Genomic DNA, 144,179 nt, shown 5'->3' on the forward strand with positions numbered 1-144,179 from the left:
TAATCAGTAAATTACACTGCATGTTTTAAGCTTAAAAAACATTTTATAAGCTTCAAACTATTGTTTAAAATAAGGTCTCTCTTTCGCTCTGAATTTTAAATTTTCTCCTATATGAATAATTAAAACCATTTATGTGCTGTTAATTCTAATAAGCAGTACTGTTACCATCAATGGCACTATGATACAATTCTTATATATGTATTCATTAAACTAAATATATGATACAATTTTAAAAATTAATGCCAAATGTAACAAAGCTGCACAAGGAAAAATGGGTTGCTTTCTTAGTAATTCTCTCAAAATATTTAGTTAGTATTTTTAGTATAAACAATACATCAAATTTAGTATCTAGGCTTCTTTAAAATCACACTGAATTGAATTTGATTTGACCCATTTGGTCATTTGAGACTTTTACCTCCAAAAGCTACAATTCTGACATAATTTCAGAAGTGTTTGGCCAAGTGCAATAGAAAAGGAAAATGTATAAAGAAATTAGAAAGGTAAAAAAAGTTACATAATTTTAGAGACTAATATAGTTAAGTGAACAAAAGTTCCATAATTATTTAAAAGGACACAAATACCATCGCTGAAATATTATAGTTCAAAGTTAGTAGGAACTTTAAAGATTTTCAACTGATTTATTTTATTAGGTTTGTGGAGATTCTACCATAATGCATTTTCTAACTCCTAGTTCCTGTCTGATGATTGATAGACTCATTTCAATATTTGTCAGAAACATTCAAGCTCCATAAATCATGTAGGTTGCTGTGTTGCTGCTTATAATCTTCTGTGCTTTTGGTTCATTAAATAAGTGAGGGCAAGGATATGTACAGCAGTAATGCAGGAAAAAACCATAAGAAAAAATTTCATTTTCATTGTAGACTTCCTTATCTCAGAGCCCCATGCCCTCTACTCCAATAAAGTCTTTAATCATGGGTTCTGGTGTGTTAAAGTTTTTTAAAGAACATTAGCTTTGCCCCACCACCAAATGTGAAAATAATACAATTTTATTTCAGTCAGTTAGGAAAATTATAAAAGTATAAAAGGAGAGGAACTACTCTTACTGCATCTGCAATCCTACTACCTAGGCATAATAAATACCAGTATTTGCTGGGTATTTTACTAATATTTTTCTCCCTTTGGAATAATACTGCATCTACTCTTTTGTACCTTGCTATTGAATGACTAGTAATTCAAAATTTTTATTTCTGCTTTGTAATATGCTCCCTTTTAAAATTAAAATATGTCTGGTTTAAAATTCAAGATGGAATACATAATGTAAAATGTCAAAGTCTTTAAAATTTTTCCATTCTCTATGGGTAACCAGAGTTATTGGTTTGATGCACATTGGGAAATTTTCTTTTATGCATTTAATGTGTGTAATGAGTGATATGTAAAACAGCTACTTCATATTTTCTAGAATAATTGGAGCATAATGTATTAACTTCATATTGGTAAATATTTAGTTTATTTCCAAATGTTCTCTATTAAGAGCATGCTTCAGTAAACTTATGTATGCATATAGTTTTATAAATTTTAAATATATTGTAAGCATTTCAGTAGGAATTCCTAGGTTTGGGATTTCTTGCTTACTAGGGAAGGATATTTTATATTTTGATAAGTACTTTCAAATTTCTTCTAATGCTTTCCTTGTGCTTTCATTCATACACAGGGAGAGCATCTGAACTTTTGCTAATGCTGTATATCATTAACCTCTTTTCATTTTGACAATATCATAGAAAATTGAATTTCATTTTTGTTTTAATTTGCAGAGATATGATTATTAGTGAAGTTTAGCATCTTTAATATGCATATTAATTTTTTTTATTTTTTTCTACTTTTGGGATCTGCTTGTTCATTTAGCTCAATTTTATTTTATTATTTATTTCTTACTGATGTGCAGAATCTCTTTACCTGTTGTCTATATTGCAGATATTTTTTCTAAGTGTTTTTTCTGTGTTCTAAGCTTGTATATGGCATCTTTAACAGAGGTGCCTTTAATTTTTATATTGGAGTCTGCTTTTAAGCAGATTTTTTTTTTAGTAAATAAGAGTAATTGTTTGTCTACATAGCATTTACCATGTCCCAGACAATATTCTAAATATTTTACAAATATTGACACCTTTAGCATTCATTACAGCCCAATAAACTCCTGTTGTGATCATTGTATCATTCTCATCATAAGAAATGAAAAAATTGAGGCAGGGTGCAGCAAATGCCTTAAATGGCTAAAGCTGTGACTAGAAAGTAGCAAAAGTAGAACATGATTTGGGGCTTTTGGTTCTGAGCCTGTGCTTCAGCTTCTCTGTTACATTATCTCTTATAAAATAAATCTAAGTTCCTGCCTGTTCTTAGGCTGCTTGGATTTTAGAGAATACATCACAAAAGCTATGTGTGGGTGTGTGAAGTCTGGCCATATGTAGAGATTGACTGTTAACTATACATGTGGGGCCATCCACAGGGAAATTCCCCTGGAGTTCCCATTTCCTTACCTAGTAAATTTTAAAATCAGTTCTCTTCTTCAACAGGAGAGATTTTGATGCTTCTTAGAATTTTAGAAAGAAAAAAGTAAATTAAGTACATATTAATAATGATAGTATCTAAATGTTCATTCATGTTTACACGTTTATTGACTATATTATAGATGACTTCATCAGAACAAGAATCTATTTACAGAATCGAAACGGGGAGAATGAAAGCAGTGAGAGCCTCAGGGTCTTAAATTTACCCTGCGGAGAGTAAAAGCTAAGACCTAGAATATCCAACAGGAGGCCCTGGGGTAAGAGCCACTTTTACCATATTTGCCCTGCAGGCGTTCTCTCTCAAGTCCCACAAAATAAAGTGAGGATGATGGGCTTGCCACTCAAGCATTTCAGTGTGGAAACCCTGAGCCATTCAAGGCTACACATGAATTTGTTTATAGCACTTTTCCTGTCTTATTGATCAAATTAGTCAACTATCAAATTTCCTCTTCATATTATAACACATATATAGGTCATTTGTGTATGCCTATTTCAACTTTGCAAATGGTTTTATAGACATTTCAAGTAAGCTATTAAGTTGATTAAAATAATGACATTTTATTAGCAACAAAAATACTTGTTGCTTTTGATGGTTGGTAAATGTGTAAAATACAATTCTACCTTTTTCAGATAAAAGCATTGCTTATTTTCTTACAACTTTAGTTCTTTTGTACAAATATTTCTGTGGGTATAGGCTGGTAGATACATCCGGTAGACTTCTCCAAAATAATCATTGGGAATTTTGTCATCTTTCATGCAGTCCCATAGATTATTGATTAGAAAGTTTTTGTTTCTTGAAAGATTTGTGATAATATCTTTCAATAACATCTAGCATAAGAAGTTTAAAAGAAAAAATAGCCAAATGCTTTATGGCTTTTCAACTTTATTCTATTATGATTTCAGATTGAAGGGTGAAGCAGATTAAAATTGTATTGACTCAGAGTATTAAATGATTGTATTTTTCTTAAAAACCTTCACAGTTGATTTCATTCTATAAAGTTGCAAGAGAGTTGTCAGTTCATTTTGGAATGGTGAAAAAACTGTTAAGCAAAAGTTTATCTGACAACATCAAATTATGGAGATTTTCTTCTTTACTTTTACTATAAGAAAAGAACATGACAATAATATACATGAAAAGATACCTAAACTTACAGTACAAAAAACATCACTTTTAAATTGAAATCTAATTTTGTATTTGTTTTACAAATTGAATATTGGTATTATATTGTTATAGTATACAATATTATGCTACTTGTATTTTAAAACAAAAGCAAAATGAACATAGAACCACATCATTCCCCTACAGTTCTGCAAAACTATGTATTGTCTTTATTCTTCTACATATATGTACAATTTTTTATATATTTGATTTTTTAGACTTTTTTTTTTTTTTTTTAGTTTTAGGTTTACAGCAGAATTGAGAGGGAGGTACAGAAGTATTCCCATACATCCTATGAGCCCACACATGGATAGCCTCCCACATTTTCAACTCCCACACTTAGAGTGGCACATACGTTACTATTAATGAACCTACATTGACACATCATTATCATTCAAAGTCCCGTAGGGCTCACTCCTGGTGTTGTGCAATCTGTGGGTTTGGACAAATGTATAAAGACAAGTAGCCACCATTATACTACGTATATATACACATATACTAGATACATGTATATAATATATATATATACACACACACATTATATATTCTTATATTATACATAGTATAAATATATGTAGTATACATAGTATATATATGTGTATATATATATATATATATATATATGTACACTTTCACTGTCTTAAGAACCCTCTGTGTTCTGACTATTCATACCTCCCTCCCTCCCTCCCTCTCCTATATAAATGTTTATGTCGTTTGCACATAGGTGGTGTGTTGTCACATCATTTTCTTTCCTACAGGATTTGTTAGGTGCAGTTATTTCAGTCTGGTGGTATTTAGGTTTTGCTTCCTTGATATTCTTATTTGCAAACTTGAGGAGGGTTGAGAGGGAGTAGAAGTAACAGGACTATACCAATTTTCATCTGCAACCAAGAATATGTATGACAACATTTTGCATCTTTATACATGAATACACATAATTTATAAAATTTAAGGCTAGATAGGATTTTAAAGGATCATCCAATTCATGCATGCATATGTATTTATAAACATAAAACACATATGCACTCTCTGCTGGCTCTGGTTTGGGTATTTCAGCTTTGGAATGCTCACTTACTAGGATTAAGTTTGGGCTAGACCACCCACAAAAGCAAGGCCACCCAAGGGAAAATTCGAGATCTGGACAAGCAGTGTTGCCAGATTTGCCTGGGAGAACAGCTGGCCATCCCAGCACCTGCTGCCCAGCTCAAGACAGCTGGGGATGAGGCCACGTGGGCCCAGCTGCTTTCAGGATGGGCACTGACAAAGACCACTGCTGCCTGGCATCTGTCAACTCTTGCTATATTTGGCCAAGAAAGTTTGGCAGGGAGTTGTGTGGTCTACCAAGTAAAATTTAGGCTGATTAGTCATAAACCAGGATCATAAAAATCATAGGGTTGGAAGGAACCTCCAGTGAAGTAGGTTTCAGCCTTTGGTGTGAATTAGAATAATATTGGGAGCTTCCTGTAAAGGTTCATTTCCAGACACTGCCCCTTATAGAATCTGTTTCAGTGGGTCTTGGGTGAAGCTGTTTACCATTTGCATTTTTCAAAGAGCTCCTGAGGTAGGTTTAATATACATGAACGGAGGCTTTTTAAAGTTCTAAGAAATATCGCAGTTTATGACTAATCTATCACTTGGGATGCTTGGTAAAAATAAGTATTACTAAGTCTTATTGACTCAGAAGTCAGGGCATGTATGAATCTATCTGTAATTGTGAATTCACCACTTGCTAAACACATAAATATAAGAGAATCGTAAAAAATGACTATATTTGTATTTCTTCCTCGTTAAATGTAGGGCATGAGTCTTATTATACATTTAAAAATTATTTATTATACATTTAAAAATTATTCTTTCAAACGAAAACTAGGGGATCTCATATGTGTAAATAATTTTCTTTTAATTTTAATTTTTAAAACTAGAAGATCTCTTTTGAGATATAAACAGCCTGATAAAACTCTAGGGATGAAGGTGTTGACTTGATGTATGCCTCTCTGTATTTATTTTTCTCTCAGTACTAAATAAATCAAAAGCCTTAAGGATTTGAAATGGAAACAGAACCCCATGTTATAATTTTATATGTGGCAAAATTAGACTCTTCTATTAAAAAATTGGATATTTCTGTATGGCCTTAAGGGCAACCTATATATTTTGCACAGGCTTCTCCAGGGCAAGAAGGAGAACAGCTCTGTTAATCCATCTCATTTTCAGAAAATGATCTGATCTGAGTGTCAGAAGTTCTGGGAATCTATTTGCATACTCCTCTCTTCTGTCTAAGGATTTTCCTAGGCTTTAGAGCATCTATGAATTACGCAAAATTATATTCATGTGAATTCTATTTTTCTGGAGAACTGGTTCAGAGCTTTCATTAGAATCTTCAAAAATGAAGAGCTAAGATTTGCTGCATCTAATGGGATGGTAACTAAGCAGTGCAATCACCCAATACCATATTTTGTCAAGAAGTGATGAGAAAGGGCTATGTAAGACTTAAAACGCTCATCTTAGTGGATGTAAGCTTTAAGCTTTCATAGTGTGATTTGTAATTTTTTTTTCTGTCAAGCAAGTAAAATATCTCAGTGAATCCAAATATTTTTAGTTTATAAAATATTCTAAATGCAGCATGATGGTTTTGATATATATGCTTTGCATGGTGTGAAAGTCTGTGCAGCTAATTTGTAGGTTCCTTCTCTTAAATTTCATTATAAAGAGGTCCTATGCATTTGTCTCCCTGCTATTTGATGTGGTTGGATCTTATCTACTCCTCCATCTAATAATGTGTCTCCTCCTCACAAACATGAACATGCATAAATATTTTGAAGATTCCATCCAATTCCTCTCACTCATCCTTTTAATGCTACAATGATAGATTTTTTTTTTTCTGATTCTTATTTGGGGGGAGAATGGAAGAATGAGAGCTCTAAAATCAGCCAATCCCATATCAGATTTTAGAACATTCCTGCTACATGGAGATGTGGAGCAGTTGATCTTCATGTGTCTGTAGTCCTAGAGAGACGGTTGTTCTGTTTGAGGAAGGAGGAAGAATGAAAGCAAGCAATCTGGCCCATGAACATGAGAGAGAGGAGAGAGAGAGAGAGAGAGAGAAAGAATAAGTGTCTCCAGGATTGAAGTCCATTTATGAATATTATCACTTTGCTAAATGTTCCAAAATATATATAGTAGATTCATTAGCAAGAACTGTTTTGAAGTTGTTGACATATTCTTTAGATCTGAAATAAAAATCTTAATTATTTTTACATTGTTTTCAAGATGTTTTCGAGTTTATCAATAAATGGTTTAAAGATAATTTTTAATTCAACTCATATTCTTGGATTTTTAGCAAATTTGGAGGATAAGGCGTTTTGTTTTTGTCAAAATTCCTCAATGTGAGGCACAAATTGGTTGACTTTCATTGGCCACAAGGTTAGTAGTGGGGCTATGTCTTCCAACCGCCTTTCCTTCCCAATTCTATCATGTGATATAATAAAAAATATATTCGGTCTTCTCCCTGGGATCCTGGCACAGAGTTCTTAAAACCCTTGGAAATTCCTCAGAGATAACAGTGACTTTTGTTATTCATCACAAGCCATCTGATTAAAGAGGTGGAACTTTCAGTCTCACTCCCAGACCTGCTGAGAGAAGAGGGACTGGAGATTAAATTTAATCATGGGACTAAAATATTCAATCACATAAAAGAAAGAAAAGCCCATATAAAAACCCTGAAACAAAGAGGCTCAAGGAGTCTCGGGGTTGGTGAACCCATAGATGTGTTGGGAGCCTTTAAAGGATATGGAAGTTCTGCACAGGTCCTATGCCCCAGCCTTGCCCTATGCATCTCTTCCATTTGACATCTTTTATAGTAAAAGTGTAATAATAAATAGAGCACTCCTGAGTTTTGTCAGTCATTGCAGTGGATTACATAAAACTGAAAGAGGATCTTGAGAACCCTGGATTTTTAGCCAGTCGATCAATAGTATAGGTGGTCCCCATATATCAGAAGTGTGGAACTTCTGAAGCGAGTGTAGTGTTGTGAGACTAAGCCCTTAAACCTGTGGTATCTGACACTAACTTTAGGTAGCTACTGTCAGAATTGAAGTGAATTGTGGGAATCCAGTTGGCATTAGAAAGTTTGAGTGGGAATCACATATACTATAACACATGAAAACTGGAAATAGAAGCAAGTCAAAGGGAGCTATGCTTTTAGGTTTCTGACACCTTACTGATAACACCAACCCTTTCTATCAGGACTTCTCTGCAGTCATAGGCTCTCTATTCATCTCTCACATGAATTTCCTGAGTCCTGACTATGTGCAAATCACCTTCTGGAACTGTAAAGGCCAGAAAGATGAATTAGACATTTCTTCTGCAATGAAGAATCTGAATTTACTAGCTAACAAAATTCACATTGAAGAGCTATACTATAACATAGACATATTATAGGACAAAACCAAGGTATTTTAAAGTGAACAGTTCCAGTAAGTTGGGAGAAATTAACAACAATAACAATAAATAGGTTCTGTGAAGAATGCTTATTTGAACTTGTCTTTGAAAAATGGAACCAATTAAAGGCATCCAAAGAGCTACAGAAAGCTCATTACCACCAATATGTTGAAAAATGTCTCACCTATATAACACTAGGTTAATTAATTAGGAAGAAATAGTCAAGAATGACAGTTAAACTTTATGAAAGAGCAGATCCATTTAAGATACTGTTTGTTTTCCATTGGTACATTCTACAATTTTAGTGTGGCTCATTGAAGTATTCTACACATTTGTTATAAGAATAAATCATCTTTGTTTCTAAAAGACTTGTACAAGTGCCTGTACAGAAGCTGGTGATAAAATGGTAAGAAAAAGAAAGACAGGGTCCTAGCCCTTTAAGTTATGATTTAGGGTGAGAGAAACAATATTCTACTAATTTTACAGATACATATAAAATTATAGCCATTGAAATGCTATCAAAAAATAAGATGTACAAGAGTAAAACATGAGTGGTGATGATAGGACAGGTTTAGTCAGGAAGGTTTCTCTGAGGAAATAAAAGAGTGAACTGGGTGAATGAGGCTAGAGTTTCAGGGAAAGAGAATGCCACAAGGGTGATAGCAAGGAAGATAATGGAGCAGCACTATGAGATTGGAGAAGGAAGATCAAGACTTCACATAGCTAATCATTATTTAAGACCAGTGGGGATCCATTAGTGCATTAAACAGGAGGGGCTAGGTGACATGAGCTGCTCGTTTTTAAAAGATGCTTGATGGATCCTGGGCTAATCGTCTAATTTTCTGTGAGTCATTTTCTTGATCTGCTTGATGTAAATACTAATACCATCTTGCAGTGATATAATGAGCATTTAGAAATAATAGATATGCATGTCCTGAAAATAATAATAGGGTTAGAATAAGTTATAGCTCTTTATCATTGGTTGATAGGGTGTTTCATGAAGATTGAATGGAATTATGAATGTGTTGTTCCTGAAAATAGTAAATGTCAAGTATGTACTTCTCTCCTTGTTTCTTCCTCGCACAGCATATTGAAAAGAGCATAAGAGTTGGAGTCAGAAAACTTGAGTGAGAGCTTTGATTGTGATTCTCACCTTAGGCAGCAGCTTCTCTGAGGCTCAGTGTCTTCTCTGTAAAATCAAAACAATGATTCCTGACATACCTACTTTAAAATCATTGACAAGCTTACATAAGATAATGTATCTGAAAGTTCTCATAACCTGGGAAACTTTATAGAAATAAATTGTGTTTTCATTATTTGATGTTCTCTTAATACTGGAAACCATGTCAGTCAAATTCTGACAGTAAAGCCATCAATCACAGTGAATTTCTTCCCACTTTCATTACTTACAAACTCATCAATGTAGAGATTTCAGACTTTTAGTTAAATGATCCCACACCTGGGTAAATCTGTCAAACTGTTATTTTTTCATCTCACCTGTTAACTTTTCTGGCCTGTAGTGCAACTAATTTTTTTAATATAATGCCCAGTGTTCATCAGGAAGCTCTATGATTTTACACTCAGTTCATGTTCTAAATTTAAGAATACCAAAATCCCTAGTTTATCTCTTTTCTTGGATTTCTAACTTATATTCTGAACTGATGTGATTTCTTCCTCAATTAAGTTATAAAAGAGGACCAGACTTTTCACCTTGGAATTTAACCATTCTCTCACTTGATTTTCTGCACTATTTATCAGATGTTCTTTTAATTCTTATGGTAAAAACATAACATGGCTATATCATATCTCATTTACATGATGGATAATTTATGCTTTAGGCATATTAATTCTTTGAATTTTATCATGTTTTGTTAGTTGAGGCTTCTAACATTTTATGAAAAAGTTAAAAAAATATAGACACAAATTTTTGTATTTATCTGCTAAATGATCTTATAGCAAAGGAAAGATTAATTAAAGAACATGTTCCAGTTCAAATTTAAATGATGATGAAGATATATGTCAATTTAATCCATTCAAAAGTGGAAGTTGAAACGTTATATAGTTTCACAAATAAGAGAAACAAAGTATACTAGAGTGGAATTGTGATATACTTTGTATTGTTTTTTCTTGAAGTCCTACTACCCAAATATAAAGTTTTAGTAAAGTATTTTATAACCTTAAGAATATAAATGTATATAGAAATCTCCTATTATGCTTAAGGTTATAATACGAGCAGGAAACAGAGCCCTTAGTTTGCTATTGATTTTGTTTTATTTTTGTCAGAAAAAGATAGCTTAAAATATTATTTTCATTTTTGCTGTTAGAACACAGCAGGCTTCTGTGTACATTCATTAAACACTTTGAGGAGGGAAGGATATGTCCTGAAGACGTTATTTAGAAAGCCAGAAATGTTGTTCAGTAAAGACAATAAAATGATAAGTGGAATATACAAATTTGCTAAAAACCTGAGAGGTACTGAAACCCAATTACCCTTTGTCATCTTTTCGTGCTTTTGTTGCCATAGGGATGTATAACTTGTGCAGTACAATCTGTGCTGATAACACTGTGGAGTTAATGGGCATTCAATCTAGAGAAGCAGTGACCTGTTTGGATGCAGTGACTACTAAATCCCTTTTTCCCTTTTATTGTAGCAATGGCAGACAACTAACTAGGAATCTTGGAATTACTCTCCTGATACCAGTAGGTTTATGCCTTATGTTTAGCCCTAGTAATAATACTTTTAGATTAGTATATTATTAATTTCATTTATAGTCATAGGAAACCAGAAATTACGGAGTTTAAGTTTTTGAGGATCACACAACTAGGAAATGGTGGGTCTGGAATTCAAACCCAGGTATTGAGTGCCAGGAAAATTAAATTGAGGCAAGAATGACATAATGCATCAAAGGAAGCCACCAATAACTAAAGAGCAAAGAAAAAAGAGATTTAGAGACTGTCCTGGAAAACAAAACAAAATAAAGCAAAAAAGCGAAACTTTTATTCTTAACATGGGATATAATCATTTTAGTCATTGATCTACCGATTTTGTTTATAATAGATGAAAAGAGTTAATGAAACACAATGAAAGGATATTAGAAAAACACAGTCATATATTTAGAAATAGCATGACACATAGCAAAACCTGACTAGAGTATATCAGAGTTTCCTTCTTTGAATAATATAGAGCACATATAAGACAACTCCATGAGTTTGAAATTGTAGAGGTTCAGATGAAGATAAAGTACATCGCTATTCTACAATTTTCCTATTAAAACACAGTCACATAAAGGGGCAAATAAAACCTTACAAAGGTAGCTGCACAAACCAGAAATTTGTTCATCAGTATAAAGCTGTGAATATGGTAATGCTTGTCAAGAAAATTTAACTTAAGCCACAAATAATGTCATATGGGGGCAAAAGGAAGGCATCAGTAAATAAAATAGGACCTTAGAGGCTAACCACACTGGTCTGAATACTGGTGAGAACTTGAAAGTCCTCCAAAATACAATAAGGAGCAGCCCCACCATAGGGCTGTGTAAGCTGTTCCGTGAATGAAAGCCATGTTTCATGAACTCTATTTCGTAAGTGGAAACTGGGCTTTAGAATGGCTCTCTTGCCTCCCGTTAGATGAAATGTTGGAACTTTTGATCAAAATTAGAAGTACACTGAAGAAATATCTTTCTTAAGAAATGGACATTAATAGACCCAATCAATAGTTCTAAAGAAATTCATTCAATTACATAGGTATGCACGCTCTGCACATGTACCCCAGAACTTAAAGTATAATAATAATCATAATAATAATAATAATAGAAAGTGCCAAAGAGTTTATATGAAAAAAGAGAGAAAAAAGAAATGCATTCAATTAATGGAACTATTTCTGGTGAAATGTGATACAGGCTTTTGAGAAACTTAAATGTTAGTTACTTTCCTTTTTTGGGGGGGGGATTTCATTTTTTTTCTTTTTTTACTATAAGTTCTAGGATACATGTGCAGAACATGCAGGTTTGTTACGTAGGTATACATGTGCCATGGTGGTTTGCTGCTCCCATCAACCCGTCCTCGACATTTGATAATTCTCCTAATGCTATCCCTCCCCTAGCCCCCATCCGCCGACAAGCCCCTGTGTGTGATGTTCCCCTCTCTGTGTCCATGTGTTCTTGTTGCCTTTAAGATTACAGAAAGTCTGATTCCAGCAACTAGTAAGTATTTGCTTGTAGTGTTCTGAAATCTCCACGAGAAGTTATTCTATTACAGAAAGATTAGTGGACTGAGAAACAGATGGTGTATGTTCCAGGTGAGGCTTTTTCTCATTTGGCTATGTGGTTATAAGTGACTCACATCACCTCTTGGGGCTAAGTTTCTCATCTGTGAAAAAGAGTACTTTTTAGGTCATCTTTTCTAAGATTGTAGAAAATTCTTCACTGTTATTCATGAGTTGTAAGTTATTAATTTGCATGGATAGGTTTTCTGTTTGATAGAGTACTGTTACCACAAAGATGATTACAATCATTTTGGAATTCTTATACAGTAAACTTAAGCAGCAGATGCCTGTTATTAATTGTTCTTTGTGGCTCACACTGAGTTCCAGAGGACACAACTGGAAGCCATCACAAATGGTACTGGCATATTTAACTTCAGCTCTGTTGATATTTGGTTTTGCAAATTCACATTAATGGAGACACCTGTTTAAAATATCAGATACTACTGTGCAATCCTGTAGAAAGAAACAACAGGAAGGAAATTATTGCTAACATTTAATTGAAATGAGTGGTGCTAGCTGAATAAACACTCTGTGGTCAATAATTTCAGTCCCAGCTGGAAAATAAATTGAAGAGATAGTGCATTAAGCTGGTGATTGTGCTAAAGTAGCTTGCTGTATTCTTGTAAACAAGCATCAACTGATGCTTTTTCTTAATCCTTTTACATTATTGGTTCTCAATCATGGCTGTGCATTGTTGTTACCTGGGGAGCTTTAAAAAACTCCCATTTCCCAGATTGCACTTCCATACAAATTAAAGCTGAATTTCCAGGCCTGGACTCCAGGCATTAGTGTTTTTTAAAATTCCACACGCGATTCCAATGTATAGAGTTGTTTGAGAACCACTATTCTACATAACCAAACTGTTTATATTCAAAGCTTTTATAGGGCTTAAAATGGGCTTGATTTAATAAATATAAAGGTCTATAGAAATTAAAATTAAAAGATTTAAGAAAACTTGAGGTCCACACATATTAAAATTCTCATGATTTCAGGACCAATGGAAATGGTTTTTCAAGATGTATGTTTCAAAATGTCAGTAGTAGATGCCATATTTTCACATAATTATTTCATTCACATTAATGTTGCTCTACTATGATATTGTAATAAATAACTTAGAAAAAACTTAGAAATTTTAAATTTCAAAAAAAAAACTTAGAAATTTCCTTTTATTTAATTCAACCTCAAACTTGACTCATGTTTACTAATTAACTCTGAAATGCACTGAACTTTTCAATTTGTCATTAAAGCTCTTAATTTTGCTAAGTTCACCTGAATATGTTCATTTTTAATCTGAATCTTTTAATTTAACTCCCTTATTTCAAGCTTCCTATTTCTTGTGCATTTCCAGGTATCCAACTGCTAGGCTTTGCTTTCTTCCAAAAAGATTGTCATCTCCTTGGTCTTTACTTCGTTTAATGCAAGTTCAAATTTTTGTTAAGTCAGACATATCACAAACTTTAATTTTGATAGTTTTTGCAGTTATATCTTCCTTTTTGACAATTGTTGCCTGTGACTCTTGTATTAAATCAATTATTTCCCTTTTTAAAAATATATCCAAAGAATAATTTTCATTTGCTATAACTTTGCATGTCCTGGATGTCAGTGTCCTCATTTTTCAAGGAAGGTTTGTTTTGAAATCCTGCCCTCCACAACTATGTGTTTTTCCCCAAGTGATTCCAATTGTTTCATTTTTTTCTTTCAATTTTTTTTAGGGGTTCAGAGGATACACGTACAGGTTTGTTGCATGGGTAAATTGTATGTTGTGGAGATTTAGTGTACGAATTATTTCGTCACCCAGGTAATGAGTACAGTACCCAATAGATAGTTTTTTGACCCTTACCCATCTCCCACACTCCTCTCTCCAATAGACCCCAGTATCTATTATTCCCATTTTCATGCCCATGTGTACTCAATGTTGAGCTCCTTATAAGGGAAAACATGTGGTATTTGGTTTTCTAGTCCTCTGTCAGTTTGCTTAGGATAATGGCCTCCAGCTTCATCCACGTTGCTGCAAAACACATGATTTCATTCTTTTTTATGATTGTGTATTATTCCATAGTGTATATATACCACATTTCCTTTATCTAGTCCACTATTGATGGACATCTAGGTTGACTCCATGCTTTTGCTGTTGTGAATAGTGCTGTGATGAACATATACACGCATGTGTCCTTATGGTATAATGATTTATATTTTGGAGGTATATATCCAGTCATGGTATTACTGGAACTAATGTAATATTATTTACATTAGTTCTATTTTGAGTTCTTTGAGAAATTTTCAAATTGCTTTTCAAGGTGGCTAAACTAATTTACATTCCCATCAGCAATGTATAAGCATTCCCTTTTCTCTGCAGTCTCACCAGCATCTGTTATTTTTTAACTTTTTGGCAATAGCTATTCTGGCTGGTGTGAGTTGGTATCTCATTTTGGTTTTGATTTGCATTTCCCTAATGATTAGTGATATTAGGCATTTTTATATGCTTGTTGGTCACTTGTATGTCTTCTTTTGAGAAGTGTCTGTTTGTGTCCTTTGCCCATTTTTGAAATGGGATTGTATGTTATTGGTTTGTTGACTTCTCTCCATTATTAATACATTACATTTAGATTTACATTTCTCTTAAAAAATAGTAACTCGGCCGGGCACGGTGACTCAAGCCTGTAATCCCAGCACTTTGGGAGGCCGAGGCAGGTGGATCACGAGGTTAAGAGATCGAGACCATCCTGGTCAACATGGTGAAACCCCGTCTCTACTAAAAATACAAAAAATTAGCTGGGCATGGTGGCGCGTGCCTGTAATCCCAGCTACTCGGGAGGCTGAGCCAGGAGAATTGCCTGAACCCAGGAGGCAGAGGTTGCAGTGAGCTGAGATTGCGCCATTGCACTCCGACCTGCGTAACAAGAGCGAAACTCCGTCACAAAAAAAAAAAAAAAAAAAAAGATAGTAACTCATTTTCAAGTTTTACTTATAATGTTACTTCTCGAAGAAGTTTTAAATAATATTTCTTATTTCTACAGCTATATATATAATTTTAATATATAGTTGTATTTAATTCTCAACATTAAGAATTCACAATGTTGTTTATTTACAAGCATTTGAAATAGAAAAGGGGAAAGAATACTTGATGTTCAGAGTAAGTTGTAATTAAAATTAAGTATCTTTGAAAACCAAGATGATAAATTAGCCCAACAAGTAGAGAAGTGACCTGAGAACACACATACACAAAATAATTGTGAGTTAGAAGACAGGATTTTTAACTCAATTGGCATTAAAAAAGAAGCATCTAGTTTCTTCAAATAATTTTATTAGAAAAACTATTCTGAGGAAGTCTTGGAAGAAATATTAACACTCTAAGAATCAAAAAAAGGAAATACTTTGATAGAAATAGCTGGCAATTATGAAATTAAATGATGATTATTCAAATGAAGAAGGTGACTTTATAGGGTTATGTGATGCCAGTTTGACAGTAGACAATCAGTAGTAATTTTAAAATCACATTGTCATACATACTTTATTCATTCCTAATTAACTCATAAGTAATATACAACTATGTAAAACACGATCAACATTCATTTGCTTTATTAATAATAAGTTTATTGCATGTTTTCTGGTTAGCGAGTCAGAAAGACTGGACACGTTGAATTGCATATCACCTGAGGGCCGGAATCAAATGTCCTATGACTTATGTCTCTTTTATGGGAATTGGCAGGACAGAGGTTTTTGAAAACACTAACTACCTTTCATTGGTTTTCCCCTTTAGAAGTTACTCCACTCCTTGTTCAATTAATGGATCTTTCCCCATCAAGATGGCATGTTTCTCATGGTGCTTTGACTTTTATCATTTAAAAAAAAGCTCAGAAGCATGGAGGAATGTCTGCAGAGCATATTTCTCTTCTGGCTAGTCCTCTGTGGCCAGGCAGTGTACCCTCAGGGGAACAACATTAGGGGAGAAAGATAGTCATTCTTTTTTATTTCCCTTCATCAATGGCTTCTCTTTATATATAATTATCACCCAGAGTGGAGAATTATAAAATTATCTAAATGCGAGAGGCTTAAGGAATGAAATAGTCAATAGCAGACAGCCCAAATTTGGGAAAGCTCCGGAAGTAGTGTATCTTTAAAATCAAAGTGCTTTTTTCTGAAGGATATTGCCTTTACCAAGCAGCTTTTAAAACAATTATCTCCTTTGATTCATATGCAAACCTCTTGAGATATAGGGCAGGTTTTATTATGGCCATTTTGTAGATATAAAGCCATAGAAAGGTTAGGAAAACTACCTCCAGGTTCTAACACAGTAGTTGCAGTGTGGGGTCTCACATTTCAATTTTGAATTATTTTTCTCAAGTTCTTTCACTAGAAGTCCGAAGAAATTAAGGTGAGTCTATTAGACTATGTGTCTATTAGTCTCTAGGTGTACTATGAGCTTGTTGTGGCTAAATCCTATAGAAATTTTACTAACAGGAGTCACTAAAAGCATATATTTTTTTCAGAGATTATGAAACTGTGAAACAAGGATTAGAAAAAGATTCAAAATATATTCTAAAGAGTAGATCCTTCTGTAGTAACTGCATTCCAAATGTGTGAAAAACATGAACTCCAATAAATTACAGCTAAATGAGTTAGCTTATTAACTTCTCTTCTCTGTTTCCTGGTGTTTGGCAGCTAGCTGTTCTTAGACACTTACAAAACCTGGGAATGATAGGCATCCTCAAGTTCAAAGACTCCCTTGAACCTTTTGGGCCTACAACTGCAGCTAGAAGTCCTGTTGAAACAGGTTTCGCTGGGTAATTTCCAACACAGTTGGATACACAGCACTGTGAGAACTGGCACCCTCAAGGTTGTTCATCATTGACATTCTGGTCTCGACTAGATTTGGGAAACAGTGGCTGCCTGTGAAACTGGCCTGGGGCGTGTACACCTGGCATCTCTAACCTGAGCCACCTGACCCTGGTCACTACCGCAGTACTCAGAATCTCTCCCCTACACAGGTGTCACACCCCATCTGGCATGCCTTATACATAATTAGAAAACACATCTCTACAGGCAGCTGGAAGGGAATTTTCCCTTGGAGAAGAAAACCTTTTTACAAAATACAAATCAAAAAAACTTTTTTTTCTTACATGAGATAGATTGTTGTCACTGATATTAAATCATATATATATATATTAAAGATCAGTATGTTTGCAGTAAATGCCTATTACACCTGTGTTAAGGAGGAGAGGAGAACTCTGCTGATAAATGAAAGATGTTATAGTCTTTTCTTGATTGGTTCTAGTGAAGATGAAATTGGCAGAGGCAGTTTTACTCCTATGGGAATTATTCCCTTTCATTTTAGTGAGGTGGGTATGCTGAGCAAGAATGACTGTGTCTGACAGATGAAACCCTGCTAACAAAAATTCCAACTTTTGGTTCTTAGTTCTTTGAAAAATAGCAAAGAATTCTGTAAGCAACTCTTAGTGGGGCTCTTCAAATAACAAAATTAGTGGCTTGGTGACATTTTAATAAAACTTATCTCCATCTGGCAGGACCCGGGTTTTAGACACCAGTTGTTGAGTGGTGCTTCATTAGATTGAACACACACATCACTCCTCACCAGAAGTGGTTTAGCTAAGACCAGAATCTGAGAGAGGTTATATCATAGGAACACTGGCTCTTGGTGAGAACAGGTCCAAATACTGGCTATGAGAGGGTAGTCTTTGAGCTTCTGAGGACATTCATCTCAAAGGATCTCAGGCCAAGGATGCTTCAGAGAAGAGATTGCAGAAAAAGGGATTGATTGTTCCAGTGTCTAGCTCATCATTAAATGGATTTAGTATCCAGATCTAAGTTTTTCCTTCTGTGTCCTTAGGTAATCACAAATGATGACAGCATTGATTTATGGTCACGAGAGATCCTTCTTTACATTTGATGCTAGAAATTACAGCTGTTCTAAAAAGCCTGAGAGGCAGAGTGACTTGAAGACTGTTTTTGGAAAATTATAAAATCTTCTGCTGCGAAAATGATAGAGGAAAATGATATTAGATATCTTACAGAAAATATAAGATACCTTGTCATCCTTCTACAGACCAGATGACTTAAATGTGATGTGCTGACATCTCTTCAAAGGCAAGCACATGTATTTCCAGTGTCTTTCTGTGAGAAATGTTCCTTATTCTTATAGTATATTTTGCATTATTACCATGATAGTTTTCCTTCAGTCAAAACTACTTATTAAAAATTTATTTAAAAATAATTCAAAGTACTTGTTGGAACTACAAAAATCTGCAATATTATTTTATGGTTCCTATATTAAATCCTTAAGTTTAGTTTGCCAAATAGCCTGAAAGATCACTTGTTCTTGTGTGTTTTATAATCCACTCTAACACATATGGGACTAAAGTTTGGAGCCAAAATATTTTTTTTCCCTTACTGTTAATTCATTTGCAATTCTAGACCTCCAACTGAGGTGAAACAACTTGCTTGTTGTTTCTCAGAATCTTTCAATTTTGTGAAAGATCATGGGATAAACAAACCCAACTAGCCCAATGGTATCAATTCACAATGCAATAAAGACTTGTTTTCTGTCTATTATGCTAGATTCAAATATAATTCTTGAAGACCATGCTTCTTACTGCATTTTCATCAGAACTCACTGGAAGAAACATTTTGATTCTTTAATGAAGTGATGTGTTTCTCTCAGAGTATAAATTGAATTGGTTCAATGCATTTCTTGAATTATCTGGAAGCAATCTTTTCCTAGGATAACATATATAAAGATACCACTGGCTGGTGGCTCATGCCTGTAATCCCAGCACTTTGGGAGGCTGAAGTGGGTGGATCATGAGGTCAGGAGATCGAGACCCTTCTGCCAGCGTGGTGAAACCCCATCTCTCCTAAAAATACAAAAATTAACTGGGCGTGGTGGCACACGTATGCAATCCCAGCAACTCGGGAGGCTGAGGCAGAAGAACCACTTAAACCAGGGAGGCAGAGGTTGCAGTGAGTAGAGGTCATGCCACTGCACTCCAGCCTGGCAACAGAGTGAGATTCTGTCTCAGAAAAAAAAAAAAGACGTCACCCTGACCCGGAGCCCATGCACACGTTCCTTTTTCACTGTTAGGCCTTTATTCCTTGTTATAAATTTTATAACTAATATAATATTTAATTTTTTCCTGAATTATTATTTCTGCAACTAGAATGCAGACTCCATGGAAGCAGGGAGTGTTGTCTATTTTGTTTATTGTTGCTCTCCAATACCTAAAATGTACCTTTCCATTGTAGATGTTCAGTAAACATTTGTTCAATGAATATGTGACTATTCCTTAAATCTGAATTCACTGGACAATGGCACAAGCTCTTCCTCAGTTTCCATAGTATGTATCTGGATAGTCATTGTAGCTCTGAACCAAACAGCAGAGAAAGATTGGTTTATTCCACTAAAGAATCAATAAAATATAACAATTAGGATTTTTCAGAAAAAACAAAAATTGAAAGTTAAGCCTTCCTTCAAAGAAAATGAATTAGCCATGTCAACAATGTATTGAGATTTAAAATGAGTTGTATATTATGGCAACTTTCTTTTTAAATGGAGCCTTTGCATTAATATAGACTTCATGGTTAAAAATCACAATAAGATATCGTGCAAACACTTACACCTGAAATCTGACTTTTCCCCCATTAAGACATAGCCAAATCATAGATTTTTTAAAACAGATATAATGTTTACTTGTTTCAAGTAAAACAATGAGGCTATTCAAATGTATTTAAGGTAAACACACATTTAAATATAAAGAATAAAATATTTTGGTATGTTCTTATTCAAATTTAACTCGTAGTGTAAATCTACTTAAAACAAAGGGAGTAGTGTAAATGAAGGTTAAGGCACTGAATTCTGTAGAATTGGAGTCTACTCTATTTTGAAACAGAATGTTGGTAATTGAATCAAAGTCACACACAGAGAACAATAATGCTATAACATGCTGAAGTCAGATTTAGAATCCAAATGAAAAGTATTGTTTCCCCATTGCTGGTTTTTTTTTAGCATTAACTAGTAAGTAAAGTTTAGAAAATAAAGAAAATAATAACTACAGACAACGAATTTGCTTGATATTCCTATGGTCTTTACATACATTTATAGTAGTTTTATCACAATACAGAGTTTCTCTAATGGGCAGAGAGCCACTCATTTGAGAGACCTTTTATGTGAGGTCGATTTTTTACTTACTTGTAGCAGCAACTTTGCAGCTGCTTTCTTCATAAAGAGTCTGTAATTACTGAATTTGGGAAAAAATCAATCACTAAAATTAAGAAAATGATTCCAGTATACATTCACTAAAACATTAAGAGCATTTTTTAAATTTTTCTCATGGATCTACTTACTATAATTGTTGGAAATATGGCTTGCTAATAATTCAGAAAAAAAGGGTTGAGTCAAGGAGAGGCTGGGTAGAAATGTTCCTTCCAGGACTGATAAATCTACACTTGCCTCAACAACCTGAATATCCTTCCCATAAAGGATAACAAAAGAACTATGGCTAACTGATTTACAAAGAGATTTTGGAAGCAGGAAATTTTTTCCGCCCTGAAACAAACCTTTTCTAATGCAATCAATCACATCAATAGAGAGAAGTATTTGTCAAATGCATTTTTTTACATATTAAGATGCTACTCCTTAAAGTGTGATACAACAAAAATTATGCAGAATGAATTATAAAGTGACACAATATTTGCTTTTGTCTTTACAGTCCCATTTTAAACTCGGCTTTACTTTGATAATATTTAAAAGTAATATTTAAAGTAATATTGCTAAATGGAGGAATTTGAATATAAAATTCCACCACCTGATTACAATTAATATTGTACATGCATGTGAGTAGTTTTTGACTTTCTTGTCCTTGTCTGGCACAGCGTGGGACTTTGTTCTGAGAAGTAAACCCTCAATGTTCCAATAATGGAATTTTTTTCTGCCTACCTTTTGCTAAGTACAAAATATGGTCATCACTTTTTTACTGGGGGCTCTCTCTGCTTTTATCTTCCTCTTTTCTTCTAGTTATATTTTCTATTATTTCAAAATTCAGAAAGAAACAATTCCCAAGAATGTGCTCTGAGATGATTGTTCATGCTTTTTTAAGCTTTATTTTCCTACAATCCTAGGCTAAAACATTACAAGAGTCAGTGTATGACTAATACTTTGGGGAAAACATTCATTTCTACCACTAGCTTTGTAGGTTTTACATAATTCTTTATGGCACCTAATTATTATTCTCATCACTAGGACAACATTGTTCTAAACCTTTGCTGCCTCTAGGATTGAGGATCTTTCAGTCATGCTGATTAAACAGCTTTGTTTTATGTGCAAGTGGCACATGTCTTATGTGGATTTTGTGAGATAATGGACAGGTTTTCAAATTCATTATTGTGCTTCTGTTGGCATTGAACATTTTTAAATTATATTCTCCTCTGATTCAAAAGAAAGCAGTAATCGTTTTAATACAAAGACATTTATAAATTGATAGCCCAGAAAAGTGTAAGAGAAATGTTGCTCTTTCCAAACCTTATTATCAGATAAAGCTTCACACAAACCTTTAATATAAAAGTACTCAAATGCTACCTATATCAACTATGTTTTTTTCTGTATGCCAAATTGTCCCATATAGCAATAAGTATCTATAAATTGTCAGAAAGAAATAAAATAATTTAGCAAAATGTCTCCCATAGCAAAACAGTCTTTGTAAATATTGCCTTTCTCATTACCCTTCTCAGAAACTCAGTATTTAGCAAAGAATTATGTGCAAACTATTTCCCAACATATATGACAAGTGGTAAATGAATTAAAGAATAATACTTTCTGATCTCATATTCAGCATTTTTCAGGTGCAGGTAAAAAATAACAACAACCAAAATTTTGTAATGTTAAGTTTCTGTACCACCAGGGATCCTGGTAAAATATTAGCATGAACAAAGTAATGAACAGGTTTGTATTTGAAGTCAGAAAAATCTATGTATCCTGAATTTTCTAAACATTTCTTTTAGATCAGAAGTTTAGAGATGGTGGGAATAATATTTCCTTCAAATCCTCTTATAAATCTATATTTTATTTGTCTTTGATAAACTATTTTGGAATTATTCAATTGCAACTGCAGAGGAAAATGGTTTCATCAGTATTCCACTCTGTATGCTGTCCAGAGATTCAGTCAATGGGGGATTCACATACTGTCATATCAGTGATCTGATGTGAGGACCTAAAGAGGGAGACCTGGGAGAAGAAATGATCCAGTGCTTGCTTATACATTACTTTAAAATCTTTATTAGCACTTAGATGTCAGAGTAATGAGAAAGAGGGAAAAGACCTTTGTCTCTAGTACATAATGAACCTAACCCTTAATAGACTGGTCATGCACAATAAAACATAATTGTGGTTTACTTACATACATCAACCGACTTTTCCTCAGGCTGCTATGTGTGTATGGAAGCGAAGAGCTTTTGGACGTTAGGAATGTGCTGGTAAGTAGGAGAGCTTGCAAATCGTCCCAATTGCAGTAGAACCTTATTTTAGTCCATGCTGGGTTCTACTAAAAGTATTCCCAGTGGGCCCAATTCTGTAGTTTCCTGCCATAAAACATCTACATATGTTGCAGGAAGCATCAAGAGCAGAAGCCCCTTGAGAGGAGTCAATTAATAACATATCTACAGAACTTCTCAGTATCAAGAAAACATACACCTGCACTTCCACAGCTAGAGAAACCAGAAATGCATCAGAATGCCACAACTGTGTCTATACTATGGACATATAGAAATAAGAGTATATATTTATTAATAATTTCCACTGCCCTTTATTTTCCAATGTTTGTCTTTAATACTGTAGGCAAGGGAAGCATTAAAAAAGCAGAGCCAATAACAACTTATGAGGTGTGATTAGAAGGGGAGAGAGAAATGGACCCTCACCTTCAAATGGACCCTTCTTAAGTTGTTTGAACTTTCCCATATTAAATTCTTCCTGAAGTACCTTCCTAAAAAGCTGATCATTTAAGCTGAGATTGGTGTGTTTTCAGGAAGCCATTGCATTGGTTTACTCCCACTCATGGCTGCCACATTCAATGTCTTGTAGAATGGAGATCAGGTAGAGAGACTTTAATGAAGCAGTGGAGACTGTGTGTTACCCTAAACCAGGAAGAAATCACAGATGGCTGCTCCTCCCATACAGGGCTATCCCTAAGCACTGGGTCTCTGGGTTTTAGAGAAAGAATTAAAAAGAAGTTTGGTTGCATCAAACCTCCGCATCATTCCACCATTGATTGGGATCAGCTTTGACTAGAGACATTTGTCAATTGTAGGTGACAGTCGTTTTGCTGAATCAAAGAGAAAAATATCCAGAAAATACAGCAGCAATGCTTGAAATGTCTATGTAGAGTCCCTACTTAGCCCACGCAATGATGTCAGTCTTTCCTACAGATTTTAATAAAACAATTAAAGGCTTTTACTTTAATATCACCCTACTAAAAGTACTTGCTTAAAAGTTATCAATGTCCTGATAATTAGTATATTTAATCACCGTTTTAACTCTTCATTGTTTTTGACCCACACTTTTTTATCCCTTACATTTTTTGATGCCTCAGTTCCTTTGTCCATGAAAAGTGCCAGAGAGAGTCTTAAGTCTTGATTCAAGTTTAGTGATCTCATGGACTTAAAACTACAAATTACTTTTCTGCTATGCATCAGAAGGCAGTGCCCTAAGGTAACCTCATGCTTACTGCTAAAAAAGCAATTAATTAGGCAGTTGATTAAGAGAAGAAAGGAAAAGGAAGACTTCCTGCAACATTACTCAGAACATAGGTATATCTGTCCATTAGTTGATGGACTCCTGAAGAATTTTCTTCTTCTCTATGTACAACTGAAGGTTAAAAATGGGTTGAGTTCAACTTGTAACCTGATGGGTATATTGCTGTTGCCTTTCTTCCATTGGTGAACCATATACAGTGCTAGATAAATTATTTAGAATCTTTATTTTCTGACTTTTATAAACAATGTTTCTAATATTTTCAATAATACCTAGTCTTCTCTTTTAAGATGCTTGGTTTTGAATTCAAAATATGAGGATTTATATGATTCTGGAACATCTCCAAATTTATAAATTCTTTATTGCATTACAGCTCTTTAGAGGTAAGGATGTGAAAGGATGTGTAAGTATTTGGTGAGTAGCCTGAGTCATTCCAACAGAAATATTCCCCTTATAGTATTTTGGCATAAACTGAAAATGCCTCAGGCCTGGTCCTTGAGTTTTGATTCAAATGTAAAAGATTGAAAATGAATGTAGTATATAGGGACATCTTTAATCATCCCCCTGAGCCCTGTATTTTCCATAAATACCCATCATAAAATGGGCCTTTTCTGATGCATGTTGAATTAGGAAAGTGTAGTATAGATGTGATGTCTGAGAGTGGCCTTGGTGAGTCAGAAAGTGAGGATCAAACCATCTCACTACCACTACTTCCCAACTTAAGCAGGTGGAAAGCAAAATGTTTTCTTAGGTTAGGGGGAAATTTCCCAGTTATCTACTATAGCTGAGCCTCTGAACCAGGGGTATAAAATCTTAAAACTGGAGGATATGACTAGATTCTACCTTTACTAATTGGCTTTTGCTTTTTCAACTCTATGATTTTATGAGAACTGTACTATACATGCTGCCTAATATTTTTTATTGTTCTTGTATTTTATAATGTTTTGTTTAGGTATATAACACATACACAAGAAATGTTGAAATTTTACATACATATCTACTGACTTCACCACAGCTTGGATTAAGATGTAGAACGTGAAGTATATCACAAGAACTTTTCATATGTCCATCTCAGTCAATACAACCCCTTTAAAGGTAACCTTTATTCTGATTTTTATTACTATTAGTTTCACCTTTTTCCAAATTTTACATAAACAGAATTTTATAATATATGCCCATTTATGTTGTGTTTTTTTTTATGGCTCAAATTATGCCTGCAATATTTAGCTATAATGTTGTGTGTGATAGTAGTTTTTTTTAATCACTGGTAGAATTCTAATATGACTATATCACAATTAAGTTATCAGTTCTACTGTTGAAAGATAAGGTTGTTTCTAGGTTTTTGATAATTTTAACAAAGCTGTTTGAACATTCTTGTACATGTCCGTTGCTGCACATATGCTCTCATTTTTCTTTGGCATATACCCAGAAATGAAACTACTGGATCACAGGGTAAGTGGTGATATGGTTTGGCTCTGTGGCCTCACCCAAATCTCATCTCGAACTGGAATTCCCATTTGTTGAAGGATAAACCTGGTGGGACGTGATTGGCTCATGAGGGTGGGGTTTCCTCCATGCTGTTCTCGTGAGATCTGTTGGTTTTATAAGGGGCTTTTCCCTCTTTGCTCTCTGCTCACACTCTCTTCTGCTGCCTTGTGAGAAGGTGCCTGCTGCTTCATCCACCATGACTGTAAGTTTTCTGAGGCTTCCCAGCCATGCAGAACTGTGAGTCAATTAAACTTCTTTTCTTTATAAATTAACCAGTCTCAGGTAATAGCTTTATTACAATGTGAGGATGGACTAATTCAAGTGGCATTGGATTATGCCAAACAGTTGTTCAGAGTGGTTGAACCATTTTATAATCTCATAGCAATACACAATGGTCTGATTGCTCTACATCCCTATCAAAGTTTGTGTAATTCAACTGTTGTGTTGCATGTAGCAGTTTTTCCTTCTTAATTCCTGTGTAGCGTTTTACTATGAATATTCCACAATACACAAATCCATTCTACTACTGAAAGATGTGTGAATCCTTAGCCAATATGATGGGGTATATTGGTATTTCTTATGGCTTCAATGTTTCATTTCCCTGAAGATATATAATGTTGAATACCCTTCTCATATCTTTTCCAAGTATAAGAACATGCCTAAAATACATGAATGTTACAGGTTGAATTGTGCTCCCCTCTCATTCATATGGTAAAATTTTAGCAGTAAGTACCTCAGAATGTGACCTAATTTGGAAATGAGATTGTGGCAGATGTAATTATTTATCTTAGGGTGAGGTCATATTGGAGTAGGATGAGGCCCTACCCCAATATTAGTGGTGTCCTTATTAAAAGGGGAAATTTAGATGAAGGAATGCAAACATGGAAAATGCTATCTAAAGATATACAGGAAGAAGATGGTCATATACCAGTCAAGTAAAGAGTCCTGTAACAGATTCTTCTCTCACTGTCCTCAGGAGGAATTTATCCAGCCGACACCTTGATTTCAGACTTCCAGCCTCCAGAACTGTGTGACAATACATCTGTGTGGTTCTAAGTAACTCAGTTTATGGGCCTTTGTTACACCCTACACTAGGACTACTACTCCTATTGATAAGGTGTTACCTGTTTCTCTTAAGGCAAACGTCACTTATATTGCAGGCTAGATGGCAGCATTCTCTCTTCAGAATCATTTTGGAACTTGCCATTACAGGAGTTGCGTTGGTGATAAAATAGGACGGAATTTAACATTGTGGATTTTCATGTAAAGCATTAATAGAAAACAATTTGAGAGTTCATTCGCCCCTTTGCTAAAACAAGTCTCAAAGTAATGTTCCAACTTTGTTTCCTGCTTTGCCAATTCTAATAAAGGAAAATAAATTTTCTGTCTGGCCTTTATTGAGAACTGCTAGCCCTTTACAGTGCACTAAGAGTATTTGTGTGCCTCATTAATTGATTAGAAAGTTGATTTAAACAAAATAAAATTTATAAGTCTGATGCCAAAATGAGATACACGAGGGTTTGTGTATAAAAATATATACTTTACCTAGTAGATTTAAACTTGAATTGGAATTCAAACAATTCAAATTGTTTCAGTTCTGTCCTGCATTTGTCTGAATAATCTGCCTGCACTGTAATTTTCACTCTAATATTATCTGTCTCAGTGAATTAGAGATTGTAAGTAAAGCAAATGAGATATGAGAAAAAACATTTCTCTCAGAGGAATGTAAAATTTATAAGAGAAATGCTTAGTAAAACAGCACACTTAATAGCATTATATAAATACAGCTTTATGTATTACAGATGGGAAAACATGCCTTGATAGCTTTAGTGTCTGAGATTCTTAATGCCTTACTTGAAAATAACAGCTGGAGCATCAAGAAAAAATAACTTAACACCCAAGGACAGTACTGTGACCATCTGTGGTGCTGAATACGTTCCTAAGTAGGGGGTGTGCAAATGCATAACTGGTGGAAACAGATAACTTTGTTCTTTTTTCCTTCTTTTTTCTCTTTTGAAATAAATATGGTTGTATTACTTCAACTGATATTAATACCCATTTTAGAATAACTAACATAGACAAAAAATTGAGAGCTCTGAACTGAAATTAAAATGATAATTATCTTCATTTATTTTCTAAACCAGAGTATCTGAGGGAAAGGCAGCAGGTTGGTATAGCTGTATTTATGAAGCACAGACAGGGAAAATTATGCTATATAAAAATGTCAGCTTGCTTTCCTATCAACAACTCTGGACTGTTCTTTAGAAAATGGCTTGAAGTGCATCCTGACATTCCTTGATGTGCATAATGGGCAGTGAAAGATCACAGGTGGGCTCACTCTCGAGATGTTGTAGCTTTCAGCCTGCAAACATTTCTGTGAGTAATCCACTAACATGCCCCTTTTTGGCACAACAATACAACACAGATCTCTCTTTTCTAGAAACCTAGGAGTCAGCCAATTCTTTGACCAAAGCCTATGTTAAAGTTTGGAACATGACCTGTCTTATCACTCAATGCTTTCTGTTTTAGTCATTTCCCTTGTGACTGGTTCACTATTCATAAATATCAAACCCTACAAATTGCATCATCAATAGACACAGTTTTGCTTTAGCAATAGTTTTGGTTTGGATTTTACATCAGTCAGGCCCCTTTGAATCCAAGCAAATAATGAGCAGCGGCAGTTCAACAGATTGAAATAGGACTTTGTCATGTGAATTTACTTTGTGTGTTAGATTTAGTAATCACAAAACAGGGACAGGATACAGTCCACCAGTGTTTAGGAAATGTTCTTTGGGTTCCAGATTCAGTATAAACATGTAAGGAGATATATAGTTTTACCCCAAATATTAAAATATAAAGCATCATTTTATCCTAGGATTCAGGGTGCTTTATAATTCTAGTAATATTAAAATATCTCTTTCCAATAATGAAACAAATGTTACCTCTCACATCATCTTTGTATATTCTCCATATACAATCCTCCATATTACAAATCTGAAGTAATTTTATATACTGCAAGTAAACCAAACTTGAATTTCAAAACAAATATTCTTATAAATCTCCCCTATATATCAGCTGTATCTTTATAGCCCAGGTTGTGAAGCAAAGGTTTCAAAATATTAGGCCATTACTCCCTCCAGCTTGTCTACTTGTTAATCTGTTCTCTGTATTGGGATATATACCATCTTGCTGTTTCCTCAAAATAAGGAGAGCAGGTGTACACATCAGAAACTTGCTCTTGTTAATTGATTCCTCATAATAGAATTTCAGGCCTGAAAAGGATTTTACAAGTCATTTAGTGCAGCCCTAAATTCACTGGCTATCCATTGTCTACCAAGGAAAGCACTGAACATTTTCTAATCATGTTCAGTATGTCTTCTTTTGAGGTGTCTTTATTTATCTAAGTTTCAGCAACACCTGGGACCCACAGACATCAAATTGAGAGATGAGTAAAGGGGGCCTTTCAAAGTAACAAAACCAGATAAGCAAGAGTATTTGAGGTCCATTTATTTTCCACTTGCCTTTCTCACCCTTTGGTGATAGATGATGAGCCTAGAAAAGAATTATAATTGCTTCCTTTTTTTTAAAGTTATTTAGTAATTTACTTCAGAAGAAAGGTGCTGGAAAGAGGGAAATTGCTGTCTTCAAAATCTTTGCATTAATATACCAATCATCTATATCATGGCCCAAAAACTTGAGTGCACTTACATTTTCACCTGTCCACATAATATTCCTAGTTCTTCTACTGTCATTTATGTCATTCTGTTAAGAGAACACAAGCTGATGTCTGCAGTAAAATACACTCTTAGTTCCTTCTCAGAATTTCTTAGCAAGAACCTACAGGATAGAACTGAAACATTCTCATTTACTGAATTTTTTTTCTAATATTACTCATGTACTAGAAACGAGCAATATGACAAAGCACTTTTGTCGGATGCATAGTTTGCAAATATTTTCTCCCATTCCATAGGATATCTGTTTACTGTGTTGATAGTTTTATTTTTCATTAATTTTTTTATTTTCATAGGTCATTGGGGAACAGGTGGTGTTTGGTTACATGAGTAAGTTTTTTAGTGGTGATTTGTGAATTTGGTGCACCCATCACCCGAGCAGTGTACACTGCACTGTTTGCGGTCTTTTACCCCTCACCCTCTTCTCACCCTTCCCCTGAGTCCCCAAAGACTACTGGTCATTCTGTGCCATTGCATCCTCATAGATTAGCTCTCACTTATGAGTGAGCACGTACTGATGTTTGATTTTTCCATTCCTGAGTTACTTCACTTAGAATAACAGTCTCCAGTCCCCTCCAGGATGCTGTGAATGCCATTAATTCATTCCTTTTTATGTCTGAGTAGTAGTCCATCATACACACACACACACACACACACACACACACACACACACACCACAGTTTATCCACTTGTTGATTGATGGGCATTTGAGTTGGGTCCACTTTCTGCAATTGCGAATTGTGGTGTTATAAACATGCATATGAGTGTATCTTTTTCATATAATGACTTCATCTGGGTAGCTACCCAATAGTGGGATTGCTGGATCAAATGATAATTCTACTTTTAGTTCATTATGGAATCTCTGCACTGCTTTTCATAGTCTTTGTACTAGTTAACATTCCCACCAGTTGTGTAGAAGTGTTTCCATTCACTGCATCCACACCAACATTTATTATTTTTTTATTATGGTCATTTTATTATTTTTTAGTAAGGTGGTATTGCATTGTGGTTTTGATTTGCATTTCCCTGATCATTAGTGATGTTGAGCATTCTTTCATATGTTTCTTGGCCATTTGCACGTCTTCTTTTGAGAATTGTCTATTCCTGTCCTTAGCCTATTTTTTGGTGGGATTGTTTGCTTTTTTTCTTTAGCTAATTTGTTTGACTTCATTGTAGATTATGAATATTCTTTTTCAGATGTATAGATTGTGAATATTTTCTCCCACTCTGTGGGTTGTCTGTTTACTCTGCTGACTTTTCCTTTTGCCATGCAAAAGCTCTTTAGTTTAATTAAGTCCCAGCTATTTATCTTTGTTTTAATTGCATTTACTTTTGAGTTCTTGGCCATGAAATCCTTGCCTAAGCCAATGTCTAGAAGGGTTTTTTGTAATGCTATCTTCTAGAATTTTTAAAGATTCAGGTCTTAGATTTAAGTCACTGATCCATCTTGAGTTGATTTTTGTATAAGTAAAAGATGGGATTCAGTTTTATTCTCCTACATGGCTTGCCAATTATCTCAGCACCATTTGTTGAATAAGGTGTCCTTTCCCCACTTATGTTTTGTTTGCTTTGTTGAAGATCAGCTGGCTATACATATCTGGGTTTATTTCTGTGTTCTCTATTCTGTTCCATTGGTCTATGTGCCTGTTTTTATACTAGTAGTAAGCTGTTTTGGTGACTATGGCCTTATCGCATAGTTTGAAATCAGTTAATGTGATGCCTCGAGATTTTATTTTTTTAAATTAGTCTTGCTTTGGCTATGCAGGCTCTTTTTTTTTTTGGTTCTATATGTATTTTGATTGTTTTTTTATTTATGTGAAGAATGATGGTGATATTTTGATGGAATTGCAGTAAATTTGTAGGTTGCTTTTGCAGTATGATCATTTTCACAACATTGATTCCACCTATCCACGAGCATGAGATGTTTCCATTTGTTTTTGTCATCTATAATTTATTTCAGGAGGGTTTTCCTTTGCAGAGGACTTTCACCTCCTTGGTTAGGTATATTCCTAAGTTTTATTTTATTTTATTTTATTTTTTGCAGCTATTCTAAAAGGAGTTGAGTTCTTGATTTGATTCTCAGCTTGGTTGCTGTTAGTGTATAAAAGAGCTACTGATTTGTGTACATTAATTTTGTATCTGGAAACTTTGCTGAATTATTTTATCAGTTCTATGAGCTTTCTGAAAGAGGCCTTTGAGTTTTCTAGGAAAACAATCATCAGCAAACAACAACAGCTTGACTTCCTCTTTACTGATTTGGATCTCCTTTATTTCTTTTTCTTGTCTGATTGCTCTGGCTAGGACTTTGAGTACTATATTGAAGAGGAGTGGTGAGAGTTGGCATCTTTGTCTGGTTGCAGGTCTCAGAAGGAATGCTTTCAACTTTTCCCCATTCAGTATTATGTTGGCTGTGGGTTTGCCATAAATAGCTTTCATTATATTGAGGTGTGTTCCTTGTATGCCGATTTTTCTGAGAGTTTTAATCACAAGGAATGCTGGATTTTGTCAAATGGTTTTTCTGTATCTATTGAGACGATCATGCAATTTTTGTTTTTAATTCTGATTATGTAGTGTATCACATTTTTTGACTTGCATATGTTAAATCATCCCAGCATCCCTGGTACAAAACCCACTTGTTATGATGGATTAACTTTTTGATATGTTGATAGATTTGGTTAGCCAGTATTTTATTAAAGACTTTATCATCTATGTTCATCAAGGATATTGGTCTATAGTTTTCTTTTTTGGTTCTGTCCTTTCCTGGTTTTAGTATTAGGGTGACACTGACTTCATAGAATGATTTAGAGAGGATTCCTTCTTTCTCTATCTTGTGGAATTGTGTCAATAAAATTGGTAAGAATTTTTCCTTAATGTCTGGTCTAATTCTGTTGTGAATCTGTCTGGTCCTGGACTTTTATGTTGTTGGTAATTTTTATTACCATTTCAATCTCACTGCTTCTTATTGGTCTGTTCAAGTATCAAATTCTTCCTGATTTAAGCTAGGAAGGTTGTACCTTTCCAGGAATTTATCCATCTCCTCTAGGTTTTATAGTTTATGTGCATAAAGGCATTCATAGTAGCCTTGAATCTTTTGTATTTCAGTGGTTTCAGTTGTCGTATCTCCTGTTTTGTTTCTAATTGAGCTTATTTGAATTTTCTCTCTTCTTTTCTTGGTTAATCTTGCTCATGGTCTACCAATTTTATTTATCTTATCAAAGAACCAGCTTTTTAAATCACTTATCTTTTGTATTTTTTTGTTTCAATTTCATTTAGTTCTGCTTTGATCTTGGTTATTTCCTTTCTTCTGCTGGGCTTGGGTTTGGTTTGTTCTTCTTTCTCTATTTCCTTGAGATGTGACCTTAGACTCTCTGTGCTCTTTCAGACTTTTTAATATTGTGAAGTATCCTTTTAGCACTGCCTTTGCTGTATCTCATAGGTTTTGATAGGTTGTGTCACTATTGTCATTCAGTTCAAAGAATTTTTAAATTTCCATCTTGATTTCATTTTTGACTCAGTGCTTATTCAGTAGCAGGTTACTTAATTTTCAAGTATTTGCATGGTTTTGAAAATTCCTTTTTGAGTTGATTTCCAGTTTTTGTCCACTGTGGGCTGAGAGGGTGCTGGATATAATTTCAATTTTCTTAAATTTATTGAGACTTTTTTGTGGCCTATCATGTGGTCTATCTTGGAGAAAGTTCCATGTGCTGTTGAATAGAATGTGTATTTTGCAGCTGTTGGTTAGAATGCTCTGTATGTGTCTTTTAAGTCTATTTGTTCCAGGGCATAGTTTAAATTCATTTTTTTGTTGACTTTCTGTCTTTATAACCTGTCTAGTGCTGTCAGTGGACACTGTGGAGTACTGAAGTCTCCATTATTATTGTGCTACTGTCTATCTCATTTCTTCGGTCTATCAGTAATTGTTTTATAAATTTGGGAACTCCAGTGTTAGGTGCATATATTTTTAGGATTGTGACATTTTCCTGTTTGTTGGGCAAGGCCTTTTATCATTGTATAATGTCCCTCTTTCTCTTTTTTAACTATTGTTGCTTTAAAGTTTTTTTTTTTTTGATATAAGAATAGCTACTTCTATTTGCTTTTGGTGTTGGTTGCATGAAATGTGTTTTTCCACCTCTTTACCTTGAATTTATGTGAGTCCTTATGTGTTAAGTGAGTCACTTGAAGGCAGTAGATAGTTAGTTGGTGTGTTCTTATCCATTCTGCAATTCTGTATCTTTCAAGTGGAGCATCTAGGTAATTTATATTCAATATTAGTACTGAGCTGTGAGGTACCATTTCATTCCTCATGCTATTTGTTGCCTGTATACCTTGGTTTTTATTTATTATATTTTATTTTATAGGTCCTATGAAATTTATGCTTTAAAGAGGTTCTGTTTTGATGTGTTTTCAGGATTCATTTCAAGATCTAGAGCTCCTTTTAGCAGTTCTTGTAGTGTGCTGGCTTTGTAATGGCAAATTCTCTTATCATTTGATTGTCTGAAAAAGATGATATCTTTCCTTCATTTATGAAACTTAGTTTTGCTGGATACAAAATTCTTGGCTTATAATTGTTTTGTTTGAGGAGGCTGAAGATAGGGCCCCAATTCCTTCTAGCTTGTAGGGTTTCTGCTTAGAAATCTGCTGTTAATCTGATAGGTTTTTCTTTATAGGTTACCTGGTGTTTTGCCTCACAGTTCTTAAGATTCTTTCCTTCATCTTAACTTTACATAACCTGATACAATATGCCTAGGGAATGATCTTTTTTGTGATGAATTTCCCAGGTGTTCTTTGAGCTTCTTGTATTTGGATGTCTAGGTCTCTAGCAAGGCCAGAAAAGTTTTCTTTGATTATTTCCTGAAATATGTTTTCCAAACTTTTAGATTTCTCTTCTTCCTCAGGAATGCCATTGCTCTTAGGTTTGGTCATTTAAAATAGCCCCAGACTTCTTGGAGGCTTTATTCTTATTTTTGTATTCTTTTTTCTTTGTCTTTGTTGAATTGGATTAATTCAAAAACTTTGTCTTAGAGCTCTGAAGTTCTTCTTCTGCTTGTTTGATTCTATTCATGAGATTTTCCAGAGCATTTTGCATTTCTATCCATTGTTTCCTGAACATTTGAATGTTTTTTCACTTATGCAATCTATTTCATTGAATATTTCTTCCTTTACTTCTTGGATCTTTTTTTTGCTTTTAATTTCCTTAGATTAGTCTTCACCTTTCTTTGGTGCCTCCCTATTTAGCTTGATAACTAACCTTCTGAATTCTTTTTCAAGTAAATCAGGGATTTTTTCTTGGTTTGGATCCATTGCTGGTGAGCTAGTGTGATTTTTTGCGGGGTGTCAAAGAACTTCGCTTTGTCATATTACCAGAGCTGGTTATCTGGTTCCTTCTCATTTGGGTAGGATATGTCAGAGAGAAGGTCTAAGCCACAAGGCTGTTGTTCAGGTTCTTTTGTCCCATGGGGTGTTCCCTTGATGTAGTACTCTCTTCCTTTTCCTAGGGATGCGGCTTCCGGAAAGCTGAGCTGTAGTGATTGTTATCTCTCTTCTAGCCACCAGCAAGTCTACCAGATTCCGAGTTAGTACTGGGGGTTGTCTGCACAGAGTCTTGTGATGTGAACCATTTGTGGGTCTTCAGCCATGGATACCAGCACCTGCTCCAGTGAAGATGGCAGGGAAGATGGACTCTGTGAGGATCTTTGGCTTTGTTTGCTTAATGCACTATTTTTGTGCTGGTTGGCCTCCTGCCGGGAGGTGGCATATTCAAGACAGCATCAGCTCTAGAACTCCCAAGAGTATATACGCTTTTTCGTCAGTTACCAGGGAGGGTAGGGAAAGACCATTAGGTGGGGTCAGGGCTAGGCATGTCTGAACTCAGACTTTCCTTGGGTGGGTCTTGCAGCAGCTGCTTTGGGAGATGGGGGTGAGGTTCCCAGGTCAATAGAATTATGTTCCTAGGAGAATTATGGCTGCCTATACTGTGTCATGCAGGTTGTCAGGAAAGTGGGGGAAAGCCAGCAGTTACAGGCCTCACCCAGCTCCCATGCAACCCAAAGGGCCAGTCTCACTCCCATCATGCCTCCCCCAACAGCACGGAGTCTGTTTCCAGGCAGTGAGCAAGCAGGTATGAGAACTTGCCCCAGGCTACCCACCTCCCAGCTGCAAAAGCAATTAGGGCTTTTGTTCTTCCCCTGCCTGTGGAGTCTGTACACTGAATTCATGCCCTCCCAAGTTCTGGCCAAAAGACTTCTCCATCAGTGCAAATTGTTAACAAAGTTCAGCTGGAGGTTTCCTTCTCCTGGGAGACTTTTCCCAGTGCCTCTGGCTGCCTTCCCCAAGGACACTTGTGAGGCAGGGTAGAAATAGCTTGCTTGGGGACCCAGCTAGTGCACAGGGCTTTTTCTGCTGCTTTCTCTGCCCTTGTATTTCTCTTAACTCTCCAAATTGACTCAGCTCCAGATAAGGTCAGAATCTTCTCCTGTAATCTAGACTTTAAGGTTCCCCAGTGTGGGGGTGTGTTCTGGGATAAACAATCCCCTTTCCCACTTCCACAGTTTCGGCACTCACAGTATTTGGGGTGTCTTCCCAGTCCTGCAGGAGCAATCTCCTTCCTTCAGAGGGTCTGTGTGTTCTCTTGGCTTTCCTGATCTATTCCTGCAGTTGTTCTGGACCAAACTTCACAATACAAACCTCCACACACTGCTCTATCTATCTGAGTGAGAGCTGTAATCTAGTCCTGCCTCCCATCTGCTTAGATCTCTGTTGATAGTTTCTATTGTTCGGAAGCTCTTAAGTTTAATTAGATCTTGTCTGTCAGTTTTTGCTTTTGTTGCAATCTCTTCTGACATCTTTGTCATGAAATTTTTGTCAGTTCCTATGTCCAGAATGGTATTGACTAGGTTGTCTTTCAGGATTTTTATAGTTTTAGGTTTTATGTGTTCTTGATGAGGCAATGGGGATGGGATCTAGTATGAAAATGGTGGTAGTGGCTTTAGATAGGGTCATGAATATTTTTCCGTGTAACATCAGGTAAGGCACATGTGAGTTCAGATGCTGAAATGTGGGTGATTATGTTGAGAGAACTATAGAAGCTCTCTTCTGAATTCTTCAATTTTCTTGACAATTAAGAAACCAGATTATCAGGCAATGTGAAGCTAGGAGAGGAGCTATTGGAGATTCGAAGAAAAGATGTGTGGAATAGTCACCTAAGAAAATAAGAGATTGCCTGAATTCCTGAAGTGTAGTGTGATTACCAGGAGCAATTAGAGCCAACTTTGCATTTGTAGCTATCACGTTAAGGAGTTAACAGTTAGTATTGCTGGGAATTTTTTTCTTCATCATATTCAGCTGCACAGATATAGGCATGGAATACCCGGAAGGCAAATTTAACCAGGATTTTAGTTTTGCCAAGAGATTACCACAGAAATACAGATGGTCAAGGGAAATAGTATATACAAGGGCATAAATAAGATCGACAATAGATTTTCAGCCACAGAAGAGTAGGGAAAGTACTAGAGGGAGGGACCTGGATAGACAGGAGGGGCTGTCAGAGGGCAGGATGTAGGGAATTGCATTTCAAAAAGGTTTGGGTGGTGCTAATAACAAAATTTGGAGTATGACCAAACGAGTGAGTGGATAAATTAATGAACCAGATAAGCTCTTTAGGGAAGACGAGTTCAAGCAATTGGGAGGTCAGAGTGCTTGAGACTAACCCACTTGTACATATATTGAATTCTTAAAGAATAATGACAACGATATTCCTCAGAAATAGTTGGGGTTCAGTAGAGTACAGCAATAGTCGGAGGGAGTGGGAATACACTTATGACCTAAGGGTTTCCACTGAAAGGGGAAAGTGAATGTTATAAAAGTGGAAATGAGGAAATACCTTATCCTGTAGCTCAGTGGTATTACAGAAAATAGATATTTGTTGGAGGGTCCCAGAGGAAGCAGTGTTCTCAGGGCAAAGTCAGATCTCCTGCAGAGCAAAAAGGTGAAATCAATGTTCAAAAGAACAGGTTGAGGGGTTCTGTAAATGATGCTCTGCATGTACAGAAGCAAAGGAGAAGAATTTCAGGAATTTGGAAGGAATGGTAAATAGGAAAATATGCGCATAGTGAAATTCCATAGGAAAAGAAAGTGAAGTGAAACAAGAAGCTATCCAAGGATCAAAACTAGAAAACACAAAAGAATAAACACAACTGTAAGACAATGGTAGGAGTGATTGGAAAGACAGAAAATAACAAGTGATTGGAAAAAGAAAGTAATCAAATAGTGTCACTTTAGTTAAGGTGAAAATAAATCAAATTCTTCATAAAATTGTTCACTTCTTATTTTTCATACAGTTATACTTTCTGCCATTTTCCATCCCTCTTCTTAACTCTTCTCAACTCTTCTCATCCATGTCTTTTAAGACAGCAAGCGTGACTTTAGGAACCTTGGTTGTTCCTATAGGTCCTTATAGGTTGTTTACCAGGACAAAGCTATTTGGCTCTTAAAGGCAGGGGTCCCCAGTCCTGGTCCACAGGTCAGTACCATACTGTGGCCTGTTAGGATCAGGGCTGCACAGCAGGAGATGAGCAGGCTGGAAGGGAGCATTAACACTTGAGCTCCGCCTCCTGTTAGATTCTTATAGGAACTTGAACCCTACTGTGGAACTCTAGTTTTCCTCTACCCCACCTCCAACCCAAACCCCATGCACAGAAAAATTGTCTCCCATGAAATCCGTCCCTGGAGCCCAAAAGTTTGGGATGGCTACTTAAAGGGAATTTATAAGGATCTATGATCCTTTACTCCAGTTGTTACAAATTATTTATCACTCTCTAGCTTTACTCCTAACAGCTGCTTCAAACTGCTCTGTATTCTCGCTAATGCTCAGCTAATACCAGAGGGAAACCAGAGGGCTAGTTATCCTATCTCACCACAAGTAGACAAAAGGCAAAGGAAACTCAGGCTTCACGTCTTGATATTTTCAAAGTCTTGTAGATCAAAAAAGTGAGCCCAACCTTGTTACTTACTGTGCATTTGAATCACAGCCAGAGCAACAGGTAAGAATATTAGGCACATGTGCAAATTACTAGTTGGGTTCATATTCGACAAAGACTTGGAGAGATAAACTTCAAATTAAATTTGGTTAATGTCTAGCATTTTTGTTGTTTTCGTAAGCTGATAAATTTGAGTCAATGGAATAAGTACCCTTTTTACAAAAATAAAAAGCTTGATATTAATACAACCAGTATTAGCCTTTCTAAAAATATACCAAAAAATAAAGAGCATCAACATAAAGAAGAATTTATATAAACGAATGGATAAAATAGCCAGTTAACATCAAATGGCAGTAACCGTACATTTAAGTCGACTAAATACCCCAATCAAAAGATACAGCCAAAACCTAACGGTATGCTGCATCCAGACCCATTTCACATCCAAAGATACACAAAGACTCAAAACAAAGGGATGGAGAAAGACCGACCAAATGGAGAGCAAAAATAAATAAATAAATAAATAAAAAGCAGGAGTTGCAATTCTCGCATCTGATAAAATAGATTTTAAAGCAACAAAGATATAGTGGTAAAAGGATCAATGCAACAATAAGAGCTAACGATCCTAACACCCAGATACATAAGACCCATAAAGAGATTTAGACTCAACGAGACAGAAAATTGATGAGCACAACAGGACTTGAACTCAGATCCGGAACAAGTAAACTTAATAAATATTTATAGAGCTCTCCATTTTAAATACACAAAATATACATTCTCCACTTTAAATACACAAAATATTAATTGGCCATTATTAATACCCATTTTTAGAATAAAGCCATATTCCTGTTCTCTCTCCCTCTTTTTCTTCCTCTTTCTTCCTCTCCTTCACTTCTTTTTTTCTTTCTTTCTTCTTTCCTTTCAAAAAAGAAAGGAAAAGAAAAGAAAAAACACAAGGCGGCAGGGCATGGTGCCTCATACCTGTAATCCCAGCACTTTGGGAGGCTAAGGAAGGTGGAACACCTGAAGTCAGGAGTTCCAGACCAACCTGGGCAACATGGCAAAACCTGGTCAAAAGAAAAAGAAAAAAAAAGCTTGATTTGTGTACAGGCATTTATTTGATGTATTTATTATGTAATTTAAAGGTGAGAGGACTTAACAAATTTATTTCAATGTAATTAGCTTGAGCTTAATTATTGTGCATTTTTTAGTCCTGTTATAGTTATACTTTTCTCAGATGACAGAGCTCCTCAGGAAATTATTGATGCTTATATATTTTGTTTAATAAAATTTAACCAAGCAAGTAAAAATCAAAAGGATGACATTGTATTTCAGATGCAGATCAAATTAGGTCTGGTTTGTGTAAATGTTTTGCTTTATTTGCTTTACTATGAAGCACAATTTTCCACACTTTTTTTTACCAGTCATCAAACTCTTATCTGCTCTTCATGATCTCTGTTAATTAACCCTTCCCATTTTTATAAAGTTTTTAACCTTTTACAATACCCTAAAGGTTTCTAAAGTCTGTAATTTGTTCTGGAGTTAAGACCAAGGAGAAATTGGTATACAAATCTCACAGAGGTATTTTTGATCATTTCTAGCTTCTAGCAAAGTTAGAACCAGTAGAAAAGAGCAAAAGCCATCTAAAAATATTGAGAGATGATGCTATTTTGACAGCAGGATGGCTCCTAAATCTATTTTCAAGTTAACTCATTGTAAATGTTAACAAACATTTGATTTAAACTTATTAAAATGTATAAATATATAAACATTCATTTTAGAAAAGGAAAATTAGCTTAATATTGTGTCAGGAATGGCATTTATGGGCCAGTTTTTTAGAATATTGATTTCAATGGAACTGATATATAATCTATAATATGCTGCCTCATCTGCATGCCACAGAAAAATGTTTCACTTCAACTCCATACTGCTAAACTACAGAGTTCTGTGAAAAGTGGCTTGTGATCTCAAACACACCTTCATGAAATCCTGCATCTTATTTCTCAACCAGTACTAATATATGATCTTTATTGCCAAAAGTGTCTAACTTCACTCTGCTCAGCATATTATGGTGGGTAATCTTACCATCTTTCCACTAATTTACTGAGCCCAAAGATTCAAGTGAAACCTACTAATCAGTCTCTGCTTTTGAGACAAACTCAACAAAAGAGAAAATAAAGTTATTAGGAATGCCTTGCAAATTGTATGTGCTCCTAGTGACAACTGAGTGGGTTCTTCACTAAACTTTAAGAACATCAGTTGGAGAATCTATCATAGTATTTTTGTGGGGAAGGTCACTGTCAAATAGTCACTTTTTATATCACTGAGAAGGTCTTATCTTATTGGTCTTTCTTCTGTCTTCTGACATTATTCCCATCTCCTTGACATTTTCAAAGATTGGTTTAGTTTTAATGAGCTCCATCTATAAATTTTTCACACAACTCAGGATATAACTCACCCAGATATAGAAGCTTCCTTTGCTGGATCAGTCACCTTACTCAACCTAATGTTCCCAACTCCATCGATGTTGACTGTACACAAGACTCATGACTTATGATCCACATCTTCTATATGGAGTAACTCACAGTTATGCTTGCTTTAAAATTCTATCAGTGTGTACCTGATCCTTCAAACAACAATTTGCTATCAGAAATAAGCTAGCAATTTGTTGTTACAGATACTTTAAGAAGTGATTGATGAAAAGTCACTGAGTATATTAAGGGTCATTTTATTACCCTCATTATTCATTAAGACAACTTGAAGTAGAATCTGTAAGTGCTAATATTAAAGCTTTTTAAATTTTCTTTTTGGCTTGTTGCAATATTTTCCTTTTTGTAGGAGTGATTTGACTACTACTTGCATTTGTATAGTTTTTACATTTCATGTGGTATTTTAATAATCTCAGTCTATTACCATATACAATTAAAATATAACTTTTAAAAATGAAAGAAAAAATCTTCCTCTTATTACTACTCAGGTATAAACTTTAGCATGTGAGAATGAAAATTTATTAAATGTTTATTCTCTGGAGTCTTATGAATAACTATAAAACCATTGCAACCACAAAACAAGAAACAGAATGATCATTTCCTAATACATTGGGATAAATTACCACTTGGCTTTTAATCAATGGGTTTGGACTAGAGATGCAGATAATTGTGTGACTTAATTTGTATTGTTTTTATAGTCCTTTTGAGATGCTATGAATAAACAGTTTTTGGGCATAAGTTACAAAAAGTGAAGCAAAGTTTTTAGGGCTTACATGCTGTATTAGCCATCTAATGTGTAGAACTTATGGAAAAAATTCAAAAGAGGAGAAAAAGTTTTAAATTGTTTATCTATACATTTAGTTATTCATCTACTCTGTTATTTAAAAATTACTGACCTCACTGGGTTTAATGACCCCACTGGGTTTAATGACCCCCAAGTTTAGAAAGTAGCTAATTTATCTTTGTCTTTGAATTAGTGCTCACCATTTTGTCTTACCAGTCAAGATTTCCAAGAAGCTTGCTAAATGCCCACTGTATCCAGTATCAATAATATTCATAAATAAGATGGACTCAAAGAAAAACATTTTCATATCAAATGCCTTTAATAGTAATTTCACAAGTGTACTGAATATTCAGATTATGTTTCAAATTAACATAATATAAAATTCAATAGTTATTCCGGTTATGTTAATTTTTGAAAATTATTCTAAAAATTACAGAATTTATATTCATCTTTCATTCTTTAACACTGTATTTTCAAATTCTCTATTTTTCCCTGATGTTAACTTTTTCAGAAATCTTGCTATTTTATCTACATATGAATTTTTCAGCATGAAGTCATTTATTACATTCCTTCATCATTCTATTTAATTTCTATAATATCTGAGTAATTAAAATGTTTATTTTGCTTCACAAAAATAAATTTAAAAACATAATACTCAAGTTTTTAAAAAGAGTTTTCATTTTTTAATGGAATTAATAAAAGGGAAGGAGACAGGTTGTGCCCATTGGAAGAAAATGCAGGGAATTTGTACAGAAAATGCAGGGGAAAATGTACATAGAAAACATTGACTGTCCTTTCCTCTGAGATTAGAAAGTTCTGGGGTAAAGAAAAAAAAGGGAAAAACATCCCTGAGGGGATAGTTCTGTGGCTCTTAAAAAGTGTGATGACCATATTGTATTGAAAAGAAGCAGCTGAATTGTCTAAGGGAAAGCAAAAGACAATGTTTTCTGTTGTGAAAATTTCAAGCTTCAGTGACTCTCCGAGTGCAAAATATAACAGACATGTTTCCATTCTTTGAAAAGTATGGGTAGCTGAAAGTGAATTTAAAAAATTCAATACAACAAGGTATTGCATACAGTAAGCATAGACGAATGTTAAAAATATATTATTTTCTCCTTTAAAAATTATGGGATGAATAATTTTCACTTCCTAACACATTTTGCTTCCAAATTAGTAACTTAGCTATATGCTGGGCTTAATATCTAGGTGAGGAGTTGATAGGTGCAGCCACCTATCACCCACCATGACACAAGTTTACCTGTGTAACAAACCTGCACATTCTGCTCATGTACCCCCAACTTAATGAATAGAAACAAGAAGTCCCTAAAAAATAATGTATGAAAAATAAATAATAAATATTAAAGAGACAAATATTTTCAAGTGCTAATGAAGACACGTTATGTTTTGGTACCATGCTAGATACTGCACTTGGGAATTCAAAAGAAATAAAAGGCATGGTCTTTTTACTCTAGAATCTTTGAACTTATAGGAAATACTATGGGAACAATTCTGGGAATTTAGAGTAAATACTTTTTCCTTAATTTTCTAGACTGTGGACTTTATCCTGCAGCCAGGAGTTGTATATGCAATGGGTAAGGGGCGCAGATGTGATACATTATTGAACACATTTCATCAAGCAGTGCATGGACAAAACGAAGTGTTAGGGAGATTGATTTGGAGACTGACATGTAAGATTAAATTCTTACAACACTGAATGTATAAAATCAAATTTGGAAGTTTTGAATTACTTATTATATGACTCTAGAAGGGTGAGAAGTACAAATCTGAGCTTATTTACAATTGTTGTCTACCAAATAGGCCTTATGGCAGAGATTTTAGTTTACTTATCTTGGGGACTCTTGGCAGCTGATTATTCCCTTGAGTAAAGAACAGTTCCCCTCCAAAAGCCTGTGGAAGTGAAAAGATGTGAATGACCTGTGCTGTGGATTTGATGTGCACATCCCTGCAAATGAGTGAGTGAATTGTTTCTTAAGCTGGAGACATGGTACAGCCAGGGAAACATGCTTGGCTTTGGTGTTTCTGAGAATTTAAATACGTAAGAATGATCTGGGTTCATTATGGTCCTACCAACATTGTGTTCAGCAAAGCTCAGTAGTCTCCATAGATGTCAAGTGATGATTCAGTTCCACTAGCCTGTGTGTTTCCCAAGGTAGAGCCTGATCTATCTTTCTACTTTCTCCCTCAGAGGCAGTACAGGAGGATTCATGGCTCCTGATGTTCCTTTTTAACGTTGTTTACCTCTAATGTCCCTGAATGAGCTGCAGGGCATTGTATTTTATACTTGCGTGACTCCTTCAAGCTGAAAATTTGGCTTAGAAAGAGCTAATGTGTGTTTTCACGTGGCTTCCATGTTAAGAAAGATAGCAAAAAACATAATCCTTCAACAATCATCCACCCTCTTGGATGTGCATGTGGAGTTGACAGAGCAGGTGGTGATGTCCCACAAGCTCTCGCCACCACTCATCCAAAGTCATACTTTCTCAGGGTTGCCCTGTTACAACCACTGCTTTTGGTGTAATGAGTGAGTCCCAATAATTCTTGCACTAAGCCCAGAACTAATATTTTAAAGATAAAAATATTTCTTCTCAAGTTTTTTTAAATTGCACATGTGTGGATATATGTACCTACACATATACACACTATTTTATAGTATTACTTAATGAAAAGTTTTATACTGCACTATTTAAAAATACATTTTAGTGTTACTTAATCCATTTGGAGACAGTGTTAATAAATTAAGTGGCAAGTTTAATTTTTCTTGTGTACATATTTTCACTTTATAGAAATAATTTCTCTTTATTCAGTTTTGGCTAATGGTTATTTTTTTCTTGAATAATATCTCACTCTAACACAGATCTCCTATGTAGTTAGTTATATTGTGGATAAGATCACACAGATCTTTGCTCAAAAGTTGGCATTTCCATTTGACTCTTTAGATAGTTATTTAATCTTTCTATAAAATGAGAATAATAATAATACCATTCGGAGAACTGTTAGAGTTAATAATGCATGTACTATAATTTGCACTGTGCCTGGCACATAGTAAGCAGCCAATTAATTCTATCTGAACTTCATTTAGTATATAGTCCCTGATATATACTAGCAATGTAATAATTAAACAGCAGGAACAAAGGAAGGTGGGGAAAGGAAGAGAAAAGGAAAGGGGAAGAGAAAAGGGAAAGGAAGAAGCAAAAGGGGAAGGGACTCTCTTGAATAAGACAAAATCCTAGATGTATTACAAAGTATTGTAATGATCTATTTGCACATCTTTCTCTCCCACAAAACTGTAAGCATCATGCAGGCCAGAAGGATTGTGTTGTTTTCATATCTGTGGCATCCAGAACTATTGATACGTTATCTTACAAGTAGATACACACATATTTTTAAGTGAACTAAACAAATAAAAATATGTACTTATAGGATAACATTTGTTTAATGTCTGTCACCATATTAAATTGTAAACTTCATGAAAGTAAGGAATGCACTTGGTATTTTTTTTTCATCCCTATATCTTTTTCAGTTAGTAGAATACTTGGTGCAGTAAATGGGTGTATTGGACTTCAGGGAAGAAATTTCCACAGGTTTCTACATCCCTGGGTAGGCTGATCTATAAGTAGCACCTCTTACATGAGCACAAGAGAAATAATCCTGGAAGGCAATACCATGAATTAGGTAGTCAATTTTTTGGTAACATTGCAGATGTTCATTGCTTTACCTTGTACTGTACAACATCCAGGAAATCCTGTGAACATGAAATCTACTTAAAAATTACAACACTAAAGGTAATTTTACTATCATTATGTTAGGCATTTAAAATATCTTTGAGAATATTTTCAATTACAATGTGTTGTTGGTTATTCTCAGTATGTGCTGATAGCCTTTGTCCCCAGGACTTAGGATTTCAGACAGCCTTGTTCCACCTCTATGAGGCTAGAGAGCAATCTGAGATCAGTTCACTGTAAGAATTGGGGTTGATCACGCAGGATGTTGCCTGGCCATGTAACTCCCAGAGTTGCCTGTGAGGTTACCCAAACAAGCTCTTTTCACCCGCAGTAAGAAATTACAAGAGGTAGCCATCCCATGTTGGGAAAGCTTCTTACCATTTCTGCTGTCATTTTGATTTTTGCTTTTCGAGTATCTAACAAAGAAAATGGATCCCATGGGACAACTCTCACACTTGTTACCCTCCATTTCCTCAGTCTAACTGAGTGTAAGTGATGGAACTGTGTTTTAATGGCCCACTCTCCCAAACACCCTCCTAACCCTTCAGCAGAGCTGCTTTGTAGCTGACAAATATGACAGGCAAGGCTAACGAACCCTTAGGCCAGCAATATTCTCATCTTTAATCCATCATAGACATCAAAAAATAATGAGATTTCTTGAAACCATGCCAGCAGTGAGCTCATATGACACTGAGATGATGAATTTACTCAACCATTTACAAAGAAGTAGCCAGCACACCAAAAGACCCAGGTAATTTCACAAGGCAGAGCGGCACTGACTGCAAACATTAATGTTTGCCACATTTTCTAGGTGGTATCTAGTCCTATAATCTAGTCCATTTGAATTTTTATCCCTGATTCTAAGTTGTGTCTTTTATTTCTTAGTGTGTCACATGGGAATTTAATTCTACCATCCTTCTCCTGGGAAAGCTGATAAGAGATACTCAAGCTTATGTGCATCATGCTATTGCTGCTATAAAATTGTTAAAATGAGACATTTTTAAAAGATAGTTATTTTTTAAAAAATGGAGAATTTGTATTTGTTGTTTCTTTGTATTTTAAAATTTAAGTTTAACTGGTCTAATCTGGGGGAACTGAATGTGATTTTGTAGTTTTGGGTATTTGATTTTTATTATATTGACAAATTATAAGTACATATAGAATACTTAAATATACATATGTGGTGAAAAGAATGTTACAATTTTGGAATACACTGTGGAATACATAAATTTTGCTAACTAACATCTATCCCCTCAAGTATTAACATTATTTTGTGATATCATTTGAAATGTACTCTCTTAGTAATATTGAAAGGTACAGTAGTCAATTATAAGCGAAGTTTACCATGGTGTACAATAGATCTAAAAAAAAATCATATTTGTTCTTTCTTTTTTTTTTGGGACGGAGTTTTGCTCTTGTTACCCAGGTTGGAGTGCAATGGCGTGATCTCGGCTCACTGCAACCTCCGCCTCCTGGGTTCAGGCAATTCTCCTGCCTCAGCCTCCTGAGTAGCTGGGATTACAGGCACGCACCACCATGCCCAGCTAATTTTTTGTATTTTTAGTAGAGACGGGTTTCACCATGCTGACCCGGATGGTCTCGATCTCTTGACCTCGTGATTCACCCTCCTCGGCCTCCCAAAGTGCTGGGATTACAGGCGTGAGCCACATATTTGTTCTTTCTAAGAGGCTTGTACCCTTCAATTACCATCTCCCCATTCTCAACCCTCTCTCTGCCCCAGATAATCAGCTTTCTACTTTCTGCTTCTATGAGTTAAATTGCCTTAGATTTCACATTAAGTGAGAACCTGTGCTTTTTGTGTTTGGCTATTTCATTTAGCATAATGTTGTCCAGTTTCTTCCACATTGTCACAATTGACAGAATTTCTTTCCTTTTTAAGGCAGAATAGTATTACATCGGATACATATACCACATTTTCTTTATCCTTTCATCCCTTGATGGACATTTAGGTTGGTTCCATATCTTGGCTATTGTGAATAGTGCTGCAGTGAACATGGAAATGCAGACATATATATATTTGACATTCTGATTTCAGATCTTTGGGTAAATATTCAATAGTGGGACTGCTAAACTCTAAACTGTTTTTCATAATTGTTGTGCTGATTTACATTCTTACCTACAGTGTGTAAGGATTCTCTTGTCTCTACAACCTTGCTAACATTTACCATTTGTCTTCTGATAATAGATATTCTAACAGGTGTGAAGTGGTTTTAATTTGCATCTTCTTATGATTAGTAATGTTGAGCATTTTCTCATGTCTCTAATAGCCATTTGTATGTCTTTTTTGAGAAATGTCTATTCAGGTCCTTTGTTCATTTTATAAACAAAGTAGTTGTTTTCTTTCTATAGAGTTGTTTGAGTTCCTTATATGTTTTGGATATGGATCTCTTATCAGATGTATGACTTGGCAAATATTTTCTCCTAAACTGTAGGTTCTCTTTACTCTGTTCATTGTTTCCTTTATTGTGCAGACACTTTAAATTTTGATGTAAATTTTAAATTTGTCTACTTTCACTTTTGTTACCTATGCTTTTAGGGTCATATCTAAAAAAAATCATTGCCCAAATCAATGTAATATAATTTTTCTTCTATGTTTTCTTCTAGGAGTTTCATAATTTCAAGTCTTATGTTTAAAGTCTTTAATGCATTTTGAGATGATTTTTGTCCATATGATTTTTTCCTTTATTCTGCTGATGTGGTGTGTCATATTTATCAATTTGAATATGTCAAATCATTTTTGTATCTCAGAGATAAATCCCTCCTGATTATGGTGAATGATCCTATTACTGTGTTGCTGATTTCAGCTTGTTAGTATTTAGTTGTGGATTTTTGCATCATGCTCATTAATGATATTGGCCTGTAGTTTTCTTTTCTGTGATGTCCTTGTCTGGCTTTGGTATATGAAAAATATCAGCCTTGTAAACAGAGTTTGGAAGCGTTCCCTTCTCTTTCATTTCTTGAAAAAATTTGTAGAGAATTGGCATTAACTATGTTACTGACAAAGCTAGTCCCCCAAAAGATGGGGTCTTTCTCTGTCCAGTATCACAAAGCCAACACATGAAACAACATGTCAAGCAGTGCAGGAATTATTCAGTGGCCATGGGATTGAGAATTAAGAGCATGGCTCACAATTCAACTTCTCAACTGGGGAAGGGTGAAGGTGTTAAAACGTAGGATTTCTCTAATGAAGGGCTTAGGCATTAAAAGTGAGAAGAGGAATATCCATGTCTTTTCTGGTAATAGAAGGGAGATGTCCTGGAACCTGAGTGCTGCCTTTCCCTTTGTCCTTTCACGGCTTCCTTTGGTCATTGTCATGGTGGCTGTCAGCGGTCACAGTGCCGTTTAGCATGGAAATGTGATCATACTGGAGCTTGAGGTCTTTCTGAAGAGATTTGATTGGCTATCTTGGTCCTTACCAGTCTGAGCTGGTAAAAAAATTCAAAGGGAATTTTTTTATTACAGGTGTCCTGTTTCTTAAAGTTAAAAAGAGTTAAGGCTGGGTAGAAATTTAGCTATGTCATGTTGCCATTACACTGTGCAAAAAATTCTTCCTTTTCTCTATATTTAGTCCTCATTCTTAAGGGGCACAAAAGGATGAAGGTCAATCGTCTGTAACTTCTTTAAGCTAAATCTGGGTGTTGATATTGGACCTATTTAGAGGAGTGAATTTTTCCCTAGCTAGTCTTAAATAGGTCTGATTATCTCCTGTGTATAAGCCTAGCTGGTCGTAGTGCTATATGGCCTCAACTTGCTTAGACACAAAAGAAACAAGGTGGTTTAAGAAACAGGGCCCAAAGTCAAGAGAAGTAAGATGACAGCTAAAGTGCCCAGGAAGGGCAAGAACCATGTGAGATTCGGGATGGCTTGTTTGATAATTTTTCCACATACCCTGAGGGCCCATACCCTTTTGATTAAATTGGTGCAACCACTTGGTCTGGTTGTAGACTATTTTAATGTATTTTTCTATTTATCTGAAATTATTTACCCAAGCACAGCAGGAAGAGTCGGTGACTACACATACCTTAACTTGTTCTACCAAGACGCCATCAAAAGCCAGACGGTTATCATGCATGATGTTGGCTAGTGAGTCTAGGGAGACTATGAGGCTGGTAAGGCCATCGCCAGTCTTATAGGCCAGAGTTTCTATAACTGTTTTGAAGCTGTGGAGGGTAACTTTATTGTAGGTGAACCTTCCCTATGAGGTGAGGAGATTGCCCACTATCCTGATAGCAGCCAGAATAAGCCAAATCACCACTTTATTCCTTAAGCAAAAGGGGGTGGAAAACAATTAAATATTTTGACTTGTCTGGAGATTGGATACCCTAGCTGCACTGTCCTTGATATCATGTGTTTTCAAAACAGGCATAGGCTCTGGATGAAACAAGGTGACTCCAAGAGCAAAGGTAAGAGTACCTACAAGCAAGACAAGTCGATTAAGTCTTGGCAGAAAGTACATGCAGGTGCAAGGTAACTTATCTGTTCGAAGTTTCTTGTCCATCCTTCTGAACAGGAACCTCAGATCTGAGAGTGCTTTAGTTCCGTAAGTGGGACTTTCTTCCTTTGGTTCCAGCCTTTATCTGGGTGTGGTAGACCCAAGGCGCCACTCCCTGTAACTCTAAGGCAGAGTTAGTTCTGAAAATTACCAGATATGGTCTTGTCTATTTAGGTTCTAAATAATCTGTGATTTTTCCACTTTTAGATTTTTAACGAAACCCAGTCCTGGATTGGAAAAGATAAAGGATTAAGTGAGATGGTGAGGGTAATCCTTGAATCCTATAGCCCTGAAGTGTCTCTATTAATTTTCTAATTTGGGTGGTATATGTTACTTTTTGCATGTTTCTGAGGATCTCCTGTTACTTTCCCAGACCTGGACCCATCAGCCACACATTAGCTCATAAAGGCTCAGTTTGACTTTTCCTTTTGGAGTGTTTCTTATTTTTCACAAGGCTGTGGGGAGTAATGAAATCCATGAAAGATTGGCTTTCTGGCTTACTTTGGCTAAACTCCTTTTAAGGGTCTGGTTGGTGTGCTCTATTTTACCTGAGACTATGTTCTCCAGGTGGTACATGGGGATCATTTTATTTCTAAGCCCCAAGAAGCAGCCTTGGTAATGAAAGCTATAAATGCTGGTCCATTATTGCTTTGGATTGACCAATGCAGCTTGAATCTGGTGACTTTTGCCACCTCATGTGCAATTTCAGTGTGGGTGTCAATGGCTTCTACCCATCCTGAAAAGGTATCATAAGAACCAGGAGGTGTATAAGTTTTTAGAGCCTCTGGGCATTACTGTGAAACAGATTTGCTGATCTTTCCCTGGGTGTCTACCTTGGTACTTAACCAGATGAGTGGGTCTCCCTTCCCTTTTCCCCACCCACTGCATGAGGTGGATATTAAGGTTATTAACATAGCAGAAGGGGTTAGTCTCAACCACCTCTTTGATTAGCTCCATGAGGTTTCGGCAGTTATACCTTTGCAAAGCCAGTTATAAAGGGCCTCCTGACCAGTGAGTGTTAGAATGGGTTTTGCTTTAATGATCAGCAAGGCAACTTTTTGGGAAAAGAAATGTCCATGAAGGCTTATTAGCCGTCCTGACTAATCAATAATTTTGGTATAACCCCATTTGGAGGCTTTTTTCGATTCATTTTGAGAGTAAAACAAGGTAAAAAAAGCAAGACCCAGGAAAGAAGGCAAAAGTGGCATTTGGAAAGTGACCTTTCCTAAAGCCACCTGTTTTGACACTAGATTGGCTGTATTATTTTAAGTACCTTAACATCCCCCTTCTGGTGGCTGTGGCAATGAACTACTGCGACCTGGGTGGCTAGTTTTCTTACAGTCTCTAATAACCTTAAAATGATGGTGCCATTTTTGACATGTTTATTGTCAGAGGTTAAAGTGCCCCTTTCCCTCCAACTAGTGCTATGTGTGTAAGATGGAATATTAGTGCCTGGAATCAGTGTATACTTGAAGGCCTTCCCTTCATCCAACTTTTATGCCCAGGTTAGAGCAATGAGCTCTGCCTTCTGTCCCCTAAAAGATAGGGCCTCCTGCTTTCACGCTTAAATGTTGGCATTTTCCAAGACCACATGGGCCTGCCACGTGCCCATCCTGGGCCTATAAAAACCTAAGACCCTAGCAGGCAGACACACAGGTGGCCAGATGTCAAGAGGAACACGTCGGCGGAAGAAGACACAAGGAGCTGGATGGAGAGAGGATGGGGAGGGAGCACGCCAGCAGAAGAGCACACCGACCCACGCTGGCAGGCATGCTAGCAGGCCGTAGCCCATCCACCGGGGGATGAGGCAGAGTTTAGCCGGGCAGTCTGATATGTCAGTGGTTTTTATGGATATAAGAGAACAAACACTAAGAGGGGTAAGCAGAGAGAAGCAGAGAAGGACACACATATGCACACACACACACGAGCACACACAAAATTTACCATAGGTTGTTTCCTGATCCTGTAGTCTAGACTGTCAGCCTTTCCATTCTTCACTCATCTTTTCAAGAGCCTTTTGCAGGCCCTCTACTTCAGACATAACCACTCTTCAGCTCTTTTCTCACCTTTGCAGAGACACTTAAGGGAGTCTCAGGATATAAGGAGCCATTTACTGAGGATGGGACAGTGATGTGGTGCCAAGAGTCCCCATGCACAACCTGGGCATAATCCTGGGCAAATATTCTGTCATACATCGCTCAGGGGGTCCTTTCCAGTACAGTTTTATGACCCTTTGCCTGCATGCTTACTCTCTTACAACAATTATATATTACATTTCTCAGAGCTGATCCCTGGCACCGAGAGTCAGGACAAACTTATATTCTTTGTCAGCTGATGCTGTCAGCCAGTTGCTGGGTCTCCAGGGGGATAAGGGGCATCCCAAATAGGGAGGTGGACCATCTAGTCCAGGGTCTTACGCTGGGTCACCAGTTTTGTTACTGACAAGGTTGGACCCCTATAAGATGGAGTACTTCCCTGTTCAGTGTCATGAAACCAAATATAGGAAACTGAAAGTAAGTTTCAAGCAGTGCCGACTTTATCTGGTGGCCATGGAATTGAGAAGTGGGAGCATGGCTCGTGAATCAACTTCTTGACTAGCAAAGGGTGAGCAAGTTAAAATATGGGGTATCTCTAATGCATTGGGGTGGACAGTAAAAACAAGGGAAAGGATATTAATGTCTCAGAAATGGGTGGTGAACTTTTTGGAAATGAAGTGCTTCCTCCCTTGTTGTTCCTTTTATGGCTTCTTTTGATCATTGTCACAGCAACTGTTAACCATCATGGCACTGATGGTAGTGTCATTAAATGTAGAAGTGGTATTATAATAAACCCTCAGGACTTTTTGAAGTCATTTAATTGGCTATCTTGCTTCTAACCAGCCTCAGAACAAAGAGTTCTGGTTCTAACCAATCTGATTGCAAGGAGAATTTTTATCATAGGCATCCTGTTTCTTAAAGATAAGCAGAGTTAGGGCTGGGTAGAAATTCAACTATGTCACATAGGCATTATCCCAGGTAACTGTTGTTTAAATTCTTGGTAGAATCCAACAATGATGCTATCAGGTCCTGGAATTTCCTTTGTTGGAAGACTCCCCCCAACTCCCCACCCCCCACAGACAGAGTCTTTCTCTGTCACCCAGACCGGAGTGTAGTGCAGCAATCTCAGCTTACTGCAACCCCTGCCTCCTAGGCTCAAGTAATTCTTGTACCTCAGCCTCCTCAGTAGCTGAAATTACAGGCATGTGTCACCATGTCTGGCTAAGTTTTTCGTATTTTTAGTAGAGATGGGGTTTCACCATGTTGGCCAGGCTGGTCTGGAACTCCCAGCCTCAAGGTGATCTGCCTGCCTTGGCCTCCCAGAGTGCTAGAATTATAGGCATGAGCCACTGCACCCAGGTGAAGAATTTTCATTACTGATTGAATCTCTTTACTCATTATTTCAAAGCATCTTTATTTTTAATGCCTCTTTTACATTTTTTGGTCTGTTGAGACTTTCTGTTTGTGTGTGTGTGTGTGTGTGTGTGATTCAGTCAAGGTAGGTTGTATGTGTCTAGGAATTTATTCATTTCTGGTGGGTTATCCAATTTTTGGCATATAATTGCTTATAACAGTCTCTTATGATTTTTGTATTTATCTGATGTCATTTATAATGTCTCCTCTCTAATATGTTGTTTTATGTATTTGAGTCTTTTTGTTTTTCTTTAAAGACTTGGAAATTTTATCTTAAAAAAAAAACCTCTTAGTTTTGTTAATCTTTTGTATTGTTTTCCTAGTCTCTATTTCACTTATTTCTGCTCTGATCTTTATTATTAATTTTCTCCTGCTAACATTGGGCTTAGTGTCTTCTTCTTTGTCTGTTTTTTAAAGACAAAATATTGTTTATTTGTGATTTTGATTTTTAAGCGATGGAATCTCACTTTTTCACCCAGGCTAAAGTGCAATGGCATGATCGTAGCTCATGCAGTCTAGACTCCTGGACTCAAGTGATTCTCCCCCTCAGTCTCCTGAGTAACTGGAATTACCACATGTGATCTTCTTTTTTGATGTAGGTGTTTATTGGTATAAACTCATTTTGACCTGTTTTTGCTTCATCCCATAAGTTTTGGTATGTTGTGTTCCCATTTTGTTTGTCTCATGATATTTTAAATTTCCCTTTTAATTGGTTGTTCTGAGGCATGTTGTGTAGCTTCTATGTATTTGCAAATTTTCCAAAATTTCTGTGATTATTGATTGTGGCTGGAAAAGATGCTTGATATAATTTTGTTCTTTTCCAATTTGCTGAGATTTGTCTTGTTACCTAACATATAATCTATCCTGGAGAAGGTTTCATATGTTTTTGAGAAGAATGTATACTCTGTTGGAAGGAATATTCTGTATTGGTCTGTTAGGTACATTTGATCTAAAGGGCTCTTCAAGTCTAACATTTTCTTATTAATTTTCTGCTTGGATGATCTTTCCATTGCTGAAAGTGTTGTATTAAGGCCCTCTAAAATTATTGAACTGTGAGCTATTTCTTCCTTTAGATTCTTTACTATTTGCTTCACATGTTTAGGTGCTCCACTACTGGATGCATAAATCTTTGCAACTGTTATGTCCTCTTGAGGAACTGATCCTTTTATCATTATATAATGTCCTTCTTTGTCTCTTTTTACAAATTTTGAATTAATGTCTGTTTTGTCCGATGTAAGTATCACTACCCCTGCTCTCTTTTGGTTTCAATTTGTGTTGGAGATTTGCATTTAAATTTCCATCCATTGACTTTCAGTGTATGTGTGTCTTTAAAAGTGAAGTGGGTATCCTGTGTGTGACATATTGTTGGGTCTTATTTTTTATCTATTCATTCATTCTATTTTCATCAAGCTTATTATTGATAGGTAAGGACTTACTACTACCATTTTGTTAACTGTTTTCTTGAAGATATTTTGTTTCTTCCTTTCTTGTTTTCCTTTGTGGTTTCATGGTTTTCTGTCATAGTGTGTTTGGTTTGAAGGCAGGGGACACAACTAATGTGAAAGTACTTATGCTTAAAAAACAAGACACAGAAAAAGCAGTGCACAAATAGAACTTGGCATGTTTTACAGTTTTCTGAGGTTTTAGTTTATTACTTCATGGATGATGAAGTATATTTATGATGGTTCAACTCTAATTATATGAAGAAAGTGTTTAATTCCCAAGAAAATGTTTTCTTTTGCATTCTAAGGTGACATTCAAGAGTAGAATTTATAGAAATAGTCACCCTATAGGTAAGGAGAAAATTGTTCATATTTAAAAAGAATAATTAATTCTTTCAGGCTACTGTATGATCCCATACACGATACTTTATTTGAGGTCTTTCTTAGTACCTCTTAAGGAGGATCAAGTCCAATACCTATTCAATTAACATCCTGAGGTGATAGGTAGAAGAAGGAAAGTACTGGAGATACACTGTGTGTGTGTGTGTGTCTGTGTGTTTAGAAACTGTGGAGGAGAAAATTATTTATGGCTTTATATCCATTTAAAAACTTAAGTGAAAGAAATAGCCAGTATTGTCCATAACGCAAAGCATTTTGCACATATAAGCAAATATAGTCTTTACTTACTTAAGTCTTAACCTAATTCCTATGCAAGCAGAGCCTAGGGCCCTGGTCCCTGACCCCACTGTTTGTGAGAGTCTGGGCTGAGCACAGCATTGAGTCAAAGCTGCTTCATAATTGCCAGAATGAGATGCCAAAGATAAAATCCATGAGTAAAGCCAGAATGAGATCCATTTAGACCATACTAACTCATATCACAGTAAAATCTGAACAGAGAAAAGAGAATAGTAAGAGAGTAAAATAAAAGTCATCTAAATAAGCAAGTGCATTTAGAATGAAGGTGAGAACAGAATGTCAGTCATATTCCTGAGACACTGAGGTGCAGCAATAAGACCTTTTCTTACCTGCTCTTTTGAATGAGAGGTTACATTGAAGTAAGTGAAGTTTTTAGACAACCTGGAGGCAGGAGAAGGTGATGATCAGGTTTTGGGGCGCTAAGTGGTAGAAGATTGTGGGGTGAGGGAATTGGTGAATTTTATAACCCAGTGGAAACCAGATGCAGCCTCTCAAATCACAGAAGAAGCAAAAGTGCATCTGTCTTGGGCAGCCGGCTCAAAAGGATTTCTTTGCCAGAAATTCATAGAATTGTGCCAGTTTTTGGTCCACCAGAGATTGCCCTGATGATCTCTCTAGACAGTAACTGACATTTACTCAGATGGCTAGTTATTGGAGAATTGTTTCTAGGCTGGAATCTGGATAAGAACTGGACCAGAAAGCAGAGCTATTATCAATGGGGGTGCCATGAGTGGAGAGTCAGATTGTATGTCAATTCTGTGGTGGAGAGTGAAATGGATTAGTGATCTTATGAGTAAAAATTATGTAAACCCAAATCTCTTGAAGTTGCTGAGGATAGGTAAATGATATGATCTAGTTTACCTACTATTGATGGGGTGGTATAGGAGGGTAAGGGATAATAGACAAACATTGCAATTTTTGAAGACCTTGAAAACTCCAAAACTAGTTCCAAGGAAGAAATTGGTTGGCTTGGTGATTCTGGTGAAAGTCATATCTGGGTGAGGAAGATAATAATAAAGGGAGTAGTGTCCTAGAGCTGGTTAGGATTTGAAAGAAGATGCAGAAGGCAGTTCTCAGCTGTTTTTAGTTTGGAGGATGGTTTTATTTTATGGTCGAAAGTTTACTGTAGGGTAAGATTCAGGAGTTTTCTCAGGTGGGCTGTGCCACCACCGTGGCTTCAGCATACATGAGGAAAGTTGCCACCTTGGCACAGGTTGTCGACCTAGTATATTATTCTCTTCCTGGGCATCAGCACGGGGTTAGTTTGGGCAGAGCATAACAGGGCTTTATTCTGTTTCTATAATAGTGGTGGAAGTTTTAATGGCAGAGCGTTAAGGAAAAAAGAAAGTTGTTTCTCAAGTGCTTCTGATGCTCATGGGGAGGGCTTCCAATTCAGAAATTCTGGAAGGCTCATGGTATCCAGACAGCTGTGCATACAGGACTTCCCTGAAGCCTTCCTGGATCTGGCCCTACACAATTGAGTAATTTCTCCTTTATGTCCTGGAATTAGGGCCAACATTCTACAGGGCAACAGGTCATTCATTCTGGTCATGCCAGCATCCACCCATCTTATTGGTGGGCATCATCCCAGGGTGAGCCCGTGAAAGATGTTAATTAGTACTGCTTGGAGGTAAGGTGTCTTCAACAAACAACCTGGAGAAGGGAGGTTTATAGCCCCATTATATGGCTTCTGTGCAAAGCATGAAACCAGGAGGAGGCAAATACTTTTCTCTGGAGATTGTTCTTGTTGGGGGGACATTAATGGTGGTGCTCTCTATGCTGGACCCAAGTTCAGAGAATCATCTGCAGTTTTAGCACTGATATATACACTTTCTAAAGCTGTAGGTCATTGTAGCATAGCACTGAAGAGCCTTGAACCCAAAACTCTGGACACATCCTCATTAACTGAGGTACAATGCAGCAACTATGAATAAATATACAATGAGCAGGCAGTATCTGTAATAGTCATAGATCTGAGAATTGAGATCAGTGGTAGGTACACCTGTGAACTAGGTCCTCAGAGAATTACTGTCTTTGTACATAATTCTTCTGTTTGCTTTCAACTCATTTCTGTGTTCTTCCACTGCTTTGCTCAGAATTATAGGGAGCTGATCGACCCTACAGGTTCCAAAATCACATTTCTTCTTTGTCCATTGATTTCTGTTAAGTTTCATCAATGGGAAGCACTGGTGGGAAATTGGAAGGTGGAAAGAAGAGAGAAGCTAGAGGATTTCCTTTACCTTTTCAGTTTCAGACAGTCTTTAGCAGTGGCTGTGTCTCCTCCTCTGTAGTCCCACCTCCCTAAGATTAACTCTGATTTCTCACTGCTTGGCCCTGGCTTATCAATTTGTTTAACGTTTTCTCCCTTTGTCTTTGCCGTCAGTAATGCTAGTAGCTTCCTGCTTTTGTTAATTTGTTCCTTCTTTGTTTTATCATCCTCCTGGAAACTTTTTAATGAGTTTGCCATATAAAATTAGATGTTCTTGCGGCCGGGCGCGGTGGCTCAAGCCTGTAATCCCAGCACTTTGGGAGGCCGAGGAGGGTGGATCACGAGGTCAAGAGATTGAGACCATCCTGGTCAACATGGTGAAACCCCGTCTCTACTAAAAACACAAAAAATTAGCTGCGCACAGTGGCGCGTGCCTGTAATCCTAGCTACTCAGGAGGCTGAGGCAGGAGAATTGCCTGAAGCCAGGAGGCGGAGGTTGCGGTGAGCCAAGATCACGCCATTGCACTCCAGCCTGGGTAACAAGAGCGAAACTCCTTCTCAAAAAAAAAAAAAAAAAAAAAAAAAAAATTAGATGTTCTTAACCTAATCACTTGGCATGAGTTTCCTGACACAATTGACCGTCCTAGAGTCTTGGGCAAGAGGGAATACAGTATGTGGGGTGTGGGATGGAGTATCTGTTAGCATTGGCTTACTCCAGCAGGCAGTTTGGCCTGGAATCAAGAGACAACTGAGCCATAGATTCTAGGGACAAAACTAGAATCAGGCCTCAGAAGCAGCCAATTACTGTTAGTATGCAAAGGGTTGGGCAGAAAGAAGGAAATTAGTGTAACCCAGTAATCTGAGTGAGGTAATAGAGACGGAAGCACTAGTTTAATATTGAAAAAGAAAAATGAGTGTAAATGTTTATTAAGTATGCTCAAAGTGGCACAATGAAGAGGTTATGTTGCCTAATAGATAGCAAAATTTCTCTTTGCTCTTCTCTCTACTCACTTTCACCCACCATGACTGTTCCTTTACTACACATGTTTAATCTCATTACCTAGCTAATCTCTTTCTGGTCCAAATTCTTTCCCTTTGCTTTTTCCTTCTCTTGTATCTTTTCTAACACCTCATCTCTTCCAGAAGGAGCCTTATTTATGTAAATCAATCAAAGGGGATACATACTTATTATAATCTATTATATTTTCGTGGCTCTGTCACACCAGATAATAAAAACCAGAATGAAAATTGGAGACATTATATCAGAATAAACAGGACTGAAAGAAAAGTGAAAAGATGAGCCCAGGGATATTACTCTCATTAGGACTAAAAATTACCTTTTATGTAATGATTTTTCCTTGTCCCTGCAAAGGGAAAATGCTGCTAATGGCACTCAGCTGGTTCAAAATAGTTGGGATCTAATGCTGCATGTGGAAATCAGCTGTTTTGAATTCAGAGCATGTTCATGCATAGAGCTAAATTTTGTACTGGGTAGGTTTTCAATGCTATAGAGACCACACTCAATGAATGTTTAATAAATGAATGCATATTACGTAAATTACAACAGGGTATCTTACTAATAATTCTAGAGAAAATAGCTACCAGATATAAATATGTTGATATGATAGAATTCATTCAGAATTCCTATCTTAAATATGAGAAAAAAATCCTTCAGGTTATGAGAGTTGAAATCCCCTTTCCTCATCTTTTCCATTTTCTATGTGCTGATCAAATTCTTAAACTCCAAGAGGACCCAATAAAAATAGATGTCCTAGAAAGACACTTCCCAACCCAAGAAGAAAACTTAGATCTTCCCTCATTTTTTAATATGGCTCCAAGAAGTGGCTTACAAACTTCAACTTATTGCTTCTGATCAGGATGTCATTTATTCTTTTCTGTTCATCATAACAGACAATCCTTGCATTCTTTCTTATCCTGATCTAGCTTTAAAATAAACACATGGCTCTTTGGAGGATAATGAGTAGCTTATTGGTAGCAACAAAAGGGGGAATATATCAGAAGTGAAAAATAGCAACAATCTTAGGTGTTCTCAAATATTTTTAAAGTATCAGTTATAAATAACATGGGAGCTACAGATAGTATAATAGTTAATGTGAGAAACTACACACTTTCCATCTAAGATTAGAATAAGATGAGGATGTCCCCTTTTACCACACCTATTCAATATTACCATGGAAAAGTCCAATTAATCAACAAAGACAACAACAAAATATACTGAAATTAATAAGGCTACTAGGTTAACATACAAAAGTTCATTGTTTTTCTACGTACCAGCAATAAACATAACAATGCCATTTGCAGTAACACTCAAAAATGGAATAACAGGGTATAAATCTAACAAAATTTGAAAAGACCTTGAGGAATCGCCAAGGGCCAGTGGGAGGGGGAGGTGGGGAGGGATAGCCTGGGGAGAAATGCCAAATGTGGGTGAAGGGGAGAAGAAAAGCAAAGCACACTGCCATGTGTGTACCTACGCAACTGTCTTGCATGCTCTGCTCATGTACCCCAAAACCTAAAGTCCAATAAAAAATTAAAAAAAAAAATTTGAAAAGAACTTATGTGCTAAAAGCTATTAATACAAAACCCTGTGGAAAATCAAAGGAGCTCTAAATGAATTGAGTGATTTTCCATGTTCATGAACAGAAAACTTGGTGTTGTAAAGATGTTTCTTCTTCCCAATTTGATGTATACATTCAACATAAATCTCAAATCTAAAGATTTCAACAAAATCTCAAAAAGCTATTTTTTCAATATTGACAAACTCATTTTAAAATTTATGTAAACTAGAAAAGAACCTAGAATATCCAACATATTATTGAAAAGAAGAAAAAGTTGGAGAAATTCTATTGATTCCAAAACTTAGTATAGTATCAGAGTAATCAACACAGTGTGATACTGGTAATAGAGCAGACATTTAGATAAATGGAAGAGAAAAGAAATATAGCCACACAAATATAGTAAACCAATCTTTTACAAAAAGTAAAGACCACGAAACAGAGAAAGAATAGTTCTTTAAGCAAAGGTGTGAGAACAATGGAAACCAAGATGGAGAACTTAACCTAGACACAAACTTTATGTCTTTCACAAAAATTAGCTCAAAATGGCTTGTAGGCTTAAGTGTAAAATACAAAATATTAAACTTCTTGAAGAAAATATAGGAAAAAATAGGCAACATATGATTTGACATTAAATTTTTGATACACCCTAAAAGCATGATACATAAAAAAGAATTTAATGTTAGATTTAATTAAAACAAAAAATTATTTGAAGAATTTTAATTTAATATTAATTTAAAACATTAGATTTAATTAAAACTAAAAATAATTAGAATAAGTTTTTTTAAAGGCACTGCTAAAAGAATAAAAAGACAAACAGAAAATACATATTCCTTAAAGGATTTACATCCAAAATATAGAAAAATCTCTTGGAGCTCAACTGTAAGAAAACAAAGACACCGGCATGGTTACAAATACCTTCAATTTCAGTGCTTTGGGAGGCTGAAGTGAGAGGATTGCTTGAGACCAGGAGTTTGAAACCATCCTGGACAATATATTGAGACTGTACTCGAAGAAGAAGAAGAAAAGAAGGAAAAGAAAAAGAGGAAGATAAGAAGAAGAAGAAGAAAAACAAAGAGGAAGAAGGAAAAGAAAGAGGAGGAGGAAAAGGAGGAGGAGGAAGAGAAGAAGAAGTGGTGGAAGAGGAATGAGAAAGAAGAAGGTCAAATGATGGAGGGGAGGGGGGAGGGGAGCACTAAATGAATGGAGGGGTAGGAAAATAAAATTAGACAAAGGTAAAACATATGACCAGACTCAATGAAGAAGGAGGAGGAGGAGGAGGAGGAGGAGGAGGAGGAGGAGGAGGAGGAGGAGGAGGAGGAGGAGGAGAAGGAGGAGAAGGAGGAGAATAAGAAATAAGAAGAAAAACCAATAAAAGATTTCATCCCTGGGGTGCAAGGCTGGCTCACTCCACATGATTATCTCAATAAATGCAGAGAAAGCCTTCTGCAAAATTCAACAGCACTTTATGCTAAAAACCCTCAATAAACTAGGTATCAATGGAACATATCTCAAAATAATAAAAGTCTATTTATGTCATAAATAGACAAACCCAGAGCCAATATCATACTGAATGGGCAAAAACTGGAAGCGTTCCCTTTGAAAACTGGCACTAGACAAGAGTGCCCTCTCTCACCACTCCTATTCAACATAATATTGGAAGTTCTGGACAGAGCAATCAGGCAAGAAAAAGAAATAAAGGGTATTCAATTAGGAAAAGAGAAAGTCAAATTGTCTCTATTTGCAGACAACATGATTGCATATTTAGAAGACCCCACTGTCTCAGCCCAAAATCTCCTTAAGATGATAAGCAACTTCAGCAAAGTCAGGATACAAAATCAATGTGCAGAAATCACAAGCATTTCTGTACAACAGTAATAGACAAACAGAGAGCTAAATCATGAGTGAACTGCCATTCACAATTGCTACAAAGAGAATAAAATACCTAGGAATACAACTAAGGAGGGACATGAAGGGCCTCTTCAAAGAGAACTGCAAACCACTGCTCAAGGAAATAAGAGAGGACAAAAAAAGATGGAAAAACATTCCCTGCTCATAGTTAGGAAGAATCAGTATTGTGAAAATGGCCATACTGCCCCAAGTAATCTATAGATTCAATGCTATTCCCATCAAGCTACCATTTACCTTCTTCACAGAACTGGACAAAAAACACATTAAACTTCATATAGAACCGAAGGAGAGCCCACATTGCCAAGGCAATCTTAAGCAAAAAGAGCAAAGCTGGAGGCATTATGCTACCTGATTTCAAACTACACTATAGGGCTACAGTAATCAAAAGAGCATGGTACCAGTACCAAAACAGAGATACAGACCAATGAAACAGAACAGAGATAATGCCACACATCTACAACCATCTGATCTTTGGCAAACCTGACAAAAACAAACAATGGGGAAAGAATTCCTTGTTTAATAAATAGTGTTGGGAAAACTGCCTAGCCATGTGCAGAAAGCTGAAAATGGACCCCTTCCTTACACCTTATACAACAATTAGCTCCAGATGGATTGAAGACTTAAACCTAAGACCTAGTACCATAAAAAAAACCCTAGAAGAAATCCTAGGCAATACCATTCAGGACATAGGCATAGGCAAGAACTTCATGACTGAAACACCAAAAGCAATGGCAACAAAAGCCCAAATAGATACGTGGGATCTAATTAAACTCCAGAGCTTCTGCACAGCAAAAGAAACAATGATTAGAGTGAACTGGCAACCAACAGAATGGGAAAAAATTTTTGCAATCTCCCCATCTGACAAAGGGCTAGTATCCAGAATCTGCAAGGAACTGAAACAAATTTACAAGAAAAATCAAACAACCCCATTGAAAAGTGGGTGAAGGATATGGAAAGACACTTTTCAAAAAAAGACATATATGAAGCCAACAAACATATGAAAAAATACTCATTATCACTGGTCATTAGAAAAATGCAAATCAAAACCACATTGAGATACTATCTCATGCCAGTTAGAATGGTGATCATTAAAAAATCTGGAGACAACAGATGCTGGAGAGGATGTGGAGAAATAGGAACACTTTTACACTGTTGGTGGGAGTGTAAATTAGTTCAACCATGTGGAAGACAGTGGGGTGATTCCTCATGGGTCTAGAACTAGAGATACCATTTGACCCAGCAATCCCATTACTGGGTATATACCCAAAGGATTTTAAATTGTCCCATTGTAAAGACACATGCACACATATGTTCATTGCAGCACTGTTTACAATAGCAAAGACTTGAAACCAACCCAAATGCCCATCAATGATGGACTGGATAAAGAAAATATGGCACATATACACCATAGAATACTATCCAGCCATAAAAAAAGGATGAGTTCATGTCCTTTGCAGGAACATGGATGAAGCTGGAAAACATCATTCTCAGCAAACTGACACAAAAAGAGAAAACCAAACACATGCTCTCACTCATAAGTGGGTGTTGAACAATGAGAACACATAGACACGGGGAGGGGAACATCACGCACTGGGGCTTGTTGCAGGGTGGGGGGACTAGGGGAGGGATAGCAGGGGATGGGGGAATTGGGAGGGATAACATTAGGATAAATGCCTAATGTAGGTGATGGGGGATGGAGGCAGCAAACCCCCATGGCATGTGCATTCCTATGTAACAATCCTGCACGACCTGCACATGTACCCCAGAACTTAAAGTATAACAATAAAAAAATAGACAAAGCATAAAGCATATGACCAGACAACTCACCAAATAAGATACAGAGATGGCAAGTTAGAATATAAAAAGATGACAACATATGTCTTTAGGGAATTGTAAATTAAAACAAGGGAATACAACTACACACCTCTTAGAACTGCTAAAATAAATCCTCACAAACCCAGTTCTGATGAGAATGAGGAGGAGCAAAGAACAAGTGAAATCTTACTTATTTCCTCTTGGGAGTGCAAAACACCACAGTCACTTTAGAAGAGTTTGGCAGTGTTTTATAAAGCTAAAAAGAGTCTTACCATACCATCATACAGCATTGGGCCACAGGCATTATCCCAACTAACTTGATAATTTAATGTCCATGCCATAAACTGCATGTTAAGTTTATAGCAGCTTTAGTCATCATAAAAAAACTAGAATTAATGAAGGTGGCTTTTAATAAGCAAATTAGTAAACAAACTTTGTTACATTCATATAATAGAATATTAATCAGTGATAAAAAGAAATGGCAATCAAGCTATGGAAAGATATGGATGAACCTTAAATGAAGATTGCTACGTGACACAGCTCTTCTGAAAAGGCTATATACTGTATGATTTTAATTGTGTGATATTCTAAAAGGGACATACAGACAGCAGAATGATTAGTAACTGCCCGGGGTTTGGGTATAGGTGGAGAGAGTGGAATAGTTGAAGCACAGGGGATTGTTTTTAGGGTAGTGAAGTTATTCTGTATGACACTTTAAAGGTGGATACATTGCTTTATGCATATGTCAAAACCCATAAAACTTTACACTGTGATGAGAGAACCTTAATGTTTGAAAATTTAAAGAAAAATTAGGAGGTGAGTGGATCTCAGGACAGAATGCAGAAGGACAAAATAATCCAACTGTATTATAAGTGCATGAAGGGGTTGAGGAAAAAGGTGCCAACCTAAATAACTAAAATGAGTTGAGTCTGTAAGAATAAAAAGGCAAAATAAACTGCAGATAAGCATTTGCATGGTGGTCTGAGTTCACAGTCATAATATTGTTTTGCATATGCTTGAATTAAACAATTAAGTAAATAGATGGCAAATGATAGAAGCCAGTCTTCTCATTGTTAGAGTAACAAACAAGTAAGAGGAAAAGTCTAGAATAATCCATATAGTAATGAATTAGAATTGGAGACATCAGTATGAACTCATGGTTAACTTAATATAGATAAAGACAGTTACATCCAGAAATTTGTATTTAAATATGCATATGTATACTGGGTAATATAAACACTTAAAGTTTCTTGATATTCCATCAGAGAGAGCCTAAAAAATATTGGCTGGGCATCTTGGCTTATACCTGTAATCTGACTACTTTGGAAGGCCAAGTCAAGAGGATTGCTTGAGCCCAAGAGTTTGAGACCAGCCTGGGTAACATAGCAACAAAAAATAAAAGTAAATTAGCCAGACATGGTGGCACATGCCTGTGGTCCCAGCTACTCTGGAGGCTGAGGAGGGAGGATCACTTGAGCCTGGGAGTCTGCAATAAGCTGTGATCCCATCACTCCCAATAAGCTCTGTGCCTGGATGACAGAGCAAGACCTTGTCTCAAAACAGAAAAAAAAAAAATTAATAGGTATTTGTCAAAAAGCACAGGAACACATTGAAAGACCTCCCAATGGTCAAAGCTATAACAATTTGAGCAATAAAAAGAGGTAGTATTGGATTATAAACTAAAATATAAAATAAATATCTATGGATCCATATTGATATAAATAAATAGTTGCATAGGTTAAAAAAAAGAAGAGACTTACCTCTTGTGCAGCAGAACTCCAAATAATTTATTTAGATACATTCCCTTCAAGGAGGCAGCACATAACTCCCCACCATTTAAAGAGTTGCTGTACATAATGGTTTCATTCCAAACAGTACTGTATGTAAAGATAAAAAAGTGTAGCTTTATAGTGAAAAAATCAGACAAGCACTACCTCAGCCAGTGATCAAGGTCAATATCATCAGTGATAAGTCATTTTGATAGTATGTTCTCTTCATATAGTATGGCAAAGATGACATTTTACCCTGTGAGGTTTCCACCTAAGATCACAACCTCAAGTTTAATCAAGAGAAACACACCAGGCAAATGCCATAGAGATTTGTAGAGACATGTTCTACTAAATATCTCTCCAGTATTCCTCAAAACTGCCAAGGTCATCAGAAACCAAGAAACTCTATGCAAATGTCACAGCCAAGAGGAGCCTAAAAAAACAGGACAACTACATGTAATGTGGTACCTCGGTGGGATTCTGGAACAACCACAAAACATTAGGTAAAACTAAAAAAAAGTTGAATAAATTATGGACTTTAGTTAATAAGAAGGCATCAATTGTAATAAAACTATCATACTAATGTAAAATATGAAAACCAGGAGAAACCGGGTGTGGTGTCTATGAGAGCTCTCTGTATTATCTTTGCAAGTGCTCTAAAAATAAAGTTTATTTAAAAAATAATGTTGAAGAATGAAAAGAGTTAGAGAATAAATATGCTTAACCATAAGTTAGTAATTATTGAAGTTGCATATAAATACATGGGTTCACTATAATATTCTGTTTACTTATATGTATATTTAACATTTTTATAATAAGATCTTAAAAAGTAAGTCAGCAATTTAAAAACTCAGAAGAAAACTTATTCATATTATTTATTTTATTTTGTTTGAAAGTAGATCCTACTTTCTTCCCATATTTCTGGGAACCTCACTTAATCTCTGGCAATTCCTTGGACCTGGAATAGGACTTTAACTGGAGTGATCATATAATTTATTGTCCAGAATGGGACACTTTGGAGACTGAAAAGTAATGCTATTCTATAACTACAATGGGACAATGATAGTCCTCTAGGAGTAATCAGGGTAAAACTAGGTTATCCTATTTTTTTATTCCCCTTTTTTAACCTAACATGTCCTTTCTCTGTGTACTGCTTCCTTCTCCCATCTCTGTCTAGGAAAAGACAATGTTTAATTAGATGACAACAGTGAATTTGGGGTTTCTAGAGCCCTGAAGTAGGATTAAAGCTAGACTGTTGCAAACTGTTTTCTTTTATCACCGAGAAAGACTTGGAAGTTTAGCATAGACATTAAGTGTGACAGCCTCAGTATGCAGTGCTAAGAAAAGAAAAGAGAACTGGTTAAGACAAGCTTTTCCCACCCTCAGACCGCAACACCAGGCAATTCTAGCAACACGTAAGCAGCCAAAAGTCAGTGGAGGTTATGGGTCTGGGTCTGCACCACATAGGTGAAACGAGAATGTGGACAAAGGGTAGCCCAGTGTGGTGATGAATGGCAAAAAGGGCTTCACAACCCTTTGGGATAGCAATTCCATGAAAAGAAATCTAGATTGGCCTGGTACATGTTGTCATTTTAACAGAAGTTTAACACTAGAAGTTGTTTCAATTGAAACTACTATTGATGTAAAAGCCACATTCTGTACATGTCTGTAGACTGGTACTTTGTTTAATGGTTCTTCATTTTTAAACCACCTTTCACAATGACCTAAAAATTGTAAAGCTCACGGATGTTCATAGAGATGAATAGTTGCATGTAAATTTCAAAACCTAGAAAAACCCACTGTGAAAGATTTTGTCACTGATTTGTAAAAAAATGTACTCACTAAAATGTACAGTTTGTAAGGTCTTAGTTGGCTCACATCACCTTGCATGTGAGTATCTGCTTTGCATGTAGAGTGGAATCCTCAGTCTTACCCCATTTAAAATATTGTATGGTATTTCCCACTAATCTAGCAATGTTCTTTTATTGACGAAGCTGTCAGAAGAGAGAAAAAAAGCAAGGGTGAAAAGATAAAGGAAAAGAGAAAATAATTGACAAATGAGAAGGAATGTCTTGCAATGTTGAAAATTTCTATCTGATGACACAAACACTCCAATACCATGGCTTCATAAATTCACATTATAATCCCTCTCTCTTCATTTTTCCTCATTCTCTGTTGCTTTATAATACATAAAATAATCTAGGGAGAGCTACACAAATCAAAGATCAAAATGAAAACCTATTCCCAACAAGCTTTCTTTTTCTTGTATATGTATACATCACTTTAAAAATATTTTCCATGGTTTTACTTTATTCATATTAGACCTAAGCTCTGCAAGAAGACAGTAACTTTTTATTATTTTACTATCATAAATATCAATTAAATATCAGCACATAACACTAATGGCATTTAATTATCCAAGATATTTTTTGAGAAAGCATTTACCAAGGTTTTCAATGACTTTTTGTGTCAAACTCTGAGCTCCTCTTCATCACTGATACTTGCTTTTCTAAGATATTATATCATTTAACACCCTGCCCCTCAGGTAGCTGGCTGTTTCATATTACCATTCTTCCTGCTAGTTCTTCACCTTTTGCATTTGGTCTTTAAAAGAAAAGCATATGTTCTTTCTGCTTCATAAAAATACATTCCAGCCATACTGAATTACTTTCTGCATTTTGTGTCCACTGTGCTACCTTGCGCCTTCATGCCTCTTCCTTTGCTTCTCCTGACACCTGAAACACCTGCCAAGCCCTCCTCAATGACTCGACTGAGATGAGGATTTTGGATGTATTTTCTAATTTTTGTAGGCTAAGGCAAGGAAGGTGCTTTGTTCTGTACTCCTATAATACTCTCTTTAGGTCACTTATTTCACTGTTTTGAAAGAATTAATTTTCTTAACTTTCTCAATAGACTGTAAGCAGTTTGAGGTCAGGAATTGGGTCTTATTAATTGAAATGTGTCTGACACATAGAAGGCATAATAATAAACACAGGATGAGTGCTAAGTCAATAAAGATGTGTGCATTATTTTCTTACCATAAAAAATCAAAATTCACTATTCTGTACTATAGAAATCTGTTCACCTTATGTGGGCATCATTTTATTTTCACTGTTATATTTAGGCTTTTGCTGAAACATGTTCCCAGTCCCAAGAAGTCATTCTCTACCACTTCAGAAGTTGTGGCAGCTATTACGTGTTTTCATGCTTGAAAATAGCAAGCTCTATATTTGGACTTGTTGGAAGGAATTAAAGTCTGTGCCTTTGGACAAAATGAGCATTTCATTCATTACCCATCATTCCAGAGATCCCCCTGTGTGCTTTCACTTCTATCAGCCTGGCCAGGCTGACATCTGTTGCTTTGTCTCCCAAGACTTCTCTTGAAACTGTGTTAAATTGGATTGAAATAGTTCAATTACTTTTCTACATGTAAATTCCCTCCACTGTGATAAATTAATTGTAACGTGAAATCCATGAAACTGTACTATTTTGATCTGAGTTTCTTACTAATTATCATGTGTCCTAATTATCTTTATTAAGGCTTTTTTTCAAGAGGGTATAGTAACATTGTGGGAACTGTAGGTGAGACAGTCCGAGAGTCTAAACTCAGGGAATTCATTCTTATCATTTAGTTACTTGCTCTTTCTGAGACCTTCAGGAGAATTAAACACTCGTCCTCTCTAGCAGCATGCTATTCCAAACAGGGATATAAAAGATTTTTATGGGTTGCATTGTGTCCCCTCAAAAATCATCATTGAAGTGGGAACCCTCAGTACTTCAGAATGTGACCTTATTTAATGATAAGGTCTTGACAGACGTGAACAAGTTAAAATGAGGTTACTGGGTGGGCCCTAATCCAATTTGCCTGGTATCCTTGCAAAAAGAAGGAACCTGGAGAAAGAGATACACACATGGAGATTTCTATGTGAAGATGAAGTCAGTGACTAATGTGATGCATCTATAAGCCAAGGAATGCCAAAGACTGAAAGAAAATCACCTTTGGGTGAAGCCAACTTCTGGGGGACAAGGCATAGAAGGAATTTTTTCCTACAACCCTCAGATGCAGTCAATGCTTCTCTCACCTTAATCTTGGACTTCTAGCCTCTAGAACTGTGAAACAATACATTTCTGTTGCTTATGCCATTCAGTTTGTAGTACTTGTGATGCAGCCTTAGGGAACTCTTCCAGACCCCTCCTTCATTCTGTTCTCACAGACCTTTGTGTGATAAGCTATGGCCAGGCCTGCTCATGAAGACAATGGATAGACATACATGAGTTCCTAGTCACTACAGAGTAGGTGCAGACAAAGAAGTGTTGAAAATTGGAATGTAAAGGGGGAAGGGGAAACAGAGAAGAAGTGTAAGTACTGTCACAGGAGGGATTTCAACCAAGTGCTGGCGCAGGAAGAATGTCATGGCTCAAAACCCACACATAGGTCTAGGTGATGTTAGTGATGTTGTTTATGAGTAACAGGTCTGTTTATTCATTCAGTATATATTTATTGAGTGCCTAAAATGTGTCAGGCACTGTTACGTATCCTGAGTACTTAGCAATTTTTAAAACAGAAAAATTCCTATCTTCAAGGAGTTTCCATTCTGGGAAAGAAATAGACAATAACTTGTATAGCAAAATGCATAGGATATCACATGGAGAAAGTTAAAGGGAACAGGAAGGTTAGTGTGTACATCTGGAGTTGAATAATTTTGGTCAGTGGTCATAGAAGACTACAGATAGAAGATGCTGTTTTAAGAAAGACCTGATTATAGGCAAGGAAGTAAGACATGCAGATTCTGAGGGAAAACGTGCTAGGCAGAAACATCAAGGAAAGGGGCTCTGAACTAAGAGCAGGTTTGACATGTCTAAAGAACAGAACAGAAAGAAAGCCAGTGCAGCTGGAACACAGTGAGCACGGGAGGAGTCCTAATGCATGAGGCCACAAAGCAAAGTCTCGTGGGGCAAGCTAGTGCTTTTGATTTTTAGCTGGTATGAACTGGAAAGCCACTGCATTTTGTAAGCACAATAGAGTCCATCTGACTAGCAGGATTGCTCAGGTTGCTATGCTGAGAAGAGATTAAAGACAGCAGGGGTAAAGGCAGAAGACTGGTTAGGAGGGAGAACATGATAGCTTTGACAAGGAAGGTGATGATGAAATTGATAGACAGAGTTGATTCTAAATTTGAATTTAAAGTGGAACCAACATGATTTTCTGACAGAGTAGAGAGGAGACAAAGATAGTTCCAAGGTCTTTTTGATTTTTGGCCTGAGGAAACTGGAAAGCTTGTGTCATCATTTTCCAGTATGCAAAAGACAGTAAGAATAGTATGTTTCAGAAAGAACATCAGGAATTGAGTTTGGATGTAGAATTATCTTTCCCTGTTTGAATCCATTTAGTTCCTAGATTTGTGTGGCAAAAGTTCAAATAGTAAGAGTTGGGATCAAAAGAAAAACCTGTAGTAATAACCCACTGTCTTAAATATTTAAATACAGATGCTGAATAGTTAGCTGAAAAGTGGGATATGTGACTCTGGACTCTCAAAGGAGCGGTCTGGACTAGTGTTAGAAATTTGCAAACTATCCAAATCTAGGTAGTATTTAAACCTGTGAGAGCAGACGAGATCATCAAGTGAATGAGTATAGACTTGAAAGAAAAAATATCCTCAGTACAAAGTCCTGAGGATCTCCAAAAATGTAAGGATGGGAAGATGAGGTGGAAGCTGAAAAGAAACTGAAAGTGAGTGGCCAATAAGGTAGAAAACCAGGAGAGAGTGATTTCCTGAAGCCGAGTAAGAAAGAAATGCTCCACTGTGCCACATAATGCTTACATGACTGATAAGAGAAGATCTGATTTGACAACACACAGAATGTGGGTCAGCTGTGAAGGAGAGAGTGTGAAGTATATTGAAAGTTGGATTAAATCAAGAATGTAGTTTTTTCCAGGACAAAGCCAGAGAGGGACAAAGGAGTTGAGGGTGTATGGAAAAGAGTGATTATAACTGATCATGATAAACGAACCTGCAAAGGACATGAAAGGAGGGAGAGAGAGCGTGAAAAGGGGGAGGGTCAGTGGATTGTAGATCCCTGTGTGGGTAAGGTATTTATAGAATTCTGTCATGACAGGGAGCAAACTAGAGAAATCATAACAAGTCTGAGGAATTACCATGGAGTAAGTGGCTTAGGGAATGGAAAAAAAGATCACTAGAGAGAGGAAATCAGGGAACTGAGAGACTATGGTAGTAATAGCTGTATGGACATTAAAATTACCAATAATTAAAACATCGTGATCTTGGAAAGAGTGACAGTGAGTCTTTAAGAAACAAGGGAAAGTGCTTGAAAGGTTGATCAGGAGAGCAACAAAGTGGGGCTCATGAAGATGAAACGAGATGCAAAGCTGGGGCTCAGGGTGTGCATGGAGAGAAGTATGAATGGTTTGCAAGCAGGAATGAGAGGCAAAGAGGACTGTTAACTTACCTCCAGGCCCAGCAGTAAAGGGCTCGAGAAAGAGAAAAAGCCCTTGCCTGAGAAGTCCACAAGGGAAGTATTGTCTTCAAGGGAGGCCCAGTTTTCATTGAGTCAGACAGTGAAGTGAGCAGCTGAAGGATTTGAGGGTGTAGGATATTTTCCTGATGAATTTATCCCTTTAAATTCCAGAGAGTATAGTGGAAGGGTTTCAGGAATTGGGAAGGGAATATACAAAAATTGTGGAAATTAGACAGTGAGGGATGACCTGAAACACCTGACTTCTGTGACTGACAAAAACATAAATAAAGAGTATGATAAAATAAGTCCTGATGGTTCCAAGGCATATAAAAGTGGAATGTCTCTGAGTGTTGTTTGGGGGAAGGTTGGAAGTCTTTCCAAGAGTTCTGGGGTTCTTCCCAGACTCCTGCTGATGAAGGTATGTAGGAAGGGAGAGTTCCCCTCTCCCTCTGAGAGTGCAAGTACGTGAGGTTTCTCTGGCAGAACATTAGACTTTGCTTTAATATCTATCAACAGATGGAAGCTTGTAGATCAGAAGGACCTACAAACGTACAAGGCTCTTATTTGACCTTTACAGATGGAGGCCAGCATGCTAGTGCAGGTTGTTTCCAGGCAGTGATATGACCCTTTTAAGAAGAAGTAGAAAACCTGGGAGCTTTTCAGCTCTGGCAGATTTCACACCCAATTGGGCCACTGAATGATCTGAATATGTCTCTGAGAAATACAGAAGAAAGACGAGGTGGGTTAGAGTTTACTCAGGAGTATAATTTTCATATATATGTATAGTGCTCGGTTAAGTTTGTGAGAAGAAGCCAATGTGTTCTCTGAGGCTCATTTTCTTCCAGTCTTCTGATCTAGTCCCACTTCTCTAGAACTAAGACCCAGGATACTATGGTTACGGCTTTGTCTTTAATACGCAGTATTCTCAGTTCTGCTGTGACCAAGACACACTCGAGTGCCCTGACAATTCCCTCTGGCTCTTGTACCTAATACATACATTTAAGTCACGGCTCAGAAATAACACAGAAAATACAACAGCAGATACATTAATATTCCAAAGTAGGGCATTTTTAAATTAATTACTTAAATCGAGTCCGAATTGGAGATGTGCAAATGGTAAAGAGACAGCATTTCTTTTACAGAGAAGTCTGTTCAGAGATGACCCAGTGAAAATGACTAAAGTCACTGCATATTTTGTTCCTTTTGGGAACGCTGGTAAAATTTCGAGGCAATTCAAGAGAAAAATGTACCAATTACAGTGTAAATCCCCTTGAGCTCCTCAGGTTTTGCAGCATTTCATATTATTTTTATTTGGGAGTAGTAAATTTATACAACTTCTGACTACTGCTTAATGATTACGAGTCTCTATACTGTGCCAAAGCATCATCTATCAATTCGCAAGCTGCCTAAATAGTGTGCCTCCTGCTGACACTGTAACTCCAGATTAATGTCAAACCCTTGCAATTTACAGAGTGTCTGCATATCCAAGCCAGAAAAAGAAAAGTTTTCAAAATCTAGAAAAGATATCCCCTCCACATTTGCTTGAAAAATATAGATTAAGATTTTTCCCTATGATGAGAATATAAGAGTTTGGGAACTCCCAAATTTCTCTCATTATGAAAAGCTTGCATTTCTCTTTGGAGCACTTGCTTTCAGGCCCATGTCCTCTCTTCCTAAGCCTGCTTATGCTGCCCCATACTGACAGCTGGGTTTTCCTTTTCTTAAATTGAGTTAGACTTAGGATTATGTATGGTCACCTGATTGAGCTATCTGACTCTGCAACTAAGTTCCCATATTCATTCCTAAATGTCTTTCCCTAGCAAACAGTCCTGAGACCTGAGACACGTGAGGTGAAGTTTGGTGGCCTTGTAGCTTTCAAGTAACAGTATTTCCAGCTGCCACACTGAACCAGCCCAGTATCCAGGATACTCCATTTTCAAATTCCCTAATGTGGTCAAATTGTGTAGTATCTGTAAATATTTGTTTTCACATCTGTAATACGGAGAGAACAATACTTACTCCATGGGGTTGCTGGAATGCTAATGTTAGTCCACACCTACAGAGAATCTTTATGTTCTATAGCTGCTTTAGATGTAGAACATGCAATGGCTTTTAAGAACAAACTTTGCAGCCCCGCCTACTGCTTTGTATGACTTTTACACTGGACTGCCAACTGAAATAATGTTGCAATTGTCTCCCCCTTGAATTTGACATCATGGTATTTAAAAACTAACTGAATCGCATCTGATATGATACAACTTTTAGAGCAACATCCCTCAACCTTTAATGTTCATACAAACCTCCTGGGCATTTTATTAAATGCAGACAAAGTGGGGCCCAAGATTCTACATTTCTTTCAAGCTTCCAGATGATGGTGATGCCATGGATTACATTTTGACGATCAAGGCTTTAGATAACTGGTTCTCAACACTGTCTGAATATTAAAGTCACCTGGTGGGATTTCAAAACTCTCAATACCCAGGCTAAATGCCAAAGCAATTAAATCGAAACCCTACCCTCCCTGCCTTCCTAACTTACTTCCTTTTCTTATTAATTCAGGAAATATATATCAAGTGTCTACTATCTACTAAATGCTGTATAAATAATAGTGACTAATAAAAAAAGATTGTTTTCACAAAAATAGAAAAATAGTTTCAAGAAGAAAACTGAGTGTATATTCTGAAATGTGCTAATATCCTAAAAGTTATCTTAGGTTGATAGGAAAACTGATATCAGAGTGCTTACTTTATACCAGGCACATTGCCTAGACCAGTTTATTTCATTTTGAGGGAGATAATATTTCACCGTTTTGAGATGAGGTTCAGAAAAAGTTGTTTGAGATCAAACATCTGGAAGGGGACAGATGTGGAAGTGAGAATTATGCCTCTCTTAAACACATGGACACAGGGAGGGGAATATCCACACTGTGGCCTGTCAGGGGGTGGGGAAACTGGGGAGGGATAGCATTAGGAGAAATACCTAATGTAGATGACAGGGTGATGGAATATGTAACAAACCCACACATTCTGCACATGTACCTCAGAACTTAAAATATAATTAAAAAATAATAAAAAATAAAATAAAGGCCCTTTTCTTTCTACCACGTCTATTCTCAGGTGTTCCCCACGCTTTCTATATAAAGACTGTACATCTGTAGTATGGGCTCAGGTCATTGGATACAATTAAATACAATTTAGGAGGGCATGTAATTTTTATTTCAAACACACGCTTTCAAGAGCTATAAGCTATTTTTCATTTACTGAATTTCAAAGGGGTCTGATTTATTTATAATTGATTATGCTAGGCAGAGTAGGTTAACTGCTATTAAAATTATATCAAAAATATCATGATTGTAATGCACCATCATTCACACAACTGTCTTTAGGTATTCTTTATCTTGGCAGGTATCCTTGTAGTAGTGACTAAGGTTTGCAAGCTCTTGTGACTTGCCTTCCCCTAGGTCATTTGAGTTCTCTCTGGGTCAGATGGCTAAAGTGCATGGAGGATCTCACAGAGGAAGTTTTGTGGGAGATAACTGTGGCTCATGCATTGCTTCCACCCACATCCCAATGGCTAAAATGCACGTGCATGGCTCTATCTAACTGCAAAAGAGCCTGAATAATGTAGTCTACCTGGGTACCAAAAAGAAAAAGGGAAAAAGATATTTTTCAACTAAAATAAAATATAAAATACAGAAATAACTGTTCAGTTCACATGTGTGGAACAACACTTGCTATGACTTTTTCTTTCTGTTACTATTTCTGGTCTTTTTAAAATTACTCATTAATATCTTCCAGATTAGATACTACCACTTAAAGTAATTGACAAGGAAAGGGGAAATGCACCTTTGACCACACCTGCTTTAATTGCTTTGTTTCTGGGACTATAAGTTAAGTGAAACCACACCATCCCCTCACTCTTTAGCAAAATTCTATGCATGCTATTCTTTACCAGGGTAAGATATATCTTTATATTTCTTCATTCAATTCTCCTCATTTTATGCTAGAAACACAAAAAGACTGAACTCAGATGTCAAGGTAGCCGAAACAAGATATCAGATTAACTTTGATTCAGGTGCTCTTACAGAATAATACATTCTATGATGAGAATTTAAATTTTTTATGTATGTATCTATTTTGGACCCCTTTTTAATTGACTGTTCTTTGAGGGCACTTTTTAAAATTTTAATATATAAGCTGTCAGTTACCTTGTAGCTTTTCAAATCCATTTAATTTTTCCTACATCAGGAAAAAAAATCTTCAAAGCTTACTATCCTTTTAACACATCTTACCAATAACTACTGACCATTTAAGAGGGAAAAGATACTGGAGTGGGCTGTCTACAGATAGCAACGGGAGGAATAATCAGAGAACAATAGGCAAGATCAGAACGGGTTTAAGTGAGCCCAGTACAGATCTCCTGATTAATATTCTAAACTACAACTGCAAAGCCTTAAATCTGGAGGCTCTGCTCTATTTACATCTGCCAATTATAATCCCCATGCCTTTTAGTGATCATTACATCTTGTTTCAGGTTTGCTCTGGTTTTCCAAGGCAGTTCCTCCAAATCAGATACCTTTAGGATTTGGTAAAACTTCACAGTGCTCATCCTGGAAAGCGGCACCACTTTATAATATAGGCCATCTGGAGTGGTTTTCCCCAAGCCTCTGAATAAGGCAGTCAATGTATGTGACAATTTGGTCAACACCCTGTCGGCAATAAATTGCTGTATCCATATGGTTTCTTATGCCCAGTTTACATTGTGCTTAAGCCAGGCTTTGAATCCCTTCCAATTCCAACCACATGAGAGTAAATGCATTAACATACACATGAAAGAGATCTGTTTTCACTTTGTCCACTTTCATTAAGATTGGAAAACCCGTAATCTTCCCATTCAAGAGCTCATTTGGTAAATGAATGATGACTGTGTACCATGTTGTTTGGATAAATGTATAATTTTCCTTTTACTTGCTTAAATCTCTACACGCACTCCATCTATTATTATTTTTGAAATAAATTGAGAACAGTAAATACAGTCATGCATATCACATAATGATGTTTTGGTCAACAAAAATCCATATATATTATGGTCACCCCATAATATTATTTCCAAGCCGAAAAATTTCAAATGCCTAGTGATGTCATAGCTACTGTAATGTCATAGCATAATGCGTTACTAACATATATGTGGTGATGCTTATGTAAAAAAATCTACTGCACTGCCAGTTTTATGAAAGTCTAGCATATACAATTATGTATAGTATGAAATACTTGATAATGATAATAAATGTTATTGGTTTATTAATTTATGACATAATTTTAATCAGTGTTTTATTTATTTATTATTTATTTTTATTTACATTTTTAAAGATGGGGTCTTTCTCTGTTACCCTGGCTGGAGTGCAGTGGTATGATCCTGGCTCACTGCAGCCTTGAATTCCTGGATTTGAACGATTCTTCTGCCTCAGCCTCCTGAGTAGTTGGGACTACAAGCATGCAGCACGATGCACACCTAATTTATTTATGTATTTACTTGTTTTGGCAGCAACAGGCTCTCCCTCTGTTGTCCAGGCTGGTCTCAAATTGTTGGCCTCCAGCTATCCTCCTACCTCAGCCTCCCAAAGTGTTGGGATAAAGCCACTGTACCTAGCTTATCTTTTTTTATTTTGAAGAATGTATGTATTACTTTTACTTATAAAAAAGAAAGTTAATTATAAAAAAGGCTTGGACAGATCCTTCATGAGGTATTTCAGAAGAAGACATTGTTACTACGGAAGATGAAAGCTTCGTGCCTATTATCATCCTTGAAGACCTTCTAGTGGGACAAGATGTTGAGGTGGGAGATAGTGATATTGATCTTCCTGACCATATGTAGGCCTAGGCCAATATGTATTCTTGCATATTTGTTATTTTTTTCAGTTTCAATTCTAAGTTTTTTTTTAAGTAAAAAAAGAAAAAGCCTAAAAAATAAGGATATTAAAAGAATTTATATATAGCTGTACAATGTGTTTGTGCCTGAAGCTAAGTGTTATTGCAAAAGAGACAAAAGGCTTACAAAAATTAAAATTTTTACAAAGCCGAAAAGTTACAGTAATATAAGTTTAATTCATTATCGAAGAAATAAATGTTTTTTTAAGAAGAATTAGTGTTAGCTAAGTGTACAATGTTTATGTCTATAGCAATGTACAGTAATGTTCTAGGCCTTCATACTCACCACTCACTCACTAAGACCCAGAGCAACTTCCAGTTTTGCAAGCTCCGTTCATGAGAAGTACCCTATACAGTATACCATTTTCAAAATCTTTTATATTATGTTTTTACTCTACCTTTTTTTTCTATGTTTCGATATGATTAAATATACAAATACTAACACTGTGTTATAATTGCCTACAGTATTCAGTACAGCAATATGCTGTACAGGTTTGTAGCTTAGAAGCAAGAGGCTACATCATATGGCCTGGGTGTGTCATAGGCTATACCATTCAGGTTTGTGTAAGTACATTCTGTGATGTTTGCGCAATGATAAAATATTGTAACAACGTGTTTCATAAAATACCCTCATAGTTAGGTTATCCCTGACTATAATAGCTATCTATTTTGAGAACTACCATATACATCTAGGCAGCTGGTGCTGTATGATGTATAAGAGCCTGGAATTATGGCCTTAGCAGACCTGGGTTCTGAGTCCAGTTCTGCCATCTAGGAGCTTTATTATCTACTGGTGATTTAACCTCTCTGTGAAGTGAAGTGATGTGAGAGTAAGACCTCCTTCAGAGTATGTGGAAAGATTAAGTGTGATGATACATGTTATTTTAGTTCATTTTTCTGCTGCTTTAACAGAATACCACAGACTGGGAAATTTATTTTAAAAAAAGAGGTTTATTTGCCTTATGGTCTTTAGGCTACGACATTTAAGAACACGTGCTGGCATCTTGAGAGGATCAACCGGGAAAAGAAAGCTTGCTTTTGTAACAAAGCCACTCACACAGTAACAAACCCACTTCCTCAGTGATGTGATTAACCCATTCATGAGAATAGAGCCTTCATGATCTAATCACTTTTATAAGCCCCACCTCTTAATATTGTTACAAGATCAACTCTCTCAACCTGAGTTTTGGAGGGGAGATTTAAACCACAGCACATGGGAAACACTCAGTCCAATGAATGGCTCCTGGCAGCTGTTTATCATAGCTATTACTAACATCACCATGTTCCTGCACCAAACAAAAGGCCTTGCCTTCATTCTCTACTGTCACACACCATAGAAAGTGAGTTTTTAAACACTGTATCATAGAAGAAGAAATGGAACTCGGAGTTGTGCTACATAGATATGATGTAGGAGAGCTACTTAAGAAAAGTCATGCCATTTTCATGCTGCTTTCCCCTAATGTAAGATGTGTTGAATGACAACTCTGAGGATGTGAAACATGGTTTTCCAAAATAACTGCTGACCTAATATATAAGTTGAAATTAACAAAGCAGAAATGAACTGACACCTTTTTTTTTGGTAGCTAGCTATCTTGTTTGGAATGTCTGCCCTATCTCAAGTATGCAGAGGGAGGAGAAAATGCTGTTATCAAAAAGGAAAAGACGTAGTGCTATTCTCACCTTCTAATGAGTTTCCTGTGATTGGTGGACATCAAATAATAAAGAAAATATGAACACAAGTTGTGACAGTTTATTTGTATTTTTACTTACACATTAACTTACTAATTCATCGAGCATTTATTGAGCACCTACTTATCAAAAATATAGGAAAAAATGGATATGGTGATTAAAAACCCTATAATTCTTATCTTGGAGAAACCCATAGTCTAATTTAATAAAGAATTATAAAAGCTGTATGTCAATTTCCTTATTTGTATTTTTTAATTTGATTTTATTTTTTTTAGACTGATGCTAGCAAAATTTAATGTGATAAGGCAGTGCAGGACAAAGTTATAGGCATGGGCTTGGGAGTCAATCAGACATTGGTTTGAGTCCCTGATCAATCCTATACTAATAGTGTGACCAAAACATAGTTTTTTTTTTTTTTAATCTGTACAACCAGAATATTAATTCTTAAATTAGAGGACTTTTTAAAAAAATTTATTTTTGGTTCTGGGGCACATATGCAGGATGTGCAGGTTTGTTCCATAGGTAAACATGTGCCATGGTGGCTGCTGCACCTATCAACCCATCACCTAGGTATTAAGCCCAGCATGCATTAGCTATTTTTTCTAATGCTCTCTCTCTCTCTCCACCCTACCCCCAACAAGCCCCACTGTGTGTTGTTTTACTCTCTGTGTCCATGTGTTCTCATTGTTCAGCTCCCACATGTACCTGAGAACATGTGGTGTTTGGTTTTCTGTTACTACATTAGTTTTCTGAGGACAATGGCTTTCAACTCCATCCACATCCCTACAAAGGACATGATCTTCTTCCTTTTTATGGTTGCACAGTATTTCGTGGAATATATGTACCACATTTTCTTTATCCACTCTGTCATTGATGGGTATTTGGGTTGCTTCCATGTCTTTCCTATTGTGAACAGTGATGCAATGAACATACACATGCATGCATCTTTGTAATAGAATGGTTTGGATTCCTTTGAGTATATACCCAGTAATGGGGTTACTGGATCAAATGGTATTCCTGGTTCTAGATCTTTGAGGAATCACAACACTGTCTTCCACAATGGTTGAACTAATTTACATTCCCACCAACAGCATAAAAGTTCTCCTGTTTCTCCACAACCTCGCCCGCATTGTTATTTCTTGACTTTTTAATGATCGCCTTTCAGACTGGCATGAGATGATATCTCAAGGTTTTAATTTTTGTTTTTTTTAATAATCAGTGATGTTAAGCTTTTTTTTTTCTGTTTGTTGGCTGCATGAATAGCTTCTTTTGAGAAATGTCTGTTCATGTACTTTGCCCATTTCTTAATGGGGTTGTTTTTTACCTGCAAATTTGTTTAAGTTCCTTAAACAGATTATGGATATTTGACCTTTGTCAGATGGATAGATTGCAGAAATAGTCTTCCATTCTGTAGGTTACCTGTTCACTCTGATAATAGTTTATTTTGCTGTGCAGAAGTTCTGTAGTTTAATTAGACCCCATTTGTCAATTTTTGCATTTGGTGATTTTTGTCATGAAATCTTTGCCCATGTCTATATTCTGAATGGTATTGCCAAGATTTTCTTCTAGGGTTTATAGTTTTGGGTTTTACATTTAAGTCTTTAATTCATCTTGAGTTGCTTTTTGTATATGGTGTAAGGAAGGGACTCAGTTTCAATTTTCTCCATATGACTAGCAATTTCTCCCACCACCATTTATTAAGTAGGGAATCATTTCCCCATTGCTTGTTTTTGTCAGGTTTGTTGAAAATCAGATGGTTGTAGATGTGCAGTCTTATTTCGGAGTTCTCTATTCTGTTTTATTGTTCTATGTGTCTGTTTCTGTATCAGTATCATGCTGTTTTGGTTTCTATAGCCTTGTTTGAAGTTGGGTAGTGTAATGCCTCCAGTTTTGTTCCTTTTGCTTAAGATTGTCTTGGCTATATGAGCTTTTCTGGTTCCATATGAATTTTAAAATAGTTTCTTCTAATTCTGTGAAGAATGCCAATGGTGGTTTAATGGGAATAGCATTGAATCTATAAATTACTTTGAACAGTATGACCATTTTCCAATATTGATTTATCCCATTGATGAGGATGGAATGTTTTTTCATTTGTTTGTGTCCTCTCTGATTTTCTTGAGCAGTGGTTTGTAATTCTCCTTGAAGAGGTCCTTTACTTCTTTTGTTGGCTTTCTAAGATATTTTATTCTCTTTGTAAGAATGGTTAATGGGAGTTTATTCTTGATTTTCTTCTTTAGTTATCTATTGTTGGTGTATAGGAATGCTTTTGACTTTTGCCTACTGATCTTGTATCCTAAGACTTTGTGAAGTTGCTTATCAATTTAAAAAAACTCTTGGGCTAAGAATATTGGGATTTCCAGATATAGGACCGTGTCATTTGCAAACAAAGACAATTTGACTTCCTCTCTTTCTATTTGAATGCCTTTTCTTTCTTTCTCTTGCTTGATTGCCCTGGCCAGAACTTCCAGTACTATGTTGAATAGGAGTGGTGAGAGAGGGTGTTCTTGTCTTCTACTGGTTTTTAAAAGGAATGCTTCCAGCTTTTACCCATTCAATATGATATTGGCTGTGGGTTTATCATAAATGACTCTTCTTATCTTGAATTATGTTCCCTCAAGACCTGGTTCATTGAGAGTTATTAACATGAAGTGATGTTGAATTATATTGAAGGCCTTTTCTGCATCTATTAAGATAATCATGTGGCTTTTGTTTTTAGTTCTGTTTATGTAATACATTACATTTATTGATTTGCATATATTGAACAAGCCTTGCATTCCAGGGAAAAAGCCAACTTGATTGTGGTGGATAGCTTTTTGCTGTGCTACTGGATTTGGTTTGCCAGTATTTTATTGAGAATTTTTGCATTTATGTTCATCAGGGATATTGACCTGAAGTTTTCTTTTTTTTGTTGTGTCTCTGACAGGTTTTGGTATCAGGATGATGCTGTCCTCATAAAATGATCTAGGGAGGATTCCCTTCTTTTCAATTTTTTTGAAATAGTTTCAGAAATAAAGGATACCAGCTTCTCTTTGTACCTCTGGTAGAATTCAGCTGTAAATCCACCTGGACCTGTGGATTTTTTTTTTCTTTTTTGGTTGGTAGGCAATTTATTACTGTCTCCATTTTAGAACTTGTTATTGGTCTATTCAGGGATTCAACTTCTTCCTGTTTCAGTTTTGGGAGGACTTATGTGTCCAGGAATTTATCCATTACTTCCAGATTTTCTAGTTTATTTGCATAGAGTTGTTTATAGTATTCTCTGAAGGTTGTTTGCATTTCCGTGAGGTCAGTAGTGACATCCCTTTTATGTTTTTTTTTTTGTTCTGTGTATTTGATTCTTCTCTCTTTTCCTCTTTATTAGTCTTGCTAGTGGTCTATTTTATTAATTTTTTCAAGAAAAAGCTCCAGAATTGGTTTATATTTTTGAAGGTTTTTTTTGTGTCTCTATCTCTCAGTTCCACTCAGAGCTTCCTTATTTCTTGTCTTCTGCTAGCCTTGGGGCTTGTTTGCTCTTGGTTCTTTAGTTCCTTTAGTTATGACAATGTTACATTGTTGACTTGAGATCTTTCTAGCTTTTTGATGTGGGCATTTAGTGCTGTACATTCCTCTGAACACCATTTTAGCTGCATTCCAGAGACTGGTACATTGTCTCTTTGTTCTCTGTAGTTTCAAAAAACTTCTTGATTTCTGCCTTAATTTTATTATTTACCCAGGAGTTATTCAGGAGCACGTTGTTCAATTTTCATGGAGTTGTGTGGTTTTGAGTGAGTTTTTAAATCTTGAGTTCTATTTTGATTGTATTGCGGTCTAAGAGATTTTTGTTATGATTACAGTTTTTTTGCATTTACTGAGGAGTGACTTATTTCCAATTAAGTTATCAAATTTAGCATAAGTGCCATGTGGCACAGAGAAAAATGTACATCCTGTTGTTTTTGGGTGGAGAGTTCTGTAGGTATCTACTAGGGTCAATTGATCCAGAGCTGAGTTCAAGTTCTGAATATCTTTGTGAATTTTCTGTCTCAATGATGTGTTTAATATTGACAGTTTGGTGTTAAAGTCTCCAGCCATTATTATGTGGGAGTCTAAGTCTCTTTGTAGGTCTCTAAGAACTTGTTTTATGAATCTGGGTGCTCCTGTATTGGGTGCATATATATTTAGGATAGTTAGCTCTTGTTGCACTGACCCCCTTACCATTATTGTCTTTTTTGTTATCGGTTAAAGTCTGTTTTGTCAGAAACTAAGATTGCAACTTCTGCTTTTTCCTGTTTTCCATTTGCTTGGTAAATTTTTCTTTATCCTTTTATTTTGAGTTTATGTGTGTCATTGAACATGAAATGCAATGGGTCTCATGAAAACAGCACAATAATGCGTCTTGATTCTTTATCCAGTTTGCCATTCTGTATCTTTTAATTGGGCATTTAGCACATTTGCATTTAAGGTTAATATTGTTATGTGTAAATTTGATCCTATCATCATGATGCTAGCTATTTTACACACTAGTTGATGCACTTTCTTCATCATCATGATGCAGTATCATACTGTCATTGCTTTTTGTATTTTCAGTGTGTTTTTGCAGTGGCTGGTACCAATTTTTTTTCCCATATTTAGTGCTTTCTTTTTCCATATTTAGAGCTCTTGCAAGGCAGGCCTGGTGGTGATGAATTACCTTAGCATTTGCTTGTCTGAAAAGAATTGTATTTCTCCTTTGCTTATGTAGCTTAGTTTGGCTAGATACGTTATTCTAGGTTGGAAATTATTTTCTTTAAGAATGATGAATATTGGCCCCCAATCTCTTCTGACTCATAGGGTTTCTGCTGGGAGGTCTGTTGTTAATCTGGTGGGCTTCTCTTTATAGGTAATCTGGTTTTTCTCTTTGGCTGCCCCTAACATCTTTTCTTTCATTTTGACCTTGGAGAATCTGATGATCATGTGTCTTGAGGTTGATCTTCTTGTGTAGTATCTTACTGGTGTTCTCTGAATTTTCTGAATTTGAATGTTAGTCTGTCTCTTTTGGTTGGGCAAGTTCTCCTGGATGATATCTTAAAGTGTGTTTTCCAGTTTGATTCTATTCTCCCTGTCTCTTTCAGGTATCCCAATCAGTCATAAGTTTGGTCTTTTTACATCATCCCATAGTTATCAAAGATTTTGTTCATTCTTTTTCATTTTTTTCTCTAATCTTGTCTGCCTGCCTCATTTCAGCAAGATAGTCTTTAAGCTCTTATGTGCTTTCTTCCACTTGGTCTATTTGGCTATTGATATTTATGTTTGCAATGTGAAGTTCTCATGTTGTGTTTTTCAGCTCCATCAGGTCATTTGCATATCTCTCAAAACATTTTATTTTTGCTAACAGCTACTGTAATGTTTTTTCATGGTTCTTAGCTTCTTTGCATGGGCTAGATCATACTCTTTCAGCTCAGTGAAGTTCTTTATGACCTATCTTCTGAAGCCTACTTTTCTCAATGCACCCATCTCAGCCTCAGCCCAGTTCTGTGCCCTTGCTGGAGAAGTTTTGTGATAATTTTCAGGAAAAGAGGCACTTTCTGGCTTTTTGAGTTTCTAGAATTTTTGTGTTGATTCCTTCTCATCTTCATGAGTTTATCTACTTTTGATTTTTGAGGCTGCTGAGCTTTGGGTGGCGTTTTTGTGGGGTCTTTTTTGTTGATGTTGTTGCTGTTTGTTTTTCGTAGCAGTGAGGCCCATCTTCCATAGGGCTGCTGCAGTTTGCTGGGGGTCCACTCAAGACCTTATTCACCTGGGTCCCTCCCACACCTAGATGTATCACCAGTGGAGGCTGCAGCATAGCAAAGATGACAGCCTGATCCTTTCTCTAGGATCTCTGTGCCAAAGGGGCACCAATCTGATGCCAGCCAGAGCACTCCTATATGAGGTGTCTGGAGACTCCTGGTGGGAGGTCTAACCCAGTCAGGAGGAACAGGATCAGGGACCTGCTTAAATAAGCAGGTTGGCTGCTTCTTGGTAGAGCAGATGTGCTGTGCTAGGGGTAATCCCCTCATCTGGGCTGCCCTGACTTTCCAGAGCTGGCAGGCATAAAAGACTAAGACTGCTGATTCATGATACCATGGCTGCCTTTCCTCCTAGGAGTTCCTCTCAGAGAGATCAGAGTTCTGTCCATAAATCCTTGGCTGCAGATGCTGAGAATCCTGCAGGGAGGCCCTGCCCAGTGAGGAGAAATGGGTCAGGGTCCCACTGAAAGAAGTCTGGCCATGAACTGTCATAGCCTCTATGCTGCACTGTGGGGAATTCCTCCTGGTCCAAACTACCCAGTCTTGCTAGCACTGGCAGGAGGAAAATATGGCTATCTGGAGCTACAGTGATGGCAGCTACCCATTCCTGACCCTGAATTCAGTCTTCTCAGGCAGTCTCCAGCCTGCTGCATTGGCTGGCAGGAATTCCAAGCCAGTGGGTTTTAGCTCATGGGGTTCTGTGGGAGTGGGGCCTACTGAGCAAGGCTGCTTGGCTCCTTGGATTCAGCCCCATCCCATGGGAGTGGATGGCTCTCCTGCCTCACCAGAGTTCCCAGAGCCAGAGTATGCAAAAACTCCTGTGTCTCAGTGCGTACCCAAGGCCCTCGTGGCATGGGAGACCTCCTTATCCATAGGTAGCAGAGATCCATGGGAAAAGCATGGTTTTTGGGATGGAGTAGCACAATCCCTTACCACCCTGGGGGAGGGAGCTCCTTTTGCCCATTGCAGCTTCCAGATGGGGCCTCCCTCCACCTTGCTTTTCCTCACTCTCTGTGGGTGCACACCAATCACCTAGTCAGTCCCAGTGAGAGAACCTGCGTACCTCAGTTAAAGATGCAGAATTCACTGTCTGTTTTCATTCTACAATGGGAGCCGCAAACTAAAGCTGTTTCTATTTGGCTCTCTTGGCTGTTCTTCAGTAAATTTCCTTCTTTTTAAGGCAATGGCAGTTTGAAAATCTTTGTCTTCTTGCAGAAATGTGTTTGAAATGACAAAAACATGACCCTTCAAAGTGAATATTTTCCTTAAAATTTGGTAAGAATTTTTGAATTCATTAACTGTCTCTGTCAGAATATGATTCAGATAATTATGTTGTATCTTTTCTCTAAAGACATTTAATTTAATTTATTGTAGAACTGTATTTTCATACATTGAGTCCTTAGGTGGAAGTTTTAAGGAGCAACTGTCCTATGGGTGTTATTTCTTCTTGATTACTGAGATTAAGAATATGGGCCTTGTGGTTCAGCAATTTGGAATTGAAACCTGCTTCTGTCATTTATTAGCTGTGTAATTTTGAGAAAATTACTTGAAATATAAACATAATTAATATTGCCTAGTTTCTAGTGTTACGTAGAATAAACCATAAGCACTGAATAATGTTAGATATTATTAATTATTACCGTTATGTTAGCCAAATCACTTACTATAAAAATGTAAAAACATCCAGGGGAACTCAAGAAAATAAGCAACCTCAAATGGTCCATACACTTTTCAGAAAAGCATTAACTATAGAATTCAATTAAAGAATATCTATATATTGTTGATTACATAAAACCAAATGTAACCAAAATGTACTTTTATTTTATTTTGCTATCAAAAATAATCAAGTATTGAATAATTTTACAGATAACTTTATAAAATTTACTCCAACTTAGTTCAACAATAATTTATTGGTTATCTAATCTACATAAGAAATTATATGATACGTTGGAGCAGAGATAAACACAGATAAGCCCTGATCTGCCCCATCAAACTGCTTAGAATTCAGGAAGAAGAGGAAAAATGGATTTCTGCAAATTGCTTTACTAGAGAAAATAATAATAATATGTCAAAAAACAGAGAATGAGAAGAAGCTAAGGAGATTTAAAGATGGGAGAGAGAGATACGTCTTGGAATTAGATCCTCAGTGTTTAGTTATTAGGTTCCTGAGGCAGTTTGCACCCGTCGGAAGAGTTCTGAATGCGTAACGAGTATGGCTCTCTTGGTTCTAGCTTTGGTCCTACCAAAAGAGAGCTTTGCAGCCCTAAGCAAATTTACTTACCCTCTAGGAATTCGCTTCCTCACTTACAGAACAAGTGACTTCCCAGGATAGGTATAATGACAACATTTTTAAAAAAATTAATATGAAAATGCTTTAAAATATGTCACAGAATTAAAAAAAAAAACAAAATCAAGATGCAGTTTTATCATTTTTAAGAAACAAAAGATTTTTTTTCTTTGGGAATTTTGAATTTATTTATTACTACATGTTTTATTATTAAAAGGGAATATTTTATTATAGGTCTTTGAAGATAGGCATGTAAATTATTGTAAAATGTCCTAATTTTGCCACAAAGAGCTTTCAGGGTAATCTATAAGAGAACTAGAGCAGTAGTCCCCAATCATTTTAGCACCAGGAATTGGTTTTGTGGAAGACAATTTTTCTTTTTTTTTTTTTGAGGTGGAGTTTTGCTCTTGTTACCCAGGCTGGAGTGCAATGGTGCAATCTCAGCTCATGGCAACCTCTGCCTCCTGGGTTCAGGAAATTCTCCTGCCTCAGCCTCCTGAGTAGCTGGGATTACAGGCACATTCCACCATGCCCAGCTAATTTTTCGTATTTTTAGTAGAGACGGGGTTTCACCATGCTGACCAGGATGGTCTCGATCTCTTGACCTCCTGATCCACCCGCCTCGGCCTCCCAAAGTGCTAGGATTACAGGTGTGAGCCACCGCGCCCGAGAAAGACAATTTTTCTATGGACAGTGTAGGGTGGGGAGGATGGTTTCAGAAACTGTTCCAGCCGATCATTAGGCATTAGTTATATTCTCATGAGGAGTGCACAACCAAGTTCCCTTGCATGTGCAGTTCACAATAGGGTTCACATTCTTATGAGAATCTAATGCTGCTGCTGATTTGACAGGAAGCAGAGCTCAACTTTGCTCTCCAGCTGCTCATCTGGTGTCTAACAGGCCACAGACCGACACCATGGCCTGGGGATTGGGGACCCCTTGAACTAGAGGATCAGTAAAAAGCATAAAAACATTTTGGATTTCTTAAAAATGGTGGCTATTTAAATTCATTCACTATTTATCTCACCCTTAACTCTCCTAATATTTATTAAACAATGAGTTTCTGCCAGATGCGATGATATGCATAATTTATAAGAAAGGCAGGATTTCTGTCCTTGATTAGCTTAATGTCAAGCTTAGAAGACAGCCACAGAATGGGCCAGGTGTGGTGGCTCACACTAGTATTCTCAGCATTTTGGGAGGCTGTGGCAGGTGGATCACAAGGTCAGGAGTTCAAGACCAGCCTGGCCAACATGGTGAAACCCCATCTCTATTAAAAATATATAATTTAGAATTTATATGGGCATAATGGCATGAGCCTATAATCCCATCTACTCCAGAGGCTGAAGCAGGAGAATTGCTTGAACCCAGGAAGCAGATGGCACCACTGCATTTCAGCCTGGTTGACAGAGCAAGAGTCCATCTGAAGAAAAAAAAAGAAAAATAGATAGATACCAAATGTTACTTTTACGTGTTAAGCATTATGAAGGAAAAGTGCAGAGTACGACAGAAGCATGTTGCAGGGAATCTTTTATAACCTAGTTTTGGAAGTGACATACCATCACCTTTGCCATATTCTATTGGTCACACTAATCTGGAATCTCTTGGAACAATATACAAGGGAACTACGCAAATATACAAACATCAGGAGGTGGGGGCCATTTGGAAGCTAGTTATCCAAGGATCCTAGCCTAGATTTGCAATTTGCAACATTGTCTTTGCTACTTAGTCACACAAAAATAGCTAGTAAATGGGATAAAATAGTTATATATAAATTTCAAAAACAAAACCAGAGAAATATCACAATCCTCAATGCTTGATTATTTGTAAGAAGATAACCATTTGCTGTGGAAAGAATCCATGAGTGATCTGTGTCCAATGCACATTCAAGAATTCTTGAATTTAGACATGAAAACCAAGCAAGATGGCAGTACAGAGCCCTGTTCCCTTGCCTCTCGCCTGGCTACAGAATCATGAAGGAACTCATACTGATCAGATTTAGCAAGAGCCAGTGTAACCAGAGAATCTGCAAACTTCACATACATTAGAGAAGTTTCATTACTTGCCTGTAAGGATTCCCTAGCACCTCTGCTACATGACAATGTCTGTCTCTCTGCAATACTGTATAGCCTAACCTATCCTGCTAAGGAAACAGAGAGGCACTGGTGAGTATTTTTTTCTACTAATGCTTATCCAGTTCTTGTTATAACTATCACTTTTTTAGCAGAATATTTTCCCCGATGAGAGAATTGTTTAACCCAACATTCAAAATAAAAAACAATTTAATTTCTGCAGTAAATGGCTCTGATATTCACTACAAACCAAGAATAGGATTATATGCTTGCTTTATCATTTTGAAAAAAACTATTATTAAATATTCAAACCTTAGAAATTATAATGTATACTTATGAAATGATGGAAAGGAGAAATTATATTTGGCTATTCATAGATACATATTTGCATTTTAAGTAAATGAGAAAAGTGGAACCAGACTAAAATGAGTTTTTCTTTGTCTACTTTATATACCTTATTTTACTACAAATCTGAAAACCTAGAATTCACTACCCCAAGAATTTGCCGTGACCTTATTTTTTACCAGATTAAGCTAAGAATGATAAAAGCATGTGAAAATTCAATAAAGATACTGATCATTTCTTTAATTCTGTAACCATTTGAGGATTTTCTTTTACATTTGGGATCAACAAGCTGGTAACACTTGTGGACCATTAAAAAAATAAGTATTTGTGTGTGTTGTGTTTAATTAATTTTACTTGTAAAATGTTCCTATCAGTCCCTTAGCTCAGGGATCCCCAATCCCCAGATGGCAGACTGGTACCCTCCATGGTCTGTTATAAACCAGGCCACGGAGCAGGAAGTGAGTGGTGGCCAGCCAGCATTACCGCCTAAGCTTCACCTTCTGTATGATCAGCAGCAGCGTTAGATTTTCATAGGAACTTTCACCCTATATTGAGACCTTTGCATGGTAGGGATCCTGGTTCTGTGCCTATCAGAATACCTGATGATCTGAGGTGGAGCAGTTTCCAAAACCATTCTCTGCAACCCTCCCTTACCCCACCCCCAACATATCCTTCCCATCCATGGAAAAATTGTCTTCCATGAAACTGGTCCCTGGTGCCAAAAAAGTTGGAGACAACTGCTTAGCTAGTTCTTAAGTGAGACAAATTTGATCATACTGTATAATTAGATTAAAGTAAACATTTATGAACCCAGCTTTTTTCTTAATTTTACTTTGGGCAACAGGTGATGATAACTGTGCCTAGTATTTCCTGTGTTTCATGTTTATGCACGTTTGTCAAGCAAGTGCAATATGTAGCATATCTCCCTAAGGACCCCTGCTTCCTGTGAGAGATTCAGCTCAAAGTTTATGAATATTTGGAGGATGAGGCAGAGCAGCAAACTTATCAGCTTTAATTTGTCACTCTACAGCTTGCCTCCGTATTAAGTCCTCACATCCAGAGCTGGTCCATAACTTTGAGATTAGCTAAACCTATGAGATAATGCATTTTATTTCATTAAGCATCTGTGGTGTGCTGCCAGGGATTTATAAATGCTGGTCAATGCTTGTGTTCACTTCAGGATAATTGTGCAATCAGTCTGCAAAGATGTGAACAGAAACCACCCAGCCCTGAGGAAAGATGACATCCTCACTCAGGTAAATAAAGATATAGGGAAAACATGATGATAAATACAATATATTGGATGCTAAGCAAAAGTATAGAAGACAAACATAGTAGAAGGAGCCATAGAATGATAAAATAATGAGAACTTTAAAGACAATCTGGTTCTGATTCTTCACTTTAATGATGAGAAAAAAATGTGCTCCAAAGAGAGCTTTTTTCTTTTTCTTTCCTTTTTTTTTTTTTTTTGACAGGATCATGGACTATGTGAGTTGAAGACAATGCTTAATCTAGAGTTTTCACTGGGAAGCCTTCCTCTCTGGAGCATTACACAGAGGTTACTGCAAGCACACCATACCCCAGCAGTCTGGAAGCCTGTATTCTTTTAAAACAGAACTTAACAAAGGACACAGACACACAAACCCACAAAAAGATTACTGTTAGCAAACAGATTACTGAATAGCTGTGTCTATTTCACTTTTGATTTGAGGGGGTTATGATGATTCATTCAAGTGATATGAGAGGCTGCTCTCTGCACAAAAAAAGTCTGGAGCGCTAGGGAAAAAGTGGAAAAGGAAAAAGAGTTGATGTCCAAAACTGCAGAATCGTATGTGACAGAGTGAGCCAGAACCTCTCCAGCCAAGGCTCACAGAGCACACCACATAGAGGCTAGAGGGTGGCTCAGGCTGCCTGTGCCAGTCTACTAGGTTGGTATTCTCTGCTCTGAAGGGTGGGGAAGGAAGAGGGTTGGAAAGCAGCAAGATCAGGTGGCTCTGGCACTCTACCTGTAATGCCTTAAACACATCCAAGACTTCCATGGACCAAAGATGAACTTTCTGAGGCTACATGGACTGTAAAGATAGAATAATTCCAAAGAAAGGTACAGTTTGTGTTTAGCACACACAGATCCTTTTGAAATGTTTCACTGGAGCTGGTGGTAAACTTCTTTATGTACTAGAATTTTTCAGTTGTCTGTGGATGTATTCCTAAGACCCTCTGACTAAACATTCACTGTATATATTTATTTAACATACAATCAGATTGGTTCTGTAAAAACAATATGTAATGTGATTATATATGCTTATACAGTAAAAAAAAAAATTCACTTCTGTCTGCCTGCATCTGTCAGAAATACCTATGGCAATATACTGACAGAGGAAATTATTTTACTATTTATTATGCATAATGTGGACTTATGACTGTGTAATAACAGAAACAAAAAAGTTGATGTGAAAATATACCCCAAACTTGGACAATGCATGATTCCCCAGTCTAAGCTTTTAAGTATTTTATATACAGATCTTAAATAGATTAAAATTCAAATATAGAGCAAGAAGGAGTCACCTGATCTTTGCCTGATCCCAAGAGGCTGATAAAAACCTCACTTAAGGTTTTTCTTCTACAGTTTATCTTCCACTCCTCACCAGAATCCCACAGGCTTCATGTATGGAAAATCTAAATCAGAAGGATCAAACTGGGGTTAGGAATGTGTGTTTTATAAAGCTCCAGATATCTAGGTAATTTGTTATATATTTAACTTTAAGAATTTTTGACTCACAATAATATCACTTTCCCCTAACACAAATCCCAAATATGGAGCCTACTATCTCATGCTTGAAGAATATGAGGACTGTTCTGATGAACCAAGCTCCGAGGACATGTGAAAGGGCTGTCATTCTAAAGGACTCGTAGTAAGTCCAAATGTTTGGGTAATGGGAATTGAGAGTCAGTCCCCCAAGCTAGCATATTAGACTCCTCAAGGGCAGCATTTGTGTGTCATTTGCCTCCCCAACTTCTAGCACAACATTTGATGCTAAAAAGTACTTGATCAATGAAAGCAGCATTCTTACTGGGGACAGTGGACCATAAACATTTTGTAAGATCTATGCAATTCAGAGGAGAAGACCAAAAAGTAAAAACAGCTAGGATAGACACATTAGATATAGATGCCTATTATCTACTTTCATACTGCATGAGGCTTGGACTGACATTTAAATGATCAAGGACATGGAAGTTGGGCAGCTGTATTTAGCTCTACTTTAACGGGTCAGTGAGTGGGTGTAGTGTTTATTCCTTATTTTTTTCCTCAGAGTGTCATATATCTTCTTCAAGGGCTATGGAAATTTATATATACATTTAATATAAGATATATATTAGATGTGTTTGTACTGATCCCTTTCTCCTAAAATTAATGAGATAAATCTAGCTATTTTCAAAGGATTCATCAATAAGGATGCTGAAAGGAAATGGAACATGGAGGTTAACAGGCCCATCTTGCCAGGTAACTGTTTTGATAACTAGTGGGAAGGTAGATCCCTGCTGTGCTCAAGTATTTTGTCTTTAAATAAATAATAATGATTTACATCTATAAACCACTGCCCTTTTACGCCTTAGGTCTAAGACTTCATGGCGAGAATAAGGGAGGCACAAGAAGGATACCACCTGAGATAACATGAACTAAGTCTTTATTAACCATACCTTGACATTAGCTGGCCATTCATTTACTCTTAAGTGCGGTCTTACAAAGGTTTTACTGTGTATATATCCATGTCTATATGGTAATGAGATGGGGTTTTTATGTGGTTTATGGAAAGCAGCATTATTATTTTATAGCCACTACCCACCCTTTCCCCTATTTTCAGCAGTAAATTCTGTTTATTTTAATCTTCTATATTCCCACCTCAATTTCTAATCTCTTTTATGTCAACAATGCTCTAAATGTCCAATAAAGTTAACTTCAGGTTTCTTTTACTGTTTTTCATCTCTAATCCATCTGAACTTACTACTCATTAGGAGTGAAAGCAAGAGAAAAACATTTTTGTTGTGATATTTATATTCAGCATTTTACAATTTCTATTGCATACAGAAGAAAGTTAAATTATACAATAATAAGATGATTGTTTTAGATTACTAAATAGTTCATCTGTAGGGAAAACAAGCAAACAAAAAAGAAGACAGACTGTGTTTAAATATTTTAACAAATAAAGAATTTTATTGTTTTTACTTAACTTTTAACCAACAAATTATTTAGTTAGACAGACATGGGAAGAAATTGTGGGGTTCTCAGACCATAAGAATACAGCCAGCAGGTTTAGAAAGAAGATTTGTTTGTGGGAAAAAACTACAAGTATTTTATCAATTAGAACCATGACATAGCCTTTCTCCCTTGGAAAAAGGGATTATTTTTGGACTGTAACATGTAGTCTTACGGTGTTTCTCCCCTTAGATTTGGAGTTTAAATAATATTTTTAAAAAGCTGTCTGGTTTCCCACAATCCACAGGAGGTTTGTGTGTCTGCACTCCTGCTCACACCCTGAAATTCTGTTATATTAGTTTCCTTCCCTCTCTGGGGAGCAGATGATGCCTCTTCATCTTTGCAGAGCTTGCCTTCACATGGTAATGAAACCCACTAAGGAATGCAAGAAAAATTAGGTGAAAAAAAAGGCTAGGTTAAATGATACTCCAACAGCTAAATCTCAATGATGTCAGCTCTCCAAGAAACATGTGCATATGTGGTTCCCCCAGGAAATCCTACCTAAAGTTCCTATCCTCCTACTCTCTGACATTTTTTATTTTCTCAGATGAAAGAATACCACCAAGGCATACTTCATGTACACATCAAATTATACTTTCAGTACCATTTGACATTTACAAAAAGGGTCTTAACAACAAAAGGGTCTTACAAAAAGGGTCTGTTGGGACATGAAGAGGAAATGACCATTGTGAAATTTCTCAGCAAAATCAGTTTACTGGGAATGACATGTAAAGTCAGGAGCAATGATATTTTCTGTTGCAGCTGCTTAAACACTGGCTCGAAATTAAGACATTGGAATAACTTCTTTGCTTTATGGCCATGATGCAACTCAGTGGTTTAAAATTTTTTACCAAACAAGCCGATCCTGAAAATAGGTCCGTTTTCCACTAGTTTTTTAGAAAAGAAAATGTTTAGCTTTCCCCAGTCTGTCAATCTTGTGGTAAGGAAATGCCACCAGGGTACCTTTTATAAGAATTTGGGCTCAGAAACAGCTGTACAAATCATAAAATAAGTTTTTTCCCCCTTAATCCAACTGGCACTCAAGTCAATGAGCATTTTCAGAAACAAATTATAAAGCAGACTCACTTTGAAAACCAACCTGAAAAGAGAGACACACACAACCATGACAACCTGTTTAGAACTGGATATTCTGATTGTCAACACTGGAAAATGAGGGGAAATCATTTATGACACTGTAAGCAAAGCTCTCCTAGTGTTCTCTACTTTCCTGTAGATAGAAGAGTAAATCAATGCAATAGCCTCAGGTTTCTGGAAGGAGAAAAAATGTCCTTGAGAGACGATATGAAGGATATTACTCTTTCATGAACTAATATTCTCTCCTTATCGGTTTTAAAGGAAAAAGAACTTAAATCCTCAATGGGAAGCTAAATAAAGGCTTCACAGTACACAGCAATAACAAGTGAATCACTGAAACTAATTTTAACCCCAGAGTGACAGAGAATGGTAAATCGTTTCCTTCCCCCTTGCACTTTCCCCTCCCTGACCCCAAAATTTGCTGTTAGATTTCACCACATTAAAATGTAATTTTATCTTACTGTATGTCTGCCTTTGTTACTTCTAAAGCTCTAGCTAGCTTCCTTTCTTCCCACACTAATAGGAAAGAAGCCATAATTTTTATTATTTATTTTTAAAAGCATACGCATTTTATTTTTTTAATTTTATTTTATTGTGATAAGAACACAACACGAGATCTAGTCTCTTCACACATTTTTAAGTGTATGATACATTATTGTTGGCAATGGTTACGGCCTATCTCTAGAGCCTGTTTATTTTGCTTCTCTGAAACGCTACCCATTTTGTTTACAGTGAGCAGAACCACAGCTGCCATGGTAAGATACTGCATGAGCACTGGCAATTAAATGGGCAGCGCACTATATCCCCCACAAGAGTTCTGAAAGCCTGTTTTAAAGATATCTAAGATGGCAGAGTGTGTTTAGGGCAGATCTCCTTTCCTGGTTCTCTTCTTTGTCCTATGAGAAAAACTTTGTCAGGGGAGGAGCTAGACACACATGTCTAGGAGAGGCTTTTTTATTTAAATCAGTGCAATATGTTCTGAGCCTCTCACCTTGTGCCTTGCACAGAGATTTTGTACTAAGGAACCCTGCTTCCTTAGTGAGCAGATCTCAGAAAAGCAAACAGCAGACTTCTGTTACAAATAATTATGAAACCACTTCTATGTTTCAATATCTGAAGGGCTCCTTATGGCTTTGTAGAGGAGCAAGGTCTGGAAGAAAGGGATGCTGTGGTAATCACTCAGGACATAACCCAGGGGATAGGAAAATAACCCAGAGTTTGGCCAGTAGAAGACAAAGGGGGAAGGTTCAGATTGCTAAACTCAAAGCTGTTGAGAAACTAAAACTAAGTGTTAATAAGAGAACACTCAAATCATTAGGATGAAAAGGATCAACAAACTCTTTGATAGAAAGGTAAACAAAGGGACATGACTCACCTTCCCCTTTCTCCCTTGTTCTCCATATTCGCTTTGAACACCTGAGTGTCATTCAACAGCAATCAACATTTAATGAGCACGTATTATGAGAGAGGCAAAGAGCAGGATTCTAATCACACAAAGTCACTCTAGACATGGTTCCCAACCACATACGCATAAAAATTGGTCAGTGGAGTGCTGCCCATATGGCTTTCAATCTATCATGAGTTGGATAATTGATGGTGTGGTTTTCCAAGGCCTAAACATTCTGAGTATTCAGTGGGTCAACAAATCTGCAAGGCATTTAAACTGCCATTCTTCCAATTAGCCTTATAAGTTAAACATCACCTACCACCATTTTACTGACATGAACAATGAAGAAACTTGCCCAAGCTCAGCTATAAATGGCAAAATTGAGATTTAGATGTTTTTGTGAGTCAACACCAATGGCCTGTTAACATGTAGGTGCTGGTGTTCTTCATTTAGGTAGTTTCTGTAACTGACATGTTTGAACCTATGCTTAATAACCTCCTCCTTTCTGTTGTTCAAGAAGCATTTTATGTTCCATTCCAAGAAATGGAAACACAAGGAAAAATGGTCATAAAATACAGGTCTTTCTCATTGATGAGACTGTTCAGATTGGATACATACTCACTGGAATGTATAAATGCATTGTTTCTGCTTATTCCCCCAGGAGACGCAGCTCTGCATATCTGGTTGCCAGAGAGAGACTGCAGCTGGCTGGAAACATTACCCAGCACTGTGCAAGCCTGCAGTGCATTATCACTATTATACCTTCTGATTATGGCAAAGATTAAGCTCACAGCTTCCTCATATGTTAGATAATATTAACAAAGTTCAGCATGAATAGAAAGGATAAATTCAAACAATAATTTAACCTGATTTTCATGAGTCTGCCAGTTTGCCATAATTATTAAAAAATTATGTATCACAGATTTCAATTTTGAATGTTATATTTTGATTTCTTTTTATTTTACCCATTTTCCATACAAATTCATTTATATTTTATAAATTAATAAACATAGAGGTTAAAAAACTTTCACAAAACTAATAGCAAAATAAGTTGTTTATAGATTCTTAATGTTATTAATGGTAAGAGTTTCTTTACATTTTATGATTTGTATACCTAGAAAATAGATACAAAAAATACATATTTTAAGTTCACATAATCTATTCTACAATGTTGTAAAATATATTTTTACATACTGACCTCATCTTAGGTTTATGAAAATATTCACTTGACACATAGTTATGCATTTATTTTTAGAGAGAAGTTCAGTGGATACCCACCAATGAGCAACTGGGAATAGACAGAGCATTTAGGTGAGATGGCATTGTAAGTCACATAACAGAGCACTGGCTTTCATCCTTAGCCCACAAAAATGGCAACGGAGGTAATCGAGAGGTATGAAACATTCATTCATTCAACAAATATTTATTAGGCATTTACTATGAAAGGAGTGTAATCCAAGCAGAAAGAAAAGCAACTTTACAAGGTCTATTTTGTATTATTCAATGATGGGAAACAAAATCAGTGTGGCTGAAGTAGAATGTGCTGGGGTACAGCTGCAGCAGAAAAAGTCAGATGTCAAATCATGTTTGGATGTGTTTGTAGGGATACTGAATTCTATTCTGAGTAAAATGGGAAGCTGTATTCATTAGAGGCATGGCATAATCTCAGAATCCAGTACTATCTGGACTTGTTTATGCTATTTTAATAAATGCCTGTGACCTGGATCATATTATCGTCAAAATATATTCTTGAGTTCCACGTGTAAGAAGACCAGTTTAGGGATGATTAGGGCCATTAATGGAATATATAATGAGAAATATTTGTGAGCCAGAGTTGGGTGGGGGGCAGGTTGGAGGAATGTTGGACCAAAAATCAGAAGCAGGCGGATCTTTTGTGTTGACCAAGAGTAGATGGATAAGATAGGGAGGAAAAACAAGTGACAAACTGGAAGTGGTGAGTTATGGTTCCATAGCAGAAACAGAGAGTTTGGGGCATCAAAGATAAGTGTGTAACCAACACCAGATGATGTTGGTAGCTTCATGGAGTTCAGATGAATTTCTCTAGATAATATCCTGCCACTGCAAATAATGTCTCATACATGAGAGGAGTCAAAATTTTGTTAAAATTCCGTAAAGAATTAAATAATCCCATCTATCTGATAACATATTTGAGTTTAATGAACTTTATCTTAAAATAATTTTGCCCTTTCTCAATTGAAAAAAACAAAATTTAGAGACTTTAAAGCAAAATGTATAAGGGACAAATCAGTTATTAAACTCAAATATTTTGACTCTCAACCCTTTATTGAGAGTTTTGACCTTGTCACTAATTTAAACCTTTTAAAATATGCTGCTTGCATGCTTTCAGACCATTTGAATTGAAAGTTCAACATAACATTTCATGTATTTTTAGGAGTCATTGAAAGGAAATGTTAATTCAAGCTTTAAATATGTAATTTTCTTGTTCATATTTGATAGTTATTAAAAGAAGATATCTGCTGATAGCTGGATTCTTTTGGTAATGAAACTGCCACTTAGTTGAATAATGAGATCTTGGACCTTTTGGTGAAGCTTCATTTTTAATATAGACAGAAGGAGACTAAAATTGAATCTGTGAAATAATTGGATAACTCAGGTTATAATTAAAATTAGGATATGACAAAAATTATGGGCTTGTTTCCTTGCAAATTTGAAATAAAGTAATTAAAGGTAAGTCTGACATTTCTGTTTAACCTCAAGCCTGGCTCATGTGTGTTAAGTAAAAAAGAACATCATTATATGTTAAAAAACATACATGGGCCAGGAATGGTGGCTCACACCTTTAATGCTAGCACTTTAGAAGGCTGAGGAGGGCAGACTGCTTGAGACAGCTGTTTGAGACCAGCCTGGGCAACATGGTGAAACTCCACCTCTATAAAAAATAGAAAAATTAGCCAGGCATAGTGGCACACCTGTGGTCCCAGTCACTCAGGAGGCTAAAGTGGGAGGATAGAGTGAGCCCAGTAGGTGGAGGCTGGAGTGAGCTCCTGCCTGGGTAACAGAGCAAACCCTGTCTAAAAAAATGAAAAACAAAAACCATACAAGGAGCTAGTCACTGAAAAGTGTCAAAAGTGTCTTGGTGAAGAAGCCATTATTTTCTTCCCTGATGATTATGTAAAAATCCAGTCAAGCAAGCAGATTGATTCTATTCCTTGTCAAGAATGCTTGTCAAGAAATGAGTAAATTTCTGTAATTGACATCTCAGTAAAACAACAGATGAGTAGAAAAAGAAGCCAAGATATAGTGCCACTGAGTCACAGGTGATAATACACAACAAAGAATATATCAGATTTAACAAAAGTAGCATCTAAATAAAAATTTAGAAGATCTGTATCAATTATTCTCATTGATGACTAATTTTGCTCCCCCAGGAGACATCTGACAGTGTCTGGAGAGGTTTTTTTTTTTTAATTTTCACAAATTAAAACAAATTTTGTTGTTATTTACATATTATTGGCATGTAGTGGGTGGAGCTAGGGATGCGAAATATCCTATAATACACAGGACAGTCCCACAACAAAGATCATCCAGTCTAACATGTTAATAGTGCCAAAGTTCTGAAGCACTCACCTAAATAAATATTTTACTATGAAACCACTTGGAGGAAAATTAGTTTTTCCTAAATCAATTGCAATCAAGAAATTGGTGGTGGATGGTGCTATAAACCAGGGCTAGATTAAGTGGGAGAGTTGGAGGCACTTTGAGTCACCATCACTAAGAGAGAAAATAGAGGAAAAGTCATGGATGCCCACCACGGAGTACTATATAGCAGTTAGAAACAACAGGTTAGATAGACACATAGCACTATACAGAAACAGAGCACTGATTTAAACATAAGGAACAGTGGGAAATATCTATCAAAATACTTTTTACAAATATATCAAGTACAATAAGCAACAAAATAGAAATAAAATGACAATGTGCATTTTGCAAGAACACAAATAAGTAAAAAGATGTGTTAACCTGCCTAGCATCATTGCATATCTAGAAGGAGAAAATAGGGAACTATAGCAGAAAGATAATTGACCAATTAATCAGTCAATCAAGAAAGAAGCTAATAAAGATAATGTGCTTTGCATTGAGATTTATGATTACTTCAGTCGTCTTCATCTGATGCCCAAATACATATTATGTATGTATTATATATATTAATATTCTTAGTATATACAATATGTTGTATGAATATATGTTAGTATATATAATATGCTATATATAAAATATATATGCTAAGAATATTAACACTAGGCATAAATACTCAAAATCAGTACAGATGGTAATCAAATAGAATTTAATTATTGACATCTGGATTCATGGCTTTTCTCATTGAGGATAGGTATGAGGAATACATTTTTTGCACAATAAATGCTTCTTAGATTAAGTAATCTCAGAATTCACATGGAAAGACAATACAGTAAGTTCTGCATAAAAGACAGGAAGTGAATCAGGAATTATACAAATCATTATATATTAGTGATCAGTATGTGATTTTCACTTTCTACTGAGGGTGGATAAGCCAAGAAACACAGAACACATGCTAACTCACTTTTAGAAAAGAGACCTACATCAAAATGAGAATATTAGAATAAAATCCAAAGGAGATGGAAAAAAAAAGCAAATAATCTACCAGAAACCTGGAAACTGTTTAAAACACCTTATCATATGCCTGGGCAAAATATGTGTCAAGGATCAAGAAACCCAGGTGCTCAAACAAAAGCCCTGTATGGCTAACCGGCAAAGCAAAAGAGGTCATTGTGGGTGAGGAAAAGGAGATGGCATTTTTTAAAGGTACCATTGGTACAGGGGACAAAACAAGAAATCTATTAAGTAAGGCGAATCAGGTGCAGAAAACCCCCCATAAGATCAGCTAAAAAAAAAAAAAAAGACTTTAAGGAATACTAAGCTTTTTATTCCAAAGAAAATTATAAAAGCTTTAAAAAAAATAAATCAACAGTAGTATGCCAGCTTGAGAATCACCAGAAGTATGCAATGATGGTAGTAGAAAAGCTGACCTTTGAAATAGAAAGGACTCAGCAAAGGGAATCAATGGATTCTTTATTTTTATTATGAAAAAATTAGCTACATATATAGCTACACATAATTGTAAAAAATGAAAAGAACAGAGAATTAATAAATATACTTTCTAAATCTAAATATTCTCTTCATCAATGACTTCAAATTAGAAAAGTAATATTTTAAAATTATAGATTTGAGGGCCCACTATTGTATTTTTCTTAAGTTTCCATGTGATTTTGATGATTGGTTTGTTTAAGAACCACTGTTATAGATGTAGTTAGCTATTTAGAATTTAAATATACACAATATTATGGCTAAAGTAAGTAATTATTCAGCTCCTTTGTCGATAAACAACATCCAAATCCATATTCTGCTGAACAACTGGAACAAGCTCATAGCTAATGTGATAAGACCCTGAAAATGCAAACTGTTAAATTATACTACCATATCTGACTGTCTGGAGCTACAGTAAAAGGCAAGGGTATTTTGCACTTTAATAGGCATAGCAATTTAGTGGAAAGGCAATATGGTATTATTTCAAGAGAAACTGTTTCTATTAACTTTAGACTTATTTGATTGATTATTTATGAGAAACAGTTAATATAAATTATTCATAATTTAAATTATACAAAATTATGTAATTAAGTGTATTAAAAGCAGTTGATCAGTATGAAGTGGAAAGACCAAATTCTTTAAAGTAGGAATGCCTCCTAGACCGAAAAACAAAGGCATGGGAGAGATAGGCTCTTTTCAAAAATGAGACACGGATACCATGCTGTGACAGTATCTGGCCACAGGTGCCCAGATAGTTGGACAAACATTATTCTGGGTGTTTCTGTGAGAGTATTTTTAAATGAGATTAACAATTAATTCATTAGACTGAGTAAAGCAGACTGCCCTCCATGATGTGAGTGGGCCTTATCCAACCAGTTGAAGGCCTACATAGATGAAAAGGCTGACCATTTCTTTAGTGAGAGAATGAATTCTGCCTGATGTTCCTCAAACTGAAACATCAGCTCTTCCTGATTCTAGAGAAGCTTTCCAATTTCAGACACCAACTGGGACATTGACTCTGCAGATTTTAGGTTTGCCAACATGTATAATCACAGGAGCCAATTCCTTACCATAAATTGGTCTTTCTTTCTATATAGTCAATTGATTCTGTTTCTCTGGAGAACCCTGACTAATACATAAGATATAACCTACTTGGTGATCTGCCAAGACCTACCTCAACATCTTCACTGTGAAAGAAAGTAAGCAGGGAAATCTCATAGATTATAGACCTGGAAAACACTTTTTATAAAACTGCATTAAAAAATGGCAATCTGGGCATGGTAGCATGTGCCTATAGTCCCAGCTACTCTGGAGGATGAGGTGGGAATAATCCCTTGAACATAGGAGATCAAAGTTGTAGAGAGCTCTGATCATACCACTGCACTCCAACCTGGGTAACAGAGTGAGAATCTGCCTCAAAAAAGAAAAAAGAAAGGAAGAAAGGAAAGAAAAAGAAAGAAAGAAAGAATGAAAGAAAGAAAGAAAGAGAAAGAAAAAGAAAAAAAGAGAAAGAAAGAACGAAAGAAAGAAAAGAGAAAGAAAGAAAGGAAGAAAGAAAAAAAGGAAGAAAGGAAGAAAGGAAGAAAGAAAGAAAGAAAGAAAGAAAAAAGAAAGAAAGAAAGAAGGGAAGGATTGAGGGAGGGAAGGGAGGAGGGAGAGAGAGAAAGAAAAAGAATGAATGAAAGAAAGAAGGAGGGAAGGAAGGAAAAAGAAAAGAAAAGTCAATCCTTGGAAGTGAGAAAACAATTTCTGCATGTGTAATTTTTCTTCTTTCAAAGGTTTTCTATATCCCAAAAGAACTTAACTTTAAAAAGCTTCTGTGTTTGATATACTATTAAAAATCATATTCAGACCAAAGATATGAACACCTAAGTCTGACACCTTATGTATAAATCAATACTTACAGTCCTGTTAGTAAAATAAATGCCTGGGATAATAGATATATGAAATGAAAGGCCTTAGATCAGAGCTTGCCTAGCAGGCCATTCAGGTTTATATCTTACTTTCTTCAAGGCACTTATTTACTTTTGGATATGCTGGGCCACAGAGGTTTCATTGGAATTGTTGATAGAGTGTAAGCCATTATTGCTCAATGTAACTCACATTTGCCTTTCTAAGTATGATGCAATTGCTTCTTCCTTTCCTTCATTTCTAGCTGAAATTATTCAACAGAATGAATAAGTTATTCCATCACAACCTTGGAGAACACATAAATGCTCAAGGAACATTTCATACCTTAGAATAAGTTATATTGCAGAGGTAAATTATTAGGTAAACATTTATTCCACTTATAACACAGTCAAGTCTGCTTAAAAAGATTATGCTACATGTTTAAAGTGAGTTTGACCTTGAACTTAAAACAATGACTCTGGTAATTGGCTTATCAGTCTCATTTAATATCACATTGACAATTACTTGTTCAAGTTTCAACTGTAGCTGTAACATCTTGCTATTCACAATTTTAATAGTACTACTTGTGACTCCAATCTACATCACACAGCACTTTGAGATGTTTACAATGCAACTTGCAATATAAATTAGAATAATCGATAAAGTTCTCACACCTCCATTACAATTCAATGTGAGATTTCAATAGGGTCAAAGAGCCAAGCCATATCACCTACATTAAATGCTCCAGATACATTTCATTTGAATTTGATACAGAAGGAACATTTACTCTGATAATGTTAAAGACTCTCAGAAAAAAAAGTTTTTAATGCAACGACTCGTTATTTTTAAAGTAGGATTTTTGTTTTGGATGAAATGAAGGATACCAAGCAAATGCCATTTTCCACCCCCTGCTCTATCCAGGAAGTTTATCTTTGGATTTTCACAAAAGAGACTTTTAAAAAATTATTTTAAAAATTAATCAGTAATGCCTTAATTTTATGGGCCTCATCTACATTTCATTTTCAACTTTTGCTGTTTTATCTTCTTCCTTGTTAGGCTCTTTGATTCTGGCTTGATTGTTCCTATTCCTGACATTCATGCATAAATAAAAACTATGGAACTGGACAACTGAGACAATCCTAGAATAATAGATGCCTAATGAAGAATCTCAGAGAAGTTTCTTTCTAGCCGGTCACCCAGATCTGCGCACCTAACCCTTGCCTCACCTCACCTAGATATATAAGTAAAGATGACGCTTTAGAGGAAATCGCTGCTGTACAGAGATTTCATCTAGGAATGTTGCTACAGTACAAACTGTCATTATCTAGATAAACTCACATATATTTTCCTCAAAATAATGATACTCTCACTTGCTGTCCTTCACAGCCTAGCTGAAGCCATTTAGCCTTAGAACTTTGTCCTCAATAGGACATATTGATTATACCATCATATCTCAAGAGACACACATCCACATACACAAATAACTCCACATCTTAAAATAATTTTCACTGCAGAGAAACATCAATGAGTGTGCATTTGTTCTTATCTGGTGTTGCACACTCAATTCTGTTTAGAAAATATTGATCAGCATACTTGGATTTAGTTAAGAATATGAATAAAGTTAATCTAATAGCTGAAAATGCCATGGCAAAAAAACACACAAAATAGGAATCTATAGGTTAAGTAAACATACTCAAAATACATTCATAAAATAAGGACATGGTGGGGGAACATGGGAAAAGAAACAGATGAACTATACTGACTTTTCTTGCAAATAGGTATATGACAGAGTGCATAAATGAATGTGATAAAAGAGTCCTGCAAAAACTTTCCAATTACTACACAATAATTATTTTCAAATAAAACCAACAAGCTAATTGCAGGCCTATTATCTGAGGCCATATATTAGGTTGGTGCAAAGCTGATTGCGGTGTTCACTATTGAAAGTAATGACAAACACTGCAATTACCTGGTAAATATTGTTTTTCTTAGTTATATTTGTGTACACTCTTGCAACAGCTTCTTTGAATGTGAATAGGTGTATATATGCAAAAATATGTAAATATATACATATAGAATATGTTCTTATCATTGAAAAGTCTGGCTCAAGTACCTATGCTGTATTTATTTATCCTTTATCTCTAAATCCCATATGTTATATGTTAATAAACATATCTGGCCTCTACCTCTACCATTTTCACAATATTTATTACTTGTATATATTACTATTGATATGACATGTGATATGACATTTTATCTGGATTCTTCTATTTATAGTTCTTTTTAGCCTCTGTGGACAGCTCTACAGAGAATGAACCATTCATCGACGTCAACCATGTTTTACTGAAGATTTTGAAGGTATTCCAACGTGACTGAGTACTACATTTCCTCAGATGTCTGCACCCTGTATCTGAGATCACCATGTTTTCAGTTATCTCATTTGAACCTGTAAGTAAGATAAATGTTCTTTAAAAACACTAGAAATGTTGGAACAACAAGGAACATATTTTTAATTAAAATATCTGCCAGTAGCAATGTTGTCACCTTCCAAATGTAAATATAGAACTTCCATAACCATACAATTTGTTGTAAAACTTTTTGATGATACTTTCATCCAGAGGAGTAGCAAGGTTATGTTAAAACTACCTGTAGAGAGAAATAGAGGTGTGTTCACATTTTAAAACTATTAATAAGAACTCAAGAGGCCCTCCTGCATGATATAGACTCTTCTCAAAAACTGTATCTGATGCAATTCCACTTATCTGGGGACAGAACCCAAACTACTTTTTCCCCAAGTAAATGCTGCTTTTTCTTACATTTGCATCTTCACGCACACAACCCTCTGGAATACCCTTTACTTTCTCTATCCCGGGTAAAGGCCTACTTTCATTTGAGATTCATGTTCTCTGGGATATCCTCCTTGAGAACATTCCAGGCCTGTGAAAGTCCCCTCTCCTACTTCTGTGCTCCCATAACATTTTGCCCCTATGATTTTTATTATCCATCACAAAGTTGTTGTTATTATTATTATTTGAGGCAGGTTCTTGCTCTGTTGCCCAGGCTGGAGAGCAGTAGCATGATCCTGGCTCACTGCAGCCTCTAACTCCTGGGCTAAAGTGTTCTCCGACCTCGGCATCCCAAATAGCTAGGACTACAGGTGCAGACCACTACACCTGACTAATTTCTGTATTTTTTTGTAGAGACAGGGCCTCATTCTGCTGCCCAGTCTGGTCTCAAACCCCAGGGCTCAAGCAATCCAACCACCTTGGCCTCCCAAAGCGCTAGGATTACGGGTGCAAGACACCATGCCTGGCCTATTTTTAAGTGTTAGATTCTCCTACTTCACTGGGTATCTGTGAAGAGAAGATGAAGCAAGAATAAAATCTTCTTCAAAATCACTTATCACAGGTGTAGCAAGTTAATGTCAACATAGTCTAAATTCTGATTATAGGTATTTTTTTCACTTTTATGGTGTTTGAAATTTTTATATGAAGTCAAACATTTCTGGCTAATCTTGGAAAATCTAAAAGCTTACAACACTAGGCCTTCCTTCCCACATGATAACATTAGGCTACAGTTGAATAATGGCTGTCCATTTTGGACATGGTCCCTGTCTCCAGTTTATCACAGTTTTCATCTTTCTTTATCTTGCTTTACTTTCCTCAGTAATACTATATGCCTGCTATAGTATTTAATTGTGTTAGAGAATCTAGGCCTATTCAGAGTAACCACTAAGGCTATTAGAAAATACATGAAATAATAGAACACACCAATAATAGCAGGAACTGAATTTCACAGCACACAGAGCACTGTGGAAGGCCAAGGCTGCTCCAAGTGCAAAGGGTGAAAATCTAGGTTGTAATGGGCACAAACAGAAAGTAGTAGGGGGTTGTTAGACTCAAAGGAAGGTGAGGAACAGAGAATGTAGAATAGGAAATGTCAAAAATGAATTTCGCCTTTTTAACAGATTTGCTTAAGGGCAGGATTAGTGATAATATTTGGAACTGAATCAATAAAGTGCAGGTTAAAACTTTCAATGTTGTAACAGGAAAGATTTGCCGAACAGAACACGTGTCTTCCTTTGTAAGAGACATTCCACTTCTCACAGTGTTTTGGCTTTTCTTCATCTCAGCTCATATATTTCTGTACCTGATAATTTTTAAGTTATAAATTTGAATGATAATTTTTAAGTTATAAATTTGAATTTGATTAGGCTCTGTATGTCAAAAATCTGTAGATGTGATGATCTTGTGGATAGAGTGGGTGTATCTGTGCATGTGTGTATATGTATGTGTATGTGTATATGTTTTGTAGAAAAATTGGAAATAAGAGAGAATAGGAAATGAAGAGTGATGGGAAGGTATAGGAATGGTTAGGTGATGTATGGCTAATAGATTTAACTAGTTGTTAAATCTAAATATATATAAGTGTATATATATATATTAAATGTTGACTATTATGGTCACTTTCTCTTATTGTTACTTTCATCCTGTAAATCAGGCAAACAGAACTGATTGTCTTGAAATCTTGAAATGTGAATGCTCATGCTGTTCATATTCCTCCATGTAATGCTTTAAAAGAAGATTGGTAATAAGGAAAAGGTCTCTGCAATGATAAGATAACAGTCACATATTCTAAGTAAGTAATAAAGATGACTGTGATTACAGTAATAGAAAATGGAGAGAAGAGAAAATTGTAATACCCAAGAAAGAAGTAGGTTCTTGTCTGTGCTTCCTCACCAATTTTACACAATTTTAACAGATAACCGGTTATTACAATTTATCTTTTTTATCACTGTGCTAGGCATTTTGGGAGACATGGAGACAGAATCTTTTTTCTCAAATGGCTAATGTTTAGAAGTAAAATTATTGTTGTTAAGGGTACATATATCTTTAGGTTACAATTGTTAACTAACTCTACATCTACACCATTGCAGTTGCTACTGTAATTCAAAACAATATCATTTTCAAGGCATAGTGCCCTGCATATTGCTCCATGCATCAATCACTGTTGCTATCATATGTCATTTGGAGATATCCTATCTATTAGGACATTAGCATAGATTAGAGAGAAAAAATGGTACTTACCAGGAGTTGGGGTGGTTGGGTCGGGGGCAGGGGAGAAAAGCTGGTCAAAGGATACAAAACTTCAGGAGAAAGGGTTCAGTTCAAGAGATCTATTGTACAACATGGTGACCATAGCTAATAATAAATAAATTCTTGAAAAATGCTGAGAGTGGATATAAAGTCTTCACATCACAAAAATGATGAGAGGTAATGCCTATGTTAATTGGCTATACTTAGTAATTCCATGGTGTATATGGACTTCAAAACAACTTGTTGTTTCATTTGTCAATTTAAACAGTTTCATTTATCAATTTTAAAATCCTTTAAAAAAATAAATAATGAATTTTGGGCCAGGCATGGTGGCTCATAGCTGCGGGAGGCTGAGGCAGGCAGACTGCTTCAGCCCAGCAGTTCGAGACTAGCTTGGGCAACATAGTGAAACTTTATCTCTATAGAAAACACACAAAACTTGGCTGGATATGGTGGCACATGCTTGTAGTCCCAGATATTCCAGGGGCTGAGCAGGAGAATTGCTTGAGCCCAGAAAGTTATGGCTACAGTGAGCCATGATCCTGCCGTGGCACTCCAGCCCAGGTGAAAGAGGGAAACCCTGTCTCAAAATAAATAAATAGAAATTAAAAATAAAGATATTTCCTTTTAATTTGTAATCTACTGAGAGGTTGCTTTAAAATCACAAATACATGCTTAATTTTTACCAAAAAAAGGAAATTTTTGAATTATGACAAAAATTCATAGAGATGTTAAATTAATCACACATAAGGAATTATATTGCTACATGATCCCTAGTTTGGGGACTAATCGTTTAATCAGGGTGATATGGTTTGGCTGTGTCCCCACCCAAATCTCATCTTGAACTGTAATTCCATGTGTCCAGGGACAGACCTGGCAGTAACGATTGGATTGTGGGGGGCATTTCCCCCATGATGGTTTAAAAGTGGCAGTTTCCCCTGTGCTCTCTCTTTTGAAATGTGTCTTGCTTCCTCTTCACCTTGATTTTAAGTTTCCTGAGGCCTCCCAGTCATGTGGAACTGTATGTCAATTAAATCCCTTTCCTTTATAAATTACCCAGTCACAGGTAGTATCTTTTTTTTTTTTTTTTTTTTTTAAGATGGAGTCTCACTCTGTCACCCAGGCTAGAGTGCTGGAGTGCAGTGGCACTGTCTTGACTCACTGCAACCTCCACCTCCCAGGTTCAAGCAATTCTCCTGTTTCAGCCTCCCAAGTAGCTGGGACTACAGGCACATGCCACCATGCCCAGCTAATTCTTGTAATTTTAGTACAGATGGGGTTTCACTATGTTGGTCAGGCTGGTCTCAAATTCCTGACCTTAGATGATCCACCTGCCATGGCCTCTCAAAATGCTGGAATTACAGGAGTGAGAAACTGCACCTAGTCAGTAGTATCTTTATAGCAGTGTGAAAACAGACTAACACACAGGGAGTCATATATTCTCTAAAGCTTCTTAAGTATAAAATACATAAATAGATATAGATACATAGATAACCACATCTTTCTCTCTCTCTCTTTTTCTCCAAATACAATACTTCATTATGGTTGACGGCTGTAAAAAATAAGCTTTTCTCATGCAGATACTGTGAATAAAAGCTATAAGAGTTATTATAAAAAGCAATTACATTTGTGTTCCAATAATAAGCAAAATCATTCCATTTTGTAAGCAATCTTCTCTTGATGCAGTCCTCATTCAATTTCTAAGCATAGATGTGTTCAGCTCCTCAGTCCATCCTGACTGTTTAATCTTATTGAGCATTTATGTAATACTTCATTTTTCAGCAATCTGAAGAACTGAATAAATACTGAAGCAGAGCAACAAGGTTATAATGCAAATAACTTCCATTAAAAAACTGTAAGGATGTTTGAACAATCAAATGAAAAACAGTGAATTATAATGATATATTAACAATGTGTTAACCATAACTCTAGTTCTAAGTAACCACAGGGATACAATATTGAAAGAAGAAAAACAAGACTGAAATGAATGAATGGCTTTTAGCTTTGCTGAGGCCTAGTACTTGTGGAGATCACTCTGGTTTCCAGACTTTGCCTCCCTCCTCTCCCCCACCTACCTCACCTATCCATTTCCATCAAGGATTATATTTTGACATTGGACTCAAATCTAAAGGCTCAACTTTACTTTTAGTTCCTAGGATTTAACCCTAGTTTGAGCCAAATGTAGAGCAAGAATGTCTAGCACCACATATGGTAGCCTGTCACTGGGATAATTTATCCAACAACCAGGTATTTGGACAATAAAAATGACTGAAAAATGCCCTATAATCAAGGTGCTCAGCCTCTGTGGGGAGGAGGAGAAGTAATAAAATATAATCACAATTCAGAGTGATTCATGTTGTAATTAATGTTCATACAAAATTATGGGACCAAAAAAAAAGATGCGGACTTATCATACTATGACACAGAAACTGTTGAGTTCTTTTTGAATGATTATAAGAGTTCTCTAGCAGAAGAAACAATTCTATTTGAGGAAAGATCATGTGGAATGTGTATAGGCAAAGGAGGATGCAATTCTCATATTTGTTTTAGAAATGAGAAACTCGAGGTAGTTTGGGAAAGCAGCCATACTATGACATTGAGGACAGTAAGATGGATAAGGGAGTATTTCAAAAGTTGTTGATAGAATTTAGTCAATAGATTGGTCATGTAGAAGTACAGGGCTAGAAGGAAAATTTCTTCAAGAGACAGAAAAACATACTTGATGAATTAAATATCAGACTCATGACAGAAGTAGAAGCCAGAATTGATTTGAGATGACTAACATGTTAGGCTGGATGAATTATAATGTTCTTATTACTGAGAGAGAATATAAGAACATAAAAATGTTTGATAGATAAAGATTTGGTTTTGAATATGCTAGGTTAAGATGCCTGAAAATAACCTGATGCCTGAGTAACAGATGAAGATACTCAGTAGAAAGCTGGAAATGTGAGTCTTAAACGAGTTGGGGGATGGAGATAACATTTTGAGATTCATATAATTATTCATGTCCAAATTCCAGACTTCATTGTTTATAAGCATAAAATAGCTTCATCCTTTCTTTTCACTGCCTCTTCAAACTCTCACAAAGAGCTATTTTCTAACCACTTGGATAAAATCTCCAACAAATTCTTCTCTATGTAATTCCTTATTATTAAAACTATTGTGGCCAGTTTTTTATTTTCAAGAATAGTTTCAGTCCACTAAATACAATGACAAATCTACATACTTCTCAAAACCTGGCTTTCATGTAACCTCAGAGATCTTCTCTTCTTCCTCTTGGGATGGATTGTAAAAATCTACTCATCTTGCATTTCTCTTCCTCTTTCCTGCTGTTTCCCAGGATTGAAGGGAAAGCAAAAAGCAAAAGAGCTAAGAACTGATTCCAAAAACGTGGAAGTATTCTACAGGGATATATGTTTCAGGGTGAGGACTGAAATGAAACCACTAGATATGAGAGTTATCTGGGTACTGGTGACATTCATGAGTAAAAATTAGAGTTAAAGTTCAATTTCATTAAGTGAGATATTTGAGGGAAAGAAAAAAGAGAGATGATAAGTTATGGCCAAATAAAAAGCATTGTTTGATTTGTTATGGGAAAGTACAGAGTATGTTTGGAGATTAGTTCACATAGTCAGACCAACTGTGTTTTTTCCTAGTCCCAGAGAGGAGCTCACATCTGGTGCCTCATCTCGGATAACTAGCTTGATCTATGCTTCCTTCCCCAAGCTTTTATTTCAGTAACTTTCCTCATACCTATGACCACAGATAGGTCTGAGGTAAACTTGCTAATGAATGGGATTGTGGTCCAGTGATAAGGACCTTGTTGCTGACATGGTTACCTAAGTATCACCTCAATCATTGCAGCCCTCATTTTCTCAGGCACCCATGGAGATGCTCTTCTGCTTTATCATGGGACTTCATTTACTTGGTAACTTTTTGTCTGGATTGTTCTATATATTGCCATATATTTTGACACTGGGCTTAGACTAAGAGTAGAGTTGATCAGTCCTGTCAATACCACCCTACTTCTAGCCTAGTCTTTTCCTGTCTTTTCTGCACTGCTAAAAGTAGAAGCCAGATGGGACGACAATAGGCTGCCATGCTCAGCAGATATTCCCAGACAACATCAAAATAAATGTTGAAGACTTCACGTCTATATCTGCTATCCTTCAGCAGCTAAACCAAGCTCAGCGTACTCTTGAAAGTGTCTCTTTTATCTTTTTAATTGTTTATACCCTAATGAATTGAGAAAAAAAGTTATATTTTTGAAATCTTCATATAACCCAGCTCAAATAAGGGTGTTACCTAATTAAATTGTCGTATGCTTTTCAAGCACAACTCCCTTTGGGTAGAACTAAAATGTTTTGTTATCATTAATTACTATATACAAACAAAGACACAAATAAAAATTCAGCAGCACCTTTTTGTGCTTTATTTGGTTATTTTAAAAAGACTAATTGCTTGGGAAATAGATCTTTGGAAATAGTAAAATATCCATTTTTTTCCCTTTGATAAATACTGATGGAAAGAAAATAAATGACCATTGTGTTGCTTACTAAATATCAGGAACCTAATGAAATTCAGCATCATTTATTATTCTGTCATGTGTGAATTCTGGGCAGTGTCATTGCTCTTGGTAGGTCTCCATCAGCTTTATGACTCCCCACAGACAAGTAATATTGCAAATAAAATACTTTTCTTATTAACTGTTGGCATAACTAAGGATAATGGTGGGCTGTGAAGCAGTCTGAAGTTTGTGTTACTAGATATTTGTTATAATATACTGCTGTTTCCTTTTGCTTTTCCATCTTCTCACATTCTAGGATCCTAGAAAAATGATTTGTCTGTGAATATATAATTTGAAATGTATAGGCTTATGTATGTATGTTACAAAACACGTTTAAAAACTGCTCATCTATAAAGTAGATTCGTACAGATATTTTTATTTCTAAATATTGCTCTTTTTCACTTTTGGTGTTCTTAGTCTCACTTCTTTTTTTTAAAATGCTTCAACTACTCTTCCTTTTTCATTGCTAATAGTAGATTAATTAATTTTATGAACATAGTGAACTATATGAAATTATATTCTAACATTTATGACTAGTTTGGTTGAATTTTTTAATCCTGCTGTGGAGTAAATAAAGCACATCAAGTAAGGCAGACTACATCAAAAGATTTTTGCAAAAAAGTAGTGTTTTGATTTGTTTTCTTTAAATTTAAAAAAAATTGTTATTTAATAAAGTTAGTTTTGTAAATACGTCAGAAAAAAGCATATTAAATTGTTAGAATTTACAGTTTTAAATTCTACCAGTATTTTCTGGACACTGTCATTAGCATTATTTTAGACATTAAGTGTGGCTTTTGATTTCAAAAAGATACAAGTAAAAATAGTTACAGCCTTGTGAAGACCCCATATGCATCATTCTCAGTTTTCACTCATATTGTTTTCCTTCTCTCTTTCCAACAGTCTTGATTTTGTTTGTTGGAGCAACTAAATACTGTTATTTCTCAATCTTCCTCACAACTAGCTGTGGCCATGTGATGTAATTCTGAATAGAAAGAGGGGAAGAGAAGCAGGAGGAGGGGGAGAAAGAAGGAAGAAGGAAAGAAAGAAGAGAAAGTGAAAACTTGCCCAGCCAGAAAAAAGATAGACCACGTTGGTGGGGATCGTGTTTAGATTCTTGTTTGACATATTCATTTGTACATTAATTCAATAGTACAAATGAACAAGTGAATAGTACTAATGAAATACTATTCATTTTGGGAAACAAAAGTAATTCAGGCAATAACAACATTAACTTTATGGCATAGATTCTGCCACCCCATCAAACTTTTGGAAAACTAGAATAACCAAAATAAAATATATTCATTTCAAGATGAAGACAATTCTTTTAGTAGTCAGAAATTATGATAGCCTACTCCTCACATTGGCAAGAGCTACACCTAAGGCCAGGTACGTGATGGATACTGGGAGAATGGAAGAACATTAAGACTATATCCCAATTTCATTTCGTATCCCAATTTCAATTTACCAGGTTTCTTTACCCTCAAATTTTGTTTCAAAACAAATAAACAAGCAAACAAAACAAGAGCAAAACAACTCACAAAATCATAGGTGGCCTGAGAAATAATAAACAGTACTGTGAAAAAAACTTATGTCTAATCCGATAACTTGATGATGCACAATCTTATGTGTTTAGCTGTAGTTTCTCCTCTAAAATCTTATTTAATTATTCATCAGCTTGCTCAACATCTCCACTCACGCTTAGTACACCTAATCAAATGTGAATTGCCAATTGTTTCCTGAAACTGTTCATCACAGCTGCTCATGTACAGTGTGAACCACAAGTACAAAACAGAATTATTGACTTCTTAAACAAATATGCAAGAATTTATTCAAAATGGGAATCATTTCCTTCAAAATTTTCTTTATTTGAGGATTTATTCTAGAAGCATTTCCACTATTTAAAATATTTATGGAATTTATATTTAGAAATATTTTTCAGAGCATACTGTACACTTTTAAATAGCTGCAGATTTGGTATCTACTTGTCTTTTGAGGTGGGTTTGACTTACAAAATATATGTGGCTGTGCAGCCAAGCTTCATAGCATGATCTGTATAAAAAGGAATTCTACAATCTTCACATTTATGTTACCATTAGCCCTATTTTGCTATTTTCTGTGCTTTTGAAGATTCCTTTTTTTAACCAAAGGTTCATTTTATTTTACATTATATGTCTTTTCTGTCATTCAAACTTTAGTTTAAAAAAGAGCTTTAGGGGGGTCCAAAGTGGCTCCCGCCGGAGCTCATGGCGCTCGCAAAGGCGAGGTCATCAGTTCAAGGCTAACCTGAGCAACCTCATTAGCTCAAACTGATTGGCAAAAAAAAAAAAAAAAAGAGCTTTAGTTTTCTAATATTAGTAATTGTGGATCCATCCTCACCTTGAATCCCCTTCCTCCTTTTTAAACTCAATACACTCTGGTTTCTCCATTCTTTTCATCTTTCAGGTTCAAATGTTCTAATTAAATAATCTGGTCATAATAGTTCTACATGTCAAGTCATAGGTGCTGTCCAGTCTGTGTGAGTTACTTTTCCTTGGGTGAAGTATCTGTGCTGACGCCAAACAGCTCTAAGGTGGGTTTAGGGTGGCCTGGTACAAAACAAGGCTACCTGGGTTGCCTTTGCCATGAGGTACCTTCAATTATTAGGAAATGTTGACTCTGGATATTGTTGTATCTAGCACATCCCTATCTCCTCTACTCTTTCTTGTGCTCTTGTCCTTGTCATCACTTCCCAGGCTCCCTGAAGCCCTTTCCTGACCTCTTTATTCACTTCCTGTCTCTTGTTTCCTCTAGATTTTCTTATTTTTTTATTTTTTATTTTTTTTTTATAGAGGGGGTATGTAGTGAAAAGGACTATGCATTGGTTATCCACATGTAAAAAATAAAATTAGATTCCTGTTTTCTCTTTTTTTTGTGTGTGTCGTCATGTGTGATTGCTGGGAGAATTAGTAGCTGCCCATATGACTCTACTGGGAGACAAAAACTGCACGCCTGTGCCTGGTCTCTCCTGGATTCTGCCCTATGTGTCTTTTCCCTTTGCTGATTTTATTTATTTATTTATTTATTTTTTTTGAGGGAAAAAGAGAAGAAGAAGGGGAAAAAAAGAAAAAGAGGGAAAAAGGAATATTACTTCATTCCTAAAATGGGTTTCAATAATGGCCGATCAATATTTTGAGTGTTTAAAGTGGTTAATGCATATTTTATGTGTTTAAAATGGGGACCTCTATTGTGTTTATTTGTTCTGGCTCTGAGTTCAAGTCCTGGATATCATTATCAATTTGTTGTCTCGTTGAATCTAAATCTATTAAAAAAAGTTTTTTTGTCATTGATGATGCACAAAAATCTATTAAAAAAAGTATTTGTTTAATAAAATAAAAGAATGGGTAAAATAGATTGTTTAAAAAAATTTTTTTAAGGGTCTAGAGTGTAGTGGTGCAAGCATAGCTCACAGCAGCCTTGAACTCCTGGGCTTAAGTGATCCTTCTGCCTCAGCCTCCCCGGTAGCTAGGACTGCAGGCATGTTCCACCATGCCTGGCTAATTTTCTTTTTACATTTTTTTGTAGAGATGCAGTCTCTCTTTGTTGTCCAACCTGGTCTCAGGCTCTGGCTCAAGCAGTCCTCCCATCTCAGCTTCTCAAAGCTCTGTTATTACAGTTGTGAGCCACTGAACCCAGCCTTTATTTTTATTTTTTATGTTTGTTTTTACCTTACGTCTTATTTTTTTTCCTATGTAGTCATTTCTTTTCAATATTTTTTGCATCTTCATTTATTGATCTCAGAAATTTGAAGTTTCTGTGGTCATTTGATTTGTTCACAAATATTTTAACTTGCTTTTCTTTAGGGCATGTAGAATGACTGCACATTCCTCTCCACTTGTAATTAGGTACAACAAAGTGACTTGCTTTGGGCCATTGAAGTGTGAATGCAAGTAACATGTGTCACAGGCAGAAACCTCGAGAGTCTGTGCATGCTCTACCAGCTTCTCTTTCTTGCTGCCCTGATGACCAACAAAGGTTCACATTAGTGGCACCTCTCTACTTGAGATCCTGGAGTCAAGGCAGTGGAAATACATCCCAACCAGCCCACTTTGAGCATGTAGAGTGTGTGAGAAATAAGGGGGCACTTGTCAGTTGTAACCAAGCTGATCCTGACTGATACATATCCATGGGGTTCAGTTACCATGTCCTTTTTCCGTTATTAGCACTCACTCTTTTAGTGTTAGAAACCCAGTCTTGTCCCATTAAGTGCCATCGATATCTTGATGATGAACAATCTTATGTGTTTAGCTGCAGTTTCTCCTCTAAAATCTTATTTAATTATTCATCAGCTTGCTCAACATCTCCACTCATGCTTAGTACACCTAATCGAATGTGAATTGCCAATTGTTTCCTGAAACTGCTCATCACCTGTGTTCTGTATCTTCAAATGGTATGCCACTCTTCATCCAGGTTACCCAGCAGAAAAGGTAGGGGTCATTCTGGATGACTCTCTTTCACACATACATGCTTCCATCCATTTTATCAGCAAGTTCTGTTGGCTTAAATTCAAAATTATAATAGAATTTGACCAATACTCACCACTTCCACAGCTACCATTCTACCATTCTAAGCCTTCAGTATCTATCTTTTGGTTGGTAACAGCTTTTAGCCCTAATTTGCTTTTTCCTCTCTGTCTTTTCTACATATAACTGAGTTGCAGATATGTATATATATATATATATGTATATACATATATACATATATATATATGTATATACATACACACATATATACATAAGGTTTTTTTTTGAGACAGAGTCTCACTCTATTGCCAGGCTGGAGTGCAGTGGCACAATCTTGGCTCACTGCAACCTCCACCTCCTGGGTTCAAACAATTCTCTTGTCCCACCATCCCTGATACTACAGGGGCATGCTAGCATACCCTGCTAATTTTTGTATTCTTTTGGTAGAGATGGGGTTTTACTATATTGGTCAGGCTGGTCTCGCATTCCTGACTTCAGGTGATCCACCTGCCTTGGCCTCCCAAAGTGCTAGGATTACATGCATGAGCCACCACACCCTGCCAGAGATATTTTTAACATAACAGTTAGATCATTCCCTTGCTTAAAACCCTCCCATCACATTAATCAATAGCTGAAATCCTTGGTCTTTCCCACTTCTTTAGTCTCATTTTCTGCATTATTCTTCTGCATCATTCAAGCCACACTGGCTTCTTCTTGTTCCCTAAACATCAAACATAGTCTTGTCTCAGGGTCTTTCCTATTGTCTCCTCTGCCTAGGATATACATTTTTATGTGTCAGCAAAGTTTATTTCTGTATTTCAATCAGGTTTCTGTTCAGAGAATAACCTTTTCTGGTGATCCTACTGTGGTAGACATAAAACTGTGCCACCCAGAGCTCGTTTCAGGGAAGAACATGATGCTGAGCTGTTGGAAGTACAATCAGCAGACAACCTCAGTCTGTTAGCAACTTCAAGGTCTGCCTCCTTTGCAGAAATGGTCCCTTCGACATCATGCTCTTCCCACAGCAGTCTACAGTCATTCACTGAGTGAAGCAGAGATTAAAAAGGACTGGAGATTTTTAGCCTACAGGGGTGTTAATGAACAATACCTGCTCCAGAGCTCCCCAGTGGGTTTCAGAGGGTATGTTTTGCCTGAATCACAACTTGACTCCCTCCACTATTCAGGTTTTCTTATTTTCCTTTTACTTCACAGGCATTAAAAAACTAATAAAAGTCTTGAACTCCAAACTCTGTCTCAGAATCTGCTTAGGATTTCACAGAACCTAGAGTGGGATACCTACCTTAAACTAACTATCTCCTGTTACTTCACCTCCTCATTGTCTAGTATATATATTTTTTCATATCAATTAAGGCAAGGCTGTGTATTTACTTTTTCATTTGTTCATTTATTGCTCTGTGTGGGCTGGACTCATTCCTGTTGTTCATTGCTGTATTTGTATTCTAAGAACATAAAGTACACCCTGGCACATAAAGAGTGTTCCATAATACATGAGAACTCAAGGAATTCAGGCTGACGGGGCCTGGCCTGGAAAGCTAACCACCACTTTTCTCCTGTAGAAAAAATGTTTTTGAATTGGTATATATTGCTGAAACCCAATTTATTTGTAAAATTAGAGATGGCCAGGATATACTGATTAAAACCCAACTGGTTTAAGAATTCAAAATATTTCTACCTAATGGAGACTTACATATTTTGAAAAATGAGATGTTCTTTTCTTTCATTCTATAAAAGATAAGTGTATCAGACCTTTGGCCATCCGGTTCATCTTTGCATCATTAGCCATGATGGATAGTCTACTTACAAGGGCAATTATATGATGTGTGATTTGGATCTTGATGGAGGAAGATAAATTAACTATAGGCTTATGCAACATTATGGCCAGCATTACATCTGGAAAAGAGTTCCACCTTGAACAGCATCCAGGCCAGTCAAATCACCATCTCTCTGGTCTCTTTCTTAACTCAGTAGTTAATGCTGCTTTTATGTTTTCTAACTGCCTGCCCTAGGTGGATTTGATAACCCTGAGTCACCCAGAGTCTCTTGCCTTTAAGTCAGAATGGATTCATTTACATCTTATTTGCATAACAAATAATCTTGTATATACTTAGATGAATACTAAGATGGCAACAACAGCACTCTCATTAATTATTTATGCACAAATGGTATAGAATCCGAGGAGCTCAAGAAATGTTATTAGGATTCTTAACATCAAGAGCTGGTTGATAAAATAGCCACATAAGCACCTATTTATTTTTAAAGAATAAAACTGTGTGTATTTTCTTAGTTTAAGGATTTTTAACTTATTATGCCATACAATTTCTCATACATCAGCATTCCTCTTATCACTACATCCATATTTTCATTATTTCTTATTCATTTTCTTCTTCTTTTCTACTTTGTTAGTCTCTGTTTTCTCTTTTGTCTCTTAGCTCTTTCTCCTACAGCTGGCTTCATGTTTTCTGCAGTCTCTTATTCCCTCTTATTCTTGATTTTCCCTTCCCAGATGAACAACAAGTAAAAAAGAGAGAGAGGTATTAATAGGCAGATTGGTAGTAAAGTGGCCATACACATCTTTATTCCATAGTTATATTTCACGAGGCATTTCTTTAATTTTATTTTACTGTCCTCTTTTAAAAGTACTGTCATATTTAAAATAACTATGCTATCATTTTCGTGTGGGGGATGTTTTGTACAAAGGGTGACTGGATGCAATGAGATAAAAGTCCAAGGATAAGGACAATGAACAGAGATGGAGAGAAGAATGAGCTCACCCAACGCTTGCCTGCAGATGTGCTGTCATATTTTCTGTGAACAAAACAAAACTAACCAAATAATAATTTTAAAATCCCATTACATCTAACCATTAATATAGGAAAATAATTGGATTTTAACATTTGTATTCCCTATTAGACTCTGCTGCTGTCTGTGTATCACTGGCTTTCTTCTTCACCATTAGTAATGTAAAGTTAATGGAATCTTAGAAATGAAAGAAAATTATTAACTACCTTTATAATCACAATTTACAGGTGAGGAAACAAAGACAAATATATTAAATATTTTAGAAGAAAGACCCAGACATTGCCTCATCTGAGCTACATATTTCATAAGATTTTCATAATTATGCAGTAGAGTTGAATGGCTAACACCACGATTAATGGAACATTTCTGCCTAGGTTTGTGTCTCAGCTCTGCCATTTATCACTTGTGAGACCTTGGGCCAGTAAATGTATCTTTCTTTACCCACTTTCCTTATTGGTAAAATGGAGATGGCAGTTACCGTATATGCTGATTTTGATGACCATATGATAGTTATACTCCTCTATTAGTTAAAATATTTCTGAAATTAATAAGAGCTCTATACGTGCAGCTATTATTGTTACTTCTAAACCTACTTCAACTCATGCAATTCCTCTTTAAGTGAATAAATCAAACCAGAAAAGTTGAATTAACCTACTCCCCTTTCTCCACTTCAACCCCACATTCACTCATTCCGAACACTGCTCTGCTTCAGAGCCATACAGTTTTTCACCTCGATTATCAAAAGCATCTCCATGGCTCTTCTGTGGCTCATGCTCCATCCTGCTGAAAATGCAGCAATTTTTAAAGGCAAAACTTACCATGCTACTCTTCTGCTTCAGAAACAATAGCTAACATTTATTTAGTAGCTCTAATATGTCCCATACTACATAGCTCTAGTCTTCACTCCTACTCTGACAGTTAGGCATTTTTACCCCTATTTTACTGAAGAGAGTACTGACAGCCAGAAATGCCAAGTAAGGCATGCAAGGTTGCATAACTGGTAAGTCTCAAAGTCAGATTTAGAGCTAAGCCTGCTCCCATCCAGAGCTAGTGATGTATGCAACAAACATGCTGTTTTCTCATCACCAACAAAATAAAAATCTAAGCAATCTGGCAGGCATTAAAAGCCCCTCTGGACTGACTCCTTATTTATCTCTTCAGATAATTTTTTTTTTTGTCTTTCGGTTTTGTTTTTGTTTTTAAAATGGAGTTTCGTTCTGTTGTCCAGGCTGGAGTATAGCGGCATGATCTCAGCTTAATGCAACTCCTCCCCCTGGGTTCAAGCCATTCTCCTGCCTCCTGAGTAGCTGAAATTACAAGAATGTGCAACAACTCCCAGCTAATTTTTGTATTTTATTAGAGACAGGGTTTTGCCATGTTGGCCAGGCTGGTCTTGAACTCCTGACCTCAGGTGATCTGCCTGCCATGGCCTCACAAAGTGCTAGGATTATAGGCTTGAGCCATTGTGCCCAGGCTTCACATCATTTTTCAAATGCCCATCCAATGTTCTTATGCTGAATTAGCTCTGTACTTAGAGCCTTGAATGGGGCATTATTTCTCAAGACTCCATGCCTTAATTAACACATACTACTTTCCCTGACATCCTCCTCCTCCTCCTCTGCTTTGTCTGCTCAACTTCAGAAAGCTGTTCTGACCACCTTGTCAGGGTTATAAACTGTACCTCCATGATCTGTTTCAATATATAGAAAAAGATTGATAAGTACAAGTGCGGAAAGATAGATAAATTTATATGTTAATTATTATACTTAACACATCTCTATTTTTCTTCTGTCAAATTTTGAAATTTATCACAATCTCTCATACTGATTATAATTTATGAAATCTAGGTTTCTTTCCTATGAATAGGATAAACTCTTAGATTGTTTGTGGCATAAAAGATTATGATTATAATTTTTTACTGATTGTGTCTGTATTAGTCCATTTTCATACTGCTATGAAGAATGGCCAGAGGCAGGGTAATTTATCAAGAAAAGAAGTTTAATTAAAACAGTTCAGTGTGGCTGGGAGGCCTCAGGAAACTTACAATAAGGGAGAAAGGCAAAGGGGAAGCAAGGTATCTTCTTCACAAAGTGGCAGGAAGAAGGAGTGCCAAGCTAAGGGGAAGAGCGCCTTATAAAACCATCAGATCTCCTGAGAATTCACTATCACCAGAACAGCATGGGGGAAAACTCTCCCATGTCCAAATACCTCCAGTTTAACACATGGAGTTTATGGAGATTATAATTTAAGAGGAGATTTGAGTGGGGACACAAAGCCTAACCGATAGTGTCTAACGTATCTCTTTAGTATTAAATTTTTACTTTTTCTCCACTATTTCATTTTATTTGTTGGTGTCATTTATTTACATTCTCTTATCATCACATGTAAAATGGTTTTTCATCTTATTTTACTATTTGTTATATTATATTGTTTTTGCTTCCTCTGTATCATTTTCTTTATGTGGAGTGCAGTGGCACAATTACATCTCACTATAGTCTCAAAGTAATGAGCTCAAGGAGTTGTCTTGTCAGCCTCTTTAGTACCCCCTCAGCTGGGAAATACAGGCACACACCACTACGCCTGGCTAATTCTCAGAAATTTTTTGTAGACACAGGGTCTTGCTATATTGCCCAGGCTGGTCTCAAACTCCTTGCCTTAGGCAATTCTCCCGCCTCAGCCTCCCAAGTGTTAGGATTACAGGTAAGTCACTGCTCCCAGCTAGAATTAATACTTTAAAAAGTTTCTTTACCCCTTTTCCATTAATGTAAAAGTACTATCTAATTTCAATTTGCTAAAGGTTAGATTCTTTTCATTAGGTTTTACTTAAATCAGTATTTTCTATTAAATGCCTCAAATATTCCAACTAATCACTTTATTCATGCACATTATTTAATTCAAGGTAAATATTTAGCATCCCAGGGAAATTTTGCCTAATTCTAAAAGTTTTCTTCCTATCAATAAGTGGAAAACTGGGCAATTTGCTCCTACTAATTTTGTTTAATATGAAAAATGTAAATAATAGGCTTCTGGCCAAGGTGAAATAGAAGGGAGTAGAATTAACCTCTACCTGAAAAAATTTAAATAAAAAACAGAAATATATTTTAAACAATGGTTTGAAAAGATTGGATGTCAGAAAATAAAGGACAGTGATCTATAAGGGATAGTGGAAGCATGAGATGAGCTATTTATCCCACCTTACTACCTGGCGAGAGTTTTCAGAACATGGTGAGAAACTCAGGCAAGACCAGAAGGTCTTCCTAAATTGAAGAGACATAATTGGGAAGTTAAGGAGGCCTATGTAGCTAGAACTTGCATAGTGGAATACCAGAAAGGAAAGAAATACACGAGGTAGAATTTCAGATAGCCATAGTTCTCCCTCAAGTCTATCAGCTGAACACTTACAGTCATTCATGCAGGAAGATTCATCAAGGCTTGAAAATTAAGCTTTGAAAAAAATTAGATGGAACTATCTCTAAAACACAAATATGTAAATCATTCATTTTACCACCAGCAAAAGTGAAAAGCAGCATCAGGTAGCCTGTTTAGAAGGGTTTTACATCAGTAATGGCACCAAATCTGCCCTTGTTAAAATGTTGCTTTTCACCTCTTTGGTGTAGGTTAAAAGCACAGCCCAAAAGGATAAAACTTTTTCAAGTTACTTGACTGGACCTAAGAATTAAACTTAAGATATTTGTAGAAATTACAAATATATCCAAATCAAATAAGATAAGATGCATAGTATCTACAACACAACTAAAATTGCCAGAAGTGAAAAGAAGCAGAAAAATGTAACTCGTCAAGAGGAAAAAAATCAGCAAATTAAAAGAACCCAGAAAATATTCAGATGATAAAATTAGTAGAAAAGAAAATCAAACCAGTTATCAAAATGACATTCTATATGTTCAAGAAGCAAGAAGGAAGATTGAACATTAGAGTTGTAAAATATATAAGAAAGACCCAAATCGAATGAAAACTATAATATCTAAGTAAAAAAAAAACAAACAAACTGTGAACATGTATCATATGATACTGAGGGTATATTAGACATTCAGAAGAAGAAATTAATGAACTTGAAGATATAGAAAGAGAAACATCAGAAGTAAACACAAGAGAAATAAAGAAAACTAAATGGAGTATCAGAGAGCTGTGGAATCAAGTTTACATGGCCTAATAATATATGTGCAATTGGAATACCAAAATAAGACAAAAGAAAAAGAAGAAAGCACATAAAAATATGTGAAAAATAAAATCAGAACATTTTCCTAATGATGTCAAGCAGAACAAAGCTAAATAAAACAACACAGAGGCCCATCATAATCAACTTCAATGAATTTATTGATAAGAAAAAATGTAAAGCAGTGAGAACAGAAGGATACTCCACTCACAAAGAAAGAGCAACAAAAAATAACAGCAGAAATTGTTGTCAGAAAGAATGCAAGCCAGGGGATACTGGAATGACATCTTTAAAACAGTGAAAGAAAAAAAAATAATCTAGAATTCCTCAGCCCGCAAAACGTAACAAGAATTTCTCAGTTTAAAAAAAAAAAAAGTCGAAAGAATTTATATCCACAATTCTGCATGGCAAGGAAGGTTAAAGACAAAAAGGAGGGTTGGGTGTGGTGGCTCACACCTGTAATCCCAGCATTTTGGGAGGCTGAGACAGGTAGATTGCCTAAGGTCAGGAGTTTGAGACCAGCCTGGCCAACATAGTGAAACCCGGTCTCTACTAAAAATATAAAAAAGTTAGCTCAGTGTGGTGGCAGGTGCCTGTAATCCCAGCTATTAGGGAGGCTGAGGCAGGAGAATCGCTTGAACCTGGGAGGCAGAGGTTGCAGTGAACTGAGATCGTGCCATTACACTCCAGCCTGGGCAAGGGGAGCAAAATTCCGTCTCGAAAAAAAAAAAAAAAAAAGACAAAAGGAAGATGATACTGATAACAACTTGGAGCTATGAAAAGGAATTTATATCTCCAGAAATTATATATATGAGTAAATCTAATTTTTCTTATTTTTTATACCTCTGAAAGATAACCAAATGTTTGAAACAAAAACAATAAGAATGTGTTGGACGCTTTATGTCATATTTAAGTGTCCAACATATTAAAACTAAGTAAGGCCAAGAGAGATATAATGAATGTATACTGATGTCAGATTCTCATATACATAAAATGATAATAATATTTGAAACTAGACTGTGATAGTTATGTATGTACATTATAAACCCTAAAACAATTGCCAAATAAAATAAAAGCAAAGAGATGTAACTAATAAATGAATAGCAGAGAAAAAATGGAATTAATATTAATCAACGGAAAAGTCATAAAGAGAGAAAAAAATCAAATAAGATGAATAGAAGGCAAATTTTAAAATGGTGACATTAAATTCAACCATATCAATAATTACCTAAATGTTAATGGTCTAACTACCTCACTTAAAAAGCAGAGATTTTCAGTGTGTAGTAAAAAATTTACCTTGTCAAAAAAGATGTCTTGACTTTGTCTTGGCTTCTGGAATCTAACCTATATCGTATCTGACAGGAGCGACTTTGCATAGGGTGGGGCTTGCCACATTAGACAGATTGGTGAGTGGCCATGCCAGACATGCTAACCATGTGATTTAGGATGTTGGTGGGCCACTTCAGAGTGGTGGCTTTTGGGCATGTGGTTCAATCTAAAGGAAGATTGAGTTCAAACACATGGAAATCAATCAATCAACCAATCAATCATGCCTACATAATAAAAACTCAATAAAATCTCTGAATGTCAAAACTTCAGTAAACTGCCCTGGTTGGTTGATGTGATAAATATATTGCCATATGAATGAAATTAAACATCTCATTGAAGTCTATATTACTTTAAATAATATTTAGAGTATTTCAACTAACTCAATGTCACATAATCTGAGGAAAAAATTCAAATTGATGTGCAATTATTATGAACTAAAGGTAAGAGATATAGGTCATCTGGTAGCATAAAAATCATACGTAGAAATGCTTAATTTGAAAGACATATTCAATAGAATAATATTATTTTGAATTTGAGAATCAAAAACAATATTTTAGCACATTTAAATACAAATTACTGAAAACAGAGCAAAAGAAAAAAAGCTTTTAAACTTGTGGTAGGTAGACAAAACATACCATTAGTCTCAGTCAGGGTCATAGTCCATTGAGAAAATATGAGCGTTAGACGATAATAAAAGAGGAAATTAAATTTGGAAAAACATAGAAACATGCTGTAATGTGTCCTGCTGAAAAGATCAGAATGGTGAAGTGATCCCAAGTTCATGTTAACAGGAAGACTTGGTAGAAGGAACATTAAGATTTTCATTCTGCAGAAAACAATGGTGATTACAGAGTGATTTCCAAGTATTTGAACAAATGTGCTGTGAAAGTGGGAACATACCTGTTTGGAATTTTCATAGCTATAGGCCTTTCTGCATACAATTTATGAAAAGAACTGTTTTCTTGATTTTCAAAATATTGACTTTTATCTTTTCGAAACTCTGTACTGGGAGGGTCAATTAAAGCATATCTTTGGAGTGGGGCTGTAGTAGGCAAGGCAGTGGTGCCACTGTTATTTAAAAGTTCTGGGCTATGAATCAATCAATGTGAAGGATTCCAGTGTGTGAAACTTGTTTTCAAGTCTCTTACCGTATCTTCACAGAGCTCAGCCACCAACTGTCTTCCATCTGTGCCATACAGAGAACACAACTATTTGGGCTTGAAGTGCAACCAAAGTGATTTATGTTATATATGAGAATTTTCTGACAGTGATATTTATTAAGGTGTGGAATGTGTAACCAATGAAACTGTAATCTCTTTATTGGAGGTTTTCACATGCAGGTCACCTTCTCTGCTTTTGGGAATGGTTTAAATTTTCTTGAAAGCATGAGATGGACATAATGATTTATTCCAAACATGCAATTCTTTATAAAAGCAACACTTCATTTATCCAGCTTCATTTAGAAATAAATTGCTCTGTAAAGCAAATGTTGAAGTAAATAGTTTATTTTCAATGCCAATGTAAATAATTTCGTAATAAATCTTTCCAAAGTTTGTTGAAAGTACAACCTATTTAAAAATATGTAGGATTATTTTTAAATTATATTTTAAGCTTTTGTTAATTAAAGAGTTATTAAGATCTTAATAATTTTAAAGTGTTGGATGTATAAATTCTGTCAAAAACTTTTTAGAATTTGTTTTTTCATGGGTTAAAATATCTTATTAAAATTTAGCCTCAAATACATTCTTTCTTTACTGTTGGATTCCCAAGAATTACATCTAACTGCTGGTGATCGGATGTATTTTAGTTTCCACCGCATTTAAAAAAAATTGCATCTGTTGTTTGTTTGTTGGAAAATGTGATAATTTAGATTTTTAGACTTGTGTCTGAAGTAAGAATAAGCAAGAATTGGATGATGACTGGACACCACTGTTAAATAACAAAGTTAGGAATATTATCTATTTGAGAATTTCTTTTTTTTTCTTCTCAATCTTGTTTTTTTACTAGCTATTGAATAGTCCTACAGTCCTGCTTAATTACCATTTGGATGAATGTTAAATGTTTTAGTTATCTGTAGCTGTGTAACAAATTACTCCCCAAACTTAGCAGCTTAAAATAAAACACATTTATTATCTCACAGTTTCTGTGGGTCTAGAATCTGGGCACAGATTAATTAGGCCCTATGTATTATAGTCTATCTATCACTCTTTTTTTTTCTCTCACATCGGCTAAATCAGCTTGAATCATCACAGTCGCTTACAAGGCTGAAACCAAGCTTTGGGAGTGATATCTGAAAGGCTCTACTAACAAATAATCTACTTCCAAGATCACTCTGTGATTATTGACAGAGGTCAGATTCTCATGGCTCCTGGAAGAAATATGTCAATTTCTCATTGGCTATTACCGCCCATAGGATATTCTCAGTTCCATGCCACTCAAATACAGCACCTCCTTCATCAAAGTCAGTAAGAGAGAGCCTCCTACCACGGTAGAAGTCACAGTCTTTTATAAGCTAATCATAGAAGCAATATTCCATCACTGTTCTGCTATTCTGTTCACTAGAAGCAAATCAGTAGATCCAGCCTACACTCAAGGGGAGATAACACAGGAGGTAAAGACTGGGAGGCGGGAATAATTGGAAGCGATGTCAGAAACTGCCTGTCATAGTTTCTACACCTACCTAATCGCTCAATCCAAAAGGTATAAAAGTACATTTGTGTGCCACTAAAGTGAATTCTTTTTGCATTGGATGAGTGCATTATCAAGCATGTTTATGTGATGTAATACAATGGGTGAGATCCAACTTAACCTACATGATTAAATCAAATGATAATTTTAAACTGGTAAAGACTAAACATCTATGTAAGTTTTGTTGTTGAGTGAATACCAATATTTTGGAGTTGAGAGATATTACAGTGTATGTATTGTATGGATTTGAGCACAATATCAACAAATTTTGTCTTCTTCAAGGCCAAGGAGGCTTATCCTGAACACTGGGCTGATTGCAGGAGATAAGCAGAAGTTTTGAAAACACAACAGCAAGATGGTGAGCTGTGGTGGGAATTACCCAAATAAATATGTAGTTTTAACTTAGGTCTCCACTTCTTTAGTTAAGATAAAATATAACCTTGCATGTGACACTTAATATACTAGACTCAGGAAAAACAGAAAGTAAAAGTAAATTCATTCCTGGAAGCTTGGATCAGATAATAAGAAAAGATCCATTTCAGTCTCAGAGCCACAGTTATACTACGAGTATAGGGTATGCAAAGTCTTTGCCTTGGCTAGGGTTAAGGTTTTTTCTTGCATCAAATTGACACTGACTCACATTGGAAACTGGTTGAAAAAACAGGCTAAATTAAACTAATACCTTCAATGTAACCAGGTGTCCACATTCATAAACACATAGATAGCATGAATAAGCTTTTAGAACCCAAGTTTAATTCAGACTCAAGACTATTTAAAAGATTTAAGTACATGTTCAAGTGGAAAGAAACTGTTTCATTTTAAAGGTGACAGATGTAACCGGAATAGAAAGACACACCACAGGGCTTTGATCTTATACATAAGTCATCTAGTTTGCATTTGTGTTTCAATTTTAATTTCAGGGGGAAAATATAAGTGATTCTCATTGGAAGTGGGAGGCAATTATGGTATAGCTCACAGATATTATATTTGTTGTATCCTCAGTAATTAAATGTTGTAGCTAGCTAGTGGAGAGCAAAGAAAAGCAAAATAAGGTCTCTTCAGAATGAAACTATACCCCATTTATTTCATATTATGACTGTGACAATGATGCTAATGATCACAGATAAGTGTTGCTGATGGTTGCTTCCCAATACCACTGTCCCAAACACATAATTAAATGTCATAGACAGTGTACATTCAAGAGAGCATAGTGCTAAAATACTAAGTACCAACTTACCCACAGGTATTTATTTAATATTTTTCATATTCAATTAACTGATGGAGGATCTAAATTACAAGCTAAGAACTGGTGAAATTAGAAACATAATACTTCTAAAAAAGATATTTTTGTCAAAATTTGGCATTGTAGTATCCCTTATTGATAGATATACTTCCTTTATTCACAGTAGTATGTAGGGAGTATCTATGACTGCATTCACCTACTCTTGTCCTCTCCCTTTGTCTATACTGTCAGCCTTCTTAGAATAGTGATCAACAGAAGGGCTGGAAATGGGGAAGATGGCCTAAAGGAAGCGCCTCCGGAGCTCAGCTACCACCGCGTGAGACAGAACCAGAGCAACATCTGTGTCTCCGAGCAAGGTATCAGTTTTGTTTTAAAGGGACTGGTTGAAAAGTGGGATTAACCCCCCAAAAAGGCAGTGAAAGCTGCCCAAAGGCATCCAACCAATGCAAGGCGGGGCACTTCCCCACCTGGAAAGTGTATCAGGCATGGAGGATGGGTGGGCGCATCATCTCCTCAGTCCTCTGAATCAGATACAGCAATTCACTCCTAGACTTTGGCAGCACACACACCAGAAAAACACCTCCTTGCTGAGAAGCACCCAGAGTTGCAGACCCGGCCAGACCCGTATCTTGTAAGTGCAGGCCAGGGTGGAGATTTGGACTAATACCAAGAAAGCTTGCGAAAAGGAATTGCCCATCCCCCAGAAGGGACAGTTGAAAGTGGGGAGGGGAATATGATCAAACATGCTCCTCCCCGACAAGATCCAGCAACCAGAGTCCCTCTCCAGGGAGAGTTTTGCAGTTAATACATCCTCCACCTGGGGACAGCGGGCTCTACAGAGGGAAAGATCCCACCGTTGGGAAGGCGGGGCTAACCCCACCAGTACAGAAACCAGGCGAAGAATAAACAGCAGCCTGGCTGAGACCGAGGCAGCCCAGCAGCGCCTCCACAGGCAGACAATCACAGACTGTCTCAAGTGGCACACTGACACCTACGTTTATAGAAAAAAAAAAAAAAAAGCCTCATACAGGAAAAATAACCCCAACTCTAACAGAAAGGATGTCCACTCAGAGAAGATGGGAAGAAACAGCATGAAAAGGATGAAAACATCAAAGTCCAGAATGCCTCCCCTCCACAGAGAGATCACAACAACTCACCAGCATGGCAACAAAACAGATCAGAAAATGATTTGGAAGAGCTAATAGAAGCAAGCTTCAGAAGATGGGTAATAACCAACTTCTCTGAGCTAAAAGAACATGTTTCAACCCAATGTGAAGAAACTAAGAACTTTGAAAAAAAGATTAGATGAAATGCTAACTAGAATAACTAGCCTAGAGAAGAACATAAAGGACTTGATGGAGCTGAAAAACACAGCACTTCGTGAAGCATACACAAGTTTCAATAGCCAAATCAATCAAGCAGAAGAAAGAATATCAGAGATTGAAGATCAACTCAATGAAATAAAAAGAGAAGGCAAAAAAAGAGTGAAAAGAAATGAACAAAGCCTCCAAGAAATACGGGATTATGTGAAAAGACCTAATCTATGCTTTATTGGTGTACCAGAAGAGGATGGGGAAAATGAATCCAAGCTGGAAAACACTCTTCAAAATATTATCCAGGAGGATTTCCCCAACCTAGCAAAGCAGGCCAACATTCAAATACAGGAAATACAAAGAATACCACAGAGATACTCCTCAAGAATAACAACCCTAAGATGCATAATCATCAGATTCACCAGGGTTGAAATGAAGGAAAAAATGCTAAGGGAAGCCAGAGAGAAAGTTCGGGTCATTCACAAGGGGAAGCCCATCAGACTCACAGTGGATCTCTTGACAGAAACCCTACAGGCCAGAAGTAGTGGGGTGAGGCCATATTCAACATCCTTAAAGAAAAGAACTTTCAACACAGAGTCTCATATTCAGCCGAACTAAGCTTCGTAAGTGAAGGAGAAATAAAATCCTTTACGGACAAGCAATTACTCAGAGATTTCATTGCCACCAGACCTGCCCTACAAGAGCTCCTGAAGGAAGCGATAAACACAGAAAAAAAGCAGCCACTGCAAAAAATGAACCAACTGGTAAAGACCAATGACTCAATGGGAAAACCGCATTGACAAATGAGCAAAACAAACAATCACCAACAAAATGGCAGGATCAAATTAACACATAACAATATTAATGTTAAATGTAAATGGCCCAAATGCCCAATCAAAAGACACAGACTAGCAAACTGCGTAAAAAGTCAAAACCCATTGGTGTACTGTATTCAGGAGACCTATCTCACAAGCAAAGACACACATAGACTCAAAATAAAGGGATGAAAGCAGATCTACCAAGCAAATGGAGAGCAAAAATAAGCAGGGGTTACAATTTTAGTCTCTGGTAAAATAGACTTTAAATCAACAAAGATCAGAAGAGACACTACATAATGATGAAAGGATCAATACAAGAAGAACTAACTTTCCTAAATATATATGCACCCAATACGGGAGCACCAAGATACATAATGCAAATTCTTAATGACATGCAAAGAGACTTAGACTCGTGCACAATAATAGTGGGAGACTTTCAACATTAGACAGATCAATGAGATAGAAAATCAACAAGGATATACAGGACTTGAATGCAGAACTGGAACAAGAGGAGCTAATAGACATCTCCAGGACTCACCACTCCACAGCCACAGAATATACATTCTTCTCAGCACCACATGGCACTTACTCTATAATGGAAGTTTACTCATAGTTGGAAGTAAGTCACTCCTCAGCAAATGCAAAAAAAAAAAAAAATGGAAATCATAACAAACAGTCTCTCAGACCATGGTGCAATCAAATTAGAACTCAGGATGAAGAAACTAACTAAAAACCACACAACTTCATGAAAACTGAGCAACTGGCTCCTGAATGTTGACTGCATAAACAATGAAATGAAGGCAAAAATAACGATGTTCTTCAAAACCAACGAGAATGAGGACACAACATACCAGAATCTCTGGGACACACTTAAAGCAGTGTCTAGAGGGAAATTTATAGCAGTAAATGCCCACATGAGAAATGAGAAAAGATCTAAAATTGAAACCCTATCATCAAAAGTGAAAGAACTAGAGGAGCAAGACCAAAAAAACTCAAAGGCTGGCAGAAGATGAGAAATAACTAAGATCAGAGCAGAACTGAAGGAGACAAAAACACAAAAAAAAACCCTTCAAAAATTAATAAATCCAGGAGCTGGTTTTTTGAAAAGATCAACAAAATAGACCAGTAGCCAGATAAATAAAAAAGGAAAGAGAGAAGAATCAAACAGATGCAATAAAAAATGATAAAGGGGATATCACCACCAATCCCACAGAAATACAAACTATAATCAGAGATTACTACAAACAACTCTATGCACGTAAACCAGTACACCTGGAAGAAATGGATAAATTCATGGACACTTGCACCCTCCCAAGCTTAAACCAGGAAGAAGCTGAAATCCTGAATAGACCAATAACAAGGGCTGAAGTTGAGGCAGCATTTAATAACCTACCAACCAAAAAAAGTCCAGGTCCAGATGGGTTCACAGCTGAATTCTACCAGAATTCTCCTTCAAAGAGGAGCTGGTACCAATCATCCTGAAACTATTCCAAACAATACAAAAAGAGGGAATCCTTCCCAAATCATTCTATGAGACCACCATCATCCTGATACCAAAAACTGGCAGAGATTCTACAAAAAAAGAAAATTTCAGCCCAGTCTCCACGATGAACATTGATGCAAAAATCTTCATTAAAATATTGGCAAACCAATTGCAACAGCACATCAAAAAGCTTATCCATCATGAACAAGTAGGCTTCATCTGAGGGATGCAAGGTTGATTCAACATATGCAAGTCCATAAATGTAATCCACCACATAAATAGAACCAAAGACAAAAACCACATGATTATCTCAATAGATGCAGAGAAGCCCTTCAACAAAACTCAACATCCCCTTATGCTGAAAACTCTCAATAAACTAGGTATTGATGGAACCTATCACAAAATAATAACGCTATTTATGACAATATCATACTGAATGGGCAAAAATTGGAAGCATTCCCTTTGAAATTTGGCACTAGACAAGGATGCCCTCTCTCTCCACTCTTATTCAATATAGTATTGGAAGGTTTACCCAAAGCAATCAGGCAATAAAAAGAAATAAAGGTATTCAATTAGGAAAGGATGAAGCCAAATTGTCTGTATTGCAGACAACATGATTGTATATTTAGAAGACTGCATTGTGTCAGCCCGAACTCTCGTTAAGCTGATAAGCAACTTCAGCAAAGTCTCAGGATACAAAATCAACATGCAGAAATCACAAGCATTCCTATACACCAGTAACAGAAAAACAGAGAGCCAAATCACAATTGCTACAATAAGAATAAAATAGCTAGGAATACAACTAACAAAGGATGTTAAGGGCCTCTTCAAGGAGAACTAAAAACCACTGGCCAAGGAAATAAGAGAAGACAAAAACAGATGGAAAAACATTCCATGCTCATGGTTAGGAAGAATCAATATTGTGAAAATGGCCATACTGCCCAAAGTAATTTACAGATTTAACGCTATCCACATCAAACTACCAATGACCTTCACAGAACTGGAAAAAACCACTTTAAACTTCATACGGAACTAAAAAAGAGCTCACATAGCCAAGACAATCCCAAGCAAAAAGAACAAAGCTGATGACATCATGCTGCCAGACTCCACTATACTACAAGGCAACAGTAATCAAAACAGCATGGTACTCATATCAAAACAGAGATATAGACAAATGGAACAGAACAGGGGCCCCTGGAGCAACACTACACATCTACAAACATCTGATCTTTGACATACCTGTCAAAAACAAGCAATGGAAAATGATCCCGTTTAATAAATGGTGTTGGGAAAATTGGCTAGCAATGTGCAGAAAGCAGAAACTGGACCCCTTCCTGACACCTTACACTAAAATTAACTTCAGATGGATTAAGGACTTAAACATAAGACCTCACATCATAAAATCCCTAGAAGAAAACCTAGGCAAAACCATTCAGGACAAAGGCATAAACAGGGACTTCATGACTAAAACACCAAAAGCATTGGCAGCAAAAGCCAAAATAGACAAATGGAATCTAATTAACTCTCAGAGCTTCTATATAGTGAAAGAAACAATCATTAGAGTGAACCGGTAACCAACAGAATGGGAAAAAAATTTTGCAATCTACCCATCTGACAAAGGGCTAATATCCAGAAACTATGATGAACTGAAACAGATGTACAAGAAAAAAGCAAACAAATCCATCCAAAAGTGGGCGAAGGATATGAATAGACACTTTTCAAAAGAAGACATATATGAAGTCAACAAACATGAAAAAATGCTCACCATCACTGGTCATTAGAGAAATGCAAATCAAAACTACATTGAGATACCATCTTATGCCAGTTACAATGGTGATTATTAAAAAATCTGGAGACAACAGATGCTGGAAAGGATGTGGAGAAATAGGAACACTTTTACACTGTTGGTGGAAGTGTAAATTAGTTAAACCATTGTGGAAGACAGTGTGGCAAGTCCTCAAGGATCTAGAAACAGAAATTCCATTTGACCAGCAATCCCATTACTGGGTATATACCCAAATGACTATAAATAGTTCTATTATAAAGATACATGCACAAGCATGTTCATCATGGCTTTGTTTACAATAGCAAAGGCCTGGAACCAACTCAAATGCCCATCAAAGATAGACTGGACAAGGAAAATGTGGCACATATACACCATGGAATACCACGCAGCCACAAAAAACAATGAGTTCGTGTCCTTTGTAGGGACATGGATGAACCTGGAAACCATCATTCTCAGCACACTGACACAAGAACAGAAAATCAAACACTGCATGTTCTCACTCATAGGTGGGTGTTGAACAATGAGAACACTTGGACACAAAGAAGGGAGCATCACACACTGGGGTCCATTGGGAGAGGCTATGGGAGGCATAGTGGGAGGGAGGGCGTGGTAGGGATAATGTGGGGAAAATGTCAGGTATAATTGATGGGGGAATGGTGGCAACAAACCACCATGCCATGAATATACCTATGAAACAATCTTGCATGATCTGCGCAGGTACCCCAGGAACTAAAGTACAATTAAACAACAACAACAACAAAAATAGTGATCAACAATCCAACTCACTGCATTCCAGCTTCTGTCTACCTGGCTTGAACAGAAAAAAAAATGTCACTCAAGTCACTATAGAGCTCCCTTTACCTGTATCCAGGGACTTTCTTTTTCTATTTAGTTATACTTCTTGGTAGCATCTGGTCCTGCAGATTTCTTCCCACTCTTACTTTTGAAAAAGAAAAATAACCTTCTTCATTCCAGTTGTCCTGTCAGAGGACAGGACAACTTTCAACCTCTGTGTATTACTTATTTCATTAGTTGAGTGAGCTCCATAAGTGCAGTTTGCACACTCTTCCATTTTTTTACATCTCTATGTAAGCGTATTTTACATACTCCAAATGTGAAAAATAAAGTTTATTTTCAGAGAACAAATCATCTTTATAGCTATAACTCCAATTTCTATATCTCTGAGCTCCAGCTCAATATTTTCATCAGCTTACTGAGCAACTACATCTGGCAGCCCTAGAGATATGAGAGAGTCAGCATGTCTATAATTAAACTCCCTTTCTTTTTAACTGTAGTTTTCTTTTAGTACTTCTGTTTAGCATAAAAGTTTTATCACTGAGCCAGTTGCCTTAACCATCCTTGACTCATTTCTTACTGCCGCCATCCCATACAATCAACAAAGACTGCCTACCTCTCTCATGTCCTCTGTACCTGCATCCTCTGCTCAATGTCTGCTGGAGTGTGTTCCTCCAAATGCTTATAATTGCTCCAGTGGTATCAAAGTAACTTCTTTCCAATCTCTCCCTGCTTCGTGTCTTTCTCTTCCTTTTTGTCAGAAAAATCTTTTAAAATGAGTGACTTACGTGTATCCTATGCTGCTTAAAATCCTACCTTATTATCTACAGAATAAGTTCAAGGTAGATTATACTATAAGATTCTTTGCCTTTCTGACCCCAGTTATCTTTTCATATTAGTCTTTTGAGTTTTCTTCAAGGACATCTTTCTCTGTCTGTCTAAATCTCTTTTATTTCCTAAGTATATTATGCAGTGTATACCTTCATACTTTTGCATATGCCTGAAGAGAATCTTTTTCCTTTCACATACCTCTACCAAACTCATACAAGTCTCAGTCCCATACAAAAATAGCCCCTTGTATTAGGTTGTTCTCATGCTGCTATGAAGAAATACCTGAGACTGGGTAATTTGTAAAGAAAAGGGGTTTGATTGACTCACAGATCTGCATGGCTGTGGAGGCCTCAAAAAACTTACAGTCATGGTGGAAGACATCTTTTCACAGGGCAGCAGGAGACAGAATGAGTACCAGCAGGGGAAATGTCAGATGCTTATAAAGCCATTGGATCTTGTGAGAACTCACTATCATGAGAACAGCATGGGGGAAATCACCCCATGATTCAATTACCTTCTACTGGGTTCCTCCTATGATACATGGGGTTATGGAATTACAATTCACAATGAGATTTGGGTAGGGACAGAGCCAAACCATATCATCTCTCTTCTATGAAAGTTTCCCCAGCTTGAAAGTCAAGATTAACTATTACAATTCATTTCCACCATTTTTATTTGGTACATGCATGTATCAAGCAATATCAATTAGATTTTATAATTAATATTTGCCAATAGTTATTTCATCTATTGAAGTATGGTCTGCTTATGGATGGAGATCTTACCATGTCTAGCACATTATAGTTGAGCAATAAATATTTTGTTGAATGAACAAATAAATGAGTGCTTTTAAGGGTAAAAAGCACTGACTTTTGTAGATGATGATTACTTTGTGTAGTGTTTCCCCCTACATATTGCTAGTAAAGGCTAAGCTACCTTACATAGTCTTATTTATTTCACTGTTAGTAGCTTTTTATGAAGTGCCCTTTTAGTTAGTTCTCAGCCATCTGTATTTTAACTATTCTGTCTCTAAGATTGAAATTGTAGCTTGTGTACAAGTATTGGTTAAATTTTAAAAAATTATTAGAGTTTCTTTTTATACATACATTTAAGCTTCAGGACATGAGTGGGTTTTATAGATCAAGAATATATGCCCATAGATTTCAGTTTAGCCCCTCATTGAGCTTCCATAGGAGGAAGAACTTTTCTACTCCAGCACCATTTCTGACTCTGTAGTCAAATATACACCTTCCCGGTTATGTTCCTAGATACTCAGCTGTTGTCCTCAATGTGTCTCTAACCTATTTTCTATGGAAATTAAGGGCTAAAATCTAAGATTAAAGTTACATATACATAGGCAGGTGGAGAACACCTATTTTTACTTCTGCATTTAAGAAACAAATTTTCCTCTCTAAAGAGAAAGGGCATTAAGAGTTGAGTTTTCTTTTCCTGGGAATGCAGGACTGCATATAGTCCAGCAGATTCACATGATGGATGATGATAATAAAGCATGACTTACTTTGCTGTATTGTGTCTCAACTCCTTAAAGCTTTTAATTAATGATACAGAGAGAAAGACAGAAATGGGTTTTTGCAGTCAGCACAAAACAAATAATGATGAAAAGGCATTTTGCATTGAATAAAAACAAGTATTTGCGTGGGAGGCCTACTCTAGGACTTTGTGTCTTGTCATTTAGGTTCTGCTCCAAAGGTTTGTCTACTTCTCAAAGGATTTCCAGCCTTTTAAATGAAATGAGCTATTTGGAAATAATGACTTATACTGTGTTGCATACAGATGTTGAAAATGAAATTCTGTAGATTCCCAAACATCAACTATGAAGTTTCTGAATCAGGGCAGTCTTGACAATGTTAGTGAATCAAAATCTGGGAACTAAGTTAGCAACACATCTTTAATTTAGAAAATAACGTATTTTAAGAACTTGTCTATTTTAACATAGCTATAAAAATATGAAGCTTTTCATATGTGTTACAGATATGTGTAGGAATTTGGGGGGTTACAAATATGTGTATTATATGATGTGATATATTAGATATAGGCTGCCCAGACTATTCATTTATTAATCAATTCATCTATTGAGCAAGAATCATTTATAAATTCCAATAGCTATTGATTGCCTGCTACATACCTGTGATAGACATTTAGAATATTCAACTGAAAAAGATCAACTCATTAACATTGTAGATCTTTCAGTTCAAAAGAAGACAAACATGAGTAAATAAAGGAAGCAAGAGTCTGAGAAAGGCTAAGACAGTGAAAGATAGGATCACTATAGAAACACAAAGCAGGACACCAAATTTAGTCTTGGATGGGTCTAGGAAGATTTCTTGGAAGAAGAAATGTCTTATGAGGATGGTGGCAAGGAGTTGCATAAAAGAAAATCTAATAAATTCGAAATATTTATCTGAGAGGGAGCTTGGTATAAAATGGCACAAATCTAAGTATGGCTGCCCCAAGACAGAACAGCAGATTTGTGAGACTTGAATGAAAGTTTAGTGGTTTTTGAATGTCAGAGAATATAGCTGATCCATAGAGGAACAGAAAAGGGCATGTTGTGGTCACTTTTAGCAACCCTACTGAGGATAGCAGCAGAAATCTCTTAAGGAGAAGTTTTCTCCAGTAACATTTGGCAGACTGGCAGAGTGAGGTTGTTAGACATGAGGCGGTGGCAGAAACCAAAGCACAGACATTTGGCTTATTTTGATTAGTTGGTACTAAGTGCAGTTTAAAGAGCAAGGGGGGATGTAGTTAGCTGTCCTCACTGCATCCTTTTCTTCCTCCCATGCAAACACTAATATTTGTCATTCATCCTGCCCAGCCTATGGGCCCCAGAGGAAGCCCACAGCCCTTTCTTCCAGAGGAAGACAACTCCATTTCTACTACAGGAATGGACCCAAGAGGACTAATGATTATATCATCTTTCTGCAAGTAGTCAGTTCAGAAATAGGCTAATGATCTAGTTTTGGCCAATGCAATGTGAAAAGAAGGAATTTGCTCTTCTGGGTAAACTCTCATAGCTATGTCTTGTTTTGATCTGAATGATTTCGTGTTTGATTAGTTGCAGCCAACATATTATAAAGCTATGAGTGCTACCGTCACATAGTATAGAAGGGGGAAACAGTATGGTGTTGCACTAATACAGAAGCTACTAGCCCTAGGTGGTTATTATATTTAAACTTAACTTACTGATAATTAAATAACACAAAAAATTAGTTACTAAAAGTCACTTGCACTTTGCCAGTGCCATATGTGGCTAATGGTTAATATTGGATAGTGCTGATAAAGAACATTTTTATTATTAGAAAACAATCTGTTGGGCAGTGCTGGTCTAGAGAATCACAATGAAATAGCACTGGATTAAATCAATCCTGAAGCTTGCCCTACCTCTGGACTTTCCGACTCATGAAACAATAAATGCCATTGTTGTTTAAGCCAGTTTGAGCTCAGTGTTCAATTCTTTCCAGCTTGAAGCATCCTAGCTAATTAGAGTTAAGTTATTTAAACATTAAAAATTAAGATATTTTGTGCACCAAATAAGAGCTGTAATTCCCTTAAATGACAGATCCTACCATTATAACTAGTTCTTTACTCACATTTTTTGGCCAACTGATAAAGAAATAGTTAAATAAATTGCAAAGCTCCTTTCACTTAATATTTTATGTTTTTCTCACAAAAAAAGGCCTTTTGGTTTATTTTTTCTGAGATTAAATTAATTTATTTGGATCATTTAAAATAAGAAGCAACATTCTTCAAGTTTTACATTAAAAGTCCAACTGAAGCATCCAAGACAAGATTCTTTGATTTAACAAGACAAAGGTCAGCATCTTTTCAAAGCCATGTAGCCTCACATGGTTTAATATCAGGTGTAACTGTCAACCCTCTTGCACACCATCCCTTCCTATTTGTCATATTTAGTGCTGGATGGGATTCATTAAAGGGCAGTGTAACAATAGGGGGCAATTATATTTTTATCATGAAGCACTCACTGTTCTCTGAAAAGCTCAGGCACCCATCTGGGTTCCTGCCCTTGGTGGGGGGCGATTTTCTTTAAATAATCTCATCTATTGAACTGTCATGTTCCATTGCTCAATTAATTTAGCCCAGTAGATGGTTCAATAAAAAACGTTCCCTCTATTCAGGCGATTTGATGACTCTCTCTGCTCTTTCAGACTGAACACAATGAAATTGTGGGCGTAAGTTCTTGCAGCTGCACACAAAAGCTCTCAAACCCCAGCTGCCCTGGGGTATCCTCCCTGTGGCTCCGGGCTCTAAGGCATATGGAGAGGGAGTGTCACTGAGCTTTCCACATCCCTTCTAGAAACAACCAGGCAGCCTTTTCTGCAGTCAAGATATTCAAGTTAAATAAATAACTAAAATGTGAGATTGAGATTTTAGCTTCGGATTTGACTCCAACAAAAAGATAAACCCTTGAAATTGTGGCAAAAATATTGATCTTACCTGCTTTACCAAGTATTCAAAACATTTGTTTAGTCTTCTATTAAAAGATGTCCTTGAATGCCAATAATGATAAACAATTACTATATTTAGTTCTCACTTTTTAAATTGTCCTTTAATAATTAATAAATTAAATGTAGTAATATTTGAAGTTTAAAAAATTTCAAAAGGATCCATAGAATAGTAAATAAAAGTCCTCTCATGTCTACCCCATCACCTTTACTTTAATCTCATTCTTTCCTTTCAGATAATCATTATCAAATGGAGTACATTTACTTCTAGAGATGCTTCCATATGTTCAAATAAACATGTGCTCACACAGAGGTGCATGTTGTATGCCATTTTACTGAGTAAAATCCTATGCTATACATTGTTTTGCAGCTAACTTTATTATACTTTTCAAAATGTTTTAAAGATAATTTCATTGTAGACACAGAATACTATTTTCATGTAAGGAAGAAAAGCTCCATAGTAGTTTATACCATGGAATTACATGATTTCTTAACCTTTTTATTAACGATGACAATATGGATTATTTCCACTTTTCCCCAATATTACAAACAGTGGTGCAAAGAACATCCATGTGCATATGTACACATGCACACATCTATGATTACGTATAACTCTAAATGTCAGTGGAGTTTCTGTAAACAAAAGTGATTGGAGGGCCAGACAAGATGGTTCATGCCTGTAATCCCAGTACTTTGGGAGGCCAAGGCAGAAGGAATATTTGAGGCAATGAGATTGAGACTAGCCTGAGGAACATAGCAAGATTCCTGTCTCTATAAAATAAATTTTTAAAAAATCATCCCCAGGCATCCTGGCTTGCACACATCACTGCACTCCAGCCTGGGCTACAGAGCAAGACTCTGTATCAAAAAAATAAAATACCTTTATGGGTACAGTGGTTCATGCCTGCAATCCCATCACTTTGAAATGCTGAGGAAAGAGGGTCACTTGAGACCAGGAGTTCAAGACCAGCCTGATCAACATAGTGCAACCCTATCTTTAAAAAAAGTAATAACTGCACACAATACATTTTGATAAGCAATTTGCATTCTGAAACAGATCTAGATACTCATTTCCCACACCTTCACAACTCTCAGTATTAGCAATTTCTAAATTTTTTTATTTGGAAAGCTGAAGACCAATAAATACATTCATAATTACTTGATTACCAGTGAAGTTAGGATGTAGTTATATATTTTCTGTGATTTTCAAACCTTTCTTCTGGGAATTGCCTGCTTATATATTTATACACTTAAAAATTATTTTTTTTATTAAACTGTGTTATCTATGATAGATTTATGATATTTATAATGGATAGCAAGCCTCTGTGACAGATATTTATTCCTGTTTTATTCTTTTCTTTTTCTCTTTCTTTAATATATGCCATCTGTATCCCTTATAAGTATTTACAACTAATTTGTAGATATTTATTTCAAGTGATTATATTTTATATTTTTTGTTTTAATGTTTTTAAACTGACCCATACCATTGTATGTATTTATTATGTATAATATGACATTTTGAAGTATCGACACACTCTGAATGACTAAATTTAGCTGCTTGACATATGCATTACTCTACATAGTGGTCATTTTTTGTGGTGCAAACACAATATTCACCGTCTTAGCATTTTTCAAGAATATAATATATTGTTATTAACTACAGTCACCATGTTGTACAATAGATCTATGAAACTTATTCTTCCTATTCAACTGAAATTTTCTGTCCTCTAATACTTTCCCAGACCATGGTAACCATGTAGAGTATTCTATTCTCTAGTTCTACTAAATCAACTTTTTTAAAGTTCCACATAGAAGTGAGATCATTTGTTATTTTTCTTTCTGTGCCTGTCTTGTTTAACTTAACTTAATGTCCCCTAGGCTCATCTATGTTGTTACAAATGACAGCATTTCCTTCACTTTTGGCTAAATAGCATTCCACTGTATATATGTAAACACATTTTATTTATCCATTCATCAAATGATGGATGCTTAGGTTGTTTTTATGATGTATGTTGACATTGGCATTGTAGTGCATTGCAATGAACGTGGTAGTGCAAATATGTCTTCCACATGCTGGTTTCATTTTATTTGAATATAGACTTAGTATTAGAATTTCTATATTACATGATAGTTCTATTTTTATATTATTTATTTACTTTTGAGATAAGGTCTCAGTTTGCCATCCAGGCTGGAGTGCAGTGGCATGATGATGGCTCACCATAGCTACAACCCCCCAGGCTCAAGTGATCCTCCCA

At 36.2% G+C, this 144,179-nt stretch overlaps 1 long non-coding RNA gene across 1 annotated transcript; it reads left to right on the plus strand.

The window, feature by feature from the left end:
* Positions 1–48,908: 48,908 nt before the first annotated feature.
* On the plus strand, positions 48,909–119,408 carry LOC144581505 (uncharacterized). The gene is made up of 5 exons (XR_013532394.1): positions 48,909–49,201; positions 49,356–49,448; positions 49,728–49,832; positions 106,276–106,446; positions 118,990–119,408. It is a non-coding gene; the product is annotated as an uncharacterized LOC144581505 (long non-coding RNA).
* Positions 119,409–144,179: the final 24,771 nt, after the last annotated feature.

This window comes from Callithrix jacchus, chromosome 2, assembly GCF_049354715.1.
Source record: "Callithrix jacchus isolate 240 chromosome 2, calJac240_pri, whole genome shotgun sequence".
NCBI lineage: Eukaryota > Metazoa > Chordata > Mammalia > Primates > Cebidae > Callithrix > Callithrix jacchus.